The sequence below is a fragment of the Prunus avium genome, chromosome 2 (genome assembly GCF_965620075.1).
Source record: "Prunus avium chromosome 2, drPruAviu1.hap1.1, whole genome shotgun sequence".
NCBI classification, from domain to species: domain Eukaryota; kingdom Viridiplantae; phylum Streptophyta; class Magnoliopsida; order Rosales; family Rosaceae; genus Prunus; species Prunus avium.
Window position 1 is genome coordinate 26,735,327 of NC_142285.1, and position 144,179 is coordinate 26,879,505.

Sequence of the window (144,179 nt, forward strand, 5' to 3'; positions counted from 1 at the left end):
TCAATGGTTAGTAGGGTATTGTACCTGGAGCATAGGAATTTGCACAAATCAAGCACAAGAAACTGATGCAGGCAGGAAAAAGATCAAGGAGGATTTCTCTTCTCACAGAATTGAGGCAGACAACAATAGAATTGGGGATGGTGGGGCATCTTCTTTATTTGTTTTTGTAATTATTGTTTATAAGATGAAAAGGGTTATCTTCAAGGAGGATTTCTCTTCTCACAGAATTGAGGCTTCTCTCAAACCTCTCTAAGTTTGGATGCTTATTATGATTATGAAATTAAATGTCAAATCAATGCCAACCGTCAGCGTGCATGTACCTGTACAGTACTTATACGTGAACACCACCAAGTGTTCGCATGCACTGGCCGACAAAAATCCAACCAAGCCACCAACCAATGTACGAAAGCTGCAACCATTAACGTTATGTGGTATTATTGCTTTCCCACATGGTTCACGTGCACTAATGCAGTTTTGATGAGTTTAGTACGAAAACATTATTCATATGACAAAAACCCAACCAAGCCACCAACTTCAAGTATGTGACCAAACAAGAAAGCCTGTGATTGATGTTCTCCACGTGAATATCAAGTACACGACCCTCCAATATATAAAGAAATAAAGAGGTGTCGAAGAAATAATGACTGGTTTGCTTTATTTTTTGTTTGAGCAAGTGTGGTACTCTTTTTCTTTCACCAAATTTTTCTCTTCTTGAATTTTTTTGAAGGTAAGGTTTTAATGAGGCCACATTTATGCAGTGTGTTGAGTTCCAGTATTTCTGTAATGTTGTATTTCGGTTCCTTTTTGAATGAAAGCTTCTTTCTAATTTTAAAATAAAAATTATTGAATTGTCCTGTATGATATGCACGTATGGTCCTGCTAGATAGTACCATATAGATTAGGCAATCCAAATGGTCATGCAACACAAAAAGTTAAGTATATACTGGACCATTTGGAATTAGGCAATCCAAATGGTCCTGATATCCAAATGGTCCTGACATCCATTTGGATATCATGACCATTTGGATTGCCTAATTCATGGATAGCAACACAAAAAGTTAGAATTAGGCAATCCAAATGGTCCTGATATTCAAATGATCCAAATGGTCCTGCTATCCAAATGGTGGTCCTGCACCACACAAAAAGTTAAGTATATAGTACCATGAATTTGGCAATCCAAATGGTCCTGCAACACAAAAAGTTAAGTATATAGTACCATGTATCTATCAGTGTTATGTGGTATTATTGCTTTCCCACATGGTTCACGTGCAACCATTAATGCAGTTTTGATGAGTTTAGTACGAAGTAATAGCCAAGAAATATCAGTTACAACACAAGAATTCCTCAAGAGATCCACTATAAATATAGCTAGCTAGCATGCTAACTTCACGTAGAGTGAGATTTGGCATTAATTTGTTTCTATATAATTAATTAAGAGAAAATGGTGGACACATTGCCAAGGTATATGGTGTTAAACAAAGTCCACTCACAGAAAGCCCAAGCTGGTATGGCCTGGTGGGGGTCCTGCCTGTTGGCTAGCCGAAGCCTAAGAACCTCACTCGTTGGATTCTGTTGTCGAAAACGGCGACGGAAAAACTGCGATTTTTCCTATTGTTCCAATCGCTTCACGGCTCGAAATCGGTTTTGGAAAAACCATCCTGAGATTTTGATCTTATTTTCAATCAATATATTTGAGGTTTACTAAATTTCTCTGGTGGATTCCGACATTGTTACTTGTAGGGTTATCGTTCGATATCCCTATCCCTTATATCTCGCTGCGTCAGAAGGCCAAGAACAAAAAATAATGTACATGGAATAGTCCAAATTTACTCCATGAAAGAAGAAGTATTTGGGGGATAAACAAGATGAAATTATGTAAGAACATGCACAGGGTCAAATTGTATTTGTGGAATTTCAATTGTTTTAGGTCAAATTGTTCAAAAAATTAAATTATGAAGTTATTTAAAAAGATTAAATGAAGAAAAGTTATCCATTAAAAAAAAAAAACCATTCTTAAACAATTTAATAAAGTTGCGGACTTAAAATTTGAGTGAAGGGTTCGGGGAAAAACGGTTTGAGTCCGGGTAAAACCAAAATAGTTACTTTTTGGAGGAGGGAAATTTGGGTTTAGGACCAAATGGGTTGGAGAAGGCCTAAAGGGGTTAAACCCAAATTTTCACCCTTTAAAATACAACTATTCATGTATTGCCTAGAGTCAAACAATTTTTTCTCCCAACCCTCCGGTATGAAATTTTGAGTCCATAGCCTTACTAAATTGTTTAAAAATATTTTAACTCTAACTTAGTATTTTTTTTTTTTGTGGTTAATTTTTCTTGAGCTCATTTTTGTTTATAACTTCATGATTTATTTTTTCTAAACATTTTAACCTCAAAAAAATATAATTAAAATGAAAACTTGTAGGCCATTATCCCACACGCTTGAATTTTTTTGACTTGGTGCCCATCTCCTCTTGTCTTCTTGCACTTATTTATGACTTTGTGCTCATCTCCTCTTGTCTTCTTGCAATTATTTATGACTTTGTGCTCATCTCCTCTATCTTTCTTGGATTCTTTGCATTTCATCTATCTCCTTATCTTTTCCCCTTTTGTGCACGTGACCTTTTTGCTTGTTGCCATGATTTGTTTACACTATTTTCTGAAGTCTATTTAAGAAGAGTGACGAATTCCAACCAAACACACCATCTTCTTCACTATCATCTTCAAAATTGTGAGCTTCTACTCCGGCCTGGGACCTCTCGAACCGCCTAACAGAGAGTAGCTATACATTGTTTCTAGAATTAATTAAGAGAAAATGGTGAACACATTGCCAAGGTATATGGTGTTGAAATCAAGGTACAACGCCAAATACTTGAGCTACGTGAAGGAAGATGTGCAGATTCATGGGTTTCTCAAGTTCTCCGGTGAAGAGGTCGTGAGTCTGTATTCAAAGTTCCATGTGGAGATGGCAAAGGGCGGGAAGGGACTAGTGCACATAAGATGCTGCTACAACAATAAATACTGGGTCAGGTGGTCGGACCACCACCATTGGATTGTTGCTGGAGCGAATGAACCCGATGTTGGGAAAATGGCTCACCTAAGGATACAAGGTTGGTTTTGGCGCTGAAAGGAAGATTTTGAATCTGCCTAAAAGCGACCGGTCGCTAGGCATTTGCGACCGGTCGTTTTGAAGCAGATTCGAAGTCTGGAGCAACATCAACGAGCGACCGGTCGCCAGTTCTTTGCGACCGGTCGCAGGAAGCTAGCGACCGGTCGCTTAGCATTTGCGACCGGTCGTTTAGAAGCAGATTCAAGGTCTGGAGGAAAAACCAAAAGCGACCGGTCGCCAGTTCCTGGCGACCGGTCGTCCCAGTCGTGCTGTGACGATTTCTTACGCGTTTTCAACAGTGTTTTCAATGGCTATCGCTTTCCACAAGATTTCAGAGGCTTAGTGGGTCACTTCTGAGTTAAATGAACGTTGACTACCTGCTGGATAGTTGGGAGAGCACTCATGGCTAATTGGTTATCTTATTTCAAAGATATCACTCTCCATTTTCTGGTGTAAGTGGGAGGTGGCTGAGTTGGATTCTATTTACCTACTTGATCTGACATTTAGTCTAAGTGGTGACTAAAGGGAAGAACGTGGAGGACAAGCTGATATCTTATCTCTTGTCTATTGGCTTGTGTAGGAAATGGGGTGAAGTAAGATAACACAAGAGGAGAAAACAAGTTGAATAATTGTAAGTGGAAGAAGCTGGTATTCCAAGTTGAGTTAGAGCTGAAGTTTTAGTTGTGTGTTCAGGAAAACTAAGGGGAGAGCAAGAGAGTTCTCTAAGTGTATCAAGGTGTTGAGCAAGGGTGTGAGAGAAACAGATTGTGAGGGTAGTGTTCTAAGGGGGTTTCCTTTGTAAACCAAAGTTGTAACCTATCTTCATTAGTGAAATTTCTCAAGGTGATCACCAAAGAGGATGTAGGCAATTTGCTGAACCTCTATAAACACTTGTGTCATTTGTGCTTGGTTAATTTCTGTGTGTGTGTGTAAGACTCATCCATCATTGAGTTCTTTGTCCAAAGTCCATCAACAACAAGATCTTAAAAGGGCAGTGAGTTAGTCATTAATTCTCAACAAGTGGTATCAGAGCTGTGTTTGGCAGCTGGAGCTAGTTCTTCTCTTGGAGTGCTAGTGTGTTGAAGATGGCAAGTGACATGGAAGCTGAGAGTGGTAGCAGTTCACAGCATATGAAGCCACCACAGGCAGCAAGTATGAAGGTGGAGTTAAAGCCTTTCACAGGGAAGGAGAACTTCACTCTTTGGCAACGAAGGATGAAGTCAGCTCTTACACAACAACAGCTCCATGTAGTGTTGGTTGGCAAGGAGAAGAAGCCAGCAAGCATGACGGATGATGAGTGGGGAGTTCTTGACGAGTTAGCCAGAGGAGCTATCGAAAACTATCTCTCCGATGAGGTGCTCATCAACGTGATAAAGGATACAGCGAAGCAAACATGGGAGAAGCTCGAAGAGATGTTTGCAGGGAAATCGTTGTCCAACAAACTCTTCCTCAAGGAAGAACTCCTGAATCTTAAGATGGAGGAGGGAGGAAATCTAATGGAACATCTAAGTAGTTTCAATAGATGTGTTGCTGACTTGCAGAGAATGGATGTGAATTATAGTCCGGAGGATAAGGCTCTCATGTTGTTGACATCCTTACCTTCGTCCTATAAACACTTCCGAACCACTCTTATGTTCGGAAAGGTTACTCTTGATTTTGAGCCTGTGGTGCAAGACATCATGACACACCATAGGATGACTCAACGTTCGGGAGAAAACTCTCAAGGTGAAGGTCTAGTTGCAAAGACCGGAGAGAGAGGTCGTTCAAAGAGGCGTGAAGGCAAGAAAGGCAATAGAGGAAGGTCCAAATCCAAGGCGAAAGATGGTTGTTTCGAGTGTGGGTCAAAGGAGCATTGGAAAAAGAATTGCCCCATATGGAAGGAGAAGAAGAACAAAGGGAAGAATGCAGCAAACACAGCGGAGGATGTCACGGAAAGTGATGGTGAGCTTTTGTGTGTTAATAGCAATGTTAAAACAAATGCATTGGCTAATTCTTCAAGGTGTTCCTCTTCCGATTGGATTTTGGATTCCGGATGCTCATATCATATGTGCTCAAACAAGGAGTGGTTTGACACGTATGAGAAAGAAGATAGCAGTGAAGTGATGATGGGGGATGGCTCAATGTGTAGAGTCAAAGGAACCGGTACAATCAAGGTAAAGATGCATGATGGGGCTGTTAGGACGCTTGGAATGGTAAGGCACATTCCAAAGTTGCGTAAGAATCTCATTTCCCTTGGAACTCTTGATAAGAATGGTTATTCATTCAAAGCAAATGGAGGGAAACTCATAGTCTCAAAAGGTTCACTTGTGATTATGAAGGGTGAGATTCAACCTAATTGTCTATATAGGTTGTGTGGTACAACAATCATAGGTGGAGCAGCTGTATCTACAAGCAAGGACTCGGAAGATGAAACTCAGCTTTGGCATTTGAGGCTAGGGCACATGAGTGAGAGGGGCATGCAGGAACTACACAACAGAAAATTGTTGAAAGGTGTTCAAAGTTGCAAGCTTGAGTTCTGCAGATTTTGTACCATGGGAAAGCAATCAAAAATAGCTTTCAAGCAGCGAAACAAAGAGGAAGAAAGCACGGGTGTGCTAGATTATATTCACACGGATGTATGGGGGCCATCACCGGTTAAATCGAAGGGTGGAGCTCGCTATTTTGTGACTTTCTTGGATGATTTTTCCAGGAAGGTTTGGGTCTACTTCATGAAGGAGAAATCTGAGGTCTTCACCAAATTCAAAGAGTGGAAGGCGGAAGTAGAGAACCTAACCGGAAGAAAGATCAAGATCCTAAAGAGTGACAATGGTGGTGAATATAAGGACAGCAAGTTCCTTGAGTTTTGCAAAAGTGAAGGCATTAAGAGGCACTTTACCGTGAAGAAGACACCCCAACAAAATGGAGCTGCGGAGAGGATGAACCGAACTCTCATGGAGCGTGAGAGATGTATGAGAATTCATGCAGGGTTGCCCGAATCTTTTTGGGCAGAAACGGTTAACCACGCTGCCTATTTGGTTAACCAATCGCCTTCAAGAAATCTTGAGTTCAAGTGTGCAGAGGAGGTATGGTCTAAAAGGTCAATCGATTATTCGAATCTTAAGGTGTTTGGGTGCAGTGCATATGCACTTATTCCTAGTGATGAAAGATCCAAGTTGAAGCCAAAGTCTCTTGAATGTATTTTCATTGGATTTGAGAGTGGTGTGAAGGGCTACAAGCTGTGGGATCCAGTGAACCACAAGAAGATACTCAGCAGAAATGTTGTGTTTGATGAGAAGACCATACCTATGAACAAAGTCAAGAATTCAGAGGCAAAGGAGGATGTTGTTGAGAAAGAAACAACCTTTGAAGTTCCACTCAAGAAGGTGTCAAGAAAGACTACTCAGAAACAGCCAACTGAAGACGTTCAGGAGGAGGTGGAGTCCGACATTGAAGAGGAAGAAGCTGGGCAGCATCAACAACACACTCAAGAAGAAGAAGAGGCTCAAGAACAGGTGGAGCCATCATCTATAGCTCGGTCCAGGCCCAAGAGAACCATCAAACCACCTCAAAGGTTTGGATGGGAGATGGATGCAGTTCACTATGCCCTAAATGCTAGTGAAGAAGAACCAACCACGTTCCAAGAAGCTGTTGAGAACAAGGAACGGGAAAGTTGGATGGAAGCTATGATGCAAGAGATGGAATCTCTACACCAAAACTCAGTTTGGGAGTTAGTTCCTAAACCCAAAGGTCGCAAGGTTATTGGCTGCAAATGGGTGTTTAGGAAGAAAGAAGAAATGCATGAGAAGGGTGCCACCTTATTCAAAGCTCGGTTGGTGGCAAAAGGATTCTTGCAAAAGGAGGGAGTTGATTATGATGAAATCTTCTCTCCGGTGGTGAAACATACTTCTATACGACTACTACTCTCCATAGTAGCACAAGAGGACATGGAGGTGGAGCAAATGGATGTGAAGACTGCTTTCCTTCATGGTGAATTGGAGGAAGACATCTACATGAGCCAACCTCAAGGGTTCATTGAAGCAGGGAAGGAAAATCTGGTTTGCAGGTTGAAGAAGTCTTTGTATGGACTGAAGCAATCTCCAAGGCAGTGGAACAAGTGCTTCGATTCTTACATGATGAAGATTGGATATAGAAGATGTGAATCTGATTGTTGTGTGTACTCTCATGCATTCAAGGATGGTAACTTCATCCTTTTGCTTCTTTATGTTGATGACATGCTAATTGCATGTAAGGACATGTCAAAAATCCAGAATTTGAAGACACTACTTGGAAGGGAGTTTGACATGAAGGATCTTGGTGCTGCACAAAAGATCCTAGGAATGGAGATAAGGAGAGACAGAAAGGAAGGCAAGTTGTGGCTGTCACAAAGCAAGTATATTTCCAAGGTACTTGAAAGGTTTAATATGATGGATTGCAAACCGGTGTCTACTCCTTTGGCGGAGCATTTTAAGTTAAGTGCAAAAGAATGTCCTTCTACGAATGTGGAGAAGGAGGAAATGAGTAAAGTTCCATATGCAAGCTTGGTAGGGTGTCTCATGTATGCAATGGTGTGCACACGCCCCGACTTAGCCCAAGCCGTTAGTGTGGTGTCAAGGTATATGGCGAATCCTGGAAGGCAACATTGGACAGCAGCAAAATGGATTCTCAGGTACTTGAAGGGCACCAAAAGGCTTGGGATATTGTTTGAAAGACAACAAGGAAAGGCATGTGTGTCGGGGTATGTAGATTCTGATTATGCAGGAGATCTAGACAAGAGGAGATCCACCACAGGATATGTCTTCACTTGTGGTGGAGGACCGATTAGTTGGAGAGCAGTGTTACAATCGGTTAGTGCCTTGTCTACTACGGAAGCGGAGTATATGGCTTTAACGGAAGCTTCAAAAGAAGCGGTATGGCTGAAGAGATTGGCAAAGGAATTCGGGATAGCTCAAGACTTGGTGGTGATTCTAAGTGACAGTCAAAGTGCTATTTGCTTAGTGAAGAATCAAGTGTTCCATGGGAGGTCCAAACACATTGATGTGAGATACCACCGGATAAGGGATTGGGTGAATGATGGAGACATCACAATAATGAAGGTTCATACAAATGAGAACGCTTCAGATTGCCTAACAAAGCCAGTCACAACAGCTAAGTTCAAGCATTGTTTGAGCTTGCTCAATCTTGTTACATGCTAAAGATTGAGGTGGAGTTCTTGAGAGTTATTAGGACGATTCTCAAGACATTACAGATGTCCTAGAAGGCAATGATGTCCACAAGGAGTATTAGGCTCGCCATGGTGGAGATTGTTGGGAAAATGGCTCACCTAAGGATACAAGGTTGGTTTTGGCGCTGAAAGGAAGATTTTGAATCTGCCTAAAAGCGACCGGTCGCTAGGCATTTGCGACCGGTCGTTTTGAAGCAGATTCGAAGTCTGGAGCAACATCAACGAGCGACCGGTCGCCAGTTCTTTGCGACCGGTCGCAGGAAGCTAGCGACCGGTCGCTTAGCATTTGCGACCGGTCGTTTAGAAGCAGATTCAAGGTCTGGAGGAAAAACCAAAAGCGACCGGTCGCCAGTTCCTGGCGACCGGTCGTCCCAGTCGTGCTGTGACGATTTCTTACGCGTTTTCAACAGTGTTTTCAATGGCTATCGCTTTCCACAAGATTTCAGAGGCTTAGTGGGTCACTTCTGAGTTAAATGAACGTTGACTACCTGCTGGATAGTTGGGAGAGCACTCATGGCTAATTGGTTATCTTATTTCAAAGATATCACTCTCCATTTTCTGGTGTAAGTGGGAGGTGGCTGAGTTGGATTCTATTTACCTACTTGATCTGACATTTAGTCTAAGTGGTGACTAAAGGGAAGAACGTGGAGGACAAGCTGATATCTTATCTCTTGTCTATTGGCTTGTGTAGGAAATGGGGTGAAGTAAGATAACACAAGAGGAGAAAACAAGTTGAATAATTGTAAGTGGAAGAAGCTGGTATTCCAAGTTGAGTTAGAGCTGAAGTTTTAGTTGTGTGTTCAGGAAAACTAAGGGGAGAGCAAGAGAGTTCTCTAAGTGTATCAAGGTGTTGAGCAAGGGTGTGAGAGAAACAGATTGTGAGGGTAGTGTTCTAAGGGGGTTTCCTTTGTAAACCAAAGTTGTAACCTATCTTCATTAGTGAAATTTCTCAAGGTGATCACCAAAGAGGATGTAGGCAATTTGCTGAACCTCTATAAACACTTGTGTCATTTGTGCTTGGTTAATTTCTGTGTGTGTGTGTAAGACTCATCCATCATTGAGTTCTTTGTCCAAAGTCCATCAACAACAAGATCTTAAAAGGGCAGTGAGTTAGTCATTAATTCTCAACACCCGAGGAAGACCAATCCAAATGGTCTTGCACCTTGTTCGAGCCCGTCTACGTAGACGATAAGGATCCTGCTCAAGGGGTCCGATTTCGACACGTCCAGCTCGGGCACTATGCATGCTTATGGAGGGTGGCCCCGCCACAAGACTCGTGCTTGTTTGCAGGATCTGCGGCGCCTAACGAGGAGCTGTGCGACGCCTGCTTAATCGTTGATTGGGAAACGCTGTTGGTATTGCCCAAGCATGTCTCCTTCAAGGGCGACAATGGGAAATACCTGAGCGCCAGCACGTTTAAGGGCCACCCTTTCTTGCAATTCTCATCCACTGACGTTGGACAATCCAGTGTGGGGAACGAGGTATTCTCTAACGGAGATGGGAGTGTTCGGATCAAATCCAATCTCTCTGGAAAGTTCTGGAGGCGCAGCCCTAATTGGATCTGGGCCGACTCCAATCTTGATGGTAACGAAAGCAACAAGGACATGTTGTTTTGGCCTATTAAGCTTGACAATGACAACAAGGTTGCTCTCCGCAACTTGGGCAATGATAATTTCTGCTTTAGACTGACCACGGACGGGTTTGAGTCCTGTCTCAATGCTGGCCGCCCTAGTATCGTCAAAGAGGCGTACATGGAGCTGGAAGAGCTTGTTGTGTCTAGGAGCATTTACAACGTTAACTTTCGCCTCCTTGACTCCCGGATCTATAGCCAAAGAGTTGTCACCATGGCCACCGGAGATGCCGTTAACCAAACTCAAAAAGAAAACACAATAGACTTGAGGCTCTCGTACAAAGACAGCAGGAGCAGTACTTGGAATTCTAGCGTTTCGATGAAGTTGGGCCTCAAGACCACAGTTGAAACTGGAGTTCCTTTGATTGCAAAAGGACAGATTGAAATATCGGCTGAATTCGGGGCAGAATTCCAGTGGGGGAAAACAGACACCTCCGAAAGTGAAGTAGAGACTGTGTACAGGGTTATTGTGCCCCCAATGTCTATGGTGAAAGTGAGTCTCATGGCGACTAGGGGCTCATGCGATGTTCCATTCTCCTACACTCAGCGGGATACGCTTATCGACGGCACACATGTCACCCACGCCATGGACGATGGCGTTTACAGTGGCGTCAATTCCTACAACTTCAAGTATGAGACCAAACAAGAAAGCCTGTGATTGATGTTCTCCACATGAATATCAAGTACACGACCCTCCAATAAATAAATAAATAAAGAGGTGTCGAAGAAATAATGACTAGTTTGCTTTATTTTTGTTTGAGCTAGTGTGGTACTCTTTTTCCTTCACCAGATTTTTCTCTTCTTGAATTTTTTTGAAGGTAAGGTTTCAATGAGGCCACATTTATGCAGTGTGTTGAGTTCCAGTATTTCTGTAATGTTGTATTTCGGTTCCTTATTGAATGAAAGCTTCTTTCTAATTTTAAATTGTTGAATTGTCCTGTATGATATGCACGTATGTGTCTTTTTTCTCTTCTTTAATTTGGAATGAAGGAATAAACTGGTATGTAGTAAACATGTATTGTACAGTATGTATGTTTCAAAGGGTCTCTGATGTTTAAATTAGTATTCATAATAAACAATCGATGATTGAAATTGATTATAGGTTATGCACTCACACTGTTATATATATGGTCATTAAGGGGAAAAAATAAACTAAAAAGAGCAATGACATTTGAAATTTTGGCTTATGATGACCTTACCTAGGGATCTCTTTGACAACTCAAGATCAATTACCAATTTAACATTCCTTTTATTCAATTCGATGTATGCCTTAACAGGCTTACGTTGGTAAAAGAAAGCGAGAAGAAACTATCCAGTGTCATGGGAAAAATGGTGTGTTATTGTACACGGAAGAGAGGAAACTCCACCATTTATTTTTATTTTTTATTTTTCGAGAGAACTCCATCCCCAAGTCTTACAAAAACATCTTAGCTATGAAAAAAAGTCTTTATAAAACAACAGATTTACATCCCCACCACCAAGTCTTTTTTTGTTTTTTTTTGTTGAGAGAATTCAAAGTCTTTATAAAAACTTATTCATCGATCGATCAAGTTTTGTTCCAAAAAAGAAAATTCTGGATCGATCAAGCTTCCAAAGTAAATTCCAATGTAATTCATCATTAAACTAGAAAGAAAAAAAAAGAAGATGAAATCTGTTGCCTTTTTTCTTCCTTCTTCAACAACTGCCACGTTAGTTTTGTTTTTCTTTTAATAATATATTTTTTATTTTAGTTTTTTTCACTTGGCTCTCTCTATATTCATATGATCACTATCATACTCGTCAGTAACAATTGTAAGTTAATTATAATGTTATTTTTTTCTATGAATTATGAATGACATTGGTATTGTTTAAATTATAAGGATATTTGGTTGTCTAATTTTTTATTTTTTTTTGGGTAAGCTTTTAGCCTTTAAAAATTGCACTTCCGTTGAAAAATTCATGGGTACGTCCGTCGGCGCCAAGAAGAATAAGAAATTAGTCTATCTGTGTTGGCTCTCCTATTAGTAATTCGGGGGTGTGTATGTTGTACCGGTGGGTGTGTTGAATACAATGAAGAAGGTGTTTTAATGAGGCCACATTTATGCAATGTGTTGAGTTCCAATATTTCTTTAATGTTGTATTTCGGTTCCTTATTGAACGTAAGCTTCTATCTGTTTTTAAAATTAAAAAAATGAATGACATTTGAAAAGGTCTCTGATCAAGTCTTGTGCCAAGAAAGAAAATTCTGGATCAATCAAGCTTCCAAAGTAAGTTCCAATGTAATTCATTGTTAAATTAGAAAGAAAAAAAAAAAGATGAAATCTGTTGCCTTTTTTTCCTTCTTCAGCAACTGCCGCGTCATTTTCGTTTTTATTTTAATAATATATATTTTATTTTAGTCTTTTTGGGCTCTCTGTATTCATTTGATCAATATCATATTGGTGCCAAGAAGAATAAGAAATTAGTCTATCTGTGTTGTTGCATACAATAAAGAAGGTTGGGGGAGCAGTGAATCCAATCTAGGATCAAAGATACCGGAGTAAAATGCTCTTAACCACTTGAGCTACAAACCTCTTACGAAGTTTCTTATTTTATGGTGATCTTATATGTTTTCTGAAAACAAGCTACACTTGTTTCCATTAGAGAGAGAGACTTTTTTAGAGGTCACCGTTGGATTAAATCTAACGGTAGGTGACCACATCTAATCCATTGTTGATGAATAATTTATACTTAAATGGTTAATTTTATATAAAAATACTGCCCAAATATGCCGTCCGGTTTAATTATACCTAAAACAAGTTATAATGCCTGAATGCATGAACCCCTACCCATCCTTGCCCTCAGTGACGGATCTAGGAATTTTTCAGGAAAGGGGCAATGTTAAAAGGCTAAAACATCAGAAAAAATAATAATAATAACCAAATAGCCTTACAATTTCAACAATACTAATATTATTCATAATTAAAATAAATAAGAGTTTTACATCTAAGCCTAATCGGCTATAGTCTATTTTCTATATAAATTAAATGCACAAAATTCATGTTACGTATACACAATTATTTACCAAAATTAATATCAAATACGAACAAAATGCATGTCAATTACACAATTAGTCTATCAAAATTCATATGAAATCATCCATTAATCTAACCAAAATCAATACCAATTAATCTAACCCAAAGTACATGTGATTTGGAGGTCACAAGATAAAAGTAGATGTGATTATGAGTTTGGGGTATTTTTCGGTGAATTTTTTGGAGCACATATGAATTTTTAATGAATTTCTAAATTTGGTCTAATTAAAATTTGACACATGGCGCACTGATAGTGGACCACATTAAAAAGGAATGCAAGTTGAGAAGCACAGGATTCTAACTACAAACACGGGTCATCTTCTTCTTCGACTGGTTGTGTCTGCAACTTAAGTGAACATTTTTCAAAATCTTCTAAAATCTATAACTTTGGTTGTTGAGGTCCAATTGACGAACCGTTTTCTCCTACGTGATCGTGAGATCGAGCTCAACAATCTAAGGTAAATATTTAGGGTCTCACGCAACAGCAACAAAACAGCCTCTTTGAGGCTTTTAATCGAACACTTGGTGGGCACAAGCAAAGGGGCAAATTCCTCCATCTCCAATGCATTTTCCGGTGAGAGAAGGTGCACCTGCACCTCCTTGCGCCTCTGTGGGTCCGCCACTGCTTGCCCTGATGTTTGCTCCGTTCACCCTCCATGAAGAACTCCATTAAAGCAAAACTGCCTCACCACATACAAGTCTTTAATTTTTTTTATAAAAAAAATGTAAACATATAGGTCTTTAACTTCCTTCTTCTGACTTGCTTTTATCACTTTCATTAAAGCCCACTCTGGAATTTTTATCAGCTATTGCATGGAATGGAATTTTTTTTGTTCAAGCCCACTCTAGCATGACGCAGCCCATGTGCAAGGAGGTGTGAATAGGGTCGTGATGCCGGTGCTACAGATGTAACACCCCGACCCTAAATTATTTCGCCACCAAATTATTTAAATCATTTAAATATGAATTTCCAATTTTGCCCTCGGGGTAGGGGCAAAATGGTCATTTTAATTCAGAAGGATTTCGGGGCAGTGGCTGGTACCTTTAAGTAGGTCGTATTGAGACGAGTCCGTAGACATGCGGTAGGCTTGAATCGAAGTTGTAATGAGGAAGTTATGATCTAAAAACTCTCAGTGGCACAACCATAATTATTTGGAAATTTATTTTAATAAAATCTCAGAAAATCTCTCTTTCATCACTCTCTCTCTCCGCGAGCAGCCCCCTCCCCCTTCGATTTTCTGCACAGCCGGTGGCTTCTCCAAGCCACCGCCGTCACGTCCGGCCACCATGTGGGGTATGTCCAAGAACAAAAGTGGCTCCAAATTAGGTGTATTACCTAGGGTAGGAGTCTTGGCCCGTGATTTTGAGTTTTTCCGGCGAGTGGTGATCGCTTTGGACACCCAATGCGATCCTCTGGTTGTCACAAGCGCGTAGGAATTTGCAGATCTCAATTCAGATAACGTTTGACCCTGAACGGATTTTACATATTGTGTGATTTCTGGGTTCGATATGTTAGAACTGTTGGATCGCTTCCCATTTAATATATGTTGATCTAGGTATTCCTAGGATCGTGTAGAAATTCGCGGATCGTGAATCGGAGTCCCGAATGTTCCGATTCAATAACTTAAAGCTTGTGTTTTACGATAACCGTTCGATCATGCGATCGCGAGCGATCCGACCGTCCGATCTGAATGAAACTTGCAGGACGTGTATCCTAGACCTTGTGGAACCCATAGGAACTTTCGGATCGTAAAACGGAGGTCGTGGGTCTCGCGGGCCCGGTTGACCAAGTTTGGGCAATTTGACCCTCGGTTGACCGTGAGTCTTCTGAGGTAGTCCCACTCTTCGAGGAGTACCAGAACGACCCTTTTGGACGAGTCTTGACCGTCATTTGATTTATGTTGATTATATGGGTCTATGAGATTATTTTTATGGTTTTGTGATGGAAATCTTATGCTTTTGAATTTAATGGTTTATTTAAATTCTGTTTATATTTAATAGTTGAATTCTTTTTTTTTTTTGTAAAGTATTTGTGATATATGTGGGTTTGACATATTCGAGTATCTTAAGTCATTTATATAATATTTGAGAAAATGCTATCTTTGTAGATTATGTGTGGGGTACTTGGGATGTGGTTGTGAGATGAGGAGAGATGTGAGATTGGAATGTTAGTTTGAGTGCTATTAGCACTACCTTAGGTACCTCCCCGGTTATGGGTTTTATGATTGAAAGGTTTTTGGTCTATACTATGAATAGGCAAATGGGAAAAATTAAATTAAGGGAGGGAAAATTATCTTTATAATATTTATATAAGGGTTATGAACTCCACCATCATATGTACCTCCCCTGGAATGATGACACTTAGAAACAGTGGAAATGGGTACTTGGAAACAGTGGATATGGACACTGGGATACATGGAAATGGATATGGATTGGATATGGTTTGGATATGACGGAACCCGGGGCATACCTTAACAGGGTGTCACTGTAGACCCTTAATTGGGTAGTCTGCGAGCGTAGGATTTTCCAAGCGTATGGGTCTTGATTCTTCGTCCGTACGTGCTTGGCTAGAGCGTCAGTGCCCCAGTTGGACGGCTCATCCCTAGCCACATGGTCTTTGAGGGAGGTTTACATGTGGTTAGTCAACAATCCCCTGTTGGATTGTTTTTCCCAGTACATGATGTGCATCATCATCTGTACTCCCCCTTGGATACTAATACATGGACACAGTGGATATGGATACGTGGATATGACGGAACCCGGGGCATACCTTAACGAGGTGTCGCTGTAGACCCTTAATTGGGTAGTCTGCACGCGTAGGACTTTCCAGGCGTACGGGTCTTGATTCTTCGTCCGTACGTGCTGGGTTAGAGCGTCAGTCCCCCAGTTGGACGACTCATCCCTAGCCACATGGTCTTTGAGGGCGATTTACATGTGGCTAGTAAACAATCCCCTGTTGGATTATTTTCCCTTGGTACATGATGATGGTGAGAGGTGGGTGTCATTATATATATATATATATATATATATACTCATTTATAGGCACAAATGTTACATTTTGGTATATGTGGTTTTGATTCGGGATTGAGATTCGTGAGATTGTCCTTTGTGAGGACCCTGTATATGTGTGAATGTTTGAGCCATGGATTGGGAAGTGTTGTACGGCAACATACGCCTTGGATAGGGTATGGTTGCGGGATTGAACTGATATAAAGGGAAGAAATTGATAATGTGTTCAAAGTACATATGCCTGGAATAGGGTATGGTTGTGCGAAAAGAAATGATAAAAGGAAAGGAACTCATAAAGTATTTAGGAGTTGCCTTGTTGAAATTGATGTAGTGAGGAAATTCTAAAGTTATTCGTTGGTTTTATTTTAAATAATTGCATATTATCGGAGTTGTGACCGTTGATGATAAGAACTACGTGTGGCTTGATCCCTTGTCCAAGGGTACGTAGGTAGCCTGGGGTTTCGCCTAGGTGCAGCCGCGAAATATACTATGTTTAAAAAGGCTTTGATCGATTCTGAGTTTGTGAATGGATGTTGATATGGTTGTTGGATTTGAATCCAATTTAATGTTTTCAGTGGTTTTTGTAAAGTTGTATGAGGTCATTCATTTCATTGTTTATGCTTTATCTGACTTAAGAACATTGTTGGTTTTGTTTCGAACCCTTTGAAGGCTGGAGGCCTATTTTGTATTTGCATGTTGATAACTTGTGCATGCTGCCAGTTGGGTTATAAACTGTGTTTTAAATTTTCAGGTTGAAATTTTGGAGAAAGGTCAAATTTTCAGGGGAGACTCTGCCAAATTTTCGGCCGAAGGTCTCGATTCTTAATAAGTGGGCCCAGCATCAGTGGGATGTCGGAATTTCCATAGGATTCGTCTCGAGTTCCGAGGAATTCGGGGCAGGTCCTGTCAACAGAAGTTGTCGCACCACATGTCAAAAGCTAGGGATGTTGTCGTTGTAATCCAACGACACAATTCAGAACAAATCCTTTTTTATTTATTTTTTATTCCAACAGTAATCCAAATTAACGATCCATATTAAATCTAAGCTATTTTAACAATTAAAAAAGATCCAACCGTTGAAATTTAAATCCAACGGTCGCAATAATATTTTAAATTAATCTAAATCAAATCCAACCCCAAAACTAACTCCAAAATCTATACATACCCATGTGGATAGACGTTCGATACCCCAGGCATCCAATGAATATTTGTGTAAACCCCATCCCTCAATCGCATGTACTAAAATAAAATAAAAATTGATGGTGTCATAAATTTTTTTTCTCCAAATGATAAAGTTAAACTTAGAGATTCGATTGCACATACACCCTTAAAGTCTAGTCCTTGAAGTTAATTTTGTCATCTGAAGAAGTGTCTTTTTAACAAAATCATCAAATTTCCAACCAAAAAATGAAAATGAAAAAATTTAAAACCTTAGGGGTGTTAGTATAATTTCCAAAATATAAAGGGGTTTTATGAAATCAACAAAACCTCAGGGTGAGTGCCAATATAAATAACTCTTTTTAGAAAAGAAAAAAAACCAAACAAACAAGCAATAAAAGAAAAAAAAAAAAAAAAGGAAAAAAGAGAGAAGCCGAAAAAAAAAGATGTGAGTGATATCATATTGAGCTTTGTAAAGGCCAACATGTGTTTGATGTTATGGGAAAATCAGTGCGGGAATTTAGTTTCGAATGGAAATTGAGTTTAAAAAACGTGAAAAGAAAAGAAAGATAAAAATATTTTTTTATTTTTTACTTTTTATGAATGCAAGACTACAAGGGAGAGGGGGAGTTTTTCACAAACACACACTACCGAGATATCATTGGGTCCAAGCCGTTAGCATGCTTCCTCATTCCGATGCGTCTGCGAAATACACTTTGGTGTCCTGTGATTTCTAGATTTTTATTAGTCATATGGTATTTGGGAAGCCTATTGACAACTGGTTTGGTGTTCTACCCGGGTTCACTTGCGCATTTGTAAGTAGACCTCGAAAGAACATGATAAGTCAGGATGTTGAGTTGTTCACTGAGCAAATTACAGATCAAAGAGGCTTGTTACTGGACAGACCAATCTGATTTTACCACAAACAGAACAATTGGTTTCTTTTACACCACATGTCTCATATTTTCCTAGCTTATTTGCTTGGAATAATTCGGGAAAATACAGAGGTTGTTTTTCCTCAGTGTGAATGGACCTTCAAAAATGGGCTTGGACTGACACCAAAGACGGGAGTGCCATCATCAATAACATTGAGCAAATTTTACCTAGTTCTGATCGAATCCCAGTGCTGCACTTTGGATCAGCATTTTTGCCCACGATGGAAGAATCTCATGTAGGTGAAACAATTGCAAGGAAGGACGATGTGAATTGTTTCTGTTAAAGGAAATTCACTGCAGGTTGTCATGCAAATGGAGGTAGGAGCATATTATCAGTGGACGATTGTGAATAAGATGGATGAACATGAACATGATGCCATGAATTCTAGGGATGAAAACATTTTCGAATGGCGCCGACTTGCTCCCAGGCTGGGCTAGAATTCATATATATGGTACTTCTGCAGAAATATGCCGTTTTGAAATCCTATGATAACAAAGCTCTGAGTTATAAATCGGATGTGAGACAAGACAACAGGAAGGAGAGGTACTTTTGGTGTTCTCTCAGGCCCACGTTATATCCAGAAAATCGAACTCATTTCTTCGTGAAGATTTTTATGGATTCTTCTATTAGTATAAATGGAATCTACCAAAGGATTTATGGACTGTGGCAGCAGCAACAATGCGAATTGTTATCTGGTGTTTATTTATGTTACAAATTACAATGTGCAAAACAGAGGACTCTAAGAAGTGTCATTATAGAACAGAGTGGAAGATGGGGTTTAAATTCTTGGGTCAAGTTTTAAAATTGAAGAGTTGGATATTGAAGATGAACGCTTGCTTGTTGATCATTCAGACGATTGTGATAGCTTTGATGTGGGCCAATACAGTTCAGCTGATTGGAATATGGTTGATAAGGGTTTACAATAGTTTCCTGCAATGGAGGACTGAACCAAATGCGAACAACCATCTGTGATTTGGTTGCAATTGCCAGATACTTGAATGTCATTCTTCTTATTCCATAGCTAAAAATTCTTCTCGGGCAACAAGGGTGGAGGTGGTGGGATGGGGTCTCCTGGGCAGACACACCATTTGTCAAGGCAAATGCAGTTGCATCTCGGACAATTGCAATTCTTTTCTTTCCCAGCATCGTAACGAAACAATTTGCTTTGCTTCGGGTCCCTTGTGAGGATCTGCATTGAAGCAATTCTTTTTTTTTTTCAATAAAATTTATATAACACATTTCATTCCATTTATTCTCATTAGATGACAAATTTTTTTCATATTACATACGTCGTGTTTGTGTTATGTCGTGCCCTTTTTTATCGTCTTTGGGTCACCAAACTGATGCTCGCAATCTCATCTACAGTTCATTGGAATTATTACTATTTGAAAAAAAAAAAAAAAAATTAGAGAAATAGGGAAATATAGAATTGCAAGATGCAAACCACCAGAATGGCAACTGTACATGAGGGTCATGAGATCATGACGTCACGAGGCCGTGGTCATTTTTCTGATAAATAATGTTGAAAGTTAAACCAAGCCCAAGGAATCCAAAGCCAAGTTTTATTCTTTATCGATTTTGTAAAAGCATGAGAGCATTAACGGCTAGGTTTGCTTTGTTTATTGGTTCAATGAGCATGCAGTCGGTTGATGTCTCCAGGCAACTTTTCTCTTTTTGCTGGAAAGTCTTTACGTCTCTCAAAGAGACGTTGTCTCTATTTGTAATGAGTGTTGTAGCAAAACTTTTATCATTGAAGGTGAATTAATCTGTGAGGTTGCTTTAGCTTTTTCTCTCTATTCTTTCTGAGTTTTTTGCTTCAGTCTTCTTCCTTCTATTTTCTTCCGTTTCTGTGTGAGAACATTTTGCTGCTTGAGCATTGAGATAAAGTGAGAGAAAGAAGAGAGAAAATGCCAACCCTACCAAGGTTTGTGGTGGTGACATCAAACACCAACGGGAAATACTTGCGCTACATAGATGAAGACATCAAGAACGAAGTGCCAGCAGGGTATCTCAAATTCTCTGGACAAGAGGCAGGGAGCCAATACGCGAAGTTTGAAGTGGAGATGGCAAAGAGTAGCGGCAATGAGGGGCTTGTCCACATTAAGTGTTGTTACAACAATAAATATTGGGTAAGGCGTGGCTATTGTAGCTACTTGATCGCTGCTGTGGCTGATGAACCAGTGGAAGACAAATCTAAGTACTCGTGTACCTTGTTCGAGCCGGTGTACATAAATGATGATTTCCTTGTCGGCGACGATAAAAGCACAAACCATATACTGGTGCTCCGATTCCGCTATCCCGAACGTGAAGAGTACCTAACCATTTATCAGGGCAATCAGCCCGGCCAATATGAGCCAGCGCTCCGCGGAGGCTTGTACGTAGGAGATAAAGACCCTAACCCCAAGTTGTTCGATGTGTTCACTGTCACCGATTGGGAATCGCTGTTCATGATGCTTCCCAAACATGTGGCGTTCAAGGGCCATAATGGCAACTTGCTCGGCACCCGCTTGAACGAGGTCTTCGCCAGCGCCGATGGAGGCCTCTCCTATTCCTTGGGCAAATTGTGGAGGCTGACCAAGGGCGATTGGATCTGCCTTGACGCAGATAACTCAACCAGCATCAAGAGATTTTCCGTCACTGATAAAGTTACAAGAGACGACTCAGAAGCATACAACAAGGAGGTGAAAGAGCTTGGGGTCTCAAAGGAGATCTATAACGTCACTTTCCGCCTCGGGGACGCCAAGATCTACAACAAGAAGGTTGTCGAAATTGCCATTGGAGAGGTGGTTAACCTTATCCAAGAAACTCAAATTCTCGAGATGAATCTCTCGTATAAAAAACCTAGGAGCGGAAGCTTGAAGTCCAGCGTGTTCAAGTTGGACGTCCAAAGCATCATCGACGGTGAGGTTCCAGTCATCGCAGACAACGGAAAGATCGAGGTTGATGAGTTTGCAGAATCAGTGGAGAGGAGAAAAACCGGGGCAGCCACAATATTCACATGTAGTGTGAACGAGGCTGCTGTTTATAAGGTTGTGCTGACGGCAATGGCTATGGTGAAGGTGAGGCTTCTAGGGACCAAGGCTTCTTACGATGTTCCCTTCTCCTATACGGAGCGCGAAACTCTTGCTGACGGGAAAATAATTACCAACGACATGGATGACGGGGTTTACTGTGGCACCAATACCTTCAACTTCAAGTTCGAGACCACAGAAGAATAGCTTTAACATTTCACCAGTGAGCCAATACACTGTAATTCCCGCAGACTACCCTCACATGCAGCTACGTAATATGGATTGTCGAATGTCTTCAAAAACCTTTTGTGAGCTTAATAAAACTTTCTTATTCTTCTTCTTCTTCCCGAATTAAATTAACAAGAAAAAAAAGAAGGAAAAATTATATATTAAAAGAAGTTTTCAATGGGATTACTTTCGTACATTGCTTGGATTTATTTCCAGCTCAATAAATCAAAGGGCAACTGGTCAAAAAATGTTTTCTATTTAGACTGTCTTAATTAAAGGTCTTATTTAGACCTCCTCCGTCAGGCAACTTTCCATCGGCCGACAATCATTATTCTTTTCGATTAGGTGCAGACGACACCATTCCATGCTCAGGCCCAACCCAACACCTTTGGACTCCATCAAAGACAAATAAGGAAAGACCTGCCCATTGTCAAGACAGTTAAAGATTTCTGTTAAAAAGAGTCACGTGTGTGTAACGTGACCACGATTTTGTTTCAGTTTTACCACCTAGAGAATTGCTATCCAAAGCGACTGTGAGGATCGTCGCCCGTGTACACCGGTTAGAATGCTACACGTGTATCTCACTTTTTAAAGAAATAAATGAGTTTCTGTTATGCACCGAATTCCCATTTTACCCTTTTCCTAAATCCAAGTTCCAACGACAGCATTGAATAGAAAGCCAACCCTCACTTCATTTTTTTTTTCTCTCTATCCAGATTCAATACCCAAAAAAAAAAAACCTATAATCTCTATTTCTTCACCCATAAGGGCACTTCCAGCAGTCAAACCCTTGCCATGGTAAGGGGGGCTAAGGCTGACACTATTCACATGAATAGTATCTGCCCTTGTAAAAAGTAAGTTCCACTTCCAGCAGTTGCCCGAGCAAAGGGCAAGTACTATTCAATTTTTTGTTTTTTTCACAAATTTGTTTACCTAAACAATTAATTTGGACAATATTTTCGGATAAAATTTTTGGGTTCATACTTGTCAATACTTGAGTAAAAAGTGAATAATAGTAGAATTAGAAGAAAATATATGAGGATTTGGTGTTGAAAGTGAAGAGTTTTGGTAGGTATTTATAGAAAAAAAAATTACAGAATTTTTGGATATTTTTTTTAAAAAATTTTGATTTTTTTTCATTTTTTTATTGCATAAAAATTGGCTGCCGTTGGATTGGAGGAAAAATTCTGATCGGAGAGCCCAGAACGCGACACTTGGCAGAGAGCTGTTGGCGGCACTGTAGCGGAGCACTGTAGCGCACTGTAGCGGATGACATCAGCAGCGCCTTCGGGCCAGCACTCGGGCTGTTTCTACCTACGGGCCAGCCCAGGCTGGTGGACCCCAGCAGTTGCCCAGGCTAGCTTTTGTTGCTGGAAATGGGTTTTGGCCTTTTACGCCCCCGCCCTCGCCCTAGGGGGCTGCTGGAAATGGCCTAAGGGCCATCTCCGATTCTAAAAAAACTCGAACCCAACTTGCCTGCTAAAAGTAAGGCACTAAATTCTAACCCAATAAGAAATACACTTGTGTTATTGTCATGCACGCACAAATATATACAATACCTATAATATAAAAATTTTGGGACCTTTAAAAATTAGGGTTCTGTATGGTGGCACCACTTGCACACTTTCAAGGCCGTCCATGTGTTAAGGCCATCTCCAATTCACGAGGAAAACCCAAGAATTCTAAATTTTAGCCCAATTCCTCTCCCAACTTAAGAAAAGTAAATGGCTAAAATTTGAGAAATTCAAATACCAATCCAGCTATTGCCTGGACTGGAGTTTTTTTTGTTGGAGCCCATTATAGCATGACGCAGCCCATGTGCAAGGAGGTGTGAATAGGGCTCGCGATGCTGTTGCTGCAGAAGTTGTCACACCACGTGTCAAAAGCTGGGGATGTTGTTGTTGGAATCCAACGACATAATTCAGAACAACTCCATTTTTTTTAAATTCCAACAATAATACAAATCAACGATCCATATTAAATCTAAGCTATTTTAACGGTAAAAAGAGATCCAACGGTTGAAATTTAAATCCAACGGTCGAAATAATATTTTAAATTAATCTAAATCAGATCCAACCTCAAAACTAACTCCAAAAATCTATAAATACCCACCCATTTCTTAAATAATCTACCAAAAATATTTTTTCTATTTCTCAATTTATTTTTCCTTTGTTAATTTCATTAATCTCCTTTCTTCTTGTTGAAGATGTCCACAAAATCTTAAAGAGGTGTGAATTGGAGGCCAGAAGAAGATGAGGCACTGTGCAAAGGGTGGGTTTCCTTTAGTGAAGATAGGGCTATCAGCACCACTCAAGCAAGCGACACATTTTGGCAGCGTGTATATCAAAAGTTTCTGGAAAATGATCCGAGCATTTGTGGACCAGAGCGACTTCTCGATTCAGGACTATCAATCAACAATGTTATCTTGGGAATGCATGCTTGACTAAGGCCAATACGAACCAACAAAGTGGCTCAAATCTACATGATGTGGTAAGTGCCCATTTTTATTAAAGCTTTAAATTTATATTTGTAAGTCAGACCCGAAAAAAGAAAACTACTTAGTGAATTGCTATCCACAATCGCCCAAAAGCGACTATGAGGATCGTCGCCCGTATACACCAGTTAGAATGCTACACGTGTATCTCACTTTTGAAAGAAATAAATGAGTTTTTGTCAGAATTCCAATTTTACCCTTCTTCTCCTAAACCCAGCGACAACATTGAATAGTAACCCAACACCCCCTTCATTTTTTTTCTCTCTGTCTAGATTCAATACCCAAAAAAAAAAAACAAAATAACAAAAAAAGAAATAGAGAAATATAGAATTGCTAGATGCAAACACTAGAATGGCAAGAACTGTACATGAGGGTACCGGTGCTAACAAAAAAAAAAAAATCTAATTCCCAAGAACTGTACATGAGGTAACGTGCCAGCTAGCAAACATGGGACGAGAATGCTTGCAATTCAATATTGTCCTAGTGAACGTTTACTCTTTGTTTTCACACACATTAATACTTTCTTGTCTATGTTATCCAATCTTGTACTGGTTGTCCATGTTTTATTTTACAGAAAGAGTTCATTTACAAACAGAAATCACACAGGCACACAAGCTCGAAAAGATTAAAATAAAATGGAATTAAGGGTAACATTTCAAAGGCAACTCATGCAAAGGCGGAACGAGGAATTTTTTAATAGGTGGGTTAGCTAAAGTTATTAGCTTAAAATTTAATAATCATATATTTTTGTACTTACAGTTTCTATAGTATTTCTAGAAATAAAAAGTATACATTAAATTATATAAACCATTCTAGTTCATAGCTCTATTGATTAATTCCTAATAATCTTTAACATAAAACAAATACATATTAAATGCAACCGAAAAATACATTATTAAAATGAAAGTATGTTCAACAACATAATTGAAATTGTACATATTTAATGTGTATTTTTATTGATGCCCAACAATTAAATTCATAAAGAATTAGACTTTTTGAAAGCCACGTCCTCAAAGAGGGAGCGTACCAAGATAATATCATGCACAAGCAGTTTAATACTCCGAGGGATAGAAGCTGCCGGATTGGAGTAATTTTTGGGTGTTCCGGGTACACCACGTGGCTGGTGTACCATCCAATAGACGGAGGACATATGTAATATATCCAATACAGCCCGCCACATGTCATAAAAAGAAATACAGTAAGTTAGACAATAATTCCACATGTCCTATGTTCATTGGATGGTACACCATCCACGTGGTGTACCTGGAACATATAAAAATTTCTCGCCGGATTGACACAGTGGATATATAATAAGCATAGAATCACCTTCAATCATCTTTTTACTCCATCCATTGTGAACATCTCGCAAAGCAAGGCATTCAGCCACAATGATAGCAAAGCAAGGCATATATAATTCTTTTCTTTAACCATGAATACTGAATTCCATAATAAAAGTATGAGATGCCGTGATGTCCATGGTCGGTGTGAGCTTACTTTATTCAATCAACTTAAAAATGAGATGCCTTGATGTCATGAGATCATGACTTCACGAGGCCATGGTCATTTTTCTGATAAATAACATCAAAGACACAGAATGTATATTGCACACAGAATTGAGGAATTAAAGTGAGAGAAAGAAGAGAGAAAATGCCAACCCTTGTTGCTTCGATTCAGCTGCACCAAAATGGTTTCAACTGCATCCTCAACTTGTGATACTCGCAAGTGCACGAGCCGTTTGGTAGTATAGCATATGTAAGTGCGAGGTCGATCCCACGAGGATTGGTGATTGAATGATCCAATTTGTTTCCCCTACACAAAATAGAAATGAAAAAAAGAAAATAAATAAAACAAGAAAGAATGAAATAACTCAAGCAAATAAGTTCCCAAGTTCAATTAGATTAACGGATTGATTCTAGCTAAAGTATGATTAAGCCATGGTGTTTGGTCATAACCTTGTGTTCCTAATTCCCTAATTTGATCATTTGTTGTCTAACCTAAAACTAAGCATTAGGAACCCATTAAGCATATAAGAACAATTTAAACAACCAAGCATGTATCTAATCCCTGTTGTCGAATGTCCATACATACTCTTCCTATTCATAGTTCAATTCGAATTAAAGCATGGTGTCTACTCTTAATTCAAACCAAGATAGCTAACATGCAAGCCTAAATGGTGATCAATCATTCAAACTAGCATATTAACTTATAAGCATAATGAATAAGAACAAAAATCATAATTGAAACTTGGAAACTAATTAAACTTGAATACTTAAGAAAGAATGTACATTACAAATAAAAGTAAAGTAGAACTTGAAAAACTTAAGTTGAATTTCAGCACAAATATTTCATTACAACATTTGAAAACTAGAAAGGAAACTAAGAGAATTTGAGGGAGAGAAGGGAAGGGAGCTCTAGAGAAGTGTTTGAGAGCTCCCCCCCTTGGGGTGTGTTTTGAAGCTTGAAGGCTTCTCTATTTATAGGGCTAAGAGGGAGGAACAACATGATGAAATCCAACACCACCATTCCTCCTTTAATACAACCCATAACTCCCACCTCATCTTGTCTATGTTAGTGTGGTTGGAATCAATCTCATCCCATACTTCTTTTGCTGCACCTCAAGCTTCTTCACATGGGTTCAAAGGTGATCAGATGTGGCTGCCCTTTGCTGCCAACCCATGTGATTGCCTTTTGCTGCCAACCCATGTGGTTGCCTTTTGGTTGCTGAAAAACGAGTTTTCTGAACCAGTCTTGGTGTAGGAAGGCCAGAGGTTTCAAAACGTATCCAATGGGGCTCAAATTTGGATATGTTATACTAGACACCCATTGGAACAACTTCTATGAAGAAAGTATTCCCATCTGAGCAGTAGAAGTGTGCGTTTTGGGCCTTGCAAGTTGGCTGCCGAACAGAGACTGGAATTGACTTCATTTCATTTCTTTGCTTTACATGCATGCACATGCTTTCTCTATAATAACTCCAGCATGTACCAACTTGCTCCTTTAGAATTTCATAGCTGGAATGCCTCCCCACTTCACTCATTATGTTGGATCCAAAGTCAGTTGCAGCATGGGTGAGGCACATGGCTTAAAGGAGGAGATAAGGCTCAAAGCTGGCAGCTGCAAATCCCTGAGCAAGGTTGGGTGTTGGACGGGCTGAGCACTCCACAAATGTCCAATTGAGCTGAAATTTGGATATGTTGTAGTAGACACCCATTGAAACAAGTTTCATGAAGATCTTCACCTCATTCGAGCCCCATAGCATTCTGATCCAAGGCCAAGAAGTTGACCTACGAAACTGGGCTGGAAATGGGCTGTAGCCAAAATTAGTTTGTCTTTAAGCTCATATTCCTCATATGCCAATCAGCCCATAACATGCATGGATTGCATCATTTCCTATCCAAAGTCATCATTGTTATCTAAATGTCAATTAACTGAAAGATAAACACAAAAAGGATTAAAAGCACAAGTTTAACTCAAAAACATAACCAAATCATAAGCTAGAAGGGTACAAAATGATATACAATTATGAACCGATCAAATACCCCCAAACCTAGATTTTGCTAGTCCTCGAGCAAAACAACACAAAACAAAGTGAAAAACAAAAAGTTAACTAAACCACTTTCGTAGGTAACTCGATTGCATTGAGCGTATGCAACAAGCCTTTAAACCTCTAGGCATCCCTAGTAGGAGGAGTTGTGTCTCCTGAGGGTTTAACAGAAACGATACCCACAAACGTTTTACTAACTCTACAAAACAAAGTGGTTAGAAAACTTTACTAAATTTGTTAGTCCTTAAGCAAAATAAAACTAAAACAAAAACCAAAATAAAAATAATTACAAAACCAAAATAAATAAATAAATAAATAAAAAAATGTAAAAAGTAAACTCAAAACAATCTTTCCGAACATTTTCTGAAGAGAAATGACTCATGCACATGACTCAAAAGTTTTAACAATAAAAACTCAATTTTAGACATTATTTACAAGGCGGCAAAGTTCAAAACACAACATGCTCAAAGTGTAGTAGTGTGATAGCCAAATGCAACAAATTCCCCAATCTTAGTTTTCACACAATTTCAAAAATCATACCAAACACAAATGCAACTTCAAATCTCACCAAAGTTGTCCTCTCACAAATGAATTACTCAGAAGAGGGTTACAGTGCAACACTCAGTTATAAACATGATATTAGAGTTAAATCATAAAGGACTTAACTCAAAAATAGGAAGATGAAGAACTTGCATTAATATGATCTCAAGAAGGATGCCAAACACTTAAAAGTAGAAAAATGAATGCAATTCAACCACATGACATTTAAGATCAATTTAGGTCTTTATTATAGGTTGTAATGGGGCCAAGGGTGTAAGGTGAGTAAGAAATGAAAGGTATGGATAATACAAAGTCCAAGGAACTCAAAATGTAAGAGCATAAAATAATAGTTTACAAGACTTCGAATCATCACGATTAGATTTTTTCTTTTACATGATCAAAACTCCTTATACCTTCATTTACATTGATTCATACTCCTTTCCAAACGCCAATTTATTTTGAAGGCCCAAAAATGAATTTTTAATCAACCACCACTTAATCACAACTTCTTTTTTTTTTTTTTTTTTTTTAATTTTTTTTTTTTAATTGAGTGAAGTTTTTTTTTCTTTCTTTTTTTTCTTTTTGTAATATCCCTTCCCAAACTTAGCATGAAAAACACATCCGAATTAGAGCTCATGAGTTCCTTAGAAAGGTAAATATTTGTTTTTCGGGCTAAGGTGAGGAAATATAATTGGTAAAATGAAAGAAAAGGTTTACATATAGGCTCAAAATGGTTAACAATGGAAAATCATGCTTAAGCATGCATAAGGTTAGCTTGAAAGGCACAAACGATCCAAAGAGGGCCTTAATATCATTTCTTAAATGTCATGAAATCAAATTGCAAAAGAATGAATGACTTTTAAGTGTTCAACCAAATCAATGAATAATGAGATCAAACAACAACTTTGATGACAAGAAAATAAGAGTATGTGTATAACACTCATGAAATGAAGCACAAGGCTCAAAAGCTCACATTATATGGTTATATAAGTCTAATTTATGCTTGATACAATTCTTTGGGTCATGCAAATCCTTTAATTGGAAAATTATGAAACAAATGGCAAGTGCAAAGAAGGTTTCGAACATATCACGCTAGAACGATGCCAAAATTTTATTTTTTTAAAATTTTTATTTTTTTCATAATTAAATAATAATAATAAAATGAAATCCAATTTTAAGTCATGCAAACATTTATCACAATCTCATCATAAGTGTTCGGAAAGTGACTCAAAACAAAACAAGACTCAAAATAAAACAAGCAAGAAATTAATTTAAATTTGTTGTTTTTTTTTTTTTTTAAAGAAAAACCAAATTTACTTGCTAAACTCCAATACCCCCAAACCTAGAAATGAACATTGTCCTCAATGTTTAAAAATTAGCCACAAGCAATGTCATAACAACAAATGAAGGTATTAAAGCAAATAAAAATAACAAAATACAAAAATAAAATAAAAGAAAATAATTACAAAATAAAAATTACAAAACAAACAAACAAATAAAAAGAAACAGTAAAAACACTCGAAACAGAAAGCCCTAAACAAACAGTCTTACGCAAACCAAAAACCCAAACGATTGAAAGCCCAACCCAAACGAAAGTTAGCCCACTTTGAAACCTAAACAACGGTGAAAACCCGACCCACAAAGAAATCCGAAGCCCACACATTTTTTTTTATTATTATTTTTTATTTTTAAGAAGAAATGTGAATTGGGAGCGCAAAGGCGGGATTTCTGAAAAGAGAAAATGTGGTCCCTAATGCCTCGGTTCTTGGGAAGTCACGGGCAAAAGAGGTGAGGGACGTGTCGGCGCGCAGAGGCCGCTTTCACATCCCCCAAGCCAGAATTATTGGCCTCTTGGGTGAAGCGGGATGACTTTTTCACTTTGAAGGTGGTGAAAGGTGAAAATGCAATTAAGGGGGGTTGGGAAACGGGTGCGGCGACAAATAGAGATAAGCCATAAGGGCTGCGCATAACCCAGAACCGCAGCGGCTAGGGTTTAGCAGACTAAGTCTATAAAAAGGTAAAAAGAATGGGTGAAAAACACAAACTCAGAAACACACAAAACAGAAAAGAAAGAAGAAAAAAGAGTGAGAAATCAAATGGCCTCTAACTACCCATTTTCGTTGGATCTCAACCTAGCTCCACCGACTCAGACATGAGGCCAAGCAGCGGCACCAGTATGGATGCCCTACTTTGCTTCCGCACGGGGGCCTGTGACAGTAACTGACTCAATACTCCTGGACAACGATGTTGCCATTGGAGTGGCTAGAAATTTAGTGACTCCTAAAGATATACGTGTGCTGGGGACAAGGGATGACAACCGGGTCGTGAGCGATGCCCTGGCACTGAGCGTGCAGAGTACGGCAACAGTCGCAAGTTTGGGTCATCGCCTACTTGCGAAGTCCCATGAGGTAGAGGTGCTAAAGGGTCAGTTGGCGGCGGAGCGAAGTATGGTTGAAGAGTGTCAGAGTGCTATAAAAAGCTTGAAAAGGGAGAGGGCAAGGATAGTGGAGGTGAATCGACACCAGCTAGAAGTATTGCGGGACGAGAATAAAAACCTATCAAAAATGGTAGAGTTGTACTCTCGCGACATGCGAAAACAGCTGGAGGACCTAGACCGACCGGGTAAACGCAAACAAGCAGATCGCGAGAGTAGTTACGCTCAAGCTAAGATTGCGATCTTTGGGAGCTCAAGTGATGAGCCCCAAGAGGCTGTTCGTGAAAATCCAGAAGAGGACAGCCATAGGGCCAAACTCAAAGCTCCAATGGTCGAGACACCGAGCACTGTGAAGAAATGATTTCCTACTGCATTATTGTTGTTTTTATTTTATTTTGTTGTTTTTGTATTTTCGTTATTTTGTTTCGGAAATAAAAGAGTAAGGTTGCAGAAAGAAAAAGAAAAAGAAAAAGAAAACACACTTCCCAACTAAAATAAAACAAAGACGACAAACGGAAAAGAAAACACATTTCCCTAACTAAAATAAGACAAAGATGATAGCCGAAAGGGAAAGGCAAAAACACAAAGCACTAGAAAATGAAAGTAACGGGCAAAAACATAAAACACCAGAAAACACGGAAAAAAGAAAAGTAAAGTGAAAGTTAATGTGCTCCCCCTTGAAGCGATTAGGTCGAGCATGCCCGGGAAATCCGAAATGGTGTTGGCTCTCTCTCATCAGCATATGTCTATTTAAACCACACCTCTGCAAGCGGATGATACCCAGCATTTCTTCCTGCAAACTCAAGGAAAAACATCAAAAAAATTCAGAAACAAAACAATGGCATCTTCATGCACTCACCTTGATGATCTCAACCTTGAATTGTCCCTTGCACCTCCGAATGCCCAAATAAGGGCTCCTCCAACTCCTGTCTTCCCAAACTCCACATATCATCACGGCACGGCCTCAAACTTTGCTGAGGCAATACCGAACTTTGCTGAGGCAATGCCGAACAGAGCAGTGCTGTTGGGTGGCATGATTGGCAGTATACTCACACCGGCAGATCATCTGCATGTGGCACGTAGGTCTGACAAGATGGCAGTGGATGAGTCCCACTCTTTATCTGTGCTCCATGCGGTCTCGGCTACCAATTTGGGCATGCGATTACTGGCGAGGACACGTGAGTGTGCCGCGCTGAGCGAGGAAGTGGCTTCCTTGAAGGCTATGGTGGCAGACTTGCAGAAGCGGCTCTACAGTGCCAACCAGCATGTAGAAATGCTGCAAAAGAGAAATGAAGACCATGTAGAGCTGCTGCAGATTCTACAAGTAAGAGAAAATAGGGGCATGCCATGATGATGAGGATGAAGATGAAGATAAAGAAGATGAAGAAGAAGAAGAAGTTTTTTTGTTTTTTTGTTTTTTTTGTTTTGTTTTGTTTTTTTTTTTTGTTTGTTTTTAATGCAGAGTTTGAAATAAAATAAAAATGTGTTTTAACACTCAGAAATAAACTAACTAACCATACCACGTAAATAAAATACATAAACTAACTTAACAAAACAAAAACAAAAACAAATACTCAACAGAAAAGATAACAAAGAAAATATAAAAAAAAAAAAACTTAATTTAAAAACACACGAATATACAAGCAACTCACGGATGACCAGTTAAGGGCCTCAGAAAACACAGCCAGGGGATCCGGGAAGGTTGGAGGGGTCACAATGGTCCCGCTTAAAACCCAAACTTCTTAGACACCGAAGGTGTCGCCTAAAGAACTCCTAGACACTGTATTGACAGAAGTGCTCACTGGGGTTATCATAAGTCAGCTCATATGAAAAATCTTTTTAAAATTTTTAAGATAAAAAAAACAAAAACAAATTAAGATAAAATGAAACAACAAACCATAAATGAAAATGAACTAAGTCCTCTAAACAAACTCAAACAAACGAAATAAATTGTTGTACTAAAAGAAACAAACCAAGAAACCAAAGAAAAACACAAACAACAATTTCTATCACCTATTTATCACCATTTGGACAGATTCGTTTCTCTGTTTTTCAGCTTCGACCTGTGTTCCGTTTTTAGGCCATAACTTTCCAGCCGCAAGTCCAAATTTCACGTTCTTTATATGGTTGGATTCAGCACAGAAAAACAAAGAACCCAAGGCGGACCAAAAGGCAAAAACAATAACAGAAATAAACAGAATTCAAAGAAGAGAAAGGATTGAAATGCTCCCCCTTGAAGCGATTAGGTCGAGCATGGATGCACTTGGAGGTCGACTTCTCCCATTGCTCCACACTTCCCATTCTTATGATTGAGGTTGCCATCTCTCTCCATTTTTATTAAGCTGTCATAAATTGCTAAAACCAACACACAAACTTGAAATGGAATTAAAAGGATTAGGAATGAACAATAGAGAACTAAGTAGACTTTAAACATTATAAATAAATAAAAAGTAGGAAAATCAAATAGAATCAAACAATGTTACCGATCCCCGGCAACGGCGCCAAAAACTTGTTGCTTCGATTCAGCTGCACCAAAATGGTTTCAACTGCATCCTCAACTTGTGATACTCGCAAGTGCACGAGCCGTTTGGTAGTATAGCATATGTAAGTGCGAGGTCGATCCCACGAGGATTGGTGATTGAATGATCCAATTTGTTTCCCCTACACAAAATAGAAATGAAAAAAAGAAAATAAATAAAACAAGAAAGAATGAAATAACTCAAGCAAATAAGTTCCCAAGTTCAATTAGATTAACGGATTGATTCTAGCTAAAGTATGATTAAGCCATGGTGTTTGGTCATAACCTTGTGTTCCTAATTCCCTAATTTGATCATTTGTTGTCTAACCTAAAACTAAGCATTAGGAACCCATTAAGCATATAAGAACAATTTAAACAACCAAGCATGTATCTAATCCCTGTTGTCGAATGTCCATACATACTCTTCCTATTCATAGTTCAATTCGAATTAAAGCATGGTGTCTACTCTTAATTCAAACCAAGATAGCTAACATGCAAGCCTAAATGGTGATCAATCATTCAAACTAGCATATTAACTTATAAGCATAATGAATAAGAACAAAAATCATAATTGAAACTTGGAAACTAATTAAACTTGAATACTTAAGAAAGAATGTACATTACAAATAAAAGTAAAGTAGAACTTGAAAAACTTAAGTTGAATTTCAGCACAAATATTTCATTACAACATTTGAAAACTAGAAAGGAAACTAAGAGAATTTGAGGGAGAGAAGGGAAGGGAGCTCTAGAGAAGTGTTTGAGAGCTCCCCCCCTTGGGGTGTGTTTTGAAGCTTGAAGGCTTCTCTATTTATAGGGCTAAGAGGGAGGAACAACATGATGAAATCCAACACCACCATTCCTCCTTTAATACAACCCATAACTCCCACCTCATCTTGTCTATGTTAGTGTGGTTGGAATCAATCTCATCCCATACTTCTTTTGCTGCACCTCAAGCTTCTTCACATGGGTTCAAAGGTGATCAGATGTGGCTGCCCTTTGCTGCCAACCCATGTGATTGCCTTTTGCTGCCAACCCATGTGGTTGCCTTTTGGTTGCTGAAAAACGAGTTTTCTGAACCAGTCTTGGTGTAGGAAGGCCAGAGGTTTCAAAACGTATCCAATGGGGCTCAAATTTGGATATGTTATACTAGACACCCATTGGAACAACTTCTATGAAGAAAGTATTCCCATCTGAGCAGTAGAAGTGTGCGTTTTGGGCCTTGCAAGTTGGCTGCCGAACAGAGACTGGAATTGACTTCATTTCATTTCTTTGCTTTACATGCATGCACATGCTTTCTCTATAATAACTCCAGCATGTACCAACTTGCTCCTTTAGAATTTCATAGCTGGAATGCCTCCCCACTTCACTCATTATGTTGGATCCAAAGTCAGTTGCAGCATGGGTGAGGCACATGGCTTAAAGGAGGAGATAAGGCTCAAAGCTGGCAGCTGCAAATCCCTGAGCAAGGTTGGGTGTTGGACGGGCTGAGCACTCCACAAATGTCCAATTGAGCTGAAATTTGGATATGTTGTAGTAGACACCCATTGAAACAAGTTTCATGAAGATCTTCACCTCATTCGAGCCCCATAGCATTCTGATCCAAGGCCAAGAAGTTGACCTACGAAACTGGGCTGGAAATGGGCTGTAGCCAAAATTAGTTTGTCTTTAAGCTCATATTCCTCATATGCCAATCAGCCCATAACATGCATGGATTGCATCATTTCCTATCCAAAGTCATCATTGTTATCTAAATGTCAATTAACTGAAAGATAAACACAAAAAGGATTAAAAGCACAAGTTTAACTCAAAAACATAACCAAATCATAAGCTAGAAGGGTACAAAATGATATACAATTATGAACCGATCAACCCTACCAAGGTTTGTGGTGGTGACATCAAACATCAACGGGAAATACTTGCGCTACATAGATGAAGACATCAAGAACGATGTGCCAGCGGGGTGTCTCAAGTTCTCTGGACAAGAGGCAGGAAGCCAATACGCGAAGTTTGAAGTGGAGATGGCAAAGAGTAGCGGCAATGAGGGGCTTGTCCACATTAAGTGTTGTTACAACAACAAATACTGGGCAAGGCGTAGCCCTAGCAGGTTGTTGATCGCTGCTGTGGCTAATGAACCAGTGGAAGAAAAATATAACCCTTTGTGTACCTTGTTTAAGCCGGTGTACATAAATGATGATGTCCTAGTCGGCGATGATAAAAGCACAAACCATATACTGGTGCTCCGATTCTTACATACCCAACGTGGAGAGTACCTAACCATTTATCGGGGCAATGAGAACCCAGTGCTCCGCGGAGGCTTGTACACATTAGATGCAAATCCTGACCCCAAGTTGTTCGATGTGTTCACTGTCACCGATTGGGAATCGCTGTTCACGATGCTTCCCAAACATGTGGCGTTCAAGGGCCCTAATGGCAACTTGCTCGGCACCCGCTTGAGCGAGGTCTTCGCCAGCGCCGATGGAGGCCTCTCCTATTCCTCGGGCAAATTGTGGAGGCTGACCAAGGGCGATTGGATCTGCCTTGACGCAGATAACTCAACCAGAATCAAGAGATTTGCCGTCACTGAAAAAATTACAAGCAACGACTCAGAAGCATACCTGGAGGCGAATGAGCTTGGAGTTTCAAAGGAGATCTATAACGTCACTTTCCGCCCCGTGGACGCCATTATCTACAACAAGAAGGTTGTCGAAATTGTCGTGGGAGAGGCAGTTAACCGTACCAAAGAAACTCAAACTGTAGAGCTGAAGCTCTCGTATAAAAAAACTAGGAGCGGAAGCTTGAAGTCCAGCGTGTTCAAGTTGGGCGTCCAGAGCAACATCGACGGAGAGGTTCCAGTAATCGCAGACAATGGAAAGATCGAGGTTGATGAGTTTGCAGAATCAGTGGAGAGGAGAAAAACCGGGACAGCCACAATATTCACATGTAGTGTAAACGAGGTTAATGTTTATAAGGTTGTGGTGACGGCAATGGCTATGGTGAAGGTGAAGCTTCTAGCGACCAAGGCTTCTTACGATGTTCCCTTCTCCTATACGCAGCGCGAAACTCTCGCTGACGGAAAAAGAATTACCAACGACATGGATGATGGGGTTTACTGTGGCACCAATACCTTCAACTTCAAGTTCGAGACCACAGAAGAAATGCTTTAACATTTCACCAGTCAACCAATACATTGTAATTCCCGCGGACTACCCTCACATACAGCTATAGAATATGGATTGTCGAATGTCTTCAAAAACCTGTTGTGAGCTTAATAAAACTTTCTTCTTCTTCTTCTTCTTCCTTGAATTTGTCTGTTCCCGAATTAAATTCACAAGAAAAAAAAAAGGAAAAATTATATATTAAAAGAAGTTTTCAATGGGATTACTTTCGTACATTGCTTGGATTTATTTCCAGCTCAATAAATCAAAGGGCAACTGGTCAAAAAATGTTTTCTATTTAGACTGTCTTAATTAAAGGTCTTATTTAGACCTCCTCCGTCAGGCAACTTTCCATCGGCCGACAATCATTGTTCTTTTCGATTAGGTGCAGACGACACCATTCCATGCTCAGGCCCAACACTTTTGGACTCCATCAAGGACAAATAAGGAAAGACCTGCCTATTGTCAAGACAGTAAAAGATTTCTGTTAAAAAGAGTCACGTGTGTGTAAACTAATTAAAATAAATTGAAAATAGAAATTGCAAACTAATTAAAATAAATATAATTACATACAACCTGCAAATCTATCCATTGTAACATGATATTTAAATCACAATAAAAATTACATTTAAAACTAAAAATACTCAAAATGAACTGAGTTATCTAGCACTTAGAAGATCACGAGCAACACAGTATAAGAAAACCTTTATGGGAAATTCATCCCTACTATATGGCACTTTATGGGAACATCATATGGTGCATAACCATTTTCTCAAGTCCTCACTATATGGAACTTTATGGGAACAATGGTTGTTGTTCATTAGAAGCAAAAGACATCAGAGTAAGAAATAAATAAAACTTCACAATTGAAAATCACCCTCAGGATGTTACTCTGACATTACTTGATTACAAGATGTGAATGAAGTGTTTGTGAATTGTTACATGAAAGAGTATCACTTGCGTACTCAAACCTTTTCCAAACATCCTATACATATCATACATTTATCTGATACATCTCACATGGGAAAGAATGAACTGATTATAACACAAAAGATTTCTACATGCCTATCCATGGAAACTATCCAACACCAATCCAGATTACCTGTTTATATAGCACCTGTGATACAGTTTTTTGAAATCAAGAGCACGCCAATATTACTTAATTGTCAACTCCAAATAAAAGAAAAATCATAGAGTGTTTCGGTACACGGTACACTATCCACTAGAAGATCTGTAGATTGATAAATTAACCGTCCACAAATGCCAAAACATCATGTAAGACCTAATATATTTTAAAAAAAAATAACTGAACCTGACATAAATAATAAAAAAGGTTTTACTAGTCACTTGTAGGTGCCAAACTGGTAGAGGGAATGATCAAATTGAGAGAATGGAAATTAAGGCACTCAACAACTTGGGTTGTGTTTTCACTAGGCAACAATAGATTTTTGATACCACAGTTAAAGAAAACTATGAGCTTTAAGAAGTGAGCAAGAGAAAAAATAGAAGTAGCCTTACACTGTCTTGAACCATATCCTGCCTTGCCCACCACAGAAAAGCACCCACACCAACAATTGCTACAAGCACTGCAAGGAGCTGGATGTGAAAAAGCATCAATTTCATTAGAGATATAATCCTACAAGCTGATGTCAGAGTCAAAAATAAAAATGATTATATTAGACTACCTGTTTTTTTTAAGAAATGTAAAGGAACTAAGATTTGTGAGAAGAACCCCAAATCAGTTGCTAAATGAAAGAGAGTACCCAAATGGAAACAATTGCATCCAAAATCCAACCAAGCTGCCCAGTAAATGAAAGATAAATCAATCCAACAGCCAAAGCTAAATTACCCAGAACTCTAGCAGTAGCTCCGTCATCTTTCCCACCACCACCTCCACCACCATTAAACCCAAACCCCTGATTGAACCTCACCACAACCTCTCTTTTCTTATTCTCTAACTGGTATCTCAATCCTCTATTTTCTTTGATGACTAAGATGAATGAATTTTTTTTACAATAAAACGAAATCTTATGCTACGATTAAAAAAATCTAATTTAATATATTAGAGAACCTCATATTAATTTATTTTTTTTAAAAGGACAAGGGAAAAAGTGAAGGAAGAAAAATTCACAAAACCCAAACTTGTTGCTCTAAATAAATTAAAAAAATAAGAGAGAAAAAACAAAGAAACAACCAAGAGAAGCCAGATGCTTGGGAACTAAAATCTCCCAGCCAGATGCATGTGAATTGAAGTTGAATTTGAATGGTGAAGGGGTATTGTCTTTGTCCCAACGTTGATGGTCAAGCTTTGGCCTGAAATTTTGTTGTACCACATGAAAGTGATGAGGAGCTGCTTCTGGGTGAGAGTTTGGCTCTGTCTACCCACTTCCCCTTTCCCTGTCTGTAGAATTCTCACCAAGCAAGAGACCCTCAAAGAAGAATCCACAAAACAGCACACAATCCCTCATTCCAACATTACTTAAATTCACACACACAGGCATGCACAGAGTTCTTTTTCTAAACATTTCTACTCAACTTGCGAAGTATTTCAATAACAGAAAGCTGAAGATTTAGTAGATGAAACGCACCAATTCATTTCCCAGAATTAGAAAACAATGCAATAAATCCATGAAAATGAAAAGTAATCTATAAATTAGTAAAAAGGTCCCATTTGAGATGATGGATTCATATTTTCCTCAACATGAACACTCTAAATATTTCTCATAATTATCAAATTGACCAACTCACAATTCTCAAATTCCAATTTGATTGCTTTATGAATTTCCAATCCCAATACCTTAAATTTATCACAAAAGCCAAAATGAACAAGCAATAGAGAGATAATAACATACGGGCAATAGGAATTGGAGAAGATGGCAATCTTGTTGAGTAGATGACGTTCTGCACAAACGCCGAAGGCGAAGTCGAAGCTTCCGCGACGATGACGATTCCCAACAATATCAGCGCCGCCGCCGCTGCTGCCGTGAACGCAGCACAACCCAACAACTCTAACGCATCTTCCCACGACGACACAACGATCGCAAGGTCCGAAAGGTCGACGCAGCTCTGAGACGATTCAAGCGAGTCCGACCCGTCCTCTGCCACCGGTTTGCGCCGTCGAGACTATCCAGCTCCACAATACAGAGGAGTAGTACGAGCGACAGTTCAGAGCAAGTTGAAGAACGAGCGCGTGGTTTTTTTTCCTTCATTTAACCTGTTACCCAAAACAGCCGGTTTCCTTTGTTTTTAAAAACAAGCACGTGACTGCCATGTGACTGGCTGTACCCAAAATCCGATACTCAAATTAGACCTGACAATATTGCACACGACCCGTTAACACGACACGAATTCGCACGAAATTATCAGTATTTGGGTTGAGCTTAATGGGTCGGGTTGAAAACGGGTGAACCCGTTAGCCACCCGTTAAGCTAACGGGTCGTGTTGGGTCGAAAACGGGTGAACCCGTTACACCCGTTAGGAGCAAGGGCATTTTTGTAATTTTCGTTAAAAAATTAACCTAGGTTGAACTTGAAAGGAAGCTTCAATTTTGTTATTCCTCATCTCCTCACGCCGCTCTCTGTCTTTCTCTCAAGAGAAAAAAAAGTTCTCTCTTTTTCTCCATAGATCCAAACCAAACGATCAAGGATCAACATCAACTACCTTTCCTCTTCTCCAACGAAAAAAGGTATGAAATTGAGTTGGAAACGGTTGCTTTCTTTTATGCCGTCTGTCTTTTCCTTCTCTGTCTTTCTCTTAGCAAAGTAGGCTCAGGTTAAGATTCATTGATTCATAGAAATTGGGGAATATAATAAAACACCAACCGATCAATCCAATCCTTTACTAGTTTAGTGGCTTCTACCTATTTTGTCAACTTGCTGCACTATTAATTTCTACTTTCCTATTTTCTTTGTTTGATTTATTTATTGGTTTAGATGAAGACTTGCTACTTAAAAAAACCAAACAATTGCAACTTGAAAAGAGGTAAAACAATATCCATACAGCAAACGATAGTTGCTGAAAGATAGTTTATTGGATATTCAATGGGTATGATAATGATTGATTTGCTGCACACTAGGCTATTATTTTGATTCTTGAAACACTCCATCCGTGAGTTTTACATTACTATAATTGATATTGAATTTATGTCCTTTTTTTTTTCTTTTGAAGCTTATGGATGTTACAGAGAGTACCGAAGCTATGAGACTCACAGATGAGGAGTCTATTGATGTTTCAATGGGTGGGGATACAAGTACTGCAGATGTAGAAGATAAAGAGTCAAGCCCTAGAAGCAAAAAGCCTAGAGGCATCAATATTGGTAAGAGAAAATTGAGATCTTCTGCTTGGGAAACATTTGATTTATTGCCTCTTGGAGAAGATAAAAAAAGGCGTGCTAGATGTAAAAATTGTGAGATAGTTTATGTGTGTGATAGTAGGTGTGGGACTGGAAATTTGTTGAATCACGCTAAAAACTGCCTAAAGAAATCACATGGTGATGTGAAACAGTTACTTATGTCATCATCTGGATTGCGTTCCCCTAAATTTGATCATATCAGATTTCAATGGGATTACTTTTGTAGATTGCTTGGATTTATTTCCAGCTCAATAAATCAAAGGGCAACTGGTCAAAAAATGTTTTCTATTTAGACTGTCTTAATTAAAGGTCTTATTTAGACCTCCTCCGTCAGGCAACTTTCCATCGGCCGACAATCATTGTTCTTTTCGATTAGGTGCAGACGACACCATTTCATGCTCAGGCCCAACACTTTTGGACTTCATCAATGAGAAATAAGGAAAGACCTGCCTATTGTCAAGAGAGGAAAAGATTTCAGTTAAAAAGAGTCACGTGTGTGTAACGTGACCACTATTTTGTTTCAGTTTTACCACCTAGAGAATTGCTATCCACAATCGATCAAAAGCGACTGTGAGGATCGTCGCCTGTGTACACCAGTTAGAATGCTACACGTGTATCTCACTTTTTAAAGAAATAAATGAGTTTCTGTTATGCACCGAATTCACATTTTACCCTTCTCCTAAACCCAACGACAGCATTGAGGGGCCGTTTGGTTCATGGGAAAGGAGGCATAGGAATGGGAATTCAATTGCTTTCCCATGTTTGGTAAGTCCGGGAATGAGAAACGGATTCCTGGCACATGGGAAAGTAGGGGGGAAAGTGATGCCCCCCTCTTAACTTGGGTTTTGCTTTCCCTCCTCATGGGAAAGTTTGGGAAAATGTGCCAACATTCAATGCACAATTTTCATGACTATTTTGTCCCTATGAACAATTTATAATTACAACGTATCATTAAATGCATTCTTTTTTTATTTGATTTAATATGGGTATAATTGGAAAATTATACAAATTTTGTTTTCCATTCCTACTCAAAACAAACATGGGAAAGGAAACAACGTGAAATCTCCCGATTACTTTCCCAACATTACCAAACGTGGGAAAGGAATCTTTCATTCCCATTCCTTGGGAAATGACATGGGAATTGATTTCCCCTCAAATCCATTCCGTGAACCAAACGGGGCCTGAATAGAAAGCCAACCCTCACTTCATTTTTTTTCTCTCTATCCAGATTCAATACCCAAAAAAAAAAAACCTATAATCTCTATTTCTTCACCCATAAGGCCCATCTCCGATTCTAAAAAAACTCGAACCCAACTTGCCTACTAAAAGTAAGGCACTAAATTCTAACCCAATAAAAAATGCACTTGTGTTATTGTCCTGCATGCACAAATATATATAATGGGTAATGCTAGGCTTACCACATTTTTCATACCACATGTGTAACACATCTCTAATAGAGGTGGAGCCCGCCAATATAATGGGGCTCACCTTTATTAGAGAGGTGGTACACATGTGGTATGAAAAATGTGGTAAGCCTAGCATTTTCCATATATAATACCTATAATATAAAAAATTTGGGACCTTTAAAAATTAGGGTTCTGTTTGGTGGCACCATTTGCACACTTTCAAGGCAGTCCATGTGTTAAGGCCATCTCCAATTCACGAGGAAACCCAAGAATCCTAAATTTTAGCCCAATTCCTCTCCCAACTTAAGAAAAGTAAAGAGCTAAAATTTGAGAAATTCAAATACCAGTCCAGCTATTGCTTGGATTGGAATTTTTTTTGTTGGAGCCCACAATAGCATGACACAGCCCATGTGCAAGGAGGTGTGAATAGGGCTCGTGATGCTGTTGCTGCAGAAGTTGTCACATATTTTAAATTAATCTAAATCATATCCAACCTCAAAACTAACTCCAAAATCTATAAATACCCACCCATTTCTTAAATAATCTACCAAAATGAGCCAACGCTCCGCGGAGGCTTGTACTCTGGAGATAAAGACCCTAACCCCAAGTTGTTCGATGTGTTCACTGTCACCGATTGGGAATCGATGTTCATGATGCTTCCCAAACATGTGGCGTTCAAGGGCCCTAATGGCAACTTGCTCGGCACCCGCTTGAGCGAGGTCTTCGCCAGTGTCGACGGAGGCCTCTCCTATTCCTCGGGCAAATTGTGGAGGCTGACCAAGGGCGATTGGATCTGCCTTGACGCAGATAACTCAACCAGCATCAAGAGATTTGCCGTCACTGAAAAAATTACAAGCAACGACTCAGAAGCATACCTGGAGGCGAAAGAGCTTGGGGTTTCAAAGGAGATCTACAACAAGAAGGTTGTCGAAATTGTCGTGGGAGAGGCGGTTAACCGTACCAAAGAAACTCAAACTGTAGAGCTGAAGCTCTCGTATAAAAAAACTAGGAGCGGAAGCTTGAAGTCCAGCGTGTTCAAGTTGGGCGTCCAGAGCAACATCGACGGAGAGGTTCCAGTCATCGCAGACAATGGAAAGATCGAGGTTGATGAGTTTGCAGAATCAGTGGAGAGGAGAAAAACCGGGACAGCCACAATATTCACATGTAGTGTAAACGAGGTTAATGTTTATAAGGTTGTGGTGACGGCAATGGCTATGGTGAAGGTGAAGCTTCTAGTGACCAAGGCTTCTTACGATGTTCCCTTCTCCTATACGCAGCGCGAAACTCTCGCTGACGGAAAAAGAATTACCAACGACATGGATGATGGGGTTTACTGTGGCACCAATACCTTCAACTTCAAGTTCGAGACCACAGAAGAAAAGCTTTAACATTTCACCAGTCAGCCAATACACTGTAATTCAAGCAGACTACCCTCACATACAGCTATAGAATATGGATTGTCGAATGTCTTCAAAAACCTGTTGTGAGCTTAATAAAACTTTCTTCTTCTTCTTCTTCTTCCTTGAATTTGTCTGTTCCCAAATTAAATTAACAAGAAAAAAAAAAGGAAAAATTATATAGGCTTTTTTGTCACAAAACGTCCCTGACGTTTGTGAAACTATCAGATTGCATCCTTAAAGTTTTTTTGTATCACTAATGATCCTTAACGTCAATATAGGTGCTCTCAAATAGTCCCTCTGTCAAAAAAACTGTTAAGTTCAAGGATATAATCGTAAAATCAATCCAAAATTATAAAAAGTCCTCTCTCCTCTCTTTTTTTATTTCCTTTCCTTCTCTCTTTCTTTCTTCTTCTTTCTCTCTTTCTTTTCTTCTTCTTTCTTCTTTCTCTCCACGAATTCACTCTTCTCTTTCTCTGTCTTTTTTTTTTCTTTTCTTCTTCCTCCTTCTTTCTCTCCCCAAATCTTCATGTCTTCCTCTTTCTCCTGGTAGGGTCTGTTTGGCGGTGTCCACTGGCCTTTCTGATTCCTATTCCGATTACCATCGTCGTTGCTCATTTTCCTGCGAATGGGTTTGTGTCTGTGGATTTTTTTGTTCTCTTTTTCTTCAGCTTTTTTCCAAAATAAAAATAAAAATTGAACAAAGGTAGAAGAAGAGGCCAATAGAAGCCGACGTCGTGACTTTTTGCCCCAAACCAACCTTTGCACATTGTACCCAAATCATTCTCAGAGAATGAAGAAAAAAAAAAAGATAAAGGAGAGAGAATGGGGAAATGCCCAGTTTTCCAGCTGAGAGAAGAAGAAAAAAAATGCCCATGACAAGAGGAAGAAGAAAAAAAGAAAGAGTGAGAGAGAAGAGTGAACTCGGGGAAAGAAAGGAGAAAGAAGAAGAAAAGAAAGAGAGAAGGGAAGGAAATAAAAAAGAAAGAGGAGAGATAAGACTGAACTCGGGGAGAGGAAGAAAGAAGAAAAAAAGAAAGAGAGAGAGAGAGAAGGAAAGGAAACATAAAAAAGAAAAAAAAAAGAGGGGAGAGAGAAATTTATATATATATTTTATAATTTTAGATTGATTTGACGATTATATCCTTGGATTTAACAGTTTTTTTTTTACAGAAGGACTATTTAAGAGCACCTATATTAACGTTAGGGACCATTAGTGATACAAAAAAACTTTAAGGATGCAATCTGATAATTTCGCAAACGTCAGGGACGTTTTGTGATAAAAAGCCAATTATATATTAAAAGAAGTTTTCAATGGGATTACTAATTTCGTACATTGCTAGGATTTATTTCCAGCTCAATAAATCAAAGGGCAACTGGTCAAAAAATGTTTTCTATTTAGACTGTCTTAATTAAAGGTCCTATTTTTAGACCTCCTCCGTCAGGCAACTTTCCGTCTGCCGACAATCATTGTTCAGGCCCAACACCTTTGAACTCCATCAAGGACAAATAAGGAAAGACCTGCCTACTGTCAAGACAGTCCGTTAAAAAGAGTCACGTGTGTGTAACGTACCACTATTTTGTTGCAATTTTACCACCTAGAAAATTGCTATCCACAATTGCTCAAAAGCGACTGTGAGGATTGTTGCTCTTGTACACCAGTTAGAATGCTACATGTGTATCTCACTTTTCAAAGAAATAAATGAGTTTCTGTTAGAGAATTTATCAAAAATAGCCAAAACTTGACCCTTAATTTCAAAAATAATTTTTGTAAAAAATTTCAAATATAGCAAAAAACTCACCTAAATAGACACAAATACCCTTAAATTTAAACCCCACATAAACATAAAAAAGAAGAGATTTTCTATTTAAACCCCACACTTCTCTTAGTTCACCCCATGTTCTAAGTTCACCCCATCTTTTAATTTAAATTTTCACAATTTCTAAGAAAACCCCACTATTTTCCCAAACTACCCTTAAATACACCCCAAATTGAAAAAAAAAAAAAGAAAAAAAAAAGGAGATTTTATATTTAAACCCCACAATTTTCTTTGTTCCCAGCAAAAAAAACACAAACAAATAGAACCCTAAACTCGAAATTTAATGCTTTCTAGAGAAAGAGAACAACTTTACCTCTTTCCAAGAACTGTAACTGAAATTCAAACACTTGGGTATTGTTGAGTTGATAATCAACAAGCCTTTCCATCAACTCCCACGCATATTTAAAGAGGTAGGCTCGTCAATTTTCTATGTCTTTAAAAGAGAAGAGTAATCTGGCAATAGGATGTAGAGGAGTTTGTATTTTTCTAAAACTTGATATGAAGAGTGGTGGGGTGTGTGTATAGATGTACTAGGGTTAATTATTAAGTTAGATGACCTTTTTTGTCTTTTTACACAATAATAAAACTTACAGCTTAATGATTTAAGTATTGGGGTGAACAAAGAGAAGTGCGGGGTTTAAATAGAAAATCTCAAAAAGAAAACCCTATTAGATTGGGAATCTTTGTACGTAGAGTTTGTTCGTAGACGTATTGCTGCCATAGTCAAACGGTGAGTGCAATTCTTCATTGGTTCTTTGTTCAATTTCTTCTTTGTTTCTTCATTTATTCTTCATACTATATTTATAAATTTCAATTATGATTTTGCTGACTTAATGTCCATTGGTGCGACATTTCTGGTGATGGAGATTATAACTCTCCTGAGCCCTATCCAAAGTGCTATGATTTAATATCGTCAATTCATTTTGAGCCTAATGACACCTTCTTCCCCTCAAGAACTGTGTTGGAGGGTAAGTTCTAGGATTCAATTTTACATGAGTTCTTGTGTAATTTACCTATGCCAAAAGATACGATTTATAGAAGGAAACATCACTGATGCCTTTTCTTGGGTAAGGTAGGAAGCTGCCAGAGAGGAAGCCAAATAGGGCCTACTTGTGGCCTTCTTGACACCAATCACCTTGTTCACGGTGTGTGATGTGAGACATGTCATTTGGCAACTTGGCTTAATAATTTTCTAACTAGATAGGCTATGTTGTGCGTATCATTTGCGAGAAAAGTGCTGGTATTTTCTTTGTTTGCTTATTAGTGGCATCTTGCTGTTTGTTTAAGTAATGTCTTCTTTTCTTCCTTGTTGTTCTCTCTAACTTCCTCCTATAATCTGGATGATTTGTTCCTTTTTGGCATATGATTTCATTTGATTGATGAAGCTCTTAGATGCTGACATGTGTCATCTCCAGTTGTCTGTGTGAGTGTAACATTCCGACCCAAAATAAAAGGAATAGTAAATTAATTAATTTCAAGAATTATGAATTTACAATTTTGCCCATGGAGTAGGGGTAATTTGGTAATTTTTAATACGAAAGGATTTCGGGACAGTGGCTAGTACCTTTACGTGGTTCGAACTGAGACGAGTCCGTAAACATGCGGTAGGCTTGAATCGGAGTTGTAACGAAAAAGTTACGAGCAAAACATCACAGTGGCATAATCGTAAATAAGTTAAAATTGGTTTTTAACCACCCGGTCTCCACCGCCAGGAGTCATTGCCGTCGCCATATTCTGCGAAAATCCGACCGGTTTACATTGAATTTTTAGTCGCTCGATCTCTCTCCTCCGGCCACCGTTTCCGACGTGTGAGGGATGGTTTCTCACCCATTTTTCGTGCTCTAACTGATGATTGGTTAGGTTTTGATCAATTTTTAGTTTTGGTAACCCAATTTACAACCTAGGTTTTGGCGAGTTTTCGAATTGAAATTCCGGCCACTTCCGACCACTTTTTGGGATAGGTCTAAGAACAAAAGTGGCTTCAAATGGTGTCATTTACCTAGGGTAGGAATCTTGGCCCTTAATTTTGAGATTTTCTGGCGAGTGATATCGCTTTGGGCACCCACGCGCTGCCGGCAAGTGCGGCAATACTTGGGCCAAGTTTTGGACTGGCTTAGGGTTCCAGAATGATCCACTGGTCCTCACAAGTGCGTAGGTACTTTCGGATTTCAATTTGGATGTCGTTTGAAGCCCGAACAGATTTTGCCTATTGTGCGATTTCCAAGTTCAATATGTTCGAACCGTTGGATCGCTTCCAATTTTATATATGTTGATCTAGACATTCCTAGGATCGTGTAGGAATTCGCGTATCGTGAATCGGAGCTCCGGATGTTCCGATTCAATAAGTTAAAGTTTGCGTTTTACGATAACCGTCCGATCATGTGATCGGGAGCGATCCGATCGTCCGATCCGGGCCAAACTTGCAGGAAGTGTATCCTAGACCTTGTGGAACCCATAGGAACTTTCGGATCGTAAAACGGAGGTCGTGAGTCCCGTGGGCCCGGTTGACCAAGTTTGGGTAGTTGGACCCCTCGGTTGACTGCGAGTCTTCTGAGGTAGTTTCACCATTCGAGGAGTACTAGAACGACCTTATTAACGAGTCTCGACCGTTATTTGAGTTATTGTATGTTCTGAAGTGGAAATATAGTACGTATGACTATAAGAGTGTTGGAATTATGTTTTGTATATTTGTGGGAGGTGATTATTTCGAATGAATTCGTGCTATTTTTTAGCATGGTTATTTATACTTTGATATCTGTTGTTGTACATAGGGTTGTTTGAAAGTGTTTATGAAATGTGGTTTGGGTTGTGGTTTATGTTAGTTTGAGTGCTATTAGCACTACCTTAGGTACCTCCCCAGTTATGGGTTTTATGCTTGAGAGTTTATTGTTTCTACTATGAGTAGATTTTTGGACCGCTTGAATTAAGGAATGGAATATTATCTTATAATATTTATATAAGAGTTCCGAACTCTACCATCATATGTACCTTCCCTGGTCACTATACCCACACGTGGCATTGGATTTTTCGATGTGTGGGCTTCCTTGGTTACGGGTTCTAGAATTGATGGATACTTGGAAATTGTGAACATGGATATGGATACATGGATATGTCGGAACCCAGGGCATCCTTAACGGGGTGTCGCTGTAGACCCTTGATTGGGTAGTTTGCGCTCGTAGGATTGATTACATGCGTACGAGTCTTGAGGATTCATCTGTACGTTCTGGCTGAGAGTTATCCCCCAGTTGGACGGCTCGTTCCCTAGCCACATGGTCAATTGAGGATTCTTCCATGTGGACTAGTCAAACGATCCCCAGTTGGATTGTTTTCCCCAGTACATGATGTGCATCATCATATGTACCTCCCCTTGGATACTGATACTTGGAAACAGAGGATATGGATACTTGGATACATGAAAATGGAAATATGGATATGGATACGTGGATATGTTGGAACCCGAGGCATCCTTAACGGGGTGTCGCTGTAGACCCTTGATTGGGTAGTCTGCGTGCGTAGGACTGATTATAGGCGTACGAGTCTTAAGGATTCGGCTGTACGTGTTGGTTGAGAGTTAGTCCCCCGGTTGGACGGCTCTCATTCCCGGGTCACATGGGTGTTGAGGATTCCTCCATGTGGTCTAGTTAAACAATCCCGAGATTGGATTGTTGTCCCCTGGTACATGATGATGGTGAGAGGTTGGTATATATATATATATATATATATATATATATATATATATATATATATTCATTTATGGGCATATATATTACATATATGTATATGTGGATTCGTTTTTGGTTTGAGATTAGTGAGATTTTGCTTCTTGAGTACTCTGTACAGGTATGAATGTTTGAGCCCTGGATTGGGAATTGTTGTTCAGCAACATACGCCTTGGATAGGGTATGGTTGCGCGGAAAGAACTGGAAAAAGGGAAAGGAACTCACAAAGTGTTCAGGAGTTGCCTTGTCGAATTTGATGTAGCAAGGAATCTAAATTTATTTGTTGGTTTTACTTTGAATAATTGTATATTATCGAAGTTGTGACTGTTGATATAAGAACTACGTGTGGCTTGATCCCTTGCCCAAGGGTACGTAGGTAGCCTGGGGTCTCACCTAGGTGCAGCCGCGAAATAAACTATATTTAAAAAGGTTTGAACGATTCTGAGTATGTGAATGGATTTTTAGGGGGTTGTTGGATTTAAATCCTGTTTAATGATTTCGGTGGTATTCGTATAGTTGTTTGAGGTCATTAATTACATTTTTAGGTATTCTCTAACTTAAGAACATTGCTGGTTTTGTTTCGAACCTTTTGAAGGCCGGAGGCCTATTATGCAATTGCATGTTGTTAAATTGTGCATGCTGCCAGTTGGTGTTTTAAAATGTGTTTTTAACAAGCTGAAGAATTTGGGGAAAGTCCAAATTTCAGAGGAGACTTTGCCGAAATTTCAGCAAAAAGTCTCGTGCCCTTTTCCCTTAGTAAGTGAACGATTCTGGCATCGGTGTGATGTTGGAAATTTCCATAGGATTTGTCTCGAGTTTCGAGGAATTCGGGGTGGATCTTGTCAGTGAGTCAAGTGCCACATGTATTTGTGTGGGACCCACAAATTTTCCAGTTATCTTTGACTAGTCAAATTTTGAATTTTGACTGTAAATTAGTGGATTTTTATTTCACTAAAACTTCCATGTATACAACCTTGTTAGCCTTACAGTTATACGGTGAAGTATATTGTCTCTTATTAGGAGGCTACGAACACCCTGATGTAGTAACAGCGGTATTTCCAACTAGTTGGGGAGGAGACAGTTCAGTCATGGATCGGAACACATAAGTGTGGCTTTGTATTAGGGAGTTCTCCTCCAGCTTTGGCAAAAAGTAAAATAAATTTCGCATGCTAGGGGAAATGGTTCTCCATGTTGGGTCCTCATGACAAATTAACAAGCATAGAAAACATATACAGCCATCAAATTAAAGTTACAGAGCTTGGTTTTAGATGCTTTAATATCGATATGAACTAACAACCTACGCTTTTGTTCACTTGTGATAATCTCAAGCAACAAAATTTTTATAAGTAATTAGAAGTACCCAATTTACATTTATTAAATCAGATCAGGCGTCTCCAAAACGACATGTGTTTATTCATATGGGTCCTCCACAAAATAAACATTTTTCTTTTCAAACTATAGCAAAATCCGATACTCAAATATTAACATAACCCATATGTTTAGGAGAAAAATCTGAGCTTTAAACGTCTATATTTCAACAAGTCATTGACTGAAGTTGCAAACAGAAACCACCAGAAAAGGATTAAGCTTCAACCTTGTTACTCATTCTTTCCCAGTAAGTCTTCCTCTCCCCCTCCCTTCTATACAGAATTTTTTTTAACTATCCATGATATTCATCTGATCAAGGTGATTGTTTATTTGATATATTGCATCAATGAATGTCATAATTGTGGCTGCATCTCTTTTGTATACTGATACACATTGCCGGCATCATCAAATAGGGATAGCCTCGTTTTGTTTAATTTGAGAAATGCTAGCATGAGTCGTTCATGTGTGCGCGTGAGGAGAAGTAAACTATGTTTAGCATTTCATTGAATTATAGCTTTTCAATTTGTTCGTTTTTCCTTACAGTTTTTCCCCAAGCCAAAACCTTTTCTGTTCCTTTCTTCCTTGTCCCCCCTTTGCAAACCATAATACACCACTCTCTTGCCAGCTGAATGATGATTTTATTTCATCCCCTCAATTACAAAATATATTAGTATATTACATTTTGAAATTGCAATATGCATATTAAATACTGCTATAAATTGGTTTTTGAAAATGCTGATATGTAGGTCTATAGCCTGGTTGGAGAGAAACAACATCTAATCTGATCATATGTAATGTTATTCTCTATGGCAGGTACAAAAAGAGAAATCAAAATTCAAACATGAAGAGGAAAGCAACCTAGAAAAGACAACTGGATATCAGCAACCTAGAAAAAATTATTATATTAATAGATTATTATAAATAAACCCAATCCTAGACATGTATTTATAAAAAAACCCAAACACTATTTAAACATAGAAACACACCCAAAATCAACCCCAAAATCAACAATTGTATATTTTTTGGGTGTGTTTATAAATGGGTTTTGAGTGTGTGTAATGATGGGTTTTGGGTGTGTTTATAAAGTGTTTTGGGTGTTGGGTTTTTTTATAATTTCAGCCCCTATTTTGGGTGTTTTAGTGAAACTCCCTTATATTAATTAGTCCCTCCCGTCCCTTTTATCTTATGCTCTCACCCAATAGAAGGTTCACAAAAATCAGATTTCCCTTTGTTTCAATTTTGACTAGCTCTCAACCATATCCACATATTTCTAACGGAAGCCTCTCTTTCAATCTGTTCAAACAAGATGTGAATCCTATCTTATAAATTTGAATTCATATCCAATCTATAACTTTCTAAATCAATTTAGGGCTTCAAGAGAGGCTTGAGATGTTTCAATTTATGAATCAATGACCTCACAACATACATGGATCATATGTTTTACATATTATTAATATACTAATTGTTTGGGTTCATACTTGGCCATTGGTTGGCCCATTTTGTACTTAGCTAGTTTCTTTGTATTTGGTCACCACATGTGGTAGAACTAGCTTAGTCTTTGGTGGATGCTTAGGCCATTTCTTGGCCCCATTTATAATGCCCATTCTTCCAAAAAAAATCACTATTTCACTACAAAAATTTCTTTGCGGCGGACTATCTTTCCACCATTTCCCAAACCGTTGGGTAATATTTTTTCATGAATCGACCATTGATCAGAGAGTCATGGACCCGACCATTTTGGTCACTTAACTTATAAGCCTTCTTCCCTAAGACTTCGTGGACAAGAAATGGGTCTTCCCAAGTTGGAGACACTTGCCAAATTTTGGATCCCTTGATCCCACCGGAAGAATGGTTTTCCATACTAAATCTCCAACCCCAAAACTCTTGGCCTTGGTTCTCTTATCATATGCTCAAGCCATCGCCTCTTTTTGGGCCCTCAATTTTTCTAAAGCGCCCAACCTAACCTCGTTGAGGTCGTCTAACTCTTGTGTCATGGCTTGCTCATATTTGTACTTACTCCATTCAGCTTGACGAACAACCCTTAGAGATTTGACCGAAATCTCAAGTGGTAGGACGACATCATAGGTGAGGGTGAATGGCGCGGAGGGTTTCATCGAATCTCTATAAAACGTTGGCCTAGATGTCGGCCGACTCTTTTGTTGCTCCTTCTTTAGAAGAGCTTCATATCGATCCACCCGAAGTAAGAGATCATAAATGTCGCGGAACTCAATTCATTCGAATTTCTTTCGGTGGTCAAGAACCAATCCCCCCTTGGGCCAATTTTGCAAACTCGTGCTCCGGCATATTGACCGTGCACCTAGCCCTTACTTCTCTAAATCGCCCCAAGTAGTCTTGGACTGACTCATTTGACTTATGGCTTATCTTTGCCAAGTCGGCCATCAAGACTTCGGACTCCGGCCGACAGAATTGCTAGTGGAAAATTTGTTTCAAAACTTGCCAATTCGGGAAGGCATTTTGCGGAAGCTTAACATACCATGAGAAAGATGCCCCCGTAAGGGTACTCGAAAATAGCCATAGTTTCAAGGTGTCGCGATGCCCAATCTCTGCATATTGGGCCGTGAATCGGCCAATATATTCGACGATCGATTGGAGCCCATCTCCCGAAAATAGTGCAAAATTCGGAACCTTGAGACCCCTCGGTAGACTGACCTACCAATCTTCCTAGCATGGGGCACCATATCTTGAATCATTTGTTCGACGGCACCTCGGTCGATTGCTTGGTTTCCTGACAACGGGTTGTTCGCATTTCCGCCGAGATTATTCCAACCACCGATTCCGGCGAATTGGTTGATATGAGCCACAACAAAATTGGCTCCGACCCCTTGGTGAGCTTGTTGGCGGAATTGATTGTACGACGGGAACACTTGGAATTGGTTGGCCGCCACATATGGGTTGTTGCCCATCGGCGGAACATTAACCGCTAGGGCTGGGTTGCCCCCAGCTAGTGGATTTGGTTGGGTCGGATTCACTCCAAAAAATATTTGGTTGGGCCTCAACTTCAGGCCCCACCGCTGGCACTCTATTAGATGCCCCTTGGTTCCCATTTTGGCCATTTGGTTGGCTTAGCAATCGATCCAACAACTCGTTGATCGAGTGGCCATGGTTTGAGGAATGGTTTGAGTCGCCTCTTGCATTCGTTGATGGTTGAGGTTGTTCGATATCTCCATTGCACGGATGAGTTGTTGGATTTCCAACGAAGTGGCATGATTTGGCTTGAACAATGGTCCTCCAGCAACTTTCGTAACATCTTCAACCAACACATGGTCGGGACCGACGGCTGGATCTCGGCCGAAATCATTTTGGCCGACGGCCGTGGTTCGGCCGAGACTATTTTGGCCTTGTTGAGCGGTCGAAACATTTGTCGTTGAGTATACATGAGGAGTGAACCAACCATCTAATTATGGTCGAAGTGATGTGAATCCCTCTGGCGGATTACTTGGGTGATGGCCCCATGTCATCTTTCGCCCAAAAATCACAAACTTCCACCTCTGTGACCGAAATCAAGGCGTCATTCATCTTCCGCCGACGAAACTCAATCTTAAGCCCTCCACCAAGCAAAGTATAATATGTCATATGAGGAGGCCAACTTCATATTTTTATTTTTATTTTATTTTAATTTTTAAAACTAAGTGGCCAATTTGTTCAAGAATGAACCATGACCTTTATTAGAATCTCAACGGCCTACCTAGTAGGTGGCCGTGTTGAACAAAATTTTCATGGAGACCATGGCAGTAGCCAACCATGTTTTACTCCAAGCTTGGAGCCCTTCTTATTCTCGACTCGGATCTTGTCATTTTGTTGGCGATTGGTTGAAATACTATGATGACTAGTACCACCCGAATGGCTTCTGGCCATCACTTTGGCCGACCCTTCATGCCCCCCAAATCCACTTGGTCGGCCAATCTTGGCCTTTGGCTGGGGCTCGATAAACTTGACCACTTGCAATTGTGGTCTCACAATGTCGAGTTTTTCTCCTACAATCATGTCTATCATTATTGCATCTTGGGTCATGCTCCGCCCTTCTTTTTCACTAGATTGTAGGCCATTACATCCCAGGATGGTTGCCTTGGGTTGGACCATATTGCAATTTTCATCGGTGACCATCTTTTGGGTCTCATCCCCTTGGGTGGACTCCTTTTCCTCAACCAATGTCAGGCTCTCAATAGGATGGTCAACTTGAACATTTGATCCTAAGGTCGTCTCGCCCATCTCTTTCTCACTCTCATATTCCCTACTAACCTCACTTTCCTCTAGAGGAGTAGGTGGAATGGGTGGCCAACTTGCAACCACATGAGAATTTTCATCTTGTGACTGAGAATCAAGGTTGGGGTTGAGAGTTTTCCCCTCAGCTTGTTGGCTAAGAACTTGCTCTTCGATCGCAAGTCGCAAGGAGATTTCACGCAACTGTTGGAAACTGCCATCTCCATAAATATATCTTTCACTTCAGATATTTCCTTTATGAAATTTTGATGTTCTTTGTCCGTGCGGTCAACATATGGCCTCTCACCTATGCTAAGAACATTTTGGCCATTATAGCCATTAGGATGATTCATTTGGTGGGAGCCATAACTAGGCTGATCATAAATATTGGCTGGATTGTTTTGGCCATTTGGGTAAGTGTATTGCCCTTCGGCCACCTGATTGTACTGGCCATTGTAGCCATGTTGGCCATTCGCATATTTTTGATATATCATATTATTTTGGCCATGATTGTTGTTTCCGCCATGTTGGCCATTGAATTGGCTACCAGAGCTATATTGATATGTAGAATCGTGTTGGCCGTTATAGCCACCTTGATTGGTTTGGCCACCAAAGCCATTTTGATCATTCGAACCATTTTGGTTCATAAGATCATATCCGCCAATATAAGTGTGCCCACCATATTGGTCACCAAATCCGCCAACATAGTTGTGCCCACCATATTGGCCACCAAATTCGCCAACATAGTTGTGCCCACCATATTGGCAACCAAATTGACTACTTGAGCCATATTGGTTGTTAGGCCCACCTTGATGGGTAAAATTATATTGGCCATAGTGTTGGCCGATGGATTGGCTATTCGAGCCATAAGAATCATAGCCGTTGTAGTTCATCGGCTGATAGGAATGTTGCCATTCCTTTCGGTCGCTCATATAGTGTGTCCCACCGGGTGTGCCAAATTATGTTTCCCTCTTTTCAGCCGGGTAGGCCGATTGAAGGAACTTTTGGTCCTTCTTCTTTTTTGAGTGCGGGGCGTGCCACCACCAAGCCCCGAATTTGGGCTTGAATGGAATGTGAGTGGATGGATGTGTTGCGTCCGAGATCTGACTTTAATCAAACGATTGTTCGACCGAGCAAGGAACCTCCTCACGGCCTAGGTTCTTTCACTACCTCGGGGTCAAGGCTTTATGTGAGCGACCAAATGATGTGGAGTGGGTGGAGATGAAGATTGAAGGTGAAACGTAATGAAACGAAGAATAAGTGCGTAAAGTAAAGGTGCTTAAACTTAAATATAATTTAAAGACAAATGCGTACAGTAAAGTGCGACAGATAAATAACGTAAAGACGAGAATTAAAGTGCGATAAAATGAATCAAAGCAATAAATAAAGCAAGAACGAAAAGAAAGCAATAAGAACGATAAAGTAAAATGAACTTGAAATTAAACTTAATTGAAGTGCGATAACAATGAAAAGTAAAGCAATTGAAATAAACTTGAATTTAAATGACAACGTAATGTAAATTGCAAGAATTTAAACTTACACTAAGAAAAGGAAGAACTCGCTATACTAGGTGCATGAAAAGTAAAATCCTAAGTCTAGGAAAAGAAAAGTGCGAGATGAAAGATAGGTTTGTCTGTTTGATGTTGTGTGTCCTCTGCCTTCGTCAAACAAGGTTTATATAGGGCACTCGTCAACCCATGGGCTGGCCATTGAATGGCCAAATGTAAACTCTTCTTTAAAATCTTTCCTTTCGAAGCCCTCCTAAATCCGTGGGATTGCATTGATTGAGATATTCTGACATGCTTGATTCTTCCTTGCTTTGGCACACTCGGAGTTATTATCAATTTCTCGATTGCTTTCCTTATGTGGCCTCCGTCACGTGCACATAATCTTCCAAAAATCTAGGCTTGAATTGGTGTCTTGGGCTAAGACTTTGATCTCTTGGCACGACATGAGGGTTCTCTTCGTGATCTTCGAATTCCTAAAGCTCTAAAATTGGTCTGCCGAAGAACCTAACTCAATCTTTATTTTCATTTATATATATATATATATTAAATTGCACACGTGGGCCCCTTGGTTATTGAAGTCGGCGGCACCAAGCATGAATTTTTACATGCATGAACATTAGTCTTTCTATGTATATGTGGCTGGGCCAGCAACTTGGGTTTTATAATTCGTATATATGTATATAATATATATATTAGACTTTAACTTTGATATCAGATTGAGGAAATCAACTCTAAATTTCATATACACTTTACAGCAATTAAATACACATAGGAATAACAAACACTTGTTTGAAATCCTAAAAGATAAAGTATTTTGAAACTATCTCCTAACTCTAAGGAACAACTATTTGAATGAATGTAACCTGGAGACTAACGGACTGGTACAAGTGGTTACAATCCTGTGATATTTGAAACCCTCCAACCTGACTTGCAATATGCCTACAGACTTCAGCCGCAAGATGGCCAGGAGACAAAGCAAAGATGTATCATTATGGTAAAGAAACCTCCCTCATTCCTGAATTAATTATATCAAATTCATTTTCTTTTGGATATTACTTTTCACTTTCTTTGCTTCCTCTTGACATTACTCCATTTTAGGTTCTCTAAGTCTACATGCCCACCAGATTTGCAGCCCAATGTACTTGGTACGCCGTTCACGCCGGAGAAAGTAAGATTGTATTCCAAAAGTCCTAATTTGACGGGGTTTTTCTTCATCTTTATATATATCTTCTTTAAAAGGACTGCTGCTCATATATTGAATATATTCTGTTTTTTTTTCTCTTCTCCGGTAATAATAATTCAATTTGCAATTATCTATCGTGCAGGAGCTTCTGGCTGCAAAATCAGCCAAATTTGCTGCCTTACTCAAAAATAATTCGAAGGAAGATCTTTCTCATTTCCTCAGAAATATGCCTGCTGACCCCGAAACTCTTGAGCTTGTTGCCAGATTCTACCATGGCTTTGAACTTCAAATTTCTACTGAGAAAGTTGTACCCCTCATTTGTGTTGCTCACTACTTGGAGATGACAGAAAATCACAGCAAAAACAATCTTTTAGGCCAGGCTCTTTCTTTTTTTCAAGAAAGAATCCTCCCCAGCTGGAATGAAACTGTCAAGGCTTTCCGAACCACAGAAAAATTCCTTCGACAGTCCTTGAAGCTTGGATTGGTTGAGGCCTGCATGAAATCTATCATTACAAAGGCACTAGCTAATCCCTGCCTTCTTGGAGAACCAATCAAGAATTCGACGAAGTATGAGGATGATACTGAGGAGGAGGACGAAGGCTATAAGCCAAGTGCAAGGAGAAGACTCTTTGACCTTGATTGGAAATCGGAGGATCTGACAACACTGTCCCTCGAGCTCTATGAGCCAGTCATCCATGAAATGAATAAGCATGGAGTTCCATCACCATACGTGGCTGCATCCCTTTGTAACTATACAAACAAATGGGTTTTATCTAGCAGTGGAGAGGCAGTCACGAGTAACTACAAAAAGGAAATCCTTGAAGCCGTGGAGAGGCATTTGCCTCATGAGAAAGGACTTGTTCCATGCACCTTATTGTTTGAAATCCTCCGGTTTGCTAATGTTTTGGAAGTTAGCTCTGAATGTAGAAATGGGATTGAGATTAGAATCGGAAAACAACTGGACCAGGCAGCAGTCAAAGACCTCTTAATCCCTTCTCAAGGCTATTCCAAGGAAATGCAATATGATATTGTATGCGTGAGGAGAATATTGAAAGTTTTCTATGGCAGTTACACTTCGTCGGACATATCTGGGCTAATTTCAGTGGCAGAACTCATTGAGGATTTCTTGGCCGAAGTTGCAAGTGACATAGATTTGAACATAGATACATTTGTTGACTTAGCAGAGATGTCTCTTGCAGCATCATTGGGAACCCAAAGAACCTTGGATGGAATATACAGGGCGGTTGATATCTACTTAGATAAGCATAGGCACTTGACAGAGTCAGAGAGAGAGGAAGTGTGTCGAGTTTTGGATTTTCAGAAAGTGTCCCCTGAAGCTTATGAGCATGCTGCTAAAAATGAAAAGTTGCCTTTAAGGGTGGTGGTGCAAGTGTTGTTTGCAGGGCAGTTGCAGCTGCGAGACAGGATCCTGAAGGAGGTGCAGGATTCTGATGACAAATCAACAGAGGAGGAGGCGGAGGATAATGAAGCAAAGTTGGACTTTGGTGAAGAAGAAATGAGATCAGAGATGGAGAAAATGAGCATGAAGGTGATGGAGCTTGAGAGAGAGTGCAACATGATGAGAAAAGAGATTGACAATGGCGGCAGCCCTAAGGTGAGGAAGGAGAAAACTAGCTTGTGGAGAGAAATGAAGAGGAAGTTTGGGTGCGTCAATATTGTGCACGATTCTAACTGCCAATTGAAGAAGAAGAAGAAGATGCATCCAAAACAAGGAGTCTAACATGTAGATTCTTCTTCCATCTGAGATTTCTTTTGCAAATATCTAGTTATTCATTGATTTAATTTTTTTTTCAGCTTCAATCATTGACTTTCTGAATAATCATTTTTCAGCTTGGCTGCCAAGTAGATTGCTCTGCACCAAATTTTAACTCAAGAAAGACTCATGAAATGACCAACCAATTCTCTTAATTGTTAAATTATGCTAGATAAAGTCGAAGTACTTATCGTTCTCTAATAGCAGTTTAATTCATCAGTTTGGATTTCATGGCCATAGATGCATAATGAGAAAGCAAGTCATACAAATCAAGAAGCTTAGTTTGAACTTCATTATGGAAAGAAGTTTATGTTCTCGAAAGAAATTGGACAATATGCAAAGAAGCTTAAGAAAACCAAATTACAACAAAGAAAATGTTTCCTCTAAGTTAGTTCCCTTTCTAGCATCATACTACATGCATATATCACTCTTGCAAAATACTTTACATGGGTCCAAATTACCTCTACAATCAATTCTGTCCCCTTTTCTTCTTCAGACATCATTAGCCTTGTCACACCAAGAACACACTCCAAACTCTCCTCCCCATATATATAACGTCCTCGAGCTTTCGTTCCCCGTGGCAAGAGAAGGAAGTTATACATGGTTGCATATGATTCTTGCCTCCATTGAAACCAATTAATTCTCTCCATTCCATTTCATTCAATTCCATGGTAATTGCAATGAGACTAGTCCATCGTGAAGATGCATACATCAATTACCAGATGAGCATTAGTTGGCAATATTCATGTTACGATAAAGAAAATCAAACCATCAATCTCAATGGCATTTCACTATCTGCAGAGCCATCTGAATCAGTAATCCCATTATGATTTTCCATGTCTATGGTTTGATGATGGTTTTCGTTTCCTTTCTGCCCTCCACGACCACCTTGATTTTCATCCCCCATCACAACCACCCCTGCAAACTGCACCTTGCGTTCACCATCAGGGGAATGCACAGGGGACTCCGCAGCTGATGCATTGCCAGCTGTGAATATTTCACTCGTGGTCGGGATGGTGGCTGCCCGGCTGCTTCCCGCCTTGGCATAATGGCCGCTGTCTGCAGTCTGCGCGCCCTCGGGCCTAAAGCATCTGTAGAGACATGTGAAGAGCCAAAAGGCCCATGGAATTGCCACAAGTACCATGCCAGCAAAGGGATACCACAGGTGGGATTTTTCTTCAGGTAGAAGCATGTAAAGGAAAAGAAACACTCCGCCGGCAATAATGCAGACGAAGAAGACTGCGGAGATGAGAGAGATTCTAGCATCTCCTGTTCTTTGCTCCATCGGAGGTAAAGAAAGACAGAATAGGATCCTTTCTCTGGGTCGAGATCGATGATGTTTTCTGAGTTTGTGTAATTGTGTTTGTGTATTGTTTTTGATGTTGTTGGTTAGACCGAGTTGAGTTGTTGCCGGAATCTAACAAAGTGGTGGATGGAAATTATGGAGGATATATCCGGTGGTGGAAGGTTTCAAAACAGAGCGGTGAAAGCGGGGCTGGTTTCTAACTGCAATGCATTGTGAATAACTGAATAACAAGTTTTATTTATGTCCAACATAAAAAAAAAAAAAAGAAGTTTTATTTATGGAGGGAACAACACCAAACTAGTAAATTTTTTTCGAGAATAGAGAATACATTTAACTCAAAAGAAATATCGACAATGTATCAAGTACTATATACAGTTAATTATAGATCGACAATGTACTAAGTATTATATATGGTTAATTATACGAGTATACGAGGCGCTATTCGCTCTCTCTCCTTGTTTTTATGCTTTCAGTCTTATTTTGTTAATTGAATTACTAAAACTACCCTTATTTAGTTTTTGACTTTCTAGGACTTTCTAGGACTCTTGCCAACTCATTTTTGAGTTGAGAGAGTACACTACCAAAATCAAGACCATCTTAATTTAGAGACCCTTTTATTAATAAGGACATCAAGCCAATTCGATTATGTGACGCCCAACATTGACAAAAATGAACCTACAAAACTATAGATTTCTTATAGTTACACATTAAACAATATTTGTTATATATATAGATTTCTTTTTTTTTTCCTCTGAAGTCAAGACTTTTGGTGTTGCCAATCATTTCTTGCTGTGTTTGCGTATTGAGCGTACGACTCTCACTGCAAGTCATGTTATTTCATTGAGTCAAAGTCCAATTTTGTTATAACATTTCAAACCTAAATTTACCCCTAAAAACTGAAAATAAATAATGTCAAGGAAAAAACGGAAATTGTCCCTTCCCCAAGCTGTCAAGAGAACCCAAGATGTACAGAGGTCCATAGAATATAAAAAACACAACGGATTTCTTTTGAAATCATAATAACATGCCCAGAACATGGTGGTGACCACAAATACTTTCAAAATTTTACTAGAAAAATATGAAATGAGAAACATGCTAGACAAACCAGACAAGACTCAGCATCAAACAGTTTGGCACCGTGAAGAATCAAAGAGGAGAGCCCCATCCACCACCACCAGGAGTTAAAATCTGAAGAATTTCCCCTGGCTGCACTTCAACTGTGTTCTTACCCCCGAGGTAAACCCTTCGTTTATCTTGTGTGATTAGGAAATTAGCCCCACGAGCCCCGTCTTTCCCTCCTTTCAATCCCCTTGGTGTGTGAACACGCCTCTCCGAGAGAATGCTCACAACAATTGGACGCTTGAACTCTATCTCCCTCACAAGTCCATCACCCCCTCTGTGATATCCAACTCCCCCACTGTTCTCTCTCAGGCCAAATTTATGCAAAAGAACTGGATATCTCTGCTCAAAAATTTCTGGATCAGTCATTCGGGTATTGGTCATATGACACTGGACTCCGCTCGTCCCATCCCAGGTTGGACCAGCTCCACTTCCACCTCCAATTGTTTCATAATAACCAAATGTCTCATCCCCAAAAGTGAGATTATTCATACAACCCTGTGAACAAGCACAAGCCTGAAATGCAGTAAGTACAACATCAGTTATTCTCTGAGAAGTGAGAACGTTACCACCCACCACAGCAGCTTTATCACTTGGAGAGAGAAATGAGCCTGGTGGAATATAGATTTTCACAGGAGCCAAACAACCTTGATTGAGAGGAATATCCACATCCACCAAGCAGCGAAGACAGTATATAACTGCTGCTGCTGTTACGGCTTCTGGAGCATTCCAATTCCCATATACTTCAGGACTGGTTCCACTAAAATCAAAATTTGCTTCACCTTTATCAGAATCAATGGTAAGTTTCAAATGAATAATGGACCCATCGTCCATGTAATCCTCTTCTTCAATAGTAACAGAACTCCTATCTCCAGAACTAGATGGCTGAGATAAAACTCTAGCAGCAACAGACTTCAGCATTTCTCTCACTGCTTCTTCTGCATTCAGCTGTACATAGGTCATGTAAGCCTGAACAGTGTCCAAACCATACTGCTCAATTAGCTCTTTGATAAGGGTAATTCCTCTCTTGTTTGCAGCTACTTGAGCTCGAAGATCTGATAGATTATCTTGAAGCCTGCGAGTTCCAGGGATCTTTTGAGCCAATTCATCAGAACAGGGGAATCGAAGAAGTTTAGTGATTCCTTCTTCTTGAAAAATCCCTTTTTCCACAAGCTTAAAAGCTTTTAAGGCAGCCCCTTCTTCCCATATAGACTTGGAAAAAGGTGGCATGCTTCCAGGAGTGATACCCCCAATCTCTGCATGATGCCCTCTACTTGCCACAAAAAACACCAGCTTTCCATTATCAAAGACAGGTGTAATAACAGTTATATCAGGAAGATGACTACCTCCGGCACAAGGATGATTCGTGACCAAAACATCTCCTTCACTCAAATTGTCACCCCAGTAGTTGATCTGCCACCGAACAGTACTTGACATTGCTCCTAAGTGCACAGGGACATGAGGGGCATTAGCAACTAGTCCCCCATCAGGTCCAAAGAGGGCACAAGAGAAATCTAGTCGTTCCTTGATGTTAGTTGATATAGAAGTTCTCTGCAGGGTCCTTCCCATCTGTTCGGCTATACCCATAAATCTATGATTGAAGATTGAGAGCTGCACAACATTAGCAATTTTTTCCACCACTTTCATGGCGCTTGAAGTAGAGTCAATTTCAATTTTAATGTTACCATATTTAGTTATTATAGCTTTACAGTTAGGTTCTACTATCACAGTACTATTCCCGTTCATGATTATTGCCGGACCAGCCATGTTATGCCCATACCCCAGTTTCTCAAGCTTGTATAGAGGTGTTTCCTGCCACCCATTTCCAAAATAAACCTTGTAATTACCTTCAACTTTAGGAGAACATGAAGTACGTTCTAGCGCCAGGGGCTTCAATATATTAGTGACTCCTACACCGCGAACCCTAACATCACATATTAGGATATTCCTATTCAGTAATTTAAATCCGTACTCCTGCTGGAATAGTTCCACAAAGTCCAGATCGTAGTTACATCCTCTCCCATCTTCAGTAATTCGTTTCTTAACCATGATTGAGGTGTCTGTACCTTCATATCTCAAATTCAGATATGTCTCTGTTGTCATATTTTCATCTCTAAAACCTTGCTCTTGCAGCTTCTGCCTTACTTGACTCAGTAAAATAGCTTCCCTGTGAGAGGCCTCCTGAACCGATTCAAGACTGTAAACTGCAGAGTATGGCTCCTGTGCCTCTTCTACAACATCTGCCAATCCCATCCCATAAGCACTTAAGATTCCACAGAACCTGTGTATAAGTACTTCTTTCATACCCAATGACCTAGCAATTGCGCAGGCATGCTGAGGCCCAGCACCTCCAAAGCAAGCAAGGGCATGGTTCCTTGTTTCATGGCCCTTCATCTCAGTTAATTGCCTTATTGGACGGCACATAGTCTCATTGGCAACATTTACAAATCCCAGTGCTATCTCCTCCACTGTCATGTCCTTTGCAGATGGATCCTGGCCTTTTCGGTAGGAATTTATTTGGCTTGCAAGCTTGTCAAACTGGTCTCTTGTTGCCTTGATATCTAGAGGCTCATCTTCATTGGGGCCAAATATTGATGGGAAATAATCAGGAATTACATATCCTAGAACTAAGTTTGCATCTGTCACTGCCAACTCCCCACCTTTTCTGTAACACACTGGACCAGGATGTGCACCCACTGATTCTGGTCCCACCCGGAAAGCTCCAAACTGGAACTTTAACTTTGACCCGCCACCAGCAGCTACAGTACTTATGTCAAGCTGAGGTGCTTGTATTATGGCACCAGCAATCTGGGTTTCCAGGACTTGTTCATAAGTCCCTGCATAACGGCTCACATCTGTAGATGTGCCACCCATATCAAACCCAATGAGAGGTTTCTCAGTTTCAAGCCTAAAAAGTGTCTGTGAGTAACCCACAACTCCACCAGCAGGACCAGACAACACAGCTTTGTGACCCGAAAATCGACTTTCTGGTGCAAGTCCACCGTCAGATTGCATAAATAAAACATTCACCTTCTCTACCCCTTCATCAAATTTAGACATGAACCCTGATAGGTACTCTTTGATCACTGGCGTCAAATATGCATCAACACTAGCTGTTAGACCCCGAGGAACAGCTCGAACCATGGGTGTCAAAGCTGAAGATAAGGAAACATGTCTGAAGCCCAAACTCTCAGCTAGCCTTTGAACAGCTACTTCATGCTGTGGGTAAGTGTAAGAATGCATTAACACAACAGCCAAACAGCTAATCCCCTTCTCCAACAAACCTTGGAGTAAAGGCTTCAAAGTTTCTACATCAATAGGCTTTACAACTTTAACCATCTCACCAGAAACTCCTTTAACTAATGACGCAGAAGAAGAGTCTTGATTATCATTTGCCAGCTCAACTCTCTCGTCAACCTCAATAACCTCCTCATAAAGGTTTGACGGTTTTGATACAGTGAGATCAAATATTTTGGGACGAGCCTGGTTACCAATCTGGAGCAAATCCCGGAAACCCCGAGTCACACAGAGAGCAATCCTTTCCCCTTTTCTCTCCAAAAGTGCATTTGTTGCCACAGTTGTACCCATCCTTATCCATTCTATCTTATCAGTCGGTATTTTTGAAGCACGGGAAATTTTCTCCCCGGTAAACTCTTCAAGAATCCTCCGAATACCTTCAACTGGAGCATCGTCATAGTTTGATGGATCAACAGACAAAAGTTTTAAAACTTGTCCATCTGCCTGACCTGGGATCTCAGCATAAACATCAGTGAAGGTTCCCCCTCTGTCAATGCAAAATCTGAGTTTGTTGTCATTGGCGCTCCCCATTTTTATGCTAAGAGATTAGACTTGAGATGACGTTGATATGGAAACCTAAAGATGAAAAAATATATATACAGATGATCAATTATACTATTAATTTCACATGCAGTGAGACAAAATTGTGGATCAGATTGGACAGAGCATGCAATAATTTCGATCTGGATCGAGCGTACCCAATCGCGGTACGGTATCGATCTGGAACGAAAGATTTAACGGCTCAGTTCCAGAAGAGAGAACAGTACCTGACCGCCAACAGCAGACGAGCACTGCTAAAGCTGATGAGCCCACGTTTGACTTTGCTCTCTTGGCATAAGGGGAACGAAGATATTGGGTTCGGAGAGGATAATACTACTTTGGTTATTAATTTTTTTTTTTATGTTTTTTATTTTAAAGAAGAGTTTAATATCATAGATGAAAAACATGAAAAAAAAACTCATCCGCATAAGTTAACCATTATTAGGATTGAAGTCATATGGTGGTGGGGGGGATTGGTGTATATGCAAGACCTCTACATTTTATTTTTGGTACATACCACGAGATGTCCCCACACTCGAAGGGTGGAATTAATTCCAGCTCGGAATTCGACCTGCCTAGGGGCAGCAAAGTGTGGTGTGGTTGGCAAGACCTCTACATTTTTAATTTGTTGGTTTATGTGGCAAATTTTTTTGGTCAGGTTTTATGCGGGGGCATCTAATGTATGATATAGTGCATTTTTGTTAACCCCTTATCCTGGCGATCACCCCGGATGGAGACACCGAAGGTGATAGAACATGTTCGGTGCCTCGCTCTTGTCTCCTTCGCCAGAGACTGCTCTCTTAACCCTCATTCGTTAGTTTCATAATGATGATGACTAAAATGTGTAAGATAAATTGATAAATGATTTTTCTTTTTAAATTATTCGGCCTAAAATGACTTCACAGCCATATTTAACACAATCCATATATACAGAACCTATTGGTCCTAGGCCTTCACAGTAATGCAGTGTATATAATCATCCCTACAACCAACAAAAATTCTGCCACCAATCATTACAGGTGAAGAAAATACATCTCCTGCGAGGTCCAGTCTGGAAAATTCCACAACATCTATCAGTTCATTTGCCACTTTGGTGACACCCGATTTTACCCGAAGCAAATAGACACTTCCTGAGCTGGAACAGATACAAACCAACCTGGAAAAAAAAGGTTGTGGATCAATATGAAAATGATCCGATAAAGTTCAGGGGTCTTTTATGAGCTTTCTGTAGTTCTTTACCTGTCTGGCAAGTTAGATCGATCAGATACCAAGCTTAAGTGCTCATCCACATAAGCGGATGAAGTTATTGGATCCTTAACATTGTACTGCCAGAGTAAATCTCCCGTTTCCTAGAGCAGTGATCACATGTGCAGTTAGTTATAATCAACTGAATATGAATAAATTAAGCTCTCTTTTTTTTATAAACAGGATCTTGGGAATACGATGGCAATCCATAATCTATTTTCCAAAATGTCTACTAGAACAAATTAGAAAAATTTAATCATATTACAGAATGGTTAAATCACATTCCTACTCCTACTGTTCCTGATTGAAGAATGTTGAGGGCACGCCTTGATGGATACTGGAAGTTGGATGGGCCAAACCTGACTTGCAAAGACTAACTGATCTACTTAGAAAGTAAACCATTCATGTGTGATTGATAACTTTACTATAAATTCTAATGAGGAAGTTTCTTTGATAGGAATTTCGAGGGAGTATGAATGATCACGGAGCCATTGAATAAGACCACGTAAAAGTCATGCCGTTAGCTATGTTGATTCTGACATTATACTTAGATCTCAAACTTAAAGTTCACGTGATCCATTAAATTTTGGAAATGTGATTAAAATTAGTGTATAATATCCAGAAAAAGGTAAATTGTAAGAAGAGATAAAATTCTTCCATTGTTTTTAGCAAAAAATGGAGGGGAAAAAAAAAGCGTCACTTTCATGGTTAAAGCACGAGGTAAGATTCAAAATAGGGAATTCAATCATTACAATACAGAAAAACTAACAGTAGTTATCTCACAATTACTAGATGAAAATCACATGCCAAACAAAAACATATATAATAGAATTGAGCAGATTTTCATCCATAACAGATGCTGGGCCTTACCAGTTGAAGTGAGTAGATGCTTCCATCTCGAGAGCATATGAGTGCCTGCAGAATCATAACCAAGACCCAAAAAAACATCTTTAATATCTTAACAACTGCTCCTTCAACATGGTCTAAGCAAATTCTACACGTGGTTGAGGAAAGTGGTGCTGTGAATTGACATGTAAAACTTAAAAAATACAGCAACTATTTAATCAGATCTGGAATTAGTATATGAAAATATATTAGACCACATATCCAAATATTTTCACAACATAAAACTAGAGCACATGGCCAATATTTACTATCATTTCTACGTTACGAACATTCACTTAAAAAACATTCTGACAATATCAAGACAGGTCCAATTATAATGATTATCAATCAATTTTAACAGGACCTCGGCTTTTCATCTCTTCATTGCTTTTCTCTATTTGGTTGTTGCAGTGGTTACAATTACAAGGTTTGTCATAATCCTGCCTCATGCTAATCCAACTATAACTTGGAAGTTCCTGAAAACACCCACTACTTAAGCTTGCAGACGCTTCTTATTTTTCTCAGTAAGTCCATGGTATGCTTTACGTACCATCAAGGAGAATGTTTAGCAGACTCAAGAAAGATAAATAAATTATGAATTAGCTACAGAACATTCACTCCATACTACATACCTGAAAAGGAAGAGCAGAAGACATGCAGGCTCCAGCAAATATAGGTCCAGCAGTTCTATACTGTTCAATAATATCATCAAAAAGAAAAAGAATTATGAATTGCAAATGACCACGACATACATGTTAGAGGATTACACCACATATAGGCAAAGAGCTGCATCACTATATATCCTTGATCTAATCTAACGGAGAACTTCAGTATGGACCATTTTCTGGAGAGGAGCAAAAACTTTGGAGGTAGTGGAAAACTCTGTTCACTAGATTCAAGAATTGTTTTTGAGTTTGCTCTTTCTCATGACTCATGGTTCGTAATACACTGAGTTTCTCTTTCAGATGACTCATAGTTAATAATACATAGGATGTATAAAATACATACAACTTACAAGTATCATTTGGTAGATTCATTCAAAAATACCTTGTGGATTCAGCCATAAAATATGCAAACAGAACGTTCAAAATAAAAGTATCATTTGTGCAATACATAATGAAATATATGGAAATTGGAAACATATATTTTTTGTGTCAAGTCAAATTCATATTAAAATTAAATTCTTATTTTAAGTAAAATAACACACTAATGTCGGTGATTTAGATGGGTTAAAGTCAGAAGGATGGGTTAAAGTCAGAGGGTCATACATCTTGGTAGAGAAAGGTGAGGATTTTAATTTTAATTTCATTGTTTTAATTTATTTTATAGGGAAATGTATTCAATCATTGTGCTTGAAAATACAAAAAATGGACAACTTAATGCACTTTATCAAATCTCCTTTACTCTGTTAAGGTAAACGGGTCTAAAAGTCACATTGCAAAATTCAATGTTAGAGGGCAAGAAAATTATGGGTCAGTCATTTCCCCTTTCAACTAAGGTTGCACCCAGAGAATGAAGTTATGGAAGGATTAAGCAAAAACATGTAAATAAAGTATTAAATAAAATTGTACCCTCCAAATAACAGATCCACTTGTATCCAATGCGAGAACATGACCGTCCACTAAGCAACATATAACTGGTAGTCAAGAAACACACAAGATAATGTAAATCATGATAACAAATGATTAAGATAAATGAGAGAGCTTTCATATATCACAAAGGATGGATACATAGCCAAACAGTCAAATGAACTGCACATACTATTTCCACTCAGAGCATTGATGGCAAGAGAACCAAACACTGGCGCTTCTAGCTCATGCAGCCACAGAATAGAAAATGGGAATGCCTGAATTTGTAAATAGATTGGCCAAATCAATAACAAGCTTGCAAGCCAAATCAATATTCAACTTGAATAAATCAAAACAATGCATTTTTTCTTTTCTTTTGAGCAACGAAGGATAGTTGGGACATAATAAGCTCAACAGCCTTAATATGGGAACCAGTACTAATATTTGAACACTAAATCTGGCCTAGAATGGAATGAACTTGAGGGAAAAGATTGTGACTCCTCTCAGAAACTGAGATATGTAAAGCATGCGAGCACATGATTAGATAAATTCTAGATCTGGGTATTAATTAGGTCAATGAATTAGCGGAGCTGGCATGGCAGACCACTAGGTTAACAGTTGTTGCCACAGGGGAGACTTTGAGGTCCACCTTTTCCGCCATTTTACTTTCTTTCCTACTCTTTTTATTCCCCTTTTGTCGAATAAGTTGTAATGTTCATTGATTTTGAGAAACAAAATGATATATAAACAATCATGAAGGGAAAGGGAGTGGCACCAATTACTATTGATGCAGGTCATTGTCATAGCGCTATTTAATATGATAAGTCAAGGTAGCTTCAGAGGTAATAGTAAGTGCATTTGTAGCTGTATTCTACCTTCTAAAACTTTGTTTATAGGTATGCAAATAAATTTTCTTACAATTTCCTATGAATAAATTTCAATTCTCTGATTTAGCATGTTTTCCAAATCCACTCACAAAGACAAGGTTCACCGTTTAAAAATTACAAGCAATAACTACACGATAAACCTTGAGATTTGTTATACCGCGATTGATATGGCTGTCATTTGGCCACTCGTAGAAGCCACATAAAGTATATTATTCATCTGCAAGAAAAATTACTAAGAAGATCACATTTACTGACAAGCAGATGTCAACAGATTATCACAGTTTTCTGACTGACAAGAGTACAGTACTCTACCAGGAATGGCCAGTTATATTTATCATTACTTATCTACAGATGAAAAAAGCTCATATACTATAACTGGAAAAAAAATTAAATGTCTGAAAATATACCAAGCATGCTGCAGTAGATTTTCCCTGGATAAAAAATTAGCAACGCACCTCATCAATTGCAGGTGACCCATAGATACTCCCACCACATGGAAGCTGATATACACAGCAATGGTTTTTGTAATCTAGAGCATACAAGTTATGGTCATATGATCCACACCTGCAGAAAATTTGTCATAGATCATTCTCCTTTTTTCCCCTCTTCCAACAGAAGAGAAACAAAAATAAAACAAAGTTAGAGTAGGTTCTGTAAATAAAATAGTAAAGAGAAACTTTTCACCATTCAAAACAGGTAGTGAAACTACAAAAGAGTATAACAATCACCCATTTTCTCTTGATTGCTTCACAAATCCACATCCTGCCATATAATTTTCTAAGAGTTCCTAAACTTCATTGTTGCAACAATTCTACGCCTTTGTAAGTATATGATCATTGTTAGAAGTCCAATCACAGAAACGTCAAAAACAAAAACTACAAACATCATTGCCAAGAAGGAGATATGGCAGTATACACTACCCAACAATATTCCGCTTTCTTTTCCTCTTTTGCTGACAAGATTTCATAAACTATCCCAAACTCAACTTCCCTTTGCACCTCAGCCGAGCCTTAGGTACTAAAGAAATCTTTCTACCGCAAAACACAAGACCAGAAATTTTTGGAAGCGAACTGCTTACTTGGACATGCTAGCAGTTCACTAATAAAGTTGCATAGAGAACTTTCCATGCAAACAAATATTCATTCGACCGAAAAGGTTGCAGACAGGAATTAAGATTCTCAGTGTTAAAATGAACAGTTCCTTCTTCAATTCTTTTTATCAGATATTGTTTACATGAACAATTGATGTAGCATATCAGCAATCCACCGTCCAACTTGGCTAGGGTTTTAATTGTTTTCTTATTTTCTTATGATTTGCTTGGATAGGAATTTAGTTCCTGATGTTTTATTTTACTTGGCCAACTAGTTATGCTCCTTGTCTCTTTTAAATAGCCATGTGACAGTCATGTCAGTTTTGAAGTATTTTGGAGGGTAGGATTAAATATCTATCTAAGCAATCAAGGGTTAGGATGCTATGGTCTCCTTTACACCAATATCATCAATACACTTTCAAAAGACTGTATACGCAAATTTTAAAAACATTTATCAGAATTTGGAGATTTGCATCAATATTGTATATTCTTAGCTTCCCTTGAGAACTCAAGGTCCTTCTAGAGAGGATTTCTCTACGATCCTTAGATTTCTGACGAGTTTGTTCACTTTCCCAGTCCAACATACATAGTTAGTAAGGCATTTATAAAAAGGATTGCCAAGGATAGAATAAAAGACAGAACCAAGAAACAAATTATCTTTTGATTCAATTAGCATTATAAATGGAATAGTTAGTTTGTGGGCACAATTGATGTAAGCAAAACACTGTTCAAATTATTTGAAGAAAAAGGCAAGGAGGTCTCAGAAATATACCAGATCAATTGTCTCTGACTGTCTATGACAGGCTGTGACTTTACCTTCAAATTATAAATGCATCAACCATAACAGCAGATAAAAAAAAAATTAATACATGGGTTATCTATATATTAACATATAGATATATACAGAATTTAAATCAAGATTCAAATTATAAGAAAAGTAAAATAACTAATATGCCTGCAGTAAGAAATTATGTGAAATCAATCATAATACAAATGACATGGAAAATAAAAGTGAAAACGAAAACATATAAAAGAAACAACAATAGTAGGTTAGAACAATCCTACCTCACCAGATGTTTGGAAAGTCCAACAGATGTTACCGTTCAAAAAATCAAGGAAGTATATTTTCCCTCTGTAGCATCCAACTACAACCTAAAGCAATACCCCACATGAGAAAGATCAAAATGCCCCCCATGGAGCTAATTCAAAGATAACTTATGAAGTTCAAAGCACAAAATTTTTTTCAAATACAACCTGTGTGAAGTCACTAAGAATTGCTGCTGAGCATTCCACACGTCCTTCTAGTTTTATCTCCCACTGGACAGAACCACTAGGGCAAATTATGTAACAATAAAACACTAGAAAGATAAATATTTCATGCTGAGTGGTTAAGAAATACTTTAAATGCATCCGAAATTTTCTAAGAATTATGGCAATAATATGATTGTATTCAGAAACTACAATATATACCTTACCTTCTGGCATTAACACACATAAATTTATGTGAGTGTGATCCAATAAATAAGTAGATATCCTGGCCTTTATGAACAATAATTGGTGATGCATCAACACATGATCCCATGTAAACTTTCCATGATTCTTGCATAGGAACATTTCTACTTTTCGGGACCATCACAGAACAGGTTGCTTGACAAATATCTTTCACCATGGACCCACCTTCATACACAACTTTGTTGCACCGGCTAAAAGAACAAGACGCACATATTGCCACAGAATTCCATGGATACCCATTTGCTGGACTACTACCACCAGCAACATTTATGTTTGAATCCAGTTTCAAGCGTTTAGAGATAATTGCATTATCTTCACTTCTTCCAGAAAGAGTTCTTAGTAATCTCCTCTGCTCATCAAAATTTACTGCAGCAGGAGTGTCAGAGTGAACATGAAAAAAACTTGGTTTACCCCCTTCCAGATTCATCTTTGATTTAGCATCTCTACTGACGTTTATATTCAATGATTCTTTTCTCTCTAAAAGAGCAGTACAAAGCATGGATGGACTTGGAAAGCAATATATCAATCGCATATCAACTCCTATATTATTAGAAAGATGTGCAGCAGCAATAGAATTTCCACCCATAGTAAAGAAATCATCATCATCAGAAATCTCTTCAACACCTAAAACATCTCTAAAGGCCTGTTGAAAATTTAAAAAGGAATTAATCTTAGATGAAGAAACAAATAGTTAGTATGAATTTAAAGATAATCAAAATTTAGATATGATAGAGTATTTATCATCCTACAAGGGATGTACACAAACACAAAAAACCTTCCCATAATAGATGCAGAAATGAATGGTGAAATCAACAAAACAAATCCGAGCAAACATAAGAAAAGAATAAAAGGTCGATTATATTATTATGAGGGTAAAGAGCAAACCGTTTTTACTAGTTGCAGTAGGTTGCTGCTCCCAATGTCACCAAGCCCATCTTGGACATGCTTTGCAAGAAATACTGAGTCTGCCAACAACTCATAGTTAATTTTTCCACTAGAAGATACAGGAAATGATTCAGTAACAACAATGTGGCCAGGAATCATTGCTAATGGAAGTTTGTCAGCCATCCAACTTTTGATGGTAGCTCTGAATATTTCCTTGGGTATTCCCTCTCTTAATATTATAAATGCTACAAGTAGCATAAGTTCCCCTTGAACTTTATGAAAAATTACAGCAGCATCAATTACATCTGAATGTCCCCTCACTGTATCTTCAATTTCCTCTAAAGCAATACGCTGCCCATTGAGCTTAATTGTACGGTCTTTTCTACCTAAGAAAACCAAGTCACCGCTACGAAGCTGTTTAGCAAAATCACCCGTCCGAAAATAATATTGACTTTTATGTCCATTTACAGAACTGCAACAAACAGAATCTTGAGACAACTTTACAGTGTCCAAAGGAGTAACTATAGAATCAGAATAGTATCCAGAAGAATTGCATACACCAGCGACATAAATTTCTCCCTCATTGGATACATCATCACCACCAATAAGTACGACGTCACAATTAACAATAGGCATACCAATTGGAACAGTTGTTAGTGGGTCTGCCGCCAAAATCAATGGCAATCTCTTGCAATCAAAATATGTACAATCACCAGACACCTAGAATTTAACAATTTCCCTGTTAGCAATTATTGAAGGAATTTATGTATTAGCCATTAATATTGAAATGCAATAGAAGTAGCTTATATGTCATGAGGAAGTGTATCAGTATAAGTGATAATACATAATGAAATGACTAATAACAGTTTTGTCGATCCTAATATAAGCTTTACAGAATTTAAAAGGTGACCAACATGGAATATGCCACAGCATTTATCAAATAGAAGATATACTGTTCCTGCAAAAGATGTACAAATAGATATAGGATTTTCTCGTGACAAACTGAGCCCACTTCAGAGTACTTGAAAACAGACAATCATCAGTAACGTAAAAATATTACAAAACTTTTGCGAGGAAATGACAACTATAGAAGTCAAAACAATCAAAGACATGGCAAAGCATTTCAGAATGCTATAACAAGCCCTTCCACCCCTAGTAGTAGGAAAAACTGCAATCCACAATATGTAGCAGGAATACATCTAAAAATTGTATGATATTTATGGAGAAATTTACAAAACAATTGCTTAGAAAACCTATATTTCTTGGAGATTGCAAGATGCAACCCCCACCGAAGGTGTAATCACAGGCCTTCCTTCTTATTTCCTCACCCACTTTCCACTCAAAGAGTTCTGACCAAATGAAAACTCGATCTAATCACTGGTGCTTCTTGACCTTAAAATTCTTTCCTGATACAAGCACCACATATCCCACAAAGGAACTGCACTCCAGATAGCACAGATTCGTGTTTATGAAGGCATCCTTAGAAACAACAAGCAAGCATCTCAGGCACTGATTTAGGCATTGCCAGTTTTATACAGCCAAATCGAAAACAGAAGGTGCCACTCCAATAACATGTATAGATTAGTGTTACAATCCAACACAAGAAAATGAGGCAGAGGGAAAAACACACAAGCCACGTAAACTAGAATTTTTCTATAATAAACACGACAGTATCTAAATTGTAAGATTGTCAAATTTTGCAAAGTAGATAATATAAATTAGTAAAAAAACAGAATGAGTTAACAAGGAAATGCAAATAATTTCATATTCGTCCAACCAGACAATATGATTCGACCTAATCTGTTGGAGATCTAATCAAACGGATAGTGTTAAATTCGAAGTAAGTTCTAAACTCTAACCTCAGTACTCCCATACAAATTCAAAATAGTGGTCCTCGGTAATATCTTGGAGAGCATATCCCATAAGGATAAAGGCAAAACTTCGCCGCTTAACACTAACAAATCCAATGACATTGGAAGCTGCTCGTCATCTTGACCTTGTAAAGATGGAAGTATTGTTCTCATAAGTGATGGAACAGCAGTAAGTCTATTGACAGAGTAAGCCTACAAGAAAACTCCAAATTATAAAAAATAAAAATAAAAGGAATCAACTTATAAGTAACTTCAATAGTATAATGTAACTACTGTTTGAAAATAATGAACTGTGATCAGCTTTCAGCATATGAAAGTACTTGAAAAGAAGTAAAGGTTTGCATAACAAGTACGGTGTGAATATTAAATGGGATATATTGTGAAGTTGCACCAAGAATTTTTTTATTTGTTTATACTGAAAAAGTTTCTTAGTTAAAAATTAAAACTCCTCAGCCAAACCAGCCGAATGCAAGACGGTTACGGAATTGGAAGTCACCTAACATAATTGATTGTTTAGTTATATGACTCGTCAAATTATCAATGGTGTATTTCAGTAACAACAAGGTTGCAAATCCTAGTTCACCATTGTAATCTGAGCTCAAAAATCTAAACAAAGCATGAAGGAAAGGCCGTGTACCAGTAGAAAATCTACAAGCGAAAACACATTGCGCTTAAGGTGATTGAAAGGAGGTATAACCAAAGTACAACCAGTGAGAATAGCGCTAAGAAACTCTTGCAGGTGATCAACAAAGCTTATCCCTGTCTTGAACAACAAAACCTCGTCTCCAAACAGTGGATACAACTCTTGCATCCATAGAAACCGATTCAAAAGACCTTGCTCAGTTCCACACACACCTTTCGGCTTCCCAGTCGAACCCGAAGTGTACATCAAATAACACCAGCACGGCCTCTCCTTCACACTCTCACATTTGCAAGCCCAATGCCAATCGATCCCTCCATTTTTACGCTCTTCCATTGAGAACCACAAAACGCGACGACCGCAGGCCTCCGGTAGCCAATTCGAGTCGGATTCGAACCCGAACGGCGTCGTGCAGGCGATGATGAGGTCGACATTGGCCGACGAGATTACCGAAAGTAGCCTCTGTTTGGGCCACGAAGGGTCCAGAGGCAGAAAGGCCTCTCCGCACCTCAAAACTGAAAGCACGGACACTATGTACTCCGCCGAGGGCGGCATGTATAAGCCGAAGATTCTCCGGCTGGGCTTGTTGTAATTACAGGGAAGTCTAGGGGTGGAGAGGAGCTGGGAGGTGAGTGAACCGACGGCTGAGAAGAGATGGGAGTAGGTGAAGGAGTGGTAGCCGTCATAAAGGAGTCGCCGGACGGGAGCAGGAGCAGCATCCTCGATGGAGGTGCGGGTACGGAGTTGTGGGGAAAGGAGGGCCCCACCGGAGGTGTGCACGACGGCGATTTTGTTGGCGTTCTTGGCCGCTGCTGCGGAGAACTCGCGGGAAATGCAGCAATGGGTGTTTTTATGTGCGCTTCTCATTTGGGGTTTCACTGCGCACCATTTCTCTTCATCCCTCACCATATTATTATGTGTGTATGTTTGGGGGCTGGGTATTTGGACCAAAAAACCGGAAGAATCGGACCGATTAGATCCGGTTGAATCAATTTAGCCTGCAACTTAAAATATGCAAATTCGACCCAACCGAACCAATTTCATTTGTTTTTCACCTTTTTCAAGTGGTTTTATTCTAGTGGTTGGACTTTAAATCATATTATCATTCTTCCTACATAGAATCAGCATATTATCATTCTTCCTACATAGAATCAGCCCACCAGATCTAAAATACCCAAACTTTCCATTTAGATGGAGGAAAAGAACTCGAGATTTAGCTAAAAGTTAGGAATTGCATAGGAGAATTGATATTTCCATAGTTTGGCAACTTAAGCACGGAACTTATCAAATATCGCAAGGAAAAAATCGTGGAAATTGAGAGTCGAGATTTCTGAGTTTAATTTCCTCCAATTTAAAGCCCTAAAGGTTTCTTAATTATGTGGTTCTCCTTAACCACTGACTTAGGAAGATACTTGGGTGTTCTACTAGTTCATGGAAGAGTCAGTAAGGGGACTTATTGGAGTATTGTTGATAAGGTCCAAAGAAGACTTGCGACATGGAAGACTCAATCCCTTTCTATGGCTGGCAGAGTGACTCTAGTCCAGTCTGTTACTGCTGCTATTCCAGTTTATACTATGCAGACGGTAAAATTACCTATAACAGTTCGTCGGAAGTTGGATAGATTGAATAAAAACTTTATTGTTTGGCTAAAGGTTAGTGAGCTTGGAAGGTTGTTAGCTGACGTGTCATTATGGTTAGATTGTTAGTATAATCCATGTGATTTTTGCTGTAGTATAAAGTCTGTAATCCCATGTGTATTGGATTCATTCAATGAGAAATACAGAAATCAAAAGTAATATTTTCTCTGAATTCCTCTCTATGAATATTCTAGAACTCTCTCTGTCTTCTTCCTTCAACTCTGTTAGCATGGTATCAAAAGCCTAGGTTCGATCCTAATCCCTCTGTGCCTTCTTTGTTCTCCAATTGCTCTCCTTCTATTTCTCTGTGTTTGCTCTTTCTCTATTTCGATTCTTCTATCCCAATATGAAACAATCTGAAACCTAATCTCTGCTTCCTCTGAAAATTGACAGCCTTATCCCAATCTGAAACCTGATTTCTGCAAATTCTCAATCTGAAACCTAATCTCTGCTTCCTTCGTTTTCTCCGCAACAATGACGACTTCTTCTCTGAAAATTGACGGTCTTCTTGGCATGGTGACTCTCTGTCTCAAAGAGGTGATCGGTTCATAATTGTATATCATTTTGTACCCTTCTAGCTTATGATTTGGTTATGTTATTGAGTTAAACTTGTGCTTTTAATTCATTTTCTATTTTGATAAGTCCATAATTTCATACACTTGCATGCCTTCTTTACTTAGTGATTTTGCTTAGTTTCTCTTTATTTTGAGTCACTTACCTATGTTTGTGTGTTTTGTAGGTTAAGATAGCAAGAGATAACATTTGATGCAATCCATGCATGTTAAGGGCTGATTGGCATATGAGGAATATGAGCTTAAAGACAAACACATTTTGGCTACAACCCCTTTCCAGCCCAATTTCGTAGGTCAACTTCTTGGCCTTGGATCAGCATGCTATGGGGCTCGAATGAGGTGAAGATCTTCATGAAACTTGTTCCAATGGGTGTCTACTACAACATATCCAAATTTCAGCCCAATTGGACATTTGTGGAGTGCTCAGCCCGTCCAACACCCAACCTTGCTCAGCAGGATTTGCAGCTGCCAGCTTTGAGCCTTATCTCCTCCTTTAAGCCATGTGCCTCACCCATGCTGCAACTGACTTTGGATCCAACATAATGAGTGAAGTGGGGAGGCATTCCAGCTATGAAATTCTAAAGGAGCAAGTTGGTACATGCTGGAGTTATTATAGAGAAAGCATGTGCATGCATGTAAAGCAAAGAAATAAAATGAAGTCAATTCCAGTCTCTGTTCGGCTGCCAACTTGCAAGGCCCAAAACGCACACTTCTACTGCTCCGATGGGAATACTTTCTACATAGAAGTTGTTCCAATGGGTGTCTAGTATAACATATCCAAATTTGAGCACCATTGGATACGTTTTGAAACCTCTGGCCTTCCTACACCAAGACTGGTTCAGAAAACTCGTTTTTCAGCAACCAAAAGGCAACCACATGGGTTGGCAGCAAAGGCAACCACATGGGTTGGCAGCAAAGGCAGCCACAACTGATCACCTTTGAACCCATGTGAAGATGCTTGAGGTGCAGCAAAAGAATTATGGGATGAGATTGATTCCAACCACATTAACATAGACAAGATGAAGTGTGAGTTATGGGTTGTATTAAAAGAGGAATGGTGGTGTTGGATTTCATCATGTTGTTCCTCCCTCTTAGCCCTATAAATAGAGAAGCCTTCAAGCTTCAAAACACACCCCAAGGGGGGGAGCTCTCAAACACTTCTCTAGAGCTCCCTTCCCTTCTCTCCCTCAAATTCTCTTAGTTTCCTTTCTAGTTTTCAATTGTTGTAATGAAATATTTGTGCTGAAATTCTCCTTAAGTTTTTCAAGTTCTACTTTACTTTTATTTGTAATGTACATTCTTTCTTAAGTATTCAAGTTTAATTAGTTTCCAAGTTTCAATTATGATTTTTGTTCTTATTCATTATGCTTATAAGTTAATATGCTAGTTTGAATGATTGATCACCATTTAGGCTTGCATGTTAGCTATCTTGGTTTGAATTAAGAGTAGACACCATGCTTTAATTCGAATTGAACTATGAATAAGAAGAGTATGTATGGACATTCGACAACAGGGATTAGATACATGCTTGGTTGTTTAAATTGTTCTTCTATGCTTAATGGGTTCCTAATGCTTAGTTTTAGGTTAGACAACAAATGATCAAATTAGGGAATTAGGAACACAAGGTTATGACCACACACCATGGCTTAATCATACTTTAGCTAGAATCAATCCGTTAATCTAATTGAACTTGGGAACTTATTTGCTTGAGTTATTTCTTTTTTTTCTTGTTTTATTTATTTCCTTTTTCATTTCTATTTTGTGTAGGGGAAACAAATTGGATCATTCAATCACCAATCCTCGTGGGATCGACCTCGCACTTACATATGCTATACTACCAAACGGCTCGTGCACTTGCGAGTATCACAAGTTGAGGATGCAGCTGAATCCATTTTGATGCAGCTGAATCGAAGCAACAAGAGGACAACTTCTTGAAGTGGCGATATCAACTGGAATCTGTCCTTGAAGGTCATGATCTTTTTGTTTATTTCGATGGATCTGTGATTCCTCCGTCGAAGTTTGCAATTCTGGACGAAGAAGGTGTTACTTCTGAAGTCACCGCAACGTATAAGGAATGGCTAAAGATTGACAAAGCCTTACTCAGTTTCTTGATTGCGACGCTGTCTGATGATGCCATCGAATATGTAATTGGGAGCAAGACTTCTCGTGATGCCTGGTTAAGCCTTATAGATCGGTACGCCACTATCTCTAGAGCTCGAATCAATCAACTTAAGACTGAGCTCCAAACAGCTCAGAAAGGTGGAGACTCCATTGATAAATTCCTCCTTCATCTCAAGCACATCAAGGATCAGTTGGCGATCGCTAGTGTTCAAGTATCGGATGATGATCTCATGATTTCCGTGCTCAATGGCCTTCCTTCTGAGTATGGCATGATAAAGACTGTCCTTGTGGCTCGTGAAACATCAATATTGTTTAAGGATTTCCGTACTCAACTTCTCGCTGCAGAACAAGCTGCTGAGGCTCGAGTTTCATCTATTCATTCACCAATGGTGGCGATGATTAGTCGGACATCACCTGTTGTTCCTAATCCTGGTGCTAGTATTCTTCCTACACCTCCATCTGCATCTTTTTCCTCTCATAGTGGTCACTCTGTGCAAACCCATTCCTCTGGTCATATTTCTCATACTGGCCAAGGCAATTTTTCTGGCAATCGCTCATTCGATCGTGGTGGTGGTTTTCAAGCCTCACCCTCATCTTCTACTGGATACCTCAAAAGTGGCGTAGTCCCTGAGTGCCAAATCTACCAAAAACGTGGACATACAGCGGTGAACTGTTACCACAGGAACTCTTCCTCACAACATTCAGCATCTTCCTCCGTTATTGAGTGCCAAATTTGTGGCAAACATGGTCACGGTGCCCTTGACTGTTATTATCGCTCAAACTATGTCTACCAAGGCTCTTCTCCTCCTGCTACACTCACAGCCATGACAACTCAAGCACCTTTCTCTAACGAGTCTGTTTGGATTGCTGACAGTGGGGCGAGTCATCACATGGTGCCAAGTGTTACTCATTTGGACTCTGCCACTCCATGTCGTACTACAGATTGCGTTACTATTGGAAATGGGGCGGGTTTGCCTATTGAGCATATTGGCAATGCACATGTTTCTAATGCTTCTTCTACATTAAACCTATCGAATGTGTTTCATGTCCCTCAACTCACTGTTAAACTACTCTCTATGCATCAAGTATGCCACGATAATAATTGTTCTATCCTATTTGATCAATATGGTTTTTGCATACAGGACCAGTTTTCCAAGAGAGTGCTTCTCAAGGGCAGGAGCAGTAATGGATTGTATCCAATTCCCAATGCATCCCATCTCTCTTCTCCGTCTCAGGCCGTAGCATATCTTGGTCAGCAAATAAAGTCTTCTGCATGGCACAGTAGGTTAGGACATCCTACCAATGACATTGTTCATACTATGCTCAAGTCTGCCAATTTACCTATTCTAGTAGATTCCCCAATGCATGTTTGTCCTCACGGTTTGAGAAGGCAAAATGCACCAATTACCATTCTCATCTACCCATGTTAAGGCTTCTTTTCCTTTTCAAAGGGTTCACAGGATGTATGAGGCCTTTCTCCCTGTAAATCCATAGATGGTTATCAATATGTGGTGATTTTCATTGATGAATACACTAGTTTCACCTGGTTGTATCCCCTGTTTGCTAAATTTGAGGTCTTTACAAGGTTTACTCATCTTTATGCTTATGTTGAGAATCAGTTTTCTACCTCCATTAAGTGTTTGCAGAGTGATGGGGGTGGGGAGTATATGAGTACTCAATTCAAGGATTTTCTCCTTACTCACGGAGTTATTCATCAAGTTTCACATCCTTATACTCCTCAGCAAAATGGTCTAGTTGAGAGAAAGAATAGACATTTAGTTGAAACTATGATTACTTTGTTAGCTGTAGCTTGTCTTCCTCAACAGTTTTGGTTTCATGCAATTGCACATACGGTGTTTCTGATCAATCGAATGCCTAGTAAGGTTTTAGCTCATCAATCCCCATATCCAGCATCTTCGAATATTTGGAACTGTTGTTTATCCTTGTCTGAGAGCCACAAATTCCAATAAACTTCAACCTCGATGTACTTTATGTGTGTTTCTTGGATATATGACAGGATATAAGGGCATTCTTTGTTATAATGTTCTTACTAGAAAGATGGCTATATCTAGAAATGTGGTTCATGATGAAACTGTGTATCCTTTTCAACCTATCATGGCATCAAAGTTTGTTACTTGTTCAACCTTTAGCGGGTAATTCTTCTTCTGCACCAGTTCTAGTTCCCTCAATCTTGGCTTCCCCAAGTCTTCCTCTTCCCATAGACCCTAACATCTCATCTCCTTTAACTCCTCCTGATACATCCTCTGCCCAGGTTTCTTTGCCTATTCTGTCTGAGCATCAGTTAGAGGTTTTATTACCACCAAGTTCAAGGCCTGCCTCTCCAAGTATGAATTTAGAATCTTCTTCCTCTACTTCTTTACCTGCAGCAAACTCTCATTCTATGCAGACTAGATCTAAATCTGGGATACACACACCAAAACCTTTTTTCGACTATCATTGTTATAGCACTAGTTTGTCGGATGCTTTAGAGGAGCCTACTAGTTATCGAGTCACTTCTTACTCCTCAGAATGGACTAAAGCCATGCAAGATGACATCGATGCTCTCCATATGCAAGGAACTTGGGAATTGGTGCCTCATCCAATGAATAAGAATGTGGTAGGTAGTAAGTGGATCTACAAGATAAAGAGGAATTCAAATGGGACTGTAGCCAGGTACAAAGCAAGGTTGGTGGCTCAAGGTTTTAGCCAAGAGCCTGAATTTGACTACTCAGAAACTTTTAGTCCAGTAGTGCGCCACTCTACTGTCTGAATTATTTTTAGCTTGGCAGCCATGCATGGGTGGAAGTTAAGGCAATTAGACATTAAAAATGTCTTTCTTCATGGAGATTTGGATGAGGAAGTGTATATGAAACAACCTCAAGGGTTTGAAGATCCTAAGCAGCCTCAATCTGTTTGTAGATTAAGGAAATCTCTGTATGGGTTAAAACAAGCACCAAGAGCATGGAATGCTAAGTTCACAGGATACCTTCCAGCCCTTGGTTTCAAAATGTCTCAATCAGATCTGAGTTTGTTTGTTAAACACACTGGATCAGATGTTCTAGCTTTACTTTTATATGTCGATGATATTATCTTAACAAGTTCAAGTGATGCTCTTATTCAAGAGGTTTTTGATGATCTGTCCTCATTGTTTGAATTGAAAGATCTGGGGTTGTTGACTTACTTCTTAGGTCTACAAATTTCTTGTCCCAGCTCAGGCGGTATCTTTGTGAATCAGTATAAGTATGCCAAGGAGTTGTTAGCTAAAGCAAGTATGACTCAATGTAAAGCTTGTTCCACTCCCTGTAAACCATATTCTCAGGTTCTTAGCACAGAGGGTGATTTGTTAAAAGATCCAACATTGTATCGCCGATTAGTAGGAGCATTGCAGTACCTTACTTTTACAAGGCCTGATATTGCTTTTGCTGTGAACTCTGTATGCCAATACATGACAGCACCTACAGATTCTCACTTCTTTCAGGTTAAGCGTATCTTGAGATACCTACAAGGTACTCTGCAATTTGGCATCAATTTTTCCCCTGGACCTATGCAACTTAGCGCTTTTAGCGATGCAGATTGGGCGGGGGATGTGTTTACACGCAGGTCAACTACTGGCTTTGTAGTATTTCTTGGAAATAATCCAATTTCTTGGCAGCTCTACGGAAGCCGAGTATCGAGCATTAGCCAATACAGCAGCTGATGTTGTTTGGATTCGTCAAGTGTTGGCTGATATGTATGAGTTTCTGCCTGAGCCTCCTTTACTTCACTGTGACAATCTCTCTGCCTTAGCTTTGAGCTCAAATCCAATGTTTCATTCACGAATCAAACACTTAGATATTGATTTCCACTTCATCCGAGAACATGTCCAACGTAAAGATTTTCATGTGCAGTATATACCAACCGATGATCAAGTTGCTGATGTCTTCACAAAGGGATTACATGGTCCTGTATTCTCAAAGCATTGTATCAATCTCAGACTGGGTCGCCCAGCTGAGATTGAGGGGGGATGTTTGGCTAAAGGTTAGTCAGCTTGGAAGGTTGTTAACTAATGTGTCATTATGGTTAGATTGTTAGTATAATCCATGTGATTTCTGCTGTAGTATAAAGTCTGTAATCCCATGTGTATTGGATTCATTCAATGAGAAATACAGAAATCAAAAGTAATATTTTCTCTGAATTCCTCTCTATGAATATTCTAGAACTCTCTCTATCTTCTTCCTTCAACTCTGTTAACATTTATTTGGGGTACAACTGATCGAAGAAGGAAAGTGCATCGTGTCAACTGCAGTACTATTTGTTGTTCCAAGAATAGAGGTAGTCTACGGTTGAAGAAGACGGAGCATGTCAATCAAGCTCTACTTGCAAAAACTGGATGGTGTTGATCTCCGCAAATCTCATGCCCTGGTGCTCTAGGCCGAGGGTATCCGCTTCAACATGGGTCGTCCTCCTTTGGTGCAGTGCGTTTGTGCGCGGGCGTGCCAGCACGGTCCACCTTGCATTCGAGGGTGATGTGAATGGATAGATGAATGTGGCGTGCGCCTGTCTGAGTCTGACTTCTAATCAGAGCGACTATGGCCAAGAGTGGAACTAATCTCGGTCGTCAGGTTCACGGCCTGAGCTACAAGGCCGTTAATGATGGTGTGAATGGTGGATTTTTAGGCGGTGCTCCGGCGCGTCGCTGGATAGCAAGGGTCGTATGATATGTGGGATGAACGGAAAAGTAACAAAGATGGTGCTCCGACGCCTTGAAAGTCAAGGGTCGTATGATATATTGATGAATAGATTTTCCTACAAGCTGTCACTACAACTTGTAAGGGTATTGAAAGTGCATTACAGGAAGATAAATGACAGAAGGTAAATGACAGGAAGACATAATCTGCTCCGTTGGAGGCTTGTGTTTGGTGTTGACCCTTTTGAATGTATTTGGAGCCTGGTATTTATAGAAGAGGCTCTGGGAGGAAGGCAAAGCTGATATCTACATGACGTGGTTGATCAGAGATAGTGGGTAATCTGCACAACATTTGGGAACGTGAAGTATGGTGGTGTGACCCCCATAAATCTCGGCCGCCGCCCTGATCGTCGGCTCTGCATCTTGGACCTTGGAGGAGCATTTAATGTTCTAGTCTGATGGTTGGTGACTTAGCCTCACAAGTCATAAGATTTTGCACCTAATCATCTTGATTTTACTCACCACATACTGACTCCAATCACTTCCCTTCTTCCCTCGTGCATTAAATGTAAATTCCTCTGTCACGTGGATCGTGGGTTCTCTGCTGTAGTTAGGAGCATTGCCTCATTAAATGAAGCGTGGGGCCTCAATGACACGTGACAATGCCCCTTGACTTTTCTACTTTGGTTGTGTATTTGAGGGTTTATCAACTTCTTCGTTCAAGCTCACCATGCCCGTGATGGTTTCGCCTTCACAGCTCATCCTTGTCCTACGAGAGAAATGAACTACAACTTGATGTGTTTGCCCTCTTTTGGGCAGGCACCTTGGCCGAGAGGCTGCCCCTTTGATCGGCCTTACCGGCCGAGTTTTTTTTAGGTACAAACAGATGGAGACTGGTGAAGAAAGACAACGGTTTATGGGCCCGGGTGCTTAGTGAGAGATACAAAATCATGATTTGGTAATTGGTGGGAAATCTAAAAGCTTAGGTTGCTCTAGTACTTGGAGATGAATTATTTTTGGTGCTCATGCTTTAGAGCAAGGCCTTGTGTGGCGTGTGGGAAATGGGCAAAAGATCAGGTTTTGGCTATAATTGGTTAGGGACTGGTCCTCTACGTCTTCAAGCTCAATGCTCTATTCTGAATGTTCTTGTAGAGGTGAAAGTTGACAACTTTCTCGATGTCAATGGGTGGCAATTGGATCGATTAACGAGTTTATTGACTCAAGAAATCCTTAATAATATTATGGGTATTCATGTTGTGAAGGTTGGGTATATTGAAGATACAATTAGATGGGTGTTTTACATCTTTTGGTAATTCTTGGTTAATTCTGCTTACCATGGTATTATTGATATTTTTGGTGCAATGAATTGGAGATGGGGTTTTTTTTTTAGAGCTTCACTAATATATCCAAAATAGGGGCTGAAATTATAATATAAAAAACCCCCCACATAGAATGCACTTTAGAAACACACCCAAAATCCATTTATTATATAAGAAATTGGTGTTGAAGTTCCTATAAATTACAGGACTGCCACTGATGCCCAAAAAAAAAAAAAAAAAAAAAAACTCAAAAAACACCCAAAACAAGCCAAGCCCAATTTTATAAAAAAGCCCAAACTTTTTTTTTTGGTTACAAAAAGTCCAAACATTTTATTACAACATAAAACTATCTTGAAAACGTTAACTTCAAGCACGCATCTTCATTAAACCATCTCTGCAAAACGTCTCTTCATTTCACCGTCTTCATCATTTATGCAAACTGAAACTCCATAACTACAACCAAGCTTGATCTACTTTCAAAAACCAACACCACACACTAACCTCCACCTACAAAACAAAGACAAAATTTCAGAGAACAATTTCAACAAGAAAAGGCTTCAAAGGTAAGACAAACCTTTATTGTAATGCTGATTAATTGCTGTAAAGTTCCAGTCTATGGTAATAACAGCATTTTAGATTCGAATCCAAGACAAAATCTTGAAACTATATTGAATTTTCACTATTGGACTAACTGCATATGACTATAAAATAGTCGGTTTTCAGCAACTCAAAAAAGAAAGAGATATTTAGTCAAATACAGATTCTTAACACTGCTAGTTTACTGTCATGTTGATTAATGGCTGTAAAGTTCCAGTATAAGGTAATAACACTGCTTGTTTCCTATGGAATCCTATTTCTAATGCATGTCGACCACTGTAAAGTTCCAGTCTAAGGTAATGACACTCCTAGTTTCCTATGAAATCCTATTTTTAATGCATATCTACCATTGTAAAGTTTCAGTCTAGGGTAATAACAGTATTTTAGATTCGAATCTAGGAAAAAATCTTGAAACTATATTGGATTTTCATTATTGAACTGATTGCATAGGACTATAAAATGGTCGGTTTTCAGCAACTCAAAAAAGAAAGATATTTAGTCATATACCCATTCTTAACACTGCTAGTTTACTTTCATGTTGATTAATGGCTGTAAAGTTCCAGTATGGGGTAATAACATTGTTTGTTTCCTCTAAAATCCTATTTCGAATGCATGTCTACCACCGTAAAGTTCCAGTATAGGGTAATAACACTGCTTGTTTCCAATGAAATCCTATTTTGAATGCATGTCTACCACTATAAAGTTCCCGTACAGGGTAATAACACTACTTGTTTCCTATGAAATCCTATTTCTAATGCATGTCTACCATTGTAAAGTTCCAGTATAGGGTAATAACACTACTAGATTCTTCTGAAATCCTATTTCTAATGCATGTCTACCCCTTGTAAAGTTCCAGTATAGGGTAATAGCACTGCTAGATTCCTCTTGTAAAGTTCCAGTATAGGGTAATAACACTGCTAGATTCCTCTAAAATCCTATTTCTAATGCATGTCTAACCCTTGTAAAGTTCCAGTATAGGGTAATAACACTGCTAGATTCCTTTGAAATCCTATTTCTAATGCATGTCTACCCCTTGTAAAGTTTCAGTATAGGGTAATAACACTACTAGATTCCTCTGAAATCCTATTTCTAATGCATGTCTACTCCTTGTAAAATTCCAGTATAGGGTAATAATACTGCTAGTTTCATATAAATTCCAATTTCTAATGCATGTCTACCACTGTAAAGTTCCAGTATAAGGTAATAACACTGCTTGTTTCCTAGGAAATCCTATTGCTAATGCATGTCTGTAAAGTTCCAATATAAGGTAATAACACTGCTACCTAATAGCAAATTATAGTTGACTCAAAAATCAATACTATATAGTGCATAAACAAAAAAACACAAATATACTCAGATTCAATTGAAAAAACATACCTCAATTAATATGATAACCGAATCAAATATCAAAAATTTGTAACCACAACTCAAACCAAAACACAAAAGTAAATCCACAACCAAATCGAATATCTAAATACAAATTAGAACGAAATCAGAAAATCCAATAGCTTATCTCCAAATCGACAATAACAAAAATAAACATATAAAATCAAGAAGAATTGGATCTACATTTAAAATTTAAACTCCAAAACTGCAAAAATTATGAAAACTTAACCAGCAACTTAATTAATTGAACATGAAATCACCCAAATCAGACTACAATAAAATCAAATATGAATTCAAATTAAAAAAATCAAATACCTCAAAATCGAAGATTGCAGATCGAATAGGATTTTATACTGAGCCAAGTCACCAATGCACCATGAGCCATTTCATCCCCTGAATCCGCCAAGTCATTGTCCATTTGCTCATGTTGCAAATCCTCCAAAATTTTCACAGATCCAACATCTAATGGATTGCCAGTGCCAGTGCCTCTGACTTCAGCTTCTGTCGTGCCGTTTGGACTAACATGCTTGAAGGCAGAGCCTTCGTCAACTCCATCTTCCAAAACATTACTGCTTGATGTTCCCTGAATTGAGATGGCTGTAAAGTTTTGATCCACGGGCTTGGAAAGGGGTCTCCTAGTTTTCCTATATCCAAAAGACGAATGAATTAGAATTAGAAGAAATAGTTACCTTACACAATCAGAATCCTATGACTTCATCATTCTTATTCTTTTTTAGAGAGAGAGAGAGAGAGAGAGAGAGAGAGTTACTTGAGAACAGAGCTTAGGATTTCATCGTCAAAACTGAGGTGGAAGAACAAAAACTAAAAATTGGGGTTGAAGATGAAGATGAGAGACTGGAGGTCGTGAGTTCTGATATGGTGTTTATTAGGAATTTCAATTTTATGTTAAAAGTGTAATAAAGGTATTTCATCTTAATAATTAAATTTAAAAATATACAGCTGTTGATTTTTGGGTTTATTTTGGGTGTGTTTATATACATTAAATAGTATAGGATATTTGTATAGTTTTATGTCTAGAAATAAGTATTTAACTAATTTTCTTTTTTTTTAAATGAGAAATTAGTGCTCCCCCTAAAGTCCTTCACTTCCTTTGGAAGATTTGCCATGGGGAAACTTTTGACAAACAGCCACAGAGTTCATATAGGCCTCAATTTTGATGCATCATGTCCTAGATGCTCTTGCATTTGTGAAGATTTGAATCATTTATTCGTAAATTGCCCGGAGTCTGCTGAGTTGTGGAGGAAGCTTGACATGGGTCCAAATGGTCAGTTAGCTTGACATGGGTCCAAATGGTCAGTTAGTTAACTTGAATGATTTTTGGGATTGGTTGATGTTGAATCTAAAGTGTAATAAAACATATCACAGGGGGAACGCCTATAGCCATATTGTGACGTTTTCCCTACGGAATATTTGAAAAATGAGATGTAAGAGTGTTTTTGAGCATGGCTCTCATCATGATGTGCCTTTAGAGATCTGTGTTCTTAGAGATTTACTAAAGTGGAAAGGTACAATTAAGATGACGGCTTCTAAGTCTAGCAAGCAATAGGTCTTGCTGAGGATGGTGCCATTGGAGCTGAGGGAGTTGTCACAGATTACTCGGGTGCTTAGCTTGGTTGCTTCTCTACAAACATGGGCTTTGTGCAAGTTCTGCACGAAGAAACATGGGCTTTGGCGTACCAAAAGGGATGGTTCCCACTGTAAGTTTTTCCGTATATTTTGTGAGTTTGCCTTTTCATTATTATGAGGTGTCATATAAATAATAAATAGAGTTATATTTAAATTAAGATATTATGAGACTTTTATTCAGATAATGATTAAATGGAATAATTGTTACAGGAGGTGGATATCATCCATTATCTCCACGTTTTGGCTAGCAGTTGTCTCTTAATAGGAGAGTCAGTTGTAAAGCAACTTGTATAAAAGGCTTGGTCTCTACTCTCATATTCATATGTTCATATTCTGCATGCTTGTCCTATTGAAAGCCTTGACATTTTGGAATACTGAGAGGAGAAGATCATCTTGTATATTTGATTATGGCTAATTCAAGTCTTATCTCTAATCGTTCTATTGTTTAATTGTCAAATTTGTGTTAAGGTGTGGTTTGACAGGATCCGCCCCGAATTCCTTGGAACCCGAGACGAATCCTGTGGAATTTCCGACATCACACCGATGTCGGACCCACTTACTAATACTATAGCCTCTTTTCCAAAATAAGGAAAATTGGCATGAGACTTCCTGTCGAAATTTTGGCAGTCTCCCATGAAAAATGGACATTTCCCAAAAAAATTTAACCTGTTAAAACACAATCATAATCATCCCAACAACAGAATGCACAAGATAATAACATGCAGTTTACATAATAGGCCTCCGGCCTTCAAATAATTCAAAACATAACCACTAGCAATGCTCTTAAGTCAATACTGAAATTAAACAATGCAAATAATGAACTCAAACAAATTTATGCATGCCCACCGTAATTAACATAAAATAACTTCCCAATTTCCATCATGCGATGTTTAACAACCAACACAATCACAAGTAGTTTAAGGACTCGGCCCAAATCGTACAACAATCCATAACGGGTTTCATACCTGTCTTGACCACAAACACATTTTAACGACACCCACTTAGTCAAACGGGAATATGAATAATCATTTCAATCACGCCTCGGTTTCAATCGAGCTTCAGGACCACTGACAAAACCAAAACCCAACTCATCAAAAACAAAAGAAGAAAGACTAAATCCAAATGAACAAATTAAAGTTTCAAAAATAAACGTTAGTTCGCGGTTGCACCTAGGTAAGACCCCAGGCTACCTACGTACCCCTTTGTGAGGGATCAAGCCACATGTAGTTCTTATTACAAAAATCACGGTTTAGATAACATACAATCATTTTCAGTAATACTAATAAATTAATTCTAGAATTATCTTTTCCCTTTAATTTAAATCACATCATACCCAACATAATCCTTTTTAAACATTCATCTTTTCCCCGACATAGTATAATAATCCCTTTTTCTTCTCCCTGTTACTTTACTACACGCTGGAGAGTCCAACGCCACGTGTAGTAAAATAATAGTAACCCAAGTGTACGGATCCTTTACCACACGCTGGAAAATTCAACGCCACGTGTGGTAAAGTAACTAGTGTCCCAATGAGCACACACGCCGGAAAATCCAATGCCACTTGTGGCCCAACCAAACCATGTTCTATGCACGCAGACTGCTTTATCACACGCCAGATAATCCAATGCCACGTGTGGGTACCATAACCAAGGGATGGTACTTAACATGGTGTAATTCCATATTCACATAACCAAACAATAAAGTACCCCATCTTATATTAATCCCTTGCCCAGTTATTTAATCATAGAGTGAATAACAATTCCTCAATACATATAATCCATATTCAAATTAATTATAAGCATCATTAACCGAAATACCCATTACCCAACCTAAGCAAATCATTTTGATTTTATTAATATTCAAAACACTACTCAAATACTTAGGAATAAACAATCTCTGAAAATTCCCTAAGACAAGATAATAAAATCCAAACCACCATATCTTACACAAAGTCACATAATCCTTTATAAATAATATTAATAGTACTGATAATAATAGTAATAATTATAATAATATTAATAATAACAAAATATAAACGGGAAGTCTCGTGTTCCAGGATACAGGCTGAGATCGAACCGATAGCCCGTTTTTAACCTCATATATATATATATATATATATATATTATAAAAATAATATTCCCTTAATTCAATTTTCTCAAATATTTATTCCTAGTATAGAAAATAAACTCTCAAGCCTATATTCCATAAAGGCCCAAAAAAATTCAAATAGTAATCAAAACTTGTTTACACTTAACTTCCATAAAATACTATATTCTATAATTAAAACAATAGAATTTCGTAAATAACCCGATATCACCCAATCCATATACTTTAATAATAATCATAATAATAATAATTAATGATAAATAATAACCTTTAGAGATCCCCTATCCTCATTAACCATATTAAATCAATTTTCAATCCAAAACTCATTATGCAAGAAATTCCATATTAGAATAACAAAGTACACTTAAAAACAAACATCCATTTATTTACTAATAATCATAGCCGAGTCCCAAGACTCGCTTTCATAACTCATCGATCAAGTATCTCATACTCATCCATTCCATAACTTCAATTATCAAACTAATAATCCAAGAATTTCATACGATATTATAAAACAATCTCAAAATCATGGATCCAGTTTTTCTTCCATATTATAACGAAATTCCATATTAAAATGATTTCTTCTGTATGCCCTGATTTTCTTCCTTGCAATCATGGATCCAGTTTTCTCAACTCTTGAGGAACTTTCTCTTTGTTGATATCCTAATCCCCATTGGTTGAATGTACTGAATTGAACACAGCTTTAGCTTTGTTGTATTGTCTGCCATACTCGTAATTTATTGTTGATATTACCTTTTTAATTTAATTTTTGAAATAAATCGTATAGCCGCACGGCTATACTACAACATAGTCAACATAACTCAAATAACAGTCAAGACTCATTAATAAGGTCGTTCTAGTACTCCTTGAAGGGTGAAACTACCTTGGAAGACTCACGGTTAACCGAGGGGTCAAACTGCCCAAATTTGATCAATCGAGCCCGCAGGGCCCACGACCCCCGATTTTCTATCCGAAAGTTCCTACGGGTTCAATAAGGTCTACTATTCCTGTCCTGTAAGTTTGGTCCAAATCGAACGGTTGGATTGCTCGTGATCGCACGATTCGACGGTTAACGTTTAACGCAATTTTAAGTCATTGAATCGGGGTATCCGGGACTCCGATTCACGATCCGCGAATTCCTATCCTAGAGATGCCTAGATCAACATATATGAAAATGGAGTCGATCCAACGGTCCGAACATAACAAACCTGGATAATGCCTAATTGCTATATTCGATTGACAGTCAAACAATAACCAAATTCAAATCCGAGTATACCGTCGTGCTCGGGATGACATGGGGATTATTTTAGAACACAAAGACCAGCCACAAAGTGGCCCATGCACCACCACACGCGCTGCAACGCGTGGGTGCCCAAAGCGATTCTGGCGATCGAAAAACCTGAAAATTGCCGGTTAAGACATATACCTACATGATCAGGACATTAAGTGGAGCAACTTTTGTTCTTGGGCCATGGCCAAAAAGTGGCCGGAGATAGCCGGAATTACGAGCCGAAACCGGCTAAAATTTTAAGTGATAATTTGAGTTTCAAAACGTAAAAATCGATCCTAAACAACCCAACCATCAGCTAGAACACATTGAGAGGATGAAAAAACATACATAGATCAAAGAAATTGGTGGTCGGAATCTCCGGAACGAGTGATGGAAACTTTGGGTAAAAATCGGCGACTTTTTGGTATTTTCTAGTGAAATGCGGCAGCAATGGCTGCGGCTGAGGGGTGGGGTAAGAAGAGGACAACATGCTGGTTCTTTTGGTATCAACTTCGTCGCCTTTGGTGGTCGGAGGTGGTGGTGGTGGTGACCCAAAACTGGGTCGGATAAATAGTAACAGAGGGGGAGGGGAGGTGCTGTGTGCCAAGGGGGAGAGGGAGGAAGAAGGAGAAAAAGAAAAAAAAAGAAAAAAAATTTAAAACTGCCCGGTTACTGTAGCACGATACTGTAATAGTGTTGTTTGCTACAGTAACAAATTTAAAAATTCCCTTTACGTCTTTTTCGTTTTCAGACTTTTCCTCCTTTGTTACAACTCGGAATTGGGTGTGCCGCATGTCCACGAACCCGTATCGACGAGCTCTATGCAATGGTGCCACTCATTTCCCCAAAATCCTTCCAAATAAAAAAGTGACCAAAGTGACCCTACATTCCCAAGGGCAAAATTGTAATTTCACAATTATATAAATTGAACAAAACGATTAAATTGGGTCAAGGGTGTTACATGGTTTGAGTGCTAAATTGGTTCAAGATTATTTTGCATACAATAAATGCTTACATGTGGTATCAGAGCTATCAATTAAGCCTTAAACTCATCCACTTTGGTTAAAGTTTATCATAATTGTGTCGTTTATGATTATTCTTGTCTCTTTTGTCTTTTTCCGCTGCATTAATGATTATCCTTGTAATTTTATCTCATTATATTTCGATGCACTTGTGATGCTACTTGCTGATCATTCAATTCCATCAGTAAACATTAGGAATCAAATTCAGTCTCAATTGATTTGTCTAATGGTTTTTTGATGAATTTTGTTGATTTAATTCAATTAACAAGATTATTATACTAGGTTGATTTTGGGATTGGATGGGTAAACTGCCAAAGTGGTTTATCTGATCCTTTGCTATTTAAAATCAATTTTGATGCTCAATTTGTAGTTTATAAAGATTAATAGGTAGATTTTCTTCCAATGAAGTTGTCTATTGGGTTTGGCTATAAACTAATGTCTAGTGAGTCATGGAAAACTTGGTTAGTATTATTTCATCTCACCCAAAGGTGTTGAATTTGTACTAATTCTTGTGCTTTATGCTTGGCTATGCAAATTTTTGTTTTGATAGTTCATTGCATTTATAGAGTGATTTCTTGCCTAAAGGTGTGATCAGTTTCTATAACTTAAGTATGACTAAAGCATTTAGAATCAGTTTTAGTCACAATTGTTGTGAACTTCAAAGCTTATGTTTTGTTACTATAATTAATGGCAGGTTTCAATATGTTAAACCTTATTAACATTGAGAAACCGAATGGGACCAACTTCAAGACATGGAAGCAACAGATTGATATGAATTTGGGATTACTTGAGTTCACCATAGCTTTTAAGAAGCCTAAGCCAGCAGCCTTGACTGAAGTCAGTAGTCAAGAAGAAAAGGATGCTTTTAAGAAGTGGGAGAGAGCAAATGATATGTCTTTGCTTATAATGAAAAATTCAATGGAAGAGCACATTAGAGGTGGCATTCCAGGCTGTGATCTTGCCAAGGTTTATATGGAAGCTGTGGAGGAAAAGTTTAAGAGGTCTGACAAGGCTGAATCTAGTTCTTATCTTACTACACTCACTTCAACCAAGTTTGATGGAACTGGGAGCATGAGAGAGCATCTCCTCAAACTTGTTAATGTGGCAACCAAGCTCAACAATCTGGTTTTGCAGATTACTGATCAATTCCTTGTTCATATGGCTCTCAATTCCTTATCTTCAGATTATGAGCAAGTGAAGATCAACTACAATACCTAGAAAGAGACTTGGACTATCAATGAACTTATTGCCATTTGCTATCAAGAGGAGGTGAGATTGAAAAAGGGCAAAGTTGAAGTTGTCAATTTGGTTCATGCTAGGAAAGGAAAGAAAGCAGCTACAGTCCATAAAACTGGAATTCCAAATCAGAAGACTAGTGCACCTAAAACAGGTTCATATTCCAATTCAAAGAAAAATGCTAATAACTCTGTTGTGCCTGCTCAAAACTCTACTGCTACCACTAGTTCTAGTCTTAAACCTAACAAAGAAATTTTCAAAAAATGTTTCTTTTGCAAATATGCTGAGCATGTGAGAAAAGATTGCCTTGGTTTTAAGGCATGGCTCATTAAGAAAGGTATTCAAATTGTTGATGTTTTTGTTACTGTTGAAACAAATCTGGTTTTTATTCCACAAAACTCATGGTGGTTTGACACTGGTTGCATTATTCATATCACTAATTCCTCGCAGGGATTCAAAAGCCAGAAGGACCAAAATAGAGAGATCTACAAAGTCTTTGTTGGAAATGGAACAAAAGTAGAAGTAGAGTCTGTTGGTAGTGTTAAGTTAGAGTTGTCATCTGGTTTTATTTTAGTCTTGAACAATGTTCTTTATGTACCTTCGATGAGAAGGAATTTAATTTCAGTTTCAAAGCTTGTTAAGGATGGTTTTTCTTATATTGGTGATGACGAAAGTATTCGTATTTTTCACAAAAATCAGTTTGATAAATTATTTGGTTATTCTTTTCTTATTGGTGACTTGTGGCAGCTTCAGTGTACTTATTTTCATGAATGTCTCCATATTGTTGATTCTGTTTCTAAGAGAATGCTTAATAATGACAGATCTTCTATGCTTTGGCATAGAAGATTAGGGCATATATCAAAGGATAGAATGGAACGATTAATGAAAAGACAGATATTGCCAGATTTGGAATTCAATGATTTTGAAACTTATATTGATTGTTTTAAAGGCAAAACCACAAGCACAAGGAAAATTAACTCAAGTAGAAGTAGTAACTTGTTAGAGATAATGACAGATGTTTGTGCTCCATTTCCAACAAGGACAATACGTTTAAATTTCTATTTTGTTCTCTTTATAGATGACTTTTCTAGATATTCATATTTGTACTTGATTTCTGAAAAATCACAAGTTTTAAACTGTTTCAAAGTTTTCAAATTAGAAGTTGAAAATCAGTTGGACCAAACCATTAAAGTTGTAGGATCAGATCGTGGTGGAGAATATTTTGGCAAGCATACAAAGGCTGGACAACAAAAGGATCCTTTTGCTATTTTTCTTCAAGAGCAAGGCATTGTAGCACAGTATACAACACTTGGAACTCCACATCAAAATGGAGTGGCAGAGAGGAGAAATAGGACACTGAAGGATATGGTTAGAAGCATGTTGTCTCATTCTCAATTACCAGAATTTCTGTAGGGCGAAGCCATAAAGACGGCTAATTACATTTTGAACAGAGTACCAAGTAAGTCAATTCCTTCCACACCATTTGAGATATGGACAGGTAGAAAACCAAACTTCAATCATTTTCATACATGGGGCTGCAGATCTGAAGCTAGGCATTATCATCCAACAGAAAAGAAGCTTGATATGAGAACCACCAGTTGATACTTTGTTGGTTATTCTAAGAAGTCTAAAGGATTTAAGTTTTATTGTCCTACTTTGCATACAAGAATTGCATAGACTAATAATGCTAAGTTTATTGAGGATTTCAACACATCTTCCTCATTGTTAAAAAATTCTTATATTTTTGAAGAAATTGATAAAACTTCAGTTGCATCCTCTAGAAACTCAGTGTCAATTCCAATGTCAATTCCATGTTCAACATCTGAGATAGTTACAAATAATGTCCCATAGCCACAAGTATTTGAAGAACCAGTTGCGGGAGCAAATGTGTTTCCTATTCCAAAACTAGAAGTACAACCTAAACCAGCTAATCATGAGCCTGCACTTCGAAGATCTCAAAGACCGAGGAGCTCTGCAATTCCTGATGATAATATGGTGTATTTACAGGAAGTTGAATTTAATGTTGGAGATCATGATGATCCTGTTTCTTATAGAGAAGCCATGGAAAGTTCTCAATCAACTCTTTGCAAGTTGCTATGGAAGAAGAATTAGCTTCTATGGACAAGAATGGTGTCTGGACTTTGATTGAGCCTACTACTAGTGTCAAACCCATAGGCTGCAAGTGGGTTTACAAGACTAAAAGGGATTCTCAAGGAAGATTTGAAAGGTTGAAGGCAAGGCTAGTTGCAAAGGGGTTAACACAAAAAGAAGGTTTAGATTACTATGAAACTTTCTCTCCTGTGTCAACCAAAGATTCTTTTAGAATTATCATGGATCTCACAACACACTTCAATATTGAATTACACCAAATGGATGTGAAGACTGCTTTCCTCAATGGTTTTCTCAAAGAAGATATTTTCATGAAGCAACTACCAAGATTCATTGAAAGGGGGAAAGAGAACTTTGTGTGTAAGTTAAATAAGTCTATATATGGACTTAAACAGGCTTCTCGACAGTGGTATTTAAGGTTTGATCAGGTTGTGACTTCATTTGCTTTGTTGAAAACAGATTTGATAATTACATCTACATGAAAATGGTGAAGTCCAATTTTATTTTTCTGGTTCTTTACATAGACGATATACTCTTGTCAAGTTCAAATGTTCAATTGCTTCAAGATACTAAGAGTATGCTCTCTAGTAGTTTTGATATGAAGGATTTAGGTGAGGCTCACTTTGTTTTGGGCATTGAGATTGTTAAAGATAGGTCAAGAAGAGTTTTGGGGTTATCTCAGAACAATTATATTGACAGAGTTCTTAAGAGGTTCAACATGGAAAGTTGTAGTGGTGGTGATGTTCCCATTGGTAAGGGTGATAAATTTTCCACTCATCAATGTCCTGTGACAGATTTTGAAATTGAGACTATGAAAGATAAGCCTTATGCTTCCTTGGCAGGTAGTGTGACGTATGCTCAAGTTTGTACTAGACCAGACTTGGCATTTGCACTAAGTGTACTGGGAAGGTTTCAATCAAATCCCGTTATTGCTCATTGGAATGCAAGCAAAAAGGTTCTTAGATATTTGCAAAAGACTAAATCATATGTGCTGTGTTATCATTATGTGGATTCACTTGATTTAGTTTGCTATTCAGATGCTGATTTGGGAGGCTGTGTTGATGATAGAATGTCAACAAGTGGCTATATGTTTACCTTATAGCTAGTGGTGCAGTTTCATGGAGAAGTAAGAAGCAAACTACCAGATCAGTGTCTACAATGGAATATGAATATATTGGATGCTTTGAAGCTGCAAAGCAATGTGTTTGGTTAAAGAATTTGATTCACAGTATGAAAATTGTCAAGAGTATAGAGAGGCCATTGAAGCTATGTTGTGATAATAGTTCAGCTGTGTTCTTTGCCAAAAACAATAAAAGGTCTGATGCTTCAAGGCTGTTGGATATCAAGTACTTGACGCTTCAGGACAAGGTCAGAGATGGAGTTGTTGATATTGAACATCTCGGCACTTTACATATGATAGCAAATCCTTTAACAAAAGCTTTGCATGTGACTGCATTTCAAAGACTAGTGCCAAAAATTGATCTACAAGCTTCGATTTATCTGTTTTGAAGGTGGGAGTAAGGCAATACTTCACCTTTGAATATTTTAATATTTTTCTGGTTTTAGTGTTGTGTTTATGAGGTCTTTGCAAAGTTATGTTGAAATGGAATGATGTTCATGACATCATATGACCAACGAAATTTGGGAGTCCCATGGTACCGAGACTCGCACTTCTTATTCCATGTATGCAACATTTACATTATGATATGATTAGTTTGTGATTTTAGAGTGCTGGTGCAATTTAAGTGTGTCAAGTTTTCTAAAGTTCAGCTCTTTATATCAATATGGTTAGTTGCCAAAAGTCATCTATAATTTCATATAACTCAATGATCACTATTGATTATTCAATATGATACTTTTTGTTTGATGAATTGGCTACACTCATGTGGGAGAATGTAAGTTTTTCCATATATTTTGTGAGTTTGCCTTTTCATTAGGGAAATGATTTTCCCACTCCCCTTTTATCCACCTACACTCCTTTTTATTTAGAAAAATGGAGTGTAAGTGGATAAAAAGAGAGTGGGAAAATCAGTACCCTTTCATTATTATGAGGTGTAGTCATATAAATAATAAATAGAGTTATATTTAAATTAAGATATTATGAGACTTTTATTCAGATAATGATTAAATGGAATAACTGTTACAAGAGGTGGATATCATCCATTATCTCCATGTTTTGGCTATAAGTTGTCTCTTAATAGGAGAGTCAATTGTAAAGAAACTTGTATAAAAGGCTTGGTCTCTGCTCTCATATTCACACGTTCATATTCTGCATGCTTGTCCTATTGAAAGCCTTGACATTTTGGAATACTGAGAGGAGAAGATCATCTTGTATATCTGATTATGGCTAATTCAAGTAAGTCTTATCTCTAATCATTCTATTGTTTAATTGTCAAATTTGTGTTAAGGTGTGGTTTGAGTGCTAAATTGGTTCAAGACTATTTTGCATATAGTAAATGCTTACACCCACTTGATATTAAATCTGATTCCCAAATTTTTATGCAAACGTTGTTTTCATATTTGGAAGAAGAGCATCACTATTACATTTTGGTGACTAGCTGCCAAAAGATGCTTTTGTACAAAGACTACAGTATTACTCATAAATAAATAAAAGGAAATTGCCATGTGGATAGCTTGGCAGCTCTAGGCTCAAAACTAGAATTTGGGAGGTTGTGCCTGAAGGATTTGGACATTATCTACTAGAATATTTGAGTGGAGTTGCTAGACCCATAAGTTTATTTATGTAGTTTTTCTAAGCTTCGGCTCCCTTAGAACCAAAAATATAAATAAAAAAAAGATGCGTCATTTCACAATTTCTAATAGAGCTGGAATTCGTTTTTCCATGTAATTTATGTCTTTTCTAAAATTCAACATACTTAAGTCCAAACACTAAAATTATTAATTGCCAGAAATTTGAATAACGGATATCTAACTTCCGCCATTTTAAAATTCTATGCAATTTTCAATTCCTTCATTCAAATGGAGGGTAATTGTCACATCTCTTTATGAGCGTCTTCTTCTTTTTCCCCTCTCTTTGTCAACACCTTCATCTCTCTATATCTCTCCATTTCGCATCAATCGCCCTTTTTTCCCCCTTTTCTCTCGCACTGCCTTCTCTTTCTAGATCTTCTGGTTTGGTGATAGTATTTTCCACCCCAGGTAAAAATAAATGAAAAAATCTCCAAAATATCCCCTCAACTCGTACCCTTATCGAACATAACCCCCTTAACTAAAAACATTAGCCAATTCAACACCCGATCTAATTTAAATCGTCAATTTAGCACATGCCGTTAGATTTTGTGAGGTTTCATCCTCAATGTCGTCAATAATTTCACGTGACATGCATGTTGAACATTGTCTGCCGCGCAAATCTCACGGCCTGGAGTTCCGGGCCGAGGGGATATGCGTTAACACGCGGTTTCCTGCTTTTGAGTGCGGTGCGGTTGTGCGCGGGCGTGCCAGCACGGTCTACCGTGCGTCGATGTGTTGATGAGTGTTGGATGGATAAGTGGTGCGCCTGTTTGAATTCGTCTTCTTAATCAAACGATTGTAGCCGAGAGAGGAACTGGTCTCGGCTGTTAGGTCCACGACCTGAACTACAAGGCCGTTGAGTGATGGTGTTGGTGGTGGGTTTTGGGCGGTGCTCCGGCGCGCTGCTCAGGGAGCAGCGGTCGTGTGATATATGGGGTGAGTGAACGAACAACAAGGATGGTGCTCCGGCGCCTTGAAAATCAAGGGTCGTATGATATATTGATGAATGGATTTTCCTTACAACCTAACACTACTCCTAGGAAAGCAAGTAAAGATATTGAAAGTGCATTACAGGAAAAAATAAGTTGCTCCGTGGGAGGCTTTGTTTTGGTGTTGAACCCTTTGAATATAGCTCGAGCCTTGTATTTATAGGGAGAGTCCCTGGAGGAGTAATCGAGGCTGAAAATCTGCGTGGTGGAGCTTGATTAGAGCAAGTGGGCAGTCCAATCGACATTTGGGATCGTGAAGTATGGTGGTGTGACCCCAGAAATCCTGGTGAATCTCGGCCGCCGCTCTCGATCGTGGGTTCTGAACTTCTGGCCGTGGAGACGCATTTATGGCCTAGATAGCTGGTGAATCAATATCTCAAGCTGTCAGAATTCTTTGTGAGAATGTCCACGTCTAATCACTCTGATCCATATCACCAAATCCTGACTTCAATCACTTCCCACCTTCCCTCGTGCATTAAATGCTCCTATGTGGCCAGTGGGTTTGCTGCATTTAAACAGGCACTACTTCATTAAATGAAGCCTGGGACCCTGTTGTCACGTGATGATTTGCTTTTAATGCCTCTGGTCGTGAAATTGCTCGGCCTCGGCCTCGGCCTGCACCTAAGGCCGAGATGATCATGCCTCAGCATTTCTTCTTTTGTCTTTAGAAAGGCGAAGTACCCTGGCGAAACGCCGCGTTTTAGTTTTACAAACAAGTGCCAGGGCCGAGAGAAGGGGTTCCTTCGGCCAGCTTATGGCCGTGATTTATCAAGCACAAACAAACATAAGTAGAGGGTAATTTGATCCTTCTCAAGCTAGCAAGTTCTTCATCCACCAAACTATTAGAGCCACCATCACCACAACCCTGAAATCCTATTGTTCCTTCAATGGCCCCTAACCATCAAACCCACCAAACCATTGAGAATCGTGGAAACGCCATTAAACCCCGAGTTCTCGGCCATAAACCTAACAAAGTCCTTTTGCTGAAACTCTAGTTTGGGATTTTGAGGTCGAAGAGCGGATTCTACAATTCCAGGTCGGCATTCAACAACAAGCGCAAGCCTATACCACTTCCTCACATGATTCTCTAGATATCACCACTTTCATTTCGTCTCAGGGCCACTGTGGCACCGTCACCTTTATTGACGGCTTCAACGGCTGCCAAATCACCTACGCTCAACTCTGACGTGCCATGCGTTCAGTTGCCTCCTCTCTCTCCAACATGGGCATTCGAAAGGGCCACGTCGTACTGATGTTGTCCCTAAAATTCATCTTCTTCCTCATGGTGTGCCTGGCCGTGATGTCTCTGGTGCAATTGAAAGAACCATCATCCCCCTCAAAACCACTGGCGAAATCGCCAAGCAAATTGCCTTAGTTGATCAAGAATTCTCGTGGGCTTTCCTTGGTTGATCAAGAACTATGACATGGAATGAAGTATTGTAGCGCTAATTTGATTTAGGGATTACATAGGAAATGGGTCTGATGCAGCGGCGGACCCAGGAATTTTTCAGCGGAGGTGCAATTTTTAAAAGCTAAGAGCTCCAAAAAAAAAAAAAAAAAAAAAAAAAAACAACTAAACATCCTTATCATTTAAACACTACTAATGTTATTCATAATTAATTAAAAAAATAACATTACAATTAACCTACAATTGTTGCCGACGAGGTTTCATATCATGAAAATGTTGCATTATATTTTCATTACTAATACAAGAAAAAACATCTTTCTCAATGTAAACAACCAAGCTATCACTCAACCATTGATTCCCCATTTTGTTACTCAATGGTGTTTTCACAACATTCATAGCTGAACAAGCTCTCTCAACTGAAGCAGTTGCAACAGGTAAAACTAAAGCCAATGTAACAAGTAAATACACATAGTTGTATATTCTACTCCTTCCTGTATTCACCAATTTTTCGGCCAGATCAGTAATTCCGTTCAATGATGAAAACTTTGTGCTGCTCTGCATATCAACAATACAAAGCCCAAGTTGATCTTCAAGCTTCATGAGGTCTCGGTCATTAAATTCTTGTGGGTAAAATTTAGCAAAACGAAGTATTTTTTGTTTGTCAAAAGTTGCAAAATTATAAGCCGGACTCAAACATGCCATACAAATGAGCAATTCAGTATTTACCTCTGTAAAGCGATTATTCAATTCCACTAGTTGCTTATCAAATATAGTAAGAAATAGGTCCACACGATAATAATGGCGGTTTGTGATTTTCTGAGTTTTACGTCGTGATCTCCCTTGTGGTACAAATAAATCATCCATGTTAGGAACGTCAATATCATTGTTGCCACAAAATCTTGATACTTCGCCAAGCAAATCATTAAAGTCATCATCCCTCACGGATTGTAGCTTTTGCTTACATCTTTGGACCAACATCATCGCATTCACAATATCTTGATCTTTCTTTTGTAATGCCTTTGACAAATCATTTGTGACTCCCAATATAAATCTCATCAAATATAGGTGAAACACAAAGTCAAAAGTTTGTATTTCTTTTAACAACCTATTTGCTTCACCTAAATTATCTTGGTTGACATCATCAACAATCCATTCAAGCACCTTCACCACGGGATGAAACATAGTATTAATACTAAGTAAAGTATCATAATGTGAGTTCCAACTTGTATCACAAAGACGTTTGAGAGTAGTCTCTTGATTTAACCCTTGCCCCGTTTCAAGATCATCAATTTCAAGAGCTTTCATAATATCTTTTTGTTGTTGCTCTCTAAGTGCATCACGACGCTTAGACGATGCTCCAATAATATTAACGACACTACTAGCCGTTGTGAAGAAAGTAGCAATGTTTTCATTTCCCTTTGCCACGGCTACAAGAGCTAGTTGTAGTTTATGTGCAAAACAATGGACATAATATGCTTGAGGATATTCTCTCAAAATCTGTGTTTTAAGACCATTGAGCTCACCTCTCATATTACTAGCACCATTATACCCCTGTCCTCGTAGCCAGGACATACTCAAATTTATTGAAGAAATCAACTGCTCAATTGCTTCTTTCAATTCGCTACTAGTCGTATCAGAGACATATTGGATACCTACAAACCTTTCAATTACTTGCCCTTTTTTGTTCACATAATGCAACACCACCGCCATTTGCTCTCTTATTGAAACATCACGTGATTCATCTACCAATATAGAAAAGAATGCATCGTCCATATCACTATAATTGCATCAATGGTTTTAGCGGCACAAGAATTGACAAGCTCTTTTTGAATTTTAGGAGCAATGTACTTGAGATTTCTTGGAGCGTTCTCAAACACAACGGCACAAACTTTCTCATCATGATCAGCAAGAAATTGCAAAAGCTCAACATAATTACCCTTATTGCTAGATGTTTCGCTTTCATCATGACCACGAAAAGGGAGACCTTGTCGCAATAAATATCTAGTGCAATCAAGTGCGGCAGTTAATAGAATGCGATAATTAATATGAGCTTGGTCTGTCTGCTTGATCACAATGGTTTCAACGTGTTGCTTCTGATTCATTAAATCTGTACAATGTTGTGTAGCTTTATTGTGAAGACTTCCAACTTGTCCGACATGGTCCCTAAAATTCTCGGGTCCCTTCCTCCAATTTTTAAACCCTTTCTCAGTGAAGACATCACTTCCAGCCTTTCCTTGTTTATCAAAGTCGCATTTAAAAAGATAACAATGAAGACAAAATGCAGCATCTTTCTCTTTTCTATACTCCAACCAAACAAATGAATCAAACCATTTCACAAGAAAACGTCGATTACAAGGACCCATAAGTGTTTGAGGCATGTGATCGGTTCATAATTGTATATTATTTCTTACCCTTCTAGCTTATGATTTGGTTATGTTTTTGAGTTAAACTTGTGCTTTTAATCCTTTTTGTGTTTATCTTTCAGTTAATTGAGCTTTAGGTAACAATGATGGCTTTGGAGAACATAATTCATGCAATTCAAGCATGTTAAGGCCTAATTTGGATGAATTGATGAAGAGCTTAAAGACAAATTCATTATGGCTACAGCCCCCTGCCAGTCCAGTTCCGTAGGTCATATTGCAAGCTTTGTTTCAGCAACCTACATAGCTCGGATGAGGCCACATTCTTCATGAAAGTTGCTCCAATTGGTGTGTACTATAACATATCCAAAATTCAGCCCAATTGGATAAATCTGGAGTCCGTTACCTAGCAAACACAGAACCATGCTCAGGATGGATCTTATCAGCGCGGAAAATGAGTTAGCAATTTGTTTCGGCCTTAACTTCTTCCTCCGACCTTGGATTGGCCCAAATAACATATGGCTGGAAAGAAGACATTCTGAACTTCAATTTAGAGTGCTTAAAGTCCTAATTTGATTAAGAGAAGCCCAAGTTGTAAGCCCTTGAAGTTGCTGGTCATGCTGACCTCAGCATGTGCTGGTTGGATGCTTGGTCATGGTGAGCTAGGTATGAGCTATCATTTCTGGTTGGAAGCTTGGTCATGGTGACATGAAGATGAGCTAGGGCTGCTGGTGGGATTTAGTGGTGAAGTGCATCAACCAATTCAAGATTTTCTAATACAAGTGCATCAACCATTTCAGATTTTATAATTCAAGTGTTGTATGCATTAGTCTTATTGAATTCTGATTTTCACTTCCCCTAGGCCTATAAATAGGGAAGTTCTCTAAGCTTGTAATAACACCCCAAGGGGGGGAGCTCTCAAGCACTTCTCTAGAGCTCCCTTCCCTTCTCTCCCTCAAATTCTCTTAGTTTCCCTTTGTAGTTCTCAATTGTTGTAATAAGATCATTCTATTAAATTTTCTTTGTACTAAATATCAAACACTTTTCCTTTCTCTTCTTCTAATTCTCTAAAGCTTTCAAACACATGTTCTTCCAAAATCCTCAAAGTTCTCAAACATCTCTCTACTTCCCTTCTCTTCCAAAAGTCTCCATGTCTCAAACACTTCACAAACACATTTCTCTTCCTTCCCTAAGTTCTCAAATTCTCCAAGTTCACAAACATCCTCCAAGTTCTCAACCACTCTCTTCCAAATTCTCAAAGTTCCTAAACACTCTCTTCCAAAATCCACAAAGCTCTCAAACACATGTTCTTCCAAAATTCTCTAAAGTTCCCAAACACTTTCTTCTCCCTCCTCAAAGTTCTCAAACACTTCCTTTCTTCCTCAAAGTTCTCTTAGTTTCCTTAATGTTTTCTTAGTTGTAATTTATTTTTCTTTGTTATGTAAATTCTTTTCTTAAGTTTTCAAGTTGAATTAGTTTCCAAGTTTCAATTATGGTTTTTGTTCTTATTCATTATGCTTATAAGTTAATATGCTAGTTTGAATGATTGATCACCATTTAGGCTTGCATGTTAGCTATCTTGGTTTGAATTAAGAGTATACACCATGCTTTAATTCGAATTGAACTATGAATAGGAAGAGTATGTATGGACATTCGACAACAGGGATTAGATACATACTTGGTTGTTTAAAATGTTCTTCTATGCTTAATGGGTTCCTAATGCTTAATTTTAGGTTAGACAACAAATGATCAAATTAGGGAATTAGGAACACAAGGTTATGACCACACACCATGGCTTAATCATACTTTAGCTAGAATCAATCCATTAATCTAAATTGAACTTGGGAACTTATTTGCTTGAGTTACTTATTTCTTTCTTCCTTGTTTTATGTTCTTTGTTTTTGTTTCTATTTTGTGTAGGGAAACTAAATTGGATCATTCAATCACCAATCCCTGTGGAATCGACCTCGCACTTACATATGCTATACTACCAACGGTTCGTGCACTTGCGAGTATCACAAGTTGAGGATGCAGCTTAATCCATTTTGGTGGAGCTAAATCTACGCAACAAGTTTTTGGCGCCGTTGCCGGGGATCGGTAACATTGTTTGATTCTATTTGGCTTTCCTACTTTATTTTTTTTTTTTCTTAACTGGACAATTTCAAGTTTTAAAGTTAATGACATTAATGGACAAGTTGTGTTTGTAGTCCAACAGAAAAGGACAATTGCCCAACAAGCAAGAGAACTGGGTTTAAGTCCCAGCTTACACAACCCATTGGTGCTTGTTGCTTTGAAGCATGGAATTGGACGTGTGTTGATTTTTCCTTTTCATTTTTAGTTTTTTTTTTATATTTCGTAATCCTTTAATTCTGTTTCAAGTTTTTTGTGTTCGTTTTAGCAATTTATGATAGCTTAATAAAAATGGAGAGAGATGACAACCTCAATCATAAGAATGGGGAGTGTGGAGCAGTGGGAGAAGTCGCGACCTCCAAATGCATCCATGCTCGACCTAATCGCTTCAAGGGGGAGTATTCCAATCTTTTCTCTTTAGTTGTTTTGTTATTATTTTAGTAATTTTAATTTTCTATTTCTTTTATTAAAAAAAATTAAAAAGATTTTTTATATTAGCTGACTCGTGGTAACTCCAGTGAGCGTCTCCGTCAATACAGTGTCTAGGAGTTCTTTAGGCGACACCTTCGGTGTCTAAGAAGTTTGGGTTTTAAGTGGGACCTTTGTGACCCCTCCAACCTTCCCGGATCCCCTGGCTGTGTTTTCTGAAGCCCTTAACTGGTCATCCATGAGTTGCTTGTATATTTGTGTGTTTTATAAAAAAAAAAAACAAAAAAAAAAAAAAATTTAAAAAAATTGAAATTTGAGTTTTTATTTTTTTTTATCCTTGTAAATTGAAATTTGGAACTTCTTTTTTTTATTTTTTTTTATTTTTTTGTGTGGTCAGTTAGTTGTAAATAATAATAAATTTAAAAAAAAAAATCAATTTGGAACTTCTTTGTTTTCTTTTTTTTGTTTTGTTAAGTTAGTTTATGTATTTATTTACGTGGTGTGGTTAGTTAGTTTATTTCTGAGTGTTAAAAACATATTATTTTTATTTCACTCAAACACTGCATTACAAACAAAGAAAAAAAAAAAGTAAAAATTTTTTATAAAAAAAAAAAAAAAAGAAGAACATTCAAATAAATTAAAAATAAAAACAACTTCTTCTTCTTCTTCGTCTTCATCTTCATCTTCATGGCATGCCTCTATTATCTCTTACTTGCAGAATCTGCAGCAGCTCCACATGGTCCTCATTTTTTCTTTGCAGTGCTTCCACGTGCTGATTGGCACAGTAGAGCCGCTTCTGCAAGTCCGCCACCATAGCCTTCAAGGAAACTATTTCCTCGCTCATCGCGGCACACTCCCGTGTTCTCGCCAGTAAACGCATGCCCAAATTGGTAGCCGAGACCGCGTGGAGCACAGTTAAATTGTGGGACTCCTCCACTGCTGCCTTGTCAGACCTCTTTGCCACATGCAGATGATCTGTCGATGTGAGCTTGCTGCCAATCATGCCTTCCAGCAGCGCTGCTCTGTTCGGCACTGCCTCAGAAAAGTTCGGTATTACCTCAGCAAAGTTTGAGGCCGTACCATGATGATATGTGGAGTTTGGGAAGACATGGTTTTGAGGAGCCCTTATCTGCGCATTCGGTGGCGCAAGGGACAATTCAAGGTTGAGATCATCAAGGTGAGTGCATGAGGATGCCATTGTTTTGTTTTTGGATTTTTTGATGTTTTTCTCTGAATTTGCAGGAAGAAATGCGGGGTACTCTTCTACTTCACCGAGATGAGTTTAAATAGACTTATACAGACGAGGGAGCCGAAAGCACTTCGGATCTCGAGGGTGCTATCCTGTGCTCTTTTCTCTCGGATCCCTTCATTTCTGGCGCAAATTGCGAGCACGTTTTTTTTTAAAAGGGAGCATGTCTACACTTTCACTTACTTTTGCCTCCCTGTTTTCTGATGTTTGTGTTTTTCCTTTTTCAGTTTTTATTTTATTTTATTTTATTTTATTTTATTTTCAATTATTTTCTTCTTGTTTGACAGGTTTCTTAATAATGTAGTTGGAAGAAGAGACAAAATTAAAGATGCGTCTTGGACACCTGGTGCAAGAATCCCAACTCTTCTTTTAAATTCTTGTTTGAATTGCGTGTTTATTTCAGTTTATTTATTTATTTATTTATTTTGTTTTTTATTTAATTAGGTAGTATAATTTAAAACTCATAGGATATTCTTTGAAGGAGCTAAATTTTTGGTAACTCCAGTGAGCAACCGCAGTCTATACAGTGTCTAGGAGTTCTTTAAGGCGACACCTTCGGTGTCTAAGAAGTTAGGGTTTTAAGCGGGACCATTGTGACCCCTCCAACCTTCCCGGAACCCCTGGCTGTGTTTTCTGAGGCCCTTAACTGGTCATCCTTAAGTTTTTCTCTTAAAAGAAGAAGCAGTTATTTGTGTATTTACTTAACTAAAAATAAAAAATAAAAAAAAATCTTGTTTGGGTCTTCGTGTTTTTGTTTGATTGTCGTTCTTTAAATTTAGGGTCGATCGTTTCTTTGAGATAGCTAACGTTTTTATTTCCCAATTAAAGAAAAAAAAAAAAAAAACACACATACACTTTGAAATTAAATAAAAACTGAAATCATTTCTTCTTGGCCTTCGGTGTCTCGACCATAGGAGCTTTGAGTTTGGCCCTCTGGCTGTCCTCTTCCGGGGCTTCACGCACAGCCTCTTGGGGCTCATCACTTGAGCTCCCAAAGATCGCAATCTTAGCTTGAGCGTAACTACTCTCGCGATCTGCTTGCTTGCGTTTACCCGGTCGGTCTAGGTCCTCCAGCTGCTTTCTCATGTCGCGAGAGTACAACTCTACCATCTTTGATAGATTTTTATTCTCGTCTCGCAATACTTCTAGCTGGTGTCGATTCACCTCCACAATCCTTGACCTCTCCCTTTTCAAGCTTTTTATAGCACTCTGACAGTCTTCAACCAAACTTCGCTCCGCCGCCAACTGAGCTTTAAGCACCTCTACCTCATGGGACTTCGCAAGTAGGCGATGACCCAAACTTGCGACACATGCTGTACTCTGCACGCTCAGTGCCAGGGCATCACTCGTGACCCGGTTGTCATCCCTTGTCCCGAACACACGTATATCTTTGGGAGTCACTAAATTTCTGCAAACTCCAATGGCAACATCGTTGTCCAGGAGTATTGAGTCATTGACAGTCACAGGCCCCCGTGCGGAGGCAAAGTAGGGCATCCATACTGGTGCTACTGCTTGGCCTCGTGTCTGAGTCGGTGGAGCTAGGTTGAGATCTAACGAAAAGGGGTAGGAAGAAGCCATTTGATTTCTCACTTTTTCTTTTTTCTTTTTCTTGCTTCTTTTCTCTTTTGTGTTTCTGAGTTTGTGTGTTTTTTGTTTTTTTCCCTTCTTTTTCCTTCTTATAGATGTAGTCTTTGACAAACAAACCCTAGCCGTTGCAGCGTCTAAGCATTTCTGAATCTCCAGCATTCATCGAGTCCCACAACCTTCTCGCTTCCCAACCGTACCCAACACATTTATCTCGACGTGACCTTTCTGAACGGACGCGTTCAGTAAAGTCATCACGACTTTGTATGGCCCCGTAATTTCTGCTTGTGGAGTCTGCGGCGCCTCTATGCGTCGACACGTGGCTCCTGCTTTCTGCCCGTGACTATCCATGAGACGACATTAGGGACCACGTGCTTTCTTTTCAGAATTCCCACTTTGCGCTCATAATTCACGTTTTATCTTCTTTTTAAAAAAAAAAAAAAATAATAATAATAAAATGTGTGGGCTTCAGAATTCATTTTGGGTCGGTTTTTCACCTTGTTTGGGTTTCAAGGTGGGTTAATTTCATTGTGGGCTTTGGGCTTCAAATTTTTTTTTGGGTTTCAGAATTGTGTGATTAGGGTTTACTGTTTTTTTTTTTGTTTGTTTGTTTGTTTGTGTTGTAATTTTTATTTTATAATTATTTTGTTTTTGTTTTCTTTTGTGATTTTGTGATTTTTTATTTATTTGCTTTAATACCTTTCATTTGTTGTTATGACATTGTTTGTGGCTAATTTTTAAACATTGAGGACAATGCTCATTTCTAGGTTTGGGGGTATTGGAGTTTAGCAAGTAAACTTGGTTTTTCTTAAAAAAAAAAATTTTAAAAATTTTAAATTTCTTTCTTGTTTTGAATCTTGTTTTGTTTAGTCACTTTCCGAACACATTTGATGAGATTGTGATAAATGTTGCATGACTTAAATAAAAAATTGAATTTTATTTATTATTTATTTTTATTGTAAAAAATAATAATTAATTAATTAATTAATTTGGCATCGTTTTAGCATGACATGTTCGAAACCTTCTTTGCACTTGCCATTTGTTTCATAATTTTCCAATTAAAGGATTTGCATGATCTAAAGAATTGTATCAAGCATAAATTAGACTTATATAACCATATAATGTGAGCTTTTGAGCCTTGTGCTTCATTTCATGAGTGTTATACACATACTCTTATTTTCTTGTCATCAAAGTTGTTGTTTGATCTCATTATTCATTGATTTGGTTGAACACTTAAAAGTCATTCATTCTTATGCAATTTGACTTCATGACATTTTAAGAAGTGATATTAAGGCCTTCTTTGGATCGTTTGTGCCTTTCAAGCTAACCTTATGCATGCTTAAGCATGATTTTCCATTGTTTACCATTTTGAGCCTACATGTAAACCTTTTCTTTCATTTTACCAATTATATTTCCTCGCCTTAGCCCGAAAAACAAATATTTACCTTTCTAAGGAATTCATGAGCTCTAATTCGGATGTGTTTTTCATGCTAAGTTTGGGAAGGGATATTACATAAAGAGAAAAAAAAAAAAAAATTCACTCAATTGGTGAAAGAAAAGAAAAGAAAAGAGAAAAATTGTGATTAAGTGGTGGTTGAATGAAATTTCATTTTTGGGTTTCATTTTTGGGCCTTCTAAATAAATTGGTGTTTGTTCAATTCAAGGAAAGGAGTATGAATAATTGTAAATGAAGGTATAAGGAGTTTTGATCGTGTAAAAGAAAAAATCTAATCGTGATGATTCGAAGTCTTGCAAACAATTGTTTTATGCTCTTATATTTTGAGTTTCTTGGACTTTGTTTTATCCATACCCTTCATTTCTTACTCACCTTACACCCTTGGCCCCATTACAACCTATGCTAAAGACCTAAATTGATCTTAAATGTCATGTGGTTGAATTGCATTTATTTTTCTACTTTTAAGTGTTTGGCATCCTTCTTGAGATCATATTAATGCAAGTTCTTCATCTTTCTATTGTGAGTTAAGTCCCTTATGGTTTAACTCTAATCTCATGTTTATAACTGAGTGTTGCATTGTAGCCCTCTTCCGAGTGATTCATTTGTGAGAGGACAATTTTGGTGAGATTTGAAGTTGAATTTGTGCTTTGTATGATTTTTGAAATTGTGTGAAAACTAAGATTGGGGAATTTGTTGCATTTGGCTATCACACTACTACACTTTGAGCATATTGTGTTTAGAACTTTGCCGCTTTGTAAATAATGTCTAAAAATTGAGCTTTTATTGTTAAAACGTTTAAGTCATGTGCATGAGTCATTTCTCTTCAGAAAATGTTCGGAAAAATTGTTTTAAGTTCTTTGTGTTTTTGTGTTTGTTTTTGTTTTTGGTTTTGCTTAAGGACTAACAATCTTTAAGTTTTCTAATTACTTTGTTTTACAGAGTCAGTAAAACGTTTGTGGGTATCGTATCTGTTAAACCCTCAGGAGACACAACTCCTCCTACTAGGGATGCCTAGAGGTTTAAAGGCTTGTTGCATATGCTAAATGCAATCGAGTTACCTACGAAAGTGGTTTAGTTAACTTCTAGTTTTGTTTTTAACTTTGTTTTGTGTTGTTTTGCTCGAGGACTAGCAAAATCTAGGTTTGGGGGTATTTGATCGGTTCATAATTGTATATTATTTCTTACCCTTCTAGCTTATGATTTGGTTATGTTTTTGAGTTAAACTTGTGCTTTTAATCCTTTTTGTGTTTATCTTTCAGTTAATTGAGCTTTAGGTAACAATGATGGCTTTGGAGAACATAATTCATGCAATTCAAGCATGTTAAGGCCTAATTTGGATGAATTGATGAAGAGCTTAAAGACAAATTCATTATGGCTACAGCCCCCTGCCAGTCCAGTTCCGTAGGTCATATTGCAAGCTTTGTTTCAGCAACCTACATAGCTCGGATGAGGCCACATTCTTCATGAAAGTTGCTCCAATTGGTGTGTACTATAACATATCCAAAATTCAGCCCAATTGGATAAATCTGGAGTCCGTTACCTAGCAAACACAGAACCATGCTCAGGATGGATCTTATCAGCGCGGAAAATGAGTTAGCAATTTGTTTCGGCCTTAACTTCTTCCTCCGACCTTGGATTGGCCCAAATAACATATGGCTGGAAAGAAGACATTCTGAACTTCAATTTAGAGTGCTTAAAGTCCTAATTTGATTAAGAGAAGCCCAAGTTGTAAGCCCTTGAAGTTGCTGGTCATGCTGACCTCAGCATGTGCTGGTTGGATGCTTGGTCATGGTGAGCTAGGTATGAGCTATCATTTCTGGTTGGAAGCTTGGTCATGGTGACATGAAGATGAGCTAGGGCTGCTGGTGGGATTTAGTGGTGAAGTGCATCAACCAATTCAAGATTTTCTAATACAAGTGCATCAACCATTTCAGATTTTATAATTCAAGTGTTGTATGCATTAGTCTTATTGAATTCTGATTTTCACTTCCCCTAGGCCTATAAATAGGGAAGTTCTCTAAGCTTGTAATAACACCCCAAGGGGGGGAGCTCTCAAGCACTTCTCTAGAGCTCCCTTCCCTTCTCTCCCTCAAATTCTCTTAGTTTCCCTTTGTAGTTCTCAATTGTTGTAATAAGATCATTCTATTAAATTTTCTTTGTACTAAATATCAAACACTTTTCCTTTCTCTTCTTCTAATTCTCTAAAGCTTTCAAACACATGTTCTTCCAAAATCCTCAAAGTTCTCAAACATCTCTCTACTTCCCTTCTCTTCCAAAAGTCTCCATGTCTCAAACACTTCACAAACACATTTCTCTTCCTTCCCTAAGTTCTCAAATTCTCCAAGTTCACAAACATCCTCCAAGTTCTCAACCACTCTCTTCCAAATTCTCAAAGTTCCTAAACACTCTCTTCCAAAATCCACAAAGCTCTCAAACACATGTTCTTCCAAAATTCTCTAAAGTTCCCAAACACTTTCTTCTCCCTCCTCAAAGTTCTCAAACACTTCCTTTCTTCCTCAAAGTTCTCTTAGTTTCCTTAATGTTTTCTTAGTTGTAATTTATTTTTCTTTGTTATGTAAATTCTTTTCTTAAGTTTTCAAGTTGAATTAGTTTCCAAGTTTCAATTATGGTTTTTGTTCTTATTCATTATGCTTATAAGTTAATATGCTAGTTTGAATGATTGATCACCATTTAGGCTTGCATGTTAGCTATCTTGGTTTGAATTAAGAGTATACACCATGCTTTAATTCGAATTGAACTATGAATAGGAAGAGTATGTATGGACATTCGACAACAGGGATTAGATACATACTTGGTTGTTTAAAATGTTCTTCTATGCTTAATGGGTTCCTAATGCTTAATTTTAGGTTAGACAACAAATGATCAAATTAGGGAATTAGGAACACAAGGTTATGACCACACACCATGGCTTAATCATACTTTAGCTAGAATCAATCCATTAATCTAAATTGAACTTGGGAACTTATTTGCTTGAGTTACTTATTTCTTTCTTCCTTGTTTTATGTTCTTTGTTTTTGTTTCTATTTTGTGTAGGGAAACTAAATTGGATCATTCAATCACCAATCCCTGTGGAATCGACCTCGCACTTACATATGCTATACTACCAACGGTTCGTGCACTTGCGAGTATCACAAGTTGAGGATGCAGCTTAATCCATTTTGGTGGAGCTAAATCTACGCAACAGCATGTCATTTTGGCTTTTAGGCTGACAAGGACCCCTTTGCAGATAGGCTCTTCGAATTTGTTCTCGAAAATTGGGATTATAATAAGTCATTAGAGGTCTAAATACAGGGTCCGCAGGAAGAGTAGCCAATATTTCATCCAACTCAGTGACCTCTGATCGTTTTGGACTACCCGAATTATTCAAGGGAGGATGTGAAGTAGGCGGATTATTTGAAGGAGGGTTGGAACTAGCCAGATTATTTGAAGGTTGATTTGAACTAGCCGGATTATTTGAAGGAGGATTTGAACTCTTTCTCTGAAAGTACCGTTCCATAACTGTATAGAGAGAGCTAAATAAGAAAAAAAAAATTATTGTGATGCACACACACTTTGATGAAATTGGGTGATGTTAAATTGGTCTTTTATAAAGAGAATTCCCAATTCTACTTAATTAAGGAATTCCCAAAACCCAATTGAATAAAGAGAACTCCCAATTAAATCCCATTTAAGTAAGGAAATAGAAGCCCTTTTGAAAAAACCCACAAAAAGCCCACTCACAGCATCAGTTTCCCTTTTTTTTTTTTTTAACTAAATTAAAAAACCCTGGTCCAAAACGACGTCGTTTTGGCCAGGTTTTTTTTTTTAAAAAAAAACAAGCAGCGTGTTTTAAACAGCCTGGTTCAAAACGACGTCGTTTTGGCCAGGCTTCGTTGGGCGCGCCTCCTTGCGCCTGCACAGGTCCGCCACTAGTCTGATGCTTAGAAGGTCAAAATTGCCCTCCAAATTTGTCACACGTGCTCCTCAAGTGGTTGAGTTTGACAAAAGTTTGGATGAACTCTCACAAATCTAATTGCATGAGTGAAATTAGCAGTTTTTTTTTTTTGGGGGGGGGTGTTTTAAATTGTCAGATTTTTTTAGTTCAGGGGGTTAAATTATACAAGGGTCATAGTTCAAAGAGTAAAATAGCTGAAAAATCAAAAATAAAAAGACTAAATTGGGAGTAAAGTAAATTCCCTAATAACAAGACTCCAACCTCGTTTAATCTTCAACAAAGTATGAAGCTTTGGAAGCACGATGTTTCACCACAATTCAGACTAAGAACTTAGAAGTCCAAGCCCAACTTCCGAAGTCGAAACATCTGAGACTTCCAAAGTCGGAACATCTGAGACTTTTGAAGTTGGAACATCTGAGACTTCCATAGTCGAGACATCTGAGACTGTTTGTGCCTAATAAATCACGGCCATGAACTGGCCAAAGGAGCCCCTTTTCTCGGCCCAAGCACTTCCTCGAGAAGCTAAAGCGCAGCGTTTCGCCAAGGTGTTTTGCCTTCCTGAAAACAAAAGAAGTTGCCAAGGCATGATCATCTCGGCCTCGATTGTAAGCCGAGGCCGAGGCTGAGCAAAATCATGGCCAGAGATATCAGAATCAACTCATCACGTGATATCAGGGTCCCATGCTTCATTTAATGAAGTAATGCCTCTGTTTATTACAGCAAACCCACTGGCCACGAATAAGCATTTAATGCATGAGGGAAGGTGGGAAGTGACTGAAGTCAGGGTTTGGCGACAGGAAACAGAGTGATTAGACGTGGACATTCTCACAAGAATTCTTGCAGCTTGAGAGATTAGGTCACCAGCTATTAAAACAATAAATGCGTCTCCACGGCCAGAAGCGCAGAGCCCACGATCAAGGCGGCGGCCGGGATTCACCAGGATTTATGAGGTCACACCACCATACTTCACGATCCCAAATGTCAATTAGACTGCCCACTTGCTCTAATCAGGCTCCACCATGTGGATTTTCAGCCTCGTGTACTCCTCCAGGAACCCTTCCTATAAATACGAGGCTCAAGCTACATTCAAAGGGTTCAAACACCAAACCAAAGCCTCCCACGGAGCAACTTATATTTTCCTGTAATGCACTTTCAATATCTTTACTTGTTTTCCTAGGAGTAGTGTTAGACTGTAAGGAAAATTCATTCATTAATATATCATACGACCCTTAATTTTCAAGGCGCCGGAGCATCATCCCTGTTATTCGCTCATTCACCCTATATATCATACGACCGTCGCTCCCCGAGCAGCGCGCCGGAGCATCGCCCAAAACCCACCAACACCATCACTAAACGGCCTTGTAGCTCAGGCCGTGAACCTAACAGCCGAGATTAGTTCATCTCTTGGCTACAATCGTTTGATTAGAAGACGAGTCCAAACAGGCGCACCACTTGACCATTCTATCCACATCAACCATCTCGACGCACGGTAGACCATGCTGACACGCCCGCGCACAAACGCACCGCACCCAAAAGCAGGAAGCCGCGTGTCAACGCATATCCCCTCGGCCCGGAAACCCAGGCCGTGAGATCTGCGCGGTAGACAGAGACTTCCGAAGTTGGAACTTCAGAAACTTCCGAAGTCAAAACATTTGAAACTTCCAAAGTCGATGAAGGGAATATTGTGGGAATGATGTTATGTAGAGATTTCTAAAGAACTCTACAATCAAACTTTGAGAGTATAAATCACCTAGCAAGCCATATCTAATATGAAATCAAAGTAAGAGTGGAAGCATTAAATAAACTAGGGATTCATGCAAGTCTCATTTGGTCCCAATCTTTATAAGTCTATGAAAGTGTGCACCAAAGACTCTCTAAATCCTATTTGAGAGAAAGATAAAATGTTCATACCCTTGGAGCGAATCTTGAAACCAAGAATGGTGTTCAAGTAGAGGGAGTGGTCTCTTTGTTGTTGGCTCTACCTTTGATGTTGATTCTCCACCTTGTAGCTCTCCAAATAGGTACAAAGATATGCACCTCCCCAAAGCTTTTCACCAAGGATTGAATTGTTTTGTTTTCCTATTTAGATCGGTGCACTACATACTAAGTTATATCAGGTTTTGATAAGAGTTTAAATTAAGTTGTACCTTGAGGGCCAAAACCTTGTGAAATAACGAAGGGTTTTAAGGCCTATTAAGGGGTCCTATTTATTTCTTTTTATGCCCAAACCGATCTGGTGGGCTTGGAAGATTAGTCAAGTCGGCCCTTGGTGATGAGTAAAGATGGCTTGACCTAGCCCTATATAAGTTTAAGGCCCTTCTCTCATCAGACACGTTCTCTAAACCTATTCTCATCATAAAGAGAGAGCTGAAACAGATTCTGAGAGAGAGCAGAAGTCTTTGAGATGTTCCTGTTCTTGCTAGGATTTCTGCTGCTACGGAGTGATGAGTTCAGAGGCTGTGTACTCAAGGAAGATGGCTCCAGGTATGTCTTCATGTCTTTATACGTATTACAGTTTTGTGTGAAAGATCTAGATTGTGTATAAAGAAATCTAACATGAATGGGATGAGAGACTGAGCAGACAACAAGTGAAGAGTGGTAGACAACAAAGAAATCTAACTTGATGTGATAGATTGAAGGGGTTAGGGAGAGAGAGCTTGATGTTTTCTCTCTTCCAACTTCACCAACTTGAAAACCCTAGGATGATAGGATTCCATAGCTACACACTTATAGGATCAAAAATGTTACAAGAGCGACAAAATTGCCCCTAAACCTACCCTCCCTCTCTTTTGTGTGTCATCTTTTGCTATCTTGGTCCAACACATTAATCCTATAATGTGTCACATATGTGCATAAGTCCATATGGTCAAATCCATTTTGAATTTCCAAGTCCTATGGGACCTTTAATTAAAGTTTCATAACTTAAATTGAATAATTAAATTAATCTAATCAATTTAATTACTCTAGTAACTTGACTAATTCAATCACTCACTTGTCTAACGAGTGTTGGTCCCGGTCATCCTTAGTTGACCGTGTCAAGTGTTGGGTCAACCATTTGATCTTTGACCTTTGACTTTTGACTTTTTCCTTTGGCTTTCACATTGACTTTGACCAAGTCACAAAATCATTCATTCGGTGTGCAATCTTATAGGTTCTAATTAGCGAGGCAGTGGGTATGAATGATTCACTCTGAATCAAGTGTGAATTGTATCCCTCCATACAATTCTCCCTATTGGCGAAGGCTAATTATAATTAGTCCTTACAGGGCTTCCACAAGCCATGAGTGACACCTAGCAGTATCTCATGGCTACCCCAGCTAAAAAGAATTCATTTAGAGAACCTAGTCAATTTGTGATTACATTGCAATTCGATCATTCTCTAATTCAATACTCTATGTCATATTCTTGGGATATGGTAAACTTGTGTCAAAATCCCTAAATGACATCTCTAGATTATATGATTCAATTTGATGAAATTGCAAACGTTCTTGTTTCAATTTCCATCCAATACTTTGGCCAGAGATTCACGAATCATATCTTTAGAGTATTATCTCTTCTTACTAAGAGCAGAGATTCCTTGTTGTACATTCACCTGTCTCTGCGTACACATTGAGAATCCTGAGGAACACCTTGAAGTCACATCATTTTGATACGACCGTATAGTGCTCTCAAAGAGAAACAACATATACACAAGACAACTGTGATGTCTCAGGTCTAAGGATTAATTTGCATTATCACAACTTAGAATTCTTTGTTTGACACTTGTGAGTAAGACTTCCATACAAGAATTCTAGAGTTGATCGCGTTCAGTGGACTCCATCTTCTATAGAGCACCCACACATCTATCTTAGTGTCTCTACACAAATGACTTGAGACTAGTCATCCTCCCAATTGAGCAGACATAATGTGTTCCAGTCTTTGCGAGTCACCATTGTCCAATTGGTGCTCCTATGACTAGGAACATTTTAGGATACGATATTTATATGTATGGAAAGGTCTCATGCATCTAACTTCTTTAGACCACTTTTCATTTATATCTTAATCCATGGACTTGTTACTTTGTGTACGTTATGTATCTAAAGCAATGTTCTTGCCCCTTTGATTATTATATATTATTTCCTTAGAATTATCTATTTTATATTGGCTTCTAGGGCATATATCTAACAGTCGAAACAATTGAAACTTTTTCAAGTCGGAGCATCTGAAACTTCCAAAGTAGGTTCATATGAAACGTTCGAAATTAAAACATCTGAGGCTTTTGAAGTCACAACATCTAAGACTTTTGAAGTTGGGTTCAAAACTTCTGGAGGTTTATTTGCACATAGTGAAAATCATATAAGAAAGCAATCAAAGATATTGAGCTCAATACGAAATATTCTTAAGGAGAAGAGAATCAAATCATCATATTTGCAATATGAAAATCTCCATCAATCCCACCCCACGGATTTTTGGGGCCTCAGAAGGAAAGATTTTTTAACGAAGTTGACTTCTAGTCATTTAATGGCTAGCCTATGGGCTGATGATCACCTTATAAATACCTTGCTAGATGAAAAGCAAAGGAGATCCGACATAGGGGCAAAACAATACATTTTCGGTAGTAAATTCAAAAAATAAATAAATGTTCAACAAGAAGTAAATTCGTAGTTTCCATTCACTTACATAACATATTGAAATTGGCTTTTTATAACAAAATGTCCTTGAGGTTCATAAAACTATTAGGTTTCATCCATTTTGTTTTTGTTTTTGTTTTCTCTCATTCATGGCCTTAATATTAACATGCATGTTCACAAGTAGTCCCTATCGTGAGCTTCAGTTAAAAAATCTGTTAGTTTACTGATGTGACACATATGTGGAGCCCACATATTCAATAGGGAGTTTCACATTCATTCCACAGAGGCCTGAAATAGTAGAAAACTCAACCCCATAGAAATTGTAGAAAAAAACCGCCAGTGGAACATTAGCGGCATGAATGTTCCATTGGTGGTTTTTTTTTTCTTTGTCTCTTGGAGTACTAGAGCGAGCGAGAAACCCCTCATTGTTTCTTAGAACTCCAAGAGACTAAGCTAGAACCAAGATAGAGACAATAACCACCAGTGGAGCGGTGGTCATCAGCATCCCTAGCGTCGGAGTATGCAGTAATAGTGAGGACACTCGACCTATAGAATAGGCCATGAGTAGAGGTGCCTTGGTGATAATGCAAAATACGCTTCACGGCTAACTAATGAGTCGAAGTGGGCTTGTGCATGAACTGGCAGACTTGGTTGACTGCAAAAGCAATGTCAGGACGGGTGAGAGTGAGATATTAGAGGGCACCAATGATGCTACGAAATTCGATGTAATCAGCCAGAGGTTCTCCTTCATGCAAATTGAGATGACGACAACTTATAGCTAGGGAAGACATGGGCTTGGACTCAAGAATATTGGTGCGACGGAGCAAAACAAGGATATACTTAGTTTGGATGAGAGATAAGCCGGCAGGGGTGTGAGCTACCTCCATTCTCGAAAAATAATGAACAGGGCCCAAGTCCTTCATGGAGAATAAGTGACCTAAGTTCGTAATGAGGCGAGTAATATGGCCAGGGTCATTGCCTGTAATAAGAATATCGTCAACATAGATTAATAAATAAAGATGAACTTGGTCATCAATAAAAATAAATAAGGAGGAGTCCACAGCAGAAGTGGTAAAGCCCAAATGCTCGAAGTGAGTACAAAAACAGTGAAACTAGGCGTAGGGAGCTTGCTTGAGCCCATAAAGAGAATGTTTTAATTGGCAGACATGACGAGGAGACTGGGGGTCCACAAAACTAGTGGGCTGCTTCATAAACACATCTTCGGAGAGATACTCATAAAGAAAGGCATTCTGAACATCCAACTGAATCACAACCCAATTAAATTGGACAGAGAGTGCCAAGATAAGGCGAATGGTAGAGTGATTTACAACAGGGCTAAAAGTTTCACCATAGTCCATGCCCTCTTGCTGATGAAACCCATTAGCCACCAGATGAGCTTTGTAATGTTGAATCGACCCATCAGAATTGTGTTTAATATGAAAAACCCATTTATTTGGCAAAATCTTCATGTGAGAAGTGGGTGGCACCAACACCCACGTGCCAGCACATTGCAAGGCATTGAACTCATCCGCCATAGCACGCCGCCATTCAATCTGTGTATTAGATTGACTGAAAGAAGTAGGCTCAATAAGAGCATTAGTAGAATCCGCAAATAAAGCATGATGAGCATAACGAGGGTTAGGTTTATGAATACCATCTTTAGCACGAGTAACCATGGAATGAGGAACCGAGGGATCAGTTGGAGGAGAAAAAGTGTACTAAATCTGGAGATCTCGAAGATATGTGAGAGTGGTGGTGGTGGGCCGAGATGGAGCTGAGCTAGGACATGGCGGATTTGGTGAGGCAGGGGCAGGCATGGGTCGGGCAGAAAGTAGGACAGTAACAAGAAGAGGTGGAACGTGGACTGAAGGTTGGGAGAACCGATTTAAAGCCTATAGTGAAACAGTCTCACGGAAGGGAAAATTGTTTTCATAAAAGACAACATGTTGAGAAAGAAAGACTCTTTGTGTTGATAAATGTAAGCACCGATAACCTTTTTGATTAAGTGAATAGTCTAAGAAAACACATTTGGCGGAGTGAAACTGAAGCTTAGTGGAATTATAAGGACGAAGATAGGGAAAGCATGCACAACCAAAAGTTTTCATAATGTGATATTTAGGATCTTTATTAAATAGAAAGTGATAGGGAGAAGTATAATGCAAAATTTTGGATGGGAGATGATTAATTAGATAGATAACAGTGTGCAGGGCCTCAACCCAATAAGAGGCCATTATTTCCAACACGGAACGCACCACAGGAACCGACTGCGGGCATTGTTCACTTGAGGAGCCATGTGTAATCATTTTCCTCTTTTTTGTTTTTATGTTTTTATCGAATTCCTCTTTTTTGTTTTGCCTTGAATAATCTATTAAAAAAATTAAATTGGAAATGAAAGAAAATAACAAAAAAAAAAAAGACATTAATTGAATAAAACAACAATTAGAAATTTTTGATCTCGTCGCCACGATTTTGACCGCTTTGAATGTTTGTCCACGACCCTCTGGCTTCGATGGAAGAGGACATTTGTATTTTTACACAAATGAAATTGAGTAGTAGAAAATTTGGTGTGGAAAGTGAATACTATTGGAAGGAGAAGAATTAGTACGAAGATTTGGTGTGGAAAGTGAATAATATTGGTTGGTATTTATAGAATAAAAAAATTAAGAATTTTTTGGTATTTTTTACAAATTTTTTCAATCTTTTTTTCAATTTTTTGGCCATTGGATTGAAGCACAAACTCTAGATCGAACCCTCCAGGAGTCGCCACGCGGCTTAGAGCCACTGGCGTCAATGCAAGTTTTTCAATTTTTTTAACGTAATTCACGAGCCAACAGTAGAAAAAAAAAATTTTAATTATTGCCTTGAGGCCAATGTGGCATCAGCGATTACGTAAGCTGCCCGAAGGCAGCAGCTCGGGCCATTTCTCCCCGTGGGCTTTCCAGGGTTGGTGGGCTCCACACCTTGCCCGGGCTTGCTGTTATGTGCTGGAATGTCTTGCTGTTGCGTGCTGGAACGTCCTCGCAGGGCCTACCCAGAAATTGTCAATGCGTGGTTGCAGACTCTCTTTCTTTTAGCTTGAAAACAATGCATCATTAAAGCGGCAAAACATCACTTTTAAGACTCAGAAATTGTCAAACAACCATAACCATAGAATACAAATTCTCCAAAACCCCTTTAATGTAGCCAAATTGTAAACGACATTATTAGGTCTAAAGAGGGGGCCTCCACGGTGAGAGGACCTCCTTGTTTCAAAGCTTGCAATCAATAGAAGCACTTTGCCCCTGCTGCTAGCAAAAGGAACCGCGTTGAAAAAGTTAGAAAGATTTTTACGTCCTTTTCTTCTTCCAACTGTCGCAAATGGCTTGTCGCATTATGCGTCAGATTGACAATATCCATGCCTAATCTCAACATTAATTGATGTCCTATTCATTTTGCATGGCTCAACCCTCATAAAAAACCTTGAGGAATATATAGTATGAAAGAAAAAGAAGACACATTATATATGAGAACTGTTGGGGGAATGATCACAAAACTGAAGAATAAGATGAAAATATAAAGTAAGGTAGAGAGTGTTTGTAAAACAGAGAATTATTCAAACAGATTTTTATTAACTTCTTCGATACAACAGCAGCCTATAACATTGACTATTTATAATTACATTTACATCTTTACATGATAAGACACAACTCTTGAATTAATTCCAAGAGATACAGATACAACTTTTGATATCTAAAAGATACAACTTCTCATATAGTCAAGAGATACAACTCTTCATAAGAAACCTGTAGGAAAAGATACAACTAATATGCATTACTTTTAACACTCCCCTTAATGCATTTGTCCTGCACACTTAATTTATCTCGGAAGAAATAAAACTTCTCTCTAGGAAGTCCTTTGGTGAAAACATCTGCAATCTGTTCATCAGTGCCACAAAACTTTAATTCGATCTCTTTGTCTTCAACCAATTTTCTGATAAAATGATGACGAAGCTCAATGTGTTTTGACCTGCTATGAAAAACGGGATTCTTTGTCATTGCAATTGTGGACATGTTATCACAATAAATATTAGTTGGTGATTTTTGAACTTGATGAAGATCTGCCAGAATTCTTCGTAACCAAACTGCTTCACATGCTGTACTTGTGGTTGAAATGTATTCGGCTTCTGCTGATGATAGTGCCACAGTACTTTGCTTCTTTGATGACCATGATAAAGCTTTGTTTCCTAAGAAAAACACATGTCCAGAGGTGCTCTTTCTATCATCAATTGCACCTACCCAGTCACTGTCTGTGTAGCCAACTAACAGTGCTTCCTTCTCTTGTGTATATCTAATACCATATCCCTTGGTTCCTTGTATGTATCTGAGTATTCTTTTTACTGCAGCAAAATGGTGATTACTTGGATCACTCATGAATCTAGATACCACACCTACGGCATGAACAATATCTGGCCTTGTATTTGTAAGATAAATTAATGAACCAACCACACTTCTATATATGGATGCATCAAACTTAGGTGCTCCATCGTTACTTGTAAGCTTCAAATTAATTGCCATTGGAGTATCCATTGGTTTGCTCTTCAACATATTGAATTTTTTCAACAGATTTTCAGCATATTTCTCCTGAGAAATAAATATCCCATCATCTGATTGTTGAACCTGTATACCAAGAAAATATCTCATAGTGCCCAAATCTGTCATCTCATATTCCTTCATCATGTTCTTCTTGAAAACTTCTGCCAACCTTGGATTTGTGCTTGTATAAATCAAATCATCAACATAGAGGCACAAAATCAGAAAATCATGTGTACCTTCTTTCTTGAGATAAAGTGATGGCTCACTTAAGCTTCTTGTAAATCCATTTTGCTGAAAATAGTGATCAATTTTGTTGTTCCAGGCCCTTGGCGCTTGCTTTAAGCCATATAAAGCTTTACGGAGGCGATAAACTTTATCTTCCCTCCCTTTCTCAACATAACCTTGAGGTTGCTCCACATAAACCTCTTCTTCAAGTTCTCCATTTAAAAACGCAGATTTGACATCCAATTGATAAACCTTTGTCTTCAGTTGTGCAGCCAAAGCCAAAACAGTTCTTATAGTCTCCATTCAAACTACCGGAGCAAACGTCTCATTAAAATCAATTCCTGGTTGTTGAGAATATCCTTTTGCAACTAAGCGAGCCTTATGCTTTTGGATTGAGCCATCTTCATTAAACTTAGTCTTGTAGACCCATTTAAGTCCAATGATATCTTTTGATTTGGGTCGATCAACAAGTTCCCATGTTCTATTTTTCTTGATAACTCTTATTTCTTCTTCCATTGCGTCTTGCCAATTTTTTTCTTTCACTGCTTCCTCAAATTTTTGAGGCTCCAAAGCACTCAAGGCAAGATCACAACACTCATATATGTCTGCCAATGAACGCGTTCTTGCGTTTAGTTTAGGAGTTGAATCTGGTGAACTAGTATCAGATGTTCTTGCACTTGGAATTGGACTTTGGGGCATCAGAGATTCTTCTAAATGTGATGAATCTGGTTCCTCAAAAAATCTTGGCACTTCAATATCATCATTCTCCCATTTCCAAGCTTTGAGTTCATAAAAAATAACATCTCTAGAAATTACCAAACTATTGGTTCTTGGATCAATTAATCTGTATGCTTTGGACTGATCACTATATCCCACAAAAATGTATTTCTCACCTTTCTCATCAAATTTTTCTCTCTTTTGAGAAGGGATATGTGCATATGCAATGCTGCCAAAGATCTTGAAGAAATCCACATTTGGTTTAAAATGATGCCATGCTTCAAAAGGAGTCTTATCTTTAACTACCTTGGTTGGAGACCGATTAAGAATAAACACTGCTGTATGAATTGCTTCAGCCCAAAATGCATTTGGCAGACCCTTTGCCTTCAACATGCTTCTTCCCATCTCGACAATGGTTCGATTTCTTCGTTCTGCAACTCCATTTTGCTGTGGGGTGTACCTTGCTGTCAACTCTCTTTTAATACCATTGCTTTTGCAATATTCAAAAAATTCATTTGATGTAAACTCTCCACCACGATCTGTTCTTAACACCTTCAAATTGTGACCACTCTGATTTTCTCCAAAAGCTTTGAATTGCTTGAAAACAGAAAATGCTTCTGACTTATGTTCTAAGAAATATACCCACATCATCCTGGAGAAATCATCTACGAATAGAATGAAGTACCTTTTGTTATTGAAGGATGGTGTACGAGTTGGTCTGCAAATATCTGCATGTACCAATTCAAGAGGGGCATTTGCTCTCCAAGAAGATTGTGAGAATGGTAACCGATGGAATTTTCCAAAAATACAGCCTTCACATATTTCCTTTTCAGAGTGAATAGACGGAAGTCCAACCACCATATTTTTCTGGTGTAACTGCTGCAAGCTTCTTTGATTTAAATGCCCATATCTTAGATGCCATAACAACGATCCATCAACTTTCTCCGCTTCCAAAGCAAAGTTTTCCTTTGATGTCATCAACAGCGGAAAGACTTTGTTTGTTGTCATTTTTATCTTTGCCACCAGAGTATTATTCTTTTTATCAGAAATAACACAATAATCATCTTCAAATTTCACCAAGAATCCCCTTTGCAAAAGTTGTCCCACACTTAGTAAATTTTGAGCCAAATTAGGAACAAACAGCACGTCATAGATAAGTTTTGAAGTACCTCCTTTTGTTTGCACAGAAATGATACCCTTGCCTTCCATGTTGTGTAGTTTTCCATCACCAAGCTTGACTTGTGAGTTCACTTTTTCTTCTAACTTGACAAAGCATTGCTTATTTCCTGTCATATGATTACTGCATCCGCTGTCCACGTACCAAACATCTTGTGAATCTTGATGAGAACTAAAACATGTATAAAATAATTGCTCTTGAGAGTCATTGTTCTCCGTAAAATTTGCTTCATTGTTTTTCTGATATCTGCAGTCTCTTTGTGAATGATTGGGTATCTTGCACCGGGTACATTTGTATCGGCAATCTGCACTTTTATGCCCAAATTTGTTGCAAACATAGCATTGAAGGGATGATCTTCCATTTTGATTATTGGAACTGCTGCTTCCTTGTTGATTATTGAAATTGTTGCCTCCTTTGTTGGAGTTTCTACGCCCAAAATTTTTGTTTCTCTCATTTTGAGATTTCTGAAATTGTCCTCCCTTTTGTTTGTCTTCTTTCTCCTTTGAATTCACCTTGGACTGGAAAGCTTGCTCCACCGATTGTTCTGTGGATCTGTTGATTCTTTTTTCATGTGCTTCCAATGAACCAATTAATTCATGTAAAGAAAGTGTAGATAAATCTTTTGATTCTTCTATTGCAGCAGCGACATGATCATATTTTGGCGGTAGACTTCGTAAAGTTTTCTCTACGATTTTCTTGTCTGGAATTGTGTCCCCATAACATCTGATTTGGTTCACAATCCCAGAAACCTTTGTGAAGAATGCTTGAATGGATTCATTGTTTTCATAAGTAAGTTATCAAATTCCCGCCATAAGGATTGCAGTTTGATGGAGATCACTTTTTCTGAACCTTTGAACTCAATTTTGAGAATTTCCCAAGCCTTCTTTGATGTTGTTGCTGAAAGTAATCTTGGAAAAAGATTTTTGCTTACTCCTTGTTGAATTAGGAACAACGCCTTGGCATCTTTTTTCTTGTTTTCCTTGTAAATCTGCTGCTTTTCTTGTGTTTCCTTTCCTGCTTTTGAAGTTTCTTGCTCCTCATACCCATCTTCTACAATATCCCAAAGATCCTGGGAGAAAAACAGAGTCTTCATTTGAACACTCCAATACTCATAATTCTCACCATAAAAAATAGGCATTAGATTCTGGATATTCCCAATGGTAGAGGAATTTGAACTTGATGCCATTGCTAATCACAGCGGTAGCAATAAGATCAATAACTGCTCTGGTACCAAATTTGTTGGGGGAATGATCACAAAACTGAAGAATAAGATGAAAATATAAAGTAAGGTAGAGAGTGTTTGTAAAACAGAGAATTATTCAAACAGATTTTTATTAACTTCTTCGATACAACAGCAGCCTATAACATTGGCTATTTATAATTACATTTACATCTTTACATGATAAGACCCAACTCTTGAATTAATTCCAAGAGATACAGATACAACTTTTGATATCTAAAAGATACAACTTCTCATATAGTCAAGAGATACAACTCTTCATAAGAAACCTGTAGGAAAAGATACAACTAATATGCATTACTTTTAACAAACTGTTACGTAAGGAAACACAACTGGAACAATCTACCCTCTGGAAACTAGTTCCTCGGAAACATTAGCTTCTAGATTTTCTTGAGAGTTCTTGTTCTACTTAGTGTGTTTGGTTAGTCTTCGGTTGTCTACAAGTCTTATTTGCATACTCCCTTTGCACACCTGTTCTGAGGGAGCATTAACTTTCTTTCATATAGCCATAGCCTTGCAGTTGTACCAATAAAATAGGATATGAAATCACTTTCACATTAGAATCACTAAGATTTGATATCTCAAATAGCATTCGGATGGAACCTTGCCGAAAGTTTAATTTCAAAGAATATTATTGTATTGTCCTCCTGTCAAATTAAGTTCGTTTCACTCAATTCTTTGCATCCATAAAAATATATTTGGACTGACTTGGATAGCCAAATGTGTCGGTTTTGCCAGTATAAAGAACAATATGTAGCGGGAGTTTGTATTTGTTGCTTACTTTGCTTTCATAAGCCTGCGGACTGACCTGTGTTGCATTAATATTTTTTTATACCCATTTTTGTATTCAGTTGATTTGTTATTAATGATGTTTCAGAGCCACAACCTGTCGTTTTTGTTGCTTGCAAAAGCCAGCGTGAGGAAATCGTATCCGAAAAAGAAGACATAACTATAAGAACAAACTGTGCGTTATTACATTGGGAACACAAAAGAAAAGCAAACAAAAAATGTAAAATAAAAACTACAATAATATATGTCTAGCCTCTAAGCCAAAGAAGACATAACTATAAGAACAAACTGTGCCTTATTACATTGGGAACACAAAAGAAAAGAAAGAAAAAAGAAAAGCAAACAAAAAATGTAAAATAAAAACTACAATAATTTATGTCTAGCCTCTAAGCCTTCCTGTCATCGTGTTGATGTGCATTGGTACCATTACATACAACCTATCTTGTATATTGTCGATGAATCGAAAATATATGTATCTCCATGTCGTGTTAACAACTAAAGAACCACATACTCCCCAAAATCCCACTATGAACCCCAACGCAGTGAAAATATAAAACCATGGAAGTTGATGAGGCTCATTGTCCAAGTCTTTGTTGTTTGTGTCATCTTCATCAATGCCCTTATTTGATCTGCACTTATTTGGAAGTGGGGCACCACAAAGTTTTAGATTCCCCTCAAAGGCAGAAGTGTTGAAGGTTTGGATCTGAGTGCCTGTTGGAATTGGTCCTCCAAGATTATTGTATGAGACACTAAATTGTTTCAAGAAATTAAGGCTCGCCAATGACAATGGAATTCTTCCGGACAAATGATTCATGGAGAGATCTAAAACCTCTAAATTTTTTAGGTTAGATATTTGGTCTGGAATGACGCCGGAGAAGTTGTTGGAGGAAAGAGCCAATTGGCGGAGAAGGTGCAATTGTCCGATCTCAGTAGGTATATCACCAACAATGTTATTGTTAGATAAGTCTATCGTTTCTGGAAGAAAAGACAATTTATACTGTAGAAAAGTTTGATTTACAGTTATGTTGTGGTAGACAGGCAATTCAAATTCATATTGGTCTACTTGAGATGCAATAGGTTCATACACAAGCCTTGGTAGTCTACAAAGTTGCTTTGGAAATTCACCTGAAATTCGGTTATATGACAAGTCGATAAAAAACAGTCTACGAAGATTCCCCAACCAACTTGGAATTGGCCCGGTGATTTGATTATAAGCCAGAACCAAGATCTCTAGATTCTTGAGCTTTGATAACCACACAGGTATTTCACCAGTGAGGTTAGAACCAGCCATATTCAATAGCCGAAGATTTTGGAATCCGTCAAAATCAACCAGGCCATCATCAAATGGCAGTCCCTCACCTACAAAGGAACCAATAAGCGAGAGTGTGTGAAGACTTTTGCAACTCATCAATATCTTCATTGTGCCTGTGAGGTTGGTGAATCGGTTGTAACCAAGGGTGAGGAAGGACAAGGATTTCAATGAAAGAATCTCAGTTTGTATTTGTCCCTCTAGATGATTTCCAGTCAATGCAATAGCTTTTAGGTACCTACATGAGTAAAGACTTACTGGAAACATACCAGTAAAGTTATTGGACCTTAGGTCAAGTTTTGTAAGTGTACTAAATCTGGAGAAATTAAGCATGGAGATATCTCCTTCAAAGTTGTTAAATCCCAAACCTAGTTCTACAAGGTTTGTGCAATTCATCAAAGATGTGGGAATAGTACCTTCTAAATTGTTGAGATCAACAATCAAAATCTTCAACTTAGAGAGCTTCCCCAAATTTAGAGGAAGCTCGCCGCTCAATTGATTAAGGTTGAGGTCAAGGATTTTAAGGTTGGTGAGGTTGACAATTTTATCACTAATGGCTCCATGTAGTGAATTGATAGGTAATGCAATTTCTTCAAGTTTGGTAGCATTATAGATATCTTCTGGAAGTAACCCTGAAAGGTTATTGTGACCAGCACGAAAAACCTGTAGTTCAGAACACTCCCCTAGCCCAAGAGCAAGGTTGCCACGAAATTGATTGGAAGAAAAGTCCAATAGCCTAACAAAGGGAGAATAATGGAGACAAATAGAGGATGGGACATACCCTGTGAAGGTATTGTTGCTGACATTGAAACTAGTCAAGTTGCTTGCTTGTTGGAATAATGAAGATGGAATTGCACCAAAGAAGTGATTGCTCGACAAATCAACTATCTGAATTTTGCTAGATGGTAGAGAAAGTGGTAGCTCCCCAGAAAGATGGTTATAGCTCAAATCAAGGATCTCAAGACGATTCAAAGACAACAAGAATTGAGTCTCAAGTGAACCATATAGTGAGTTGTGGGAAAGGTTCAAGTGGGTGAGATGTGTGAGATTTCTAAGTGAGGAGGGAGAGATACCTCCTTTGAGCCCTTTGGAAGATAAGAGCAAATGGGTGACCCAACCATCTTGATCACAAGTGATGCCCTTCCAGTGACAGCAATGAAGGGATGTCCAATTTAAAGGAGGAGAAGAGAGAGTGGAGGCAAAGGACAGGAGGGAGCAACGTTCAATTTGGTTGCAGGCATGAATATTTATAGATATAATGTAAGAGAATAAGAGGAAGAGAAGGAAGCCATGAGCCATTAAGTTATAAAGGCTGCACTATAGCAACGTTGCTTTGTGTATGTGTGTAGTTGCTCACAGGTTTGTGTATATATATATATATATATATATATCCTTTGGAAGCCTTTATCATAAGGAAGTTTACTAGCTTACTTGTTAGAGTAAGGAAGTTTACTAGCTTACTTGTTAGAGTAAGGAAGTTTACTAGCTTACATAGCTTACTTGTTAGAGTAAGGAAGTTTACTAGGTTACTTGTTAGAGTAAGGAAGTTTGCCGCCGCCCCTGGAATCAATAAGAAAACAAGTGCAACGTTTCAGATCAGTGAATAAATCAAATACCGTTGGCAAACCTGGTAAGTATTATCATCTAATATATATAAGAGCAATGATGCTTGAATATGCTATGTAAGAGCATCCACAATCATGCTCTTTATTTTAGTTAAAATTTAGCTAAAAACATATAAAAGCTATTTTAAAAGCTCTCTATAAAACTTAAACTCCAATCATGCTCTCTAGTTTAGGGAGTCACAAATGCTATAACTCTTTTTTAATTGGTCCATCTCTATTAAAAAAAATAATATAAAAATAGTTAACATTAATTAAAAGTTTAAAATAATCATAAAATAAAATAGCATTAAATTATAGGGAACCACTAGGAGTCCTTTCTCTCTTCTCAGATTTAGGAGCTCTTAGAGGTCTCCATATTTTAGGAGAGGTTGATAGGGATTCCTCCCTAAAATTTGTCTTAAAAGATGGTTTAAGGAGCCCATTATGGATGCTCTAAGTTGCCAAACAGACAACCGCATGAAGCAAATAGGGAGCCCACTGTGAGACCACTGAAAATTGAGAAGTCGGCAAACAACAATCGCATGAAGCATATTATTCATATTCAAAAAGAAGACCTCATTGGGTCTTAAGTGGGGGCCATCAGAGAGGACTTTGCTACTTAATTCAAAGAACTCATAGTTTTGTTGTGTTGATAATTTTTCTTGGAAATTTGGAACATTACATTGCTAGTCAAGCCCGATCTCAACATTTCATTGGCGTGACGTCCTATATTCACAAGTCACAAGTCACGTCCTATATTCTCAACATTTCATTGTTGATTTTCAGTACAACAATGGCGAAAATTCTGTGGTATATTGGTGGTGCAGGTGCAGCCACTAATCCAAGGGCTAAAATTGCATCTTAAAAATCAAGAATTGAGATTGAATGAACTGATAACTTGTTCAACCATTTCTTATTGAACATCACATGAGTCGTATGTGACTGAGAGAAAGGAAAAGAGATCCAGACTCATGCGCTGGAGGTCTTCCACAAGAAAACCCAATACACTGCCAAGACTTCATCGCCGACTGTCGGCAGCCAATCCCAAGCGAGGTCCTCCAACTCTTCTCTCTTCATTGCAGATGCTTCTTCTCATCTTCTTCAGTATCGCCAGCTCTTCTCTGGCCACTTCCCCAAAACCAATCTGCAGAAAGCTACAGTTCATAGGCAAAACCTCACTCAATTAGGCTGTACCTTTCTTAACGGGCTTCCATTTCATCTAATGCTAACCCAATTGAGAGATATTTAGTTTGATTTGTTCTTGGGCATGATGAATTTTGTTCGTGTCAATTTTATTTGTTTTTAGTGAACATATAAACTGTTAATTGACAATTGTATGCTATAAAAAATTCTTCTGGAAAACTTAATTTATCGGCCCTGTTGTTTTTTTCATTTTTTCTTCAAGGAAATTTGAGATTAGCCTTGTTAGTTTGCATCAGCATAGGAAAATAATAAACTTGATGATTCAAATGATAGTGGTTGAGGACAAAATGTGAATTTTTAGAAAGCATTGCAATCCTTATTGTTCATAATTTATGAACATTTTGTTTTCTATTTCTAGTTGTTTTAGGACATAAGGGCTCCTAGTTTCTTCTTGACTTAGTTGCCTTAGTTGCCTTAGATTATGTGATAAGCTACATAAATGAGATTTTCCAATCAAGTACATGACTATACTAATTTAACAATATCAATTTATGCAATTGCATATTGTAAACTAAAATTGCACCCAGACACTATGAAATTGAAAACAGGTATATGCAATTGCATATTATAAACTGAGAATTGCACATATGCGCTATCAAATGTGGTTTAATTTTAATTTTCATTAATTTAATGTGGTTCAATCATTCGACCATTTAGTAATTCTTTTTGTTCAAAGTTTTTAAATTCATATTTGTATCAACAATTATATGTTTGATATTATTGATTTTTTTTTTTTGTTAATTAACAATATATAGTAACAATTGGTGATAATCAACAAAGTTCAATTTTCTTACCATTAGTTCATTGTGGTTCAATTTAGTAGTAAATCACAAAAGTTCTATGAATAATTTATTCTAACAAACCTACCTAACAAACGCTAAGCGACTCGTCGTCAGATAAATGATTTCGTCCCTTGACCAAATTACCCAATGAATGCCATGATTTACTCAATGAATGAGTCCCTCAGCGCTCATTGGGTAAATTATGTCATTCGTTGGATAAATCACTTAACAAGCACCTTGACAAAAAAAATAAATCACTTAACGAACGAAATAATTTACCTGGTAAACGAAAAAGGGCTCATTTGTTAGGTAAACAATATTGTTTGTTGAGTAAATTACTCAATGAACGCCATGATTTACTCAACGAACGTCTCATTCAGCGTTCGTTAGGTAACATTGACGTTCGATGGGTTATAGGCATTTGGACTCGTTACCAAGCGAACAAAATAATTTAAACAACAAATGCTAAGGGGCTTGTTCATTGGGTAAATTATGTCGTTTGTTGGGTAAATTACATAACGAACGGAATAATTTACTTGGTAAACGATAAAGGGTTCGTTCATTGGGTAAATAATGTCGTTCGTTGAGTAAAATACTCAACGAACGCCATGATTTACTCAACGAACGACTCCCTCAGCGTTCGTTAGGTAAAAATTGATGTTCGGTGGGTAATGGGCATTTAGACTTGTTACCAAGTGTACATAATTACCAAGTAACATAATTACACAAGGAACACTAAGGAGGCAATAATTTGGATGTTAACGATGTATGCGTTTTGGTGAATCTCAAAGACACTAAAATGCACACATTGTTAACTTTTAAAAAATTGTCTTTCTCAGTTCTCTCTCTCTAAAGTTCCTGGTTTGGTTTAGAGGCAAATTGTAACATCCCGACCCAAAATAAAAGAAATAGTGAATTAGTTAATTTCAAGAATTATGAATTTACAATTTTGCCCTCGGAGTGGGGGTAATTTGGTTATTTTAATCCGGAAGGATTTTGGGGTAGCGGCTGGTACCTTTATATAGGTTGTACTGAGACGAGTCCGTAGACATGCGGTAGGCTCGAATCGGAGTTGTAATGAAAAAGTTACGATCTAAAAACCCTCAGTGGCATAATTGTAAATAAGTCGAAGTTTGAATTTTATTAAAAAGTCAGAAAAGCCCTCATTTCTCTCTCTCTCTCTCCCCCGCGCGCAGAAAAAAAAAAAACCCCTTGCTGTTACTATTCATCCGGTGGCATTTTGGGCCACCACCGTCACATCCGGCCACCGTTTTGGGTGGCACCGGTACCAAAAGAACCAGCGCGACGCCGCCTACCCATCCCGACCCATCTCAGCGGCCACCGCCGCCTGTGCTCGCCGGAATATCGAGAAAAGTCGCCGGTTTTACCCAAAACTTCACGGAGCTCGTTCGGGTGATTCCGGCAACCAAATCTTGCGATCTTGGTATGTTTTTCTAACCTCTCGACGTGATTTAGCTGCTGGTTGTGTTAGTTTTAAGAAATTTCTGCGTTATGGTAGTTAATTAAGCGATTGAAAAATCTGCCGGTTTCGACCTCCGTTTTCAGCCACTTCCGTCGACTTTTTGGGGTATGTCCAAGAACAAAAGTGACTCCAAATTAGGGGTATTACCTAGGGTAGGAGTCTTGGCCCGAGATTCTGAAATTTTCCGGCTTTGCGATATCGCTTAGGACACCCACGTGCTGCCAGCGCGTGTGGCGGCGCGTGGACACGGTATCAGAGGGGCATTTTGTCCCAATGCGCTCTCCTGGTTGTCACGAGCGCGTAGGATTTTACGGATCTCAATTCGGATAACGTTTGAACCCCGAACGAATTTTACATATCGTGTGTTATCCGGGTTCAATATGTTAGAACCGTTGGATCGCTTCCAAGTTTTTATATGTTGTACCTTGTATTCCTAGGACCGTGTAGGAATTCGTGGATCGGGAATCGGAGCCCCGGATGTTCCGATTTAATAAGTTAAAGTTTGTGTTTTACGATAACCGTCCGATCGTACGATCGTGAGCGATCCGACTGTCCAATCTGAACCAAACTTGTAGGACATGTTTCCTAAACCTTGAGGAATCTATAGGAACGTTTGGATCGTAAAATGGAGGTCGTGGGCCCCGCGGGCTCGGTTGACCAAATTTGGGGAGGTTAGACCCTCGGTTGACCGTAAGTCTTCCGATGTAGTTTTACTCTTCGGGGAGTATTAGAACGACCCTTTAGGATGAGTTTTGACCATCTTTTGTTTTATGTTGATTTTGAGGGTCTTTGAGTTTATCTTTATGATTTTGTGGTGGAAATTTTATGCATATGAATTTAATGGTTTATTGAAATTTAGTTTATATTTAATAATTGAATTTATTATTTTTGGTAAAGTACCTGGTGAATATGTGGGTTTTGACATATTCCAATATCTTGAGTTATATTTTAGATATATAATAATTGAGAAAGTGTTATCTTGGTTGATTTATGTGTGGGGTACTTAGAATGTTAATTTGAGTGTTATTAGCACTACCTTAGGTACCTCCCCGGTTATGGATCTTATGTTTGAGAATTTATTTTGCCCAGGCCTGTCGGAGTTTGTCCAGGCCCTTCGGAGATTCATTTTGCCCAGGCCCTTCGGAGATTTATTTTGGAGATTTATTTTGCCCAGGCCCGTCGGAGTTTGTCCAGGCCCTTCGGAGATTTATTTTGGAAATTTATTATGCCCAGGCCCGTCGGAGTTTGCCCAGGCCCTTCGGACATTTATTTTGCCCAGGCCCGTCGGAGTTTGTCCAGGCCCTTCGGAGATTTATTTTGGATTGTTTATTTTGCCCAGGCCCGTCGGAGTTTGTCCAAGCCTTTCGGATTATTTATTTTGCCCAGGCCCGTCGAAGTTAGTCCAAGCCTGTGATGTCTTCTTAATATGATGCCTTGGGAAGAAAGTGATAATGTTTTCAATGTGTTTTTATTGGATTTAGAATTGAAATAGATCTGAAATGTATAGTTGGTTTGGTTGTAAATAATTGTCTATTATCGGAGTTGTGGCTGTTGATTATGAGAACTACGTGTGGCTTGATCCCTTGTCCAAGGATACGTAGGCAGCCTGGGGTCTCACCTAGGTGCAACCGCAAATTATTATTGTGTTTAAAATGTTTGATTGATTTTGAGTATGGGAATGGATTTTTATATGATTGTTGGATTTGAACCCTAATTATTACTATTGTTGGGTTCAGTTTCGAATTTGTTCGTATGCCTGAGGCTTGATTGAATGAGCATTGTGAGTGTGGTTAAAGTGTGGTTGTGGCCAAGACATATTTGAAACCCGTTTTGGATTGTCGTACGATTTGGGGTCGAGTGCCCAAACTACTTGTGTTTGTGTTGGGTGGTTAAACATTGCTTGTTGGTAATGGAGAAGTTGTCTTATGTTATTTATGATGGTTTTGTTTCAAATTATTTGAAGGCCGGAGGCCTATTATGCAATTGCGTGTGGTTAACTTGTGCATACTGCCAGTTGGGATTAAATTGTGAATTTTTTTACAGGTTGAAATTTGGGGAAAGTCCAATTTTCAGGGGAGACTGCCGAAATTTCGGCAGAAAGTCTCGGTTCTTAGTAAGTGGGCCCGGCATTGGTGTGATGTCGGAAAATTTCCACAGGATTCGTATCGGATTTCGAGAAATTCGGGGCGGGTCCTGTCACAAATAGTTTGAATTTTGATGCTTATGTGCCTTTGTGTATCTCAAAGACACAAAGACACACACATCATCAATATCTAAAATATTGTCTTTCTCATATTTGTGGTTCGATTATGTTGAGACACAAAAGCTCCCACTGGTAAGATTTCATATATCTTGGAATCTCATCTGCAATTATCTGTTACAACGGTTTATTGATAAGGTAGACGTATAATAGAAATAAATACGATAGTAGTTTTCAAAAAATCGACGTCGTAAAGAAAAGTTATACGGCGCTATAAGTGAAGGGTTGGTTTTAGCCTCGTTGATCAAATATTTGGTATCAACATGTTATATACTTCGTTCTTTCACCTTATAAATATAATTAACTCCTTGCCACACGCTAATGCATTTGCCAATTATGTCCCACACTAGAAAAAACTGGTACAAGATGTTGGAAACTTTTTTTGTTGATATTAAGTATGACCAGCAAATTCCAATTTTGAATAATACACAATTTCAAAAGGAGGACATGCTCATGATGACAGGACCCGCCCCGAATTCCTCGGAACCCGAGATGAGTCTTGTGGAAATTTCCGACATTACACCGATGCCGGGCCCACTTATTGAAGAACGAGACTTTCTGCCGAAATTTCGGCAGAGTCTCCCCTGTAAATTTGACTTTTTCCAAATTTTCAACCTGTTAAAGTCACAGTTTATATCCCAACTAACAGCATGCATTCAAAACAATTTAATAGTTTACAACAAAGGCCTCTGGCCATCAATAATTTCAAACAGAACCACCAGTGAAGCTCTTAGGTCAAATAATGAGAAAGTACGATACAATTAATGAACTCAAACTAATTATGCATGCCCACCATAACAACCTAAAACAACTTCTCCATTGCCATCAAGCAATGTTTAACAACCCGACACAATCACAAGTAGTTTAAGCACTCGGCCCAAATCGTATAACAATCCAAAACGAGTTTCAAACTTGTCTTTGCCATAACCACACCTTAACAACACTCACTTAATCCAACGGGAAAATGAATATTCATTCAATCAAGCCTTAATAACCACCGACAAGGTCGGCACCAAACTTAACCAAAAAACCAATAGAAGTGAGACTAGATCCAAACAACTAAATTAAAGTTCCAGAAATATCTTTAGTTTGCGGCTGCACCTAGGTGAGACCCCAGGCTACCTATGTACTCTTACTAAGGGATCAAGCCACACGTAGTTCTTCCATCAACGGTCACAACTCCGATAATATATAATTATTTAAAGTAGAACCAACGAATAACTTTAGATTCCTTACTACATCAAATTCCACAAGGCAACTCCTGAATACTTTATGAGTTCCTTTCCTTTTATCAGTTCTTTCCGCGCAACCATACCCTATCCAAGGCATATGGTGCCGAACAACACTTCCCAATCCAGGGTTTAAACATTTATACATGCACAGGGTCCTCAGAAAGCACAGTCTCACTAATCTCAACCCCGAATCAAATCCACATATACATATATGTAATATGTATGCCTATAAATGAGTATATACATACATACATATATATATATATATATATATATATATATACACATAATAACACCCACCTCTCACCATCATCATGTACCAAGGGATAACAATCCAATCCGAGGATTGTTTAACTAGACCACATGGAGGAATCCTTAACACCCATGTGGCCCGGGAACGAGCTGTCCAACCGGGGGACTAACTCTCAGCCAACACATACAGCCAAATCCTCAAGACTCGTACGCATGTGATCAGTCCTACGCGCGTAGACTACCTAGTTAAGGGTCTACAGCGACACCTCGTTAAGGATGCCCCAGGTTCCGTCATATCCAAACCGTATCCACAATTTCCACTGCTTCCAAGTACCCGTTTCCACTTTTTCCAATTATCCATCCATTCCAGGATCCGTAACCAAGGAAGCCCACACGCCGGAAAGTCCAACGACATGTGTGGATATAGTGACCAAGAAATGTACATATGATGGTGGAGTTCGTAACTCTTATATAAATATTATAAAAAGAATATTCCCTTCCTTAATTCAATTTTTCCAAAATACCTATCATAGTATAGGCAATAACTCTCCAGCATATATTCCATACTCGGGGAGGTACATAAGGTAGTGCTAATAGCACTCAAACTAACATTATAATCTCACTTCTTTCCACTTCTCACAACAACATCCCAAGTACCCCACACATAACCAACATAGATAGACATTTCTCAAATATCACAAATATAAACTCAAGATGCTTAATTATGTGAAAACCCAAATATATCACCAAGTACTTTACAAAAATAATAAATTCAATTATTAAATATAAACCAAATTTCAATAACCCATTAAATTCATATGCATAAAATTTCCATCACAAAACCATGCTATTTATTCGAAAACAATGTCCACTCACTTCCTAACAATCATAGTCGAGCCCAAGGCTCACTTTCACAACCCACCAAATCAAGTATCCCATGCTCATCTATTCCATAATTTCAATTGTCAAAATAATTTCCAAGAATTCCATAAGATACTATAAACAAGCTCATACTCCCAATATAATCAACATAACTCATATAACAATTAAGACTCGTTTACGAGGTTATCCTAACACCTTTCGAATGGTGAAACTACCTTGGAAGACTCACGGTCAATCGAGGGTCAAACTTTCCAAATTTGGTCAACCGGACCCGCGGGGCCCACGACCTCCGTTCTACGATCCGAACGTTCCTATGGGTTCTACAAGGTTTAGGAAATACGTCCTGCAAGTTTGGTTCAGATCGGACGGTCGGATCGCTCACGATCGCACGATCGGAAGAAACGAACGATTTCCGTAACTCTAGCCCTAGAGTTGGCCTTTTCGGAGTATCCGGGACTTCGATTCGTGATCCGTCAAATCCTACACAATCCTGAAATTACTAAGATCAACATATATTAAATTGAAAGCGATCCAACGGTTTGAACATATCGAACTCGGAAATCGCACAATATGCGAGATCCGTTCGGGGTTCAAACGTTATCCAAATTGGAATCTGAACATGCCTACGCGCTCGTGACAACAAGGGGATCGCATTGGGACACAATGCCCCTCTGCTACAGTACCCACGCCCTGCCACACTCGCCGGCAGCGCATGGGTGTCCAAAGCGATACCACTCGCCGGAAAAATCTCAAAATCAAGGAAGATTCCTACCCTAGGTAAAACACCTAATTTGGGGGACCATTTTTGTTCTTGGACCTACCCCAAAAAGTGGCCGGAAGTGGCCGGAATTTCAATCCGAAATCCGGCCAAACTTTGATTCTAAAATCGAATTACCTAGGCTACAAATCGATCAATTCCTACCCAACAATCAGCTAGATCATGGAAAATAGGTGAGAAACCATACCTTGATCACCAAAAATGGCTGCCGGACGGCGGAGATCGAGGCCGGAGAAAAATCGTGAGAAATCGGCTTGTTTCTGCGAGTTTTCCGGTTGCTTGGCGGCGGCTGACGGCGGGAGGTGGGCTGGGGAACGACGGCGAGGTCCGGCCAGTCCTTTTGGCACCGGTCCCGTGCGCTGCCGTGGTCGGTAGCCTGAGATTCGAAGAGAGAGGGAGAGAGCCGTCGGAGAGAGAGAGAGAGAGAGGAGAGGAGAGAGAGAGGAAATTCTGTTTTTTCTAAAACCATTTTCAAGTTATTTACGATTATGCCACTGAGAGTTTTTAGATCGTATCTTTCTCGTTACAACTCCGATTCAAGCCTACCACATGTCTACGGACTTGTCTCAGTACGACCTACGTAAAAATACCAATCACTGCCCCAAAATCCTTCCAAATTAAAAAGTGACCAATTTACCCTTACTCCGAGAGCGAAATTGTAAATTCATAATTAAATTAATTAAGTAATTTAATTGGATAAGTAAGTTAGGGTCGTGGTGTTACACATGAAACTCTGCAGTTAATTCAAAGAGAAATAGAAAAAAAAAAAGAAAAAAAAAAAGAGATACATATGTCATTATTTGATTGGTTTTGGTTGGGATACTTATCTAAAATGCTGACCTGGCATCCCTTGTTTTTTTTTTTTTTAGGGGATCGAAGGCATCCCTTGTTGTTAGTACATGGGAAGAAGGGAAGGTGGAGAAGTTGCTAGCTGTGGAATTTATTTATTTATTTTCATTTTTCTTTTCAATAAGAAACAAGGAAAACTTAACACCCAGCATAAAATGAAAAGGAAATATATCAAATTTAGCTGTAGGATTTTCTTTTTTCATTCCAATTTTGTATAATGACGCAATTTCAAATCGAGGACTTTACTCATAGATGTAAGCAGTGAACAGTATATTTTATCATCCTTTTTTATTTTTCAATTGGGTCAGATCAATAAAATATTTTGTTGGACGAAATAAGCTTTCATTGAAAAGGAGAAGAACAAACAGACAGTCACTTATAGAGCATTAGAAACTCAGGGAAAAAAACTAAACTCGCAGAGTCTAGAAACGCAATTTTTCCCCACAGAGACAAAAGCACAAAAAAACAATTAAGGGGGACTAGGGAGTCCATCAGAAGCCAAAACCCGCACCAGGGACGGAGGTGGCTGGTTAGCCCATCCTTGCGGACACACCGCCCTTAAACCTATCGCTGCAGTCGCATGAGCCGCACGATTTGCTCCACGAGGGATCCAACACCAATCCACAGCAGAAAAACCTGCACTCAGGCGCCTAATCTCCTCAATGAGAGGGAGAATAGTCCAGGCCTTCGTGCAAATGTTACCCTTGACAATATCAATGAGGACTTTTGAATCTGATTCCATCACTAACCTTGAGTATCCTCTCAGTCTTGCACATCTCAGAGCCTCGATGGCAGCTTCCGATTCTGCATTCAAGGCACTGTTGCAGTAACGCTTACTAGCAAAACCATAGCAAAATTCCTTTTCCTGATTTCTAATCACCACACCCAAGCCTGCCTCATGGTTTTTCCAAGCAGCATCGAAATTAATCTTAATGGCTCCGTTTACAGGGGGTTTCCAGGTACAATCGGAGGGAGTGAAAACACCATCCCCATTCCTGTTGGATACAGCTTGACGCCTCATCGCCTCAAATTCCTCTGCAGCTGAAACAGCATACTCCACCACTTTCCTGGGATCGATTGTTATGCCCTCAAAAATAAATTTGCACCTTGTTTTCCATATCTCCCACGAAAGAAAACTAACCAGGGACAAAACCCAAACTCTTTCGGATTTGGAAAACACCCGACTATTTAATAGCCCATTGAACCAGCAATCAAATGTGGTGAGACTTTGGGGGTTCACTCTGTAATTTAAGGGGGAGCCAAACCAGACAGCTTGGGTCCATGGACACAGAAAAATAGTGTGTTCCTCAGATTCTTCATACTGATTGCAAATGGGGCATATTGGAGATGAAATAATCCTTCTGCGATACAAATTTAGTCTGGTAGGCAAGGCCCTACCCATCATGCGCCAGAGAAAAAACTTTATCTTTGGGAGAGTGGGAATCGCCCAAATTCCTTTCCAGACCCCTCTCTCAATCACAAGGGACGATCTGTTATTCCCCCCAATGGAAGAAACAGAGACCACCTGCAAATTGTAACCAGACTTCACCGAATACAAACCGGATTTGTTCCAGGGCCACACAATTCTGTCGTCCCTATGCAAGTTGCCAATGGGGACCTCACTGATAAGCTTAATGGTTTCCTGGCTCACATACTGAGCTAGAGCTTGAGTATTCCATGTTCTGGTATGACCATCTAAGATCTCACTAACCATTTGGGGAGCATTCAAAGGCACAGAGTTCATCGGCATGACAAAACCATGATGAGGAGGGAGAAGCCAACGGTCCTGCCAAATCCTAGTACTGAAGCCATTGAAAACTTGATGCCTGATGTTTTCCTTAATAACTTCTCTGCCTTCCAATAAACTAGCCCAACCCCAAGAAGGACGGTGACCAGTCACGGCATTCAAAAAATCACAGTTCGGAAAATACTTGGCCTTAATGATCTTTGCCCAATAGGAATTTGGATCATGAATCAGTCTCCATGCTTGTTTACCAAGGAGGGCTAGATTAAAAGTGTTGAGGTCTCTGAAACCCAACCCCCCCTCTGATTTAGGAAGACATAATGTAGACCATGACTTCCAATGAATCTTTGCATCAGAATCCTGTTTTCCCCACCAGAACTTGGCCAGCTCACTATTAATTTCATCACATAGACCTTTTGTAAATTTGAAACAATTCATGGGGTACGTAGGGACAGCAGTGGCTACTGCTTTAATAAGAACTTCCTTCCCAGCTAACGAGAGCGAGCTCTGTTTCCAGCCCGAAATCTTATCCTTAACACGCTCCTTAACATAATTCATAGCTGCCTTCTTTGATCTCCCCCACATAGTAGGCATCCCCAGATAATTCCCGGGGTTATCCGTTCCCTCCATTCCTAGAATAGAGCCAATTGTAACCTTCTTCTCATCAGGAGTATTACTGCTGAAGTAGAGACAAGATTTTAGATGATTAACTAACTGTCCTGAGGCAGCACAGTAGCGGTTCAGCAGATGCATAAATCTTCGGCAGTTAGTCTCTTCAGCGCTGAGGAAGAAAAGGGAGTCATCTGCAAAAAGAAGGTGAGAAAGAACAGGGCTTCTTCGTGCCAATTTGATGCCTTTGATCCATCC

General features: G+C 38.7%; 10 protein-coding genes, 1 long non-coding RNA gene and 2 pseudogenes across 12 annotated transcripts; 6 read left to right on the plus strand and 7 right to left on the minus strand.

Moving 5' to 3' along the window:
- The first annotated feature begins 2,682 nt into the window (after positions 1–2,682).
- On the plus strand, positions 2,683–10,859 carry LOC110759860 (uncharacterized). Its single transcript, XM_088248943.1, has 2 exons — positions 2,683–3,075; positions 9,442–10,859. The coding sequence occupies exons 1-2, from the start codon at positions 2,812–2,814 to the stop codon at positions 10,591–10,593; spliced, it is 1,416 nt and encodes a 471-aa protein (XP_088105069.1). The 5' UTR covers positions 2,683–2,811; the 3' UTR covers positions 10,594–10,859.
- Positions 10,860–19,998: 9,139 nt separating this feature from the next.
- Positions 19,999–21,309, plus strand: LOC110759861 (uncharacterized). The gene has a single exon (XM_088248617.1). The coding sequence runs from the start codon at positions 19,999–20,001 to the stop codon at positions 21,307–21,309; it is 1,311 nt and encodes a 436-aa protein (XP_088104743.1).
- A 4,023-nt stretch (positions 21,310–25,332) lies between these two features.
- LOC148296751 (uncharacterized) lies at positions 25,333–27,572 on the minus strand. The gene is made up of 2 exons (XR_015833599.1): positions 26,115–27,572; positions 25,333–25,633 (listed from the first exon to the last, which is right to left on the minus strand). It is a non-coding gene; the product is annotated as an uncharacterized LOC148296751 (long non-coding RNA).
- A 7,144-nt stretch (positions 27,573–34,716) lies between these two features.
- Positions 34,717–36,024, plus strand: LOC110759862 (uncharacterized). Its single transcript, XM_021962000.2, has one exon. It carries the CDS (start codon positions 34,717–34,719, stop codon positions 36,022–36,024), a length of 1,308 nt encoding a protein of 435 aa, XP_021817692.2.
- Positions 36,025–36,193: 169 nt separating this feature from the next.
- Positions 36,194–39,286, minus strand: LOC110759870 (uncharacterized). Its single transcript, XM_088248618.1, has 5 exons — positions 39,281–39,286; positions 38,764–39,138; positions 37,779–38,048; positions 37,534–37,611; positions 36,194–36,470 (listed from the first exon to the last, which is right to left on the minus strand). The coding sequence occupies exons 1-5, from the start codon at positions 39,284–39,286 to the stop codon at positions 36,381–36,383; spliced, it is 819 nt and encodes a 272-aa protein (XP_088104744.1). The 3' UTR covers positions 36,194–36,380.
- A 3,130-nt stretch (positions 39,287–42,416) lies between these two features.
- On the plus strand, positions 42,417–43,160 carry LOC110759863 (uncharacterized). The gene has a single exon (XM_021962001.1). It carries the CDS (start codon positions 42,417–42,419, stop codon positions 43,158–43,160), a length of 744 nt encoding a protein of 247 aa, XP_021817693.1.
- A 13,604-nt stretch (positions 43,161–56,764) lies between these two features.
- LOC110759864 (BTB/POZ domain-containing protein At5g17580-like) lies at positions 56,765–58,729 on the plus strand. Its single transcript, XM_021962002.1, has 3 exons — positions 56,765–56,799; positions 56,904–56,973; positions 57,131–58,729. The coding sequence occupies exons 1-3, from the start codon at positions 56,765–56,767 to the stop codon at positions 58,727–58,729; spliced, it is 1,704 nt and encodes a 567-aa protein (XP_021817694.1).
- Positions 58,730–59,049: 320 nt separating this feature from the next.
- LOC110759851 (Putative membrane lipoprotein) lies at positions 59,050–60,914 on the minus strand. The gene has a single exon (XM_021961988.2). It carries the CDS (start codon positions 60,045–60,047, stop codon positions 59,526–59,528), a length of 522 nt encoding a protein of 173 aa, XP_021817680.1. The 5' UTR covers positions 60,048–60,914; the 3' UTR covers positions 59,050–59,525.
- A 135-nt stretch (positions 60,915–61,049) lies between these two features.
- OXP1 (oxoprolinase 1) lies at positions 61,050–65,407 on the minus strand. Its single transcript, XM_021961959.2, has 2 exons — positions 65,252–65,407; positions 61,050–65,060 (listed from the first exon to the last, which is right to left on the minus strand). The coding sequence occupies exon 2, from the start codon at positions 65,013–65,015 to the stop codon at positions 61,215–61,217; it is 3,801 nt and encodes a 1,266-aa protein (XP_021817651.2). The 5' UTR covers positions 65,016–65,060; positions 65,252–65,407; the 3' UTR covers positions 61,050–61,214.
- Positions 65,408–65,869: 462 nt separating this feature from the next.
- LOC110759833 (AMP-dependent synthetase and ligase family protein) lies at positions 65,870–76,737 on the minus strand. Of its 2 annotated transcripts, XM_021961972.2 has the most exons (15): positions 75,605–76,730; positions 74,956–75,159; positions 73,097–73,816; positions 72,175–72,854; positions 71,954–72,029; positions 71,765–71,851; positions 71,472–71,515; positions 70,065–70,173; positions 69,767–69,826; positions 68,916–69,000; positions 68,726–68,790; positions 67,787–67,846; positions 67,140–67,184; positions 66,264–66,373; positions 65,870–66,180 (listed from the first exon to the last, which is right to left on the minus strand). In XM_021961972.2, exons 1-15 carry the CDS (start codon positions 76,514–76,516, stop codon positions 65,970–65,972), a joined length of 3,468 nt encoding a protein of 1,155 aa, XP_021817664.2. In that variant the 5' UTR covers positions 76,517–76,730; the 3' UTR covers positions 65,870–65,969. The 2 variants fall into 2 exon arrangements, with proteins under 2 accessions (XP_021817664.2, XP_088104529.1); XM_088248403.1 differs by lacking the exons at positions 65,870–66,180; positions 66,264–66,373; positions 67,140–67,184; positions 67,787–67,846; positions 68,726–68,790 and having other exon boundaries at positions 69,750–69,826; positions 75,605–76,737.
- A 17,915-nt stretch (positions 76,738–94,652) lies between these two features.
- LOC148296752 (uncharacterized) lies at positions 94,653–95,665 on the plus strand (annotated as a pseudogene).
- A 7,015-nt stretch (positions 95,666–102,680) lies between these two features.
- Positions 102,681–104,545, minus strand: LOC110759867 (uncharacterized). Its single transcript, XM_088248137.1, has one exon. The coding sequence runs from the start codon at positions 104,214–104,216 to the stop codon at positions 102,681–102,683; it is 1,536 nt and encodes a 511-aa protein (XP_088104263.1). The 5' UTR covers positions 104,217–104,545.
- A 24,578-nt stretch (positions 104,546–129,123) lies between these two features.
- Positions 129,124–131,571, minus strand: LOC110759841 (receptor-like protein 3 pseudogene; annotated as a pseudogene).
- Between the last annotated feature and the right edge of the window lie 12,608 nt (positions 131,572–144,179).

Excerpts from the sequence above, each read along its gene's own strand:
- LOC110759861 (XM_088248617.1), top strand. The coding sequence starts at position 19,999 with ATGCCAACCCTACCAAGGTTTGTGGTGGTGACATCAAACACCAACGGG.
- OXP1 (XM_021961959.2), bottom strand. The coding sequence starts at position 65,015 with ATGGGGAGCGCCAATGACAACAAACTCAGATTTTGCATTGACAGAGGG.
- LOC110759851 (XM_021961988.2), bottom strand. The coding sequence starts at position 60,047 with ATGGAGCAAAGAACAGGAGATGCTAGAATCTCTCTCATCTCCGCAGTC.
- LOC110759870 (XM_088248618.1), bottom strand. Across the intron at positions 38,049-38,763 it reads CAAATTGGAATTTGAGAATT|CATAAGATTTCGTTTTATTG; the intron begins GTGAGTTGGTCA and ends TTTTAATCGTAG. Across the intron at positions 37,612-37,778 it reads ATGCAATTGTTTCCATTTGG|CTCCTTGCAGTGCTTGTAGC; the intron begins GTACTCTCTTTC and ends TTTCACATCCAG.
- LOC110759862 (XM_021962000.2), top strand. The coding sequence starts at position 34,717 with ATGAACCGATCAACCCTACCAAGGTTTGTGGTGGTGACATCAAACATC.
- LOC110759860 (XM_088248943.1), top strand. The coding sequence starts at position 2,812 with ATGGTGAACACATTGCCAAGGTATATGGTGTTGAAATCAAGGTACAAC. Across the intron at positions 3,076-9,441 it reads CTGGAGCGAATGAACCCGAT|GAAGACCAATCCAAATGGTC; the intron begins GTTGGGAAAATG and ends TCAACACCCGAG.
- LOC110759864 (XM_021962002.1), top strand. The coding sequence starts at position 56,765 with ATGGCCAGGAGACAAAGCAAAGATGTATCATTATG. Across the intron at positions 56,800-56,903 it reads AGCAAAGATGTATCATTATG|GTTCTCTAAGTCTACATGCC; the intron begins GTAAAGAAACCT and ends ACTCCATTTTAG. Across the intron at positions 56,974-57,130 it reads CGCCGTTCACGCCGGAGAAA|GAGCTTCTGGCTGCAAAATC; the intron begins GTAAGATTGTAT and ends TCTATCGTGCAG.
- LOC110759867 (XM_088248137.1), bottom strand. The coding sequence starts at position 104,216 with ATGGACGATGCATTCTTTTCTATATTGGTAGATGAATCACGTGATGTT.
- LOC110759833 (XM_021961972.2), bottom strand. The coding sequence starts at position 76,516 with ATGGTGAGGGATGAAGAGAAATGGTGCGCAGTGAAACCCCAAATGAGA. Across the intron at positions 71,852-71,953 it reads TTCTTAGTGACTTCACACAG|GTTGTAGTTGGATGCTACAG; the intron begins GTTGTATTTGAA and ends GTATTGCTTTAG. Across the intron at positions 68,791-68,915 it reads CAATGCTCTGAGTGGAAATA|TTATATGTTGCTTAGTGGAC; the intron begins GTATGTGCAGTT and ends CTTGACTACCAG.
- LOC110759863 (XM_021962001.1), top strand. The coding sequence starts at position 42,417 with ATGTTCATGATGCTTCCCAAACATGTGGCGTTCAAGGGCCCTAATGGC.